At 38.0% G+C, this 128,629-nt stretch overlaps 4 protein-coding genes and 1 long non-coding RNA gene across 12 annotated transcripts; 3 read left to right on the plus strand and 2 right to left on the minus strand.

Moving 5' to 3' along the window:
• Positions 1-9,087: 9,087 nt before the first annotated feature.
• NNT (nicotinamide nucleotide transhydrogenase) lies at positions 9,088-53,039 on the minus strand. Of its 4 annotated transcripts, none has more exons than XM_067315495.1 (22): positions 53,023-53,039; positions 51,445-51,652; positions 45,618-45,847; positions 44,273-44,490; positions 42,786-42,873; positions 42,030-42,118; positions 40,179-40,366; positions 38,882-39,015; positions 37,265-37,456; positions 35,462-35,615; positions 34,439-34,600; positions 33,418-33,528; positions 32,329-32,474; positions 31,066-31,261; positions 30,208-30,441; positions 27,950-28,110; positions 27,038-27,217; positions 24,428-24,587; positions 22,957-23,038; positions 13,092-13,210; positions 11,993-12,108; positions 9,088-11,282 (listed from the first exon to the last, which is right to left on the minus strand). In XM_067315495.1, exons 2-22 carry the CDS (start codon positions 51,593-51,595, stop codon positions 11,133-11,135), a joined length of 3,261 nt encoding a protein of 1,086 aa, XP_067171596.1. In that variant the 5' UTR covers positions 51,596-51,652; positions 53,023-53,039; the 3' UTR covers positions 9,088-11,132. The 4 variants fall into 4 exon arrangements, with proteins under 4 accessions (XP_067171596.1, XP_067171595.1, XP_067171597.1 ...); XM_067315494.1 differs by lacking the exon at positions 53,023-53,039 and adding an exon at positions 52,645-52,704; XM_067315496.1 differs by lacking the exon at positions 53,023-53,039 and adding an exon at positions 52,391-52,410.
• Positions 53,040-53,417: 378 nt separating this feature from the next.
• On the minus strand, positions 53,418-57,501 carry LOC106499510 (uncharacterized). Its single transcript, XR_001295194.2, has 3 exons — positions 57,238-57,501; positions 55,981-56,104; positions 53,418-53,459 (listed from the first exon to the last, which is right to left on the minus strand). It is a non-coding gene; the product is annotated as an uncharacterized lncRNA (long non-coding RNA).
• PAIP1 (poly(A) binding protein interacting protein 1) lies at positions 56,583-81,142 on the plus strand. Its single transcript, XM_067315849.1, has 11 exons — positions 56,583-56,909; positions 58,102-58,271; positions 62,247-62,435; positions 65,988-66,100; positions 68,078-68,189; positions 69,503-69,628; positions 74,252-74,358; positions 77,286-77,403; positions 77,537-77,591; positions 78,224-78,317; positions 80,566-81,142. Exons 1-11 carry the CDS (start codon positions 56,621-56,623, stop codon positions 80,657-80,659), a joined length of 1,467 nt encoding a protein of 488 aa, XP_067171950.1. The 5' UTR covers positions 56,583-56,620; the 3' UTR covers positions 80,660-81,142.
• A 3,897-nt stretch (positions 81,143-85,039) lies between these two features.
• CZH5orf34 (chromosome Z C5orf34 homolog) lies at positions 85,040-97,977 on the plus strand. Of its 3 annotated transcripts, none has more exons than XM_067315992.1 (12): positions 85,040-85,118; positions 86,329-86,418; positions 87,780-88,423; positions 89,053-89,154; positions 90,473-90,596; positions 92,330-92,421; positions 92,651-92,720; positions 93,028-93,198; positions 94,580-94,668; positions 95,431-95,523; positions 96,339-96,379; positions 97,334-97,977. In XM_067315992.1, exons 1-12 carry the CDS (start codon positions 85,092-85,094, stop codon positions 97,525-97,527), a joined length of 1,737 nt encoding a protein of 578 aa, XP_067172093.1. In that variant the 5' UTR covers positions 85,040-85,091; the 3' UTR covers positions 97,528-97,977. The 3 variants fall into 3 exon arrangements, with proteins under 3 accessions (XP_067172093.1, XP_067172091.1, XP_067172092.1); XM_067315990.1 differs by lacking the exon at positions 85,040-85,118 and adding an exon at positions 85,794-86,021; XM_067315991.1 differs by lacking the exon at positions 85,040-85,118 and adding an exon at positions 85,803-85,877.
• A 319-nt stretch (positions 97,978-98,296) lies between these two features.
• On the plus strand, positions 98,297-114,989 carry TMEM267 (transmembrane protein 267). Of its 3 annotated transcripts, none has more exons than XM_067316694.1 (4): positions 98,297-98,393; positions 101,623-101,779; positions 103,370-103,757; positions 110,417-114,989. In XM_067316694.1, exons 3-4 carry the CDS (start codon positions 103,434-103,436, stop codon positions 110,750-110,752), a joined length of 660 nt encoding a protein of 219 aa, XP_067172795.1. In that variant the 5' UTR covers positions 98,297-98,393; positions 101,623-101,779; positions 103,370-103,433; the 3' UTR covers positions 110,753-114,989. The 3 variants fall into 3 exon arrangements, with proteins under 3 accessions (XP_067172795.1, XP_013816486.1, XP_067172796.1); XM_013961032.2 differs by lacking the exon at positions 98,297-98,393 and adding an exon at positions 98,571-98,778; XM_067316695.1 differs by lacking the exon at positions 98,297-98,393 and adding an exon at positions 98,571-98,717.
• Positions 114,990-128,629: the final 13,640 nt, after the last annotated feature.

Here is a 128,629-nt window from a genome sequence, read left to right on the forward strand (position 1 = left end):
GAAGAGAACTCCTTCAAGACCATCTCAGAAGAATCACATGCGAGAATGACAAGGATTAGAGAGGTAGATAGCCAGGAATCTCAACTAAATGAGATCTGGATGTTCAGTTTCGCAATGACATTTGATCAAAGCCATTTGTGTTGAAATTCGTTTTAAACATCAAAAAAACACAAAAGCTAGAACTCAACTTTCTAAAGGTTTTCCAACTAATGTTGCCGTTTATGATATATAGCAAGTCTCAAAGTGCTACATAGCATCTCATCAAAAAGCAGATATTAACAGCTGAATTGACAAGGAGTATTTGGAAGTTGCTTCTGAAAAATCCCAGCATGACATTGCTAGGACTGAGAAAGGGGATACACAGAAGCAGCTATAGGTATTCTTCCTGGAGAATATTGTTATAAATATCTGACCTCCAAAGGTGTGTTTATATTTATACACTACATTCAAAAGCATTTTTATGAGCTCAAAAATCAAGCATTTCTGTACTAACTGGATCTGCAGAAATAATGCTACCTACAGAACTAGAAAATCATCTCCACTTCCTTACTCTGAAAGGAAAATTGATACAGAGCACTCCTCAGTAACAGCGGATGAGCAGAATTTACATAATAAGCAAGATGGGATTGGGCAGATCTCCAATCTGGACGCTCTGGAATGATCCCAGTAAAATGGGAGATCTCCTACAACATTCTCAAGCACAAGGTATAGTCACAGTAACTTGGCTTTAAAATATCCATTGTAAAAAGAAGAGCAAGATATCAGAGCTTACTGAAAAAAGAACACAGCACAGAAAAGTAGCTAAGATGCCCAAAAAGGGTAGCCACTGACCATTTGTGTTATATTAATTCTTGCAGTTTTCATGTATTACATGATTACCAAACAGCTTTGAGAGAGCAGGCATTTATATTATTTTATGTTATTTTGTTATCAATTAGCAAGATAGAGACTGGACTCCAGTTAAGTAATAGAAGAAAGTTACAAAGTATGTATATGTGTAACAGATGGAAATTTTTTTTTAGTAAATTTTAAATAAACATTTGATAAAATACTCAAATGAAATACCCTGGTCTCAAAGTCATCAAATTCTAAAAAATGCAATAAAGCATTTTAAACTCTTTGGCTTTTTTTTCCCATCTTGAAATAGTCTCTACACATGTTCCCCATGCATGCACAAACTTCCTGTTTTGGCTGTAACTGATACTTACAGTAAGAAACTTCAATTTTTGCTGTATAAATAGTAGTACTTGCATTTTATTTTAAACTCTTATCTGAGAATTTTCAAGATTTTAGGATTTAATAAGAAAGTAATAAACATTGCTGTCAGAGAGAAAGAAAAAGTGTTAAGTCATAGAAGAATCAATGCCAGAAAAAAAAAAAAACACACCAGAAAGCTTTAATGCCACATTAATACTTAATAATTTTAGATCCCATACCAATATGAAATGTTAAAAGGTACAAGTTTGCCTGAAATATCACAGAATAACAAGTTTTGTAGGAAGAAGTAACATAAGACCAAACAGTATAGTTGGGAGAAGAACCAGACCAAGTTTTCAGGCTGATACACCCTTCAAGTCTGAGATCATGGCAATTTCTGACTGCAAGAAAATGAGGTCTGAGAAACCTGTCTATTCTTTTCTTAGCTACATCAGTTGCCTAGTAAAAGATGTCAACTCTCCCTTTCATTCTTATCCTGTTAACGACAGCAACAAGCCACCAAACAATAGCAACAACCAATTCCCCAAGAACGAAAGATCCTTTTCAGAAGCCTATGCCACAGCTATTCCATGACACATTCTGCACAAGGTTTGTTTCTCAGAAGTAACGGGAACACGTGCTAAGCCAAAGAGAGCTAGCTTTGACATTTCCAGAATAAGGTTTCTAAAAAAGCTCTAAATGTGCAACCAGAGGATACATTTATGCTATGAATGTTTGAGCAAAGACATGTTTGTAGGGATAAGTATCAGCTGACACCTGCATTTTGCAACTGGTATCTATAAACACAAACACATACATATGGAGCCTTACCCCGCCATTGGGCCTCAACAGCATTTATTCCTACTTTTTTTAATAAATGGAGGCAAGACTTCAGCATTAAAAGATACAGTTATTTTGCGAGAACTCGTACTACACATCCTGAATACTTACGTAGTGCTTGAGGTGACAAAGATTCTAACTCCTCTTGTAAAGTGAAGATATTTCCTTTACAGGGCAGCCATAAGGCAAGCTAGGAATCTCCCTCTCAGAATACTGAACTTTCTCTGGGACACAAAGGTCTGAATCACACTGTTCAACAAAAACATTTATGGGGCTTGCTTTTAAGCCATCTCCTATTTTGGCCCACACAAGTCTTTTCGACGCAATAAATATGATCCAGGAAGGCAATAATTGTTTATTTATTATTAGAAAACATGAATTTCATATTTAAAAAATAGGATTATTTCTATAAAAATCTCTGTATTTACATTTCTTAAATTCCTCTGTTTTGATAGCTTGTGAATAATGAAAAAATACTAACAATTCCTATTAGGAGCACTGAAAGTTGCAGATATGGCATCAAATGCAGGCTGCATAAAGTATCTTGTCATGTCTTTATTTTAATAGCTTTCTAATATACAAAGAACAAAAGTTTCGAAAACAAAAAATGCTGCTTTAGATGCCCAGCTCCTATTTGTCTCTGTTCCCTTTGTATTATCTTTGTATTTCATCACAGTTAAATGCCTGCAAACTACGATGATCTTTTTTTTCATGTTTCCATTCCTGTTAATCATGGCCACCTCCTCCAACACAAAATGCAGGTAATTAAGAAAATATCTGAAAGCAGTTTTCACCCACAAAATGAACCCAATAAAAGTTCATCAGAGTAATTCCAAAACAAATTAGAGCTATTCTTAAAACTAAAAGTCATGTTCTTTGAATTAAATAGACAAAAGGATGACGGATGACCTGGATGAAGGGACAGAGTGCACCCTCAGCAAGTTTGCTGATGATACAAAACTGGGAGGAGTGGCGGATACACCAGAGGGCTGTGCTGCCATTCAGAGAGACCTGGACAGGCTGGAGAGGTGGGCAGAGAGGAACCTCATGAAGTTCAACAAAGGCAAGTGCAGGGTCCTGCACCTGGGGAGGAATGACCCCATGCACCAGTACAGGTTGGGGGTTGACCTGCTGGAAAGCAGCTCTGCAGAGAAGGACCTGGGAGTGCTGCTGGTGGACACCAAGTCAACCATGAGGCAGCAATGTGCCCTGGTGGCCAAGAAGGCCAATGGTATCCTGGGGTGCATCAGGAAGAGTGCTGCCAGCAGGTCGAGGGAGGGGATCCTGCCCCTCTACTCAGCCCTGGTGAGGCCACAGCTGGAGTACTGCGTCCAGTTCTGGGCTCCCCAGTACAAGAGGGATGTGGCACTACTGGAGTGAGTCCAGCGAAGGGCTACAAAGATGATTAGGGGACTGGAACATCTCTCTTATGAGGAAAGGCTGAGAGAGCTGGGCCTGTTTAGCTTGGAGAAGAGAAGGCTGAGAGGAGATCTTATCAATGTGTACAAGTATCTGAAGGGAGGGTGTCAAGAGGATGGGGCCAGACTCTTTTCAGTGGTGCTGAGCGACAGGACACGAGGCAACGGGCACAAACTGAAACACAGGCAGTTCCATCTGAACATGAGGAAAAACTTCTTCACTGTGAGGGTGACAGAGCACTGGAACAGGTTGCCCAGAGAGGTTGTGGAGTCTCCTTCTCTGGAGATATTCAAAACCCGCCTGGACGCAATCCTGTGCAACGTGCTCTAGGGGACCCTGCTTGAGCAGGGGGGTTGGACTAGATGATCTCCAGAGGTCCCTGCCAACCTCAGCGATTCTGTGATTCTATGAAAGGAGTTGATATTACCTCTGTTTGGAAGTGGAAAAATATTAATGAATTTACACTCTGGAAAAATGCTTTGGCATTTCCTGCAAAGTACATAAGTCTTCAGGTATGGTAAACTTTATGTCAAACTGATCAAAACCTGAGCTACCTTCCTGTCTTTACCTAATGTTTTATGAGGTAAGTCTGGCTGAGGTTCAAATCAGTATATTTTGAAGATTAAAAAAAAATAAATAAATACATTGCTTGAAAACTAAGGCTCAGACACTGATTTTTGCACCTCACCAACATGCTTTTTTTGAGGAAAAAAAGCATTGATTATGGGAACAATTCTAACACAACACCTTCTCAAAGACAATCTTACGGATATTAGAACTTATTTCTGAATTAAAGACAGACAAGTAGGCTAGAACGCATATACAGCTATTTCCAGTAAGAAGTCTTCTTATTCATGTCAAGACCTGATAGAGGTTTATTGAAAACTAATGGTAGAACACAGCATAACAAAATGCAAAACCAGCATGAAAGAAGTTTGGAGACTACATGTGTTCCAGGTCCTGGACCTTTTTTTTTTTTTTAATTGCTTTTAAAATTCTCAGCTGTTTAATTTTGAGGAGAAGGCACACACAGAAAGAACATATTGTTAAGATTACTATTTATTTTATTTAAAAATTAATTGCTGACTATAAGCCAATGTATATTTTCTCAGACAGAAGATCGATATCACACCTATTCAAACACTTCAATTCAGTTGTTCAGGCCAAAGCCACAAAGCTGGTCCCTAAACAGAATGAAAGAGAATCAATTGCTATAAAAGTCAAACTCACCCCTCTTAAAAATTTCCTCATTTCTCATGTCATAAATAAAGGATATAAAACTTCCGATGCCACCACCTTATCCAGTGAAGTATACTGAAATTCACCAGAGAGACCAACCCAGTACATCTGCAGGATAACCAATACGAGTCTTTTTAACTCCAACATTTGTTACACTGAGCTGTTTGAACTGTATTTTTGTTTTCACTGGCACCTCAGCTTCATCACAGCATTGTTCTGCTCAATGTTTTAATAAAATCCATTTTAAAAAATTCTGGCTTAATCTGAGGAGTTGCAACAGGGGTCTAACATGAGGACTAAGGTATTCTCAAGGCAATAAACTTAGGTCCATTTCCAAATTAAAACTGAAGTTTCACATTCATATCATCTCCCATGCAGCTCATGTTCACTTTACTCAGATCTTTAATGAACACAGGGAATTTACAGCTACCTTAAAGAGCAGATCAGCAGTTTTATGTTATAAAGAGTTAGATGCTAGAAAAATCAGCAGAGTAACATTTTAGAAACAACTGTAGTGGTCAGCCTACAGCAGAAAAAGGTTGAAAAGTATAATTGCTACTAGTTGCAGAGGGACTAGAACTAATTTACAGAATCAGTCCAGATCTTCTCAGCTTTTTACAGCTACATAAGAAACATGCCCTCTGAGGAACCACCACATCCAGCACACCTTCTAAATGTGGATGAGCATTTCAACAGAAAGATGGGAAGCTGCCTCTTTTCCAGCTTGGTAACACATTATAGATACAGGATAATAAGGTGGGGCTACTGTATGGTTTCCTGTAAGATCAAATCCACAAAAAATACATAGGTTGCTACCTCCTTCTGAAGCCAATGGAAATTAGACGCCTTAGCAAAACCTAAGCATTTAAATAGGAAATACCATAACGATTTCATACAAACCAAAAAAGGAATGAGAAGGTTAAAAGGCAATTGGCATTCTACTCTTACTCCATTACTTGGCAAAAAAAATGGTTCTGATGTCTGCAGACAAAATTCGGCAGCTGCGTGGGTAACTTTAACAAAGTCTGTTCACAAATCTAATTGACCAAGTACACATAGTGGTCAATATCTCTGAGAGTAAAAAGAAGCCTCAGTGATGGCAGGGGATGCATCCCCTGCCAGGTTCACAAACCCTCTCCGCAAAATGAGACTGAGCTCAAATCTAAGAAGTCACAGATCCTTCAGAATAAGAAAATGTTAGAAATGAGGCCTGAGAGGCAATAGATAAACTGCCTGGATAACTGCCATTTGATCACTTGAGGGTAGCTGGTTACAAACAACAGCTACAATGTTTGCTCTCTCAGTGCTCAAAATACTCAGGAACATACGTTCTGGAGCTGTAGGTCCATTTCCTATAGAAGTCTTTGAGGAGGGATCAAGATCAGCAGAAAAGAGGTCCAGCTGAATGCAATTAACACCACACATCACTTCCTCCTTAGAAGGACAAGCAAATTCTGAATCCATGTAAAATCAGCTCCAAGCTCGAGAACAGTAGCAGAAGAAAAGAGGAATTCCCAATGACTAAGCAAACTTCACTGTACAACATGAAAATTACAGCAATACTTAGCACATTACACTATTTAGATTACACTCCTCTGATTTCAAAACTCAAATATAATTAGAACACCTCATATAATACGCTTCACTAACCTAGCCTTCAATAGTTACCTTTGGGGACAGAATGCTGACCAAAAAAAAAAAAAAAAAAAGGATTGTTGATGTGTTCATAAATTAGAGAAGAGCCAATTTCCTGTGTTGTGTCCACACATTAACAAATGCACCATAAAACACTTGAAAATTTAAGTTCATTGTACCATGGCCTATGACAACAATGAGCTTCTGAGAATGTAAAATCAGAGAACCAAATGATTCTTTCTGTCCACATCTGTAATATTTTAAATAAGAGTGGGCAACTGCTAGTTATTATTGCATGAGACATTTAACAGCTGCTTGAGCTTTTTATGTTCACTAGCTGTTAGTTTCCATTCTGCTAGGGATTTTTTAAATTATGGGTTAGACTGACCATGTAATAGAATAATTCAATTTCATGCTGTGCTAAAGTTCAACCACAATCTTCTTTCAGAAGACACTTCTTACCAAGTGTGAAGCCCCCTCAGCCCTTTTGTCCTTCAGTTCTTTTGCTGCTTCCTTCCTTTAGCAGAGAGAGGTTTGGATAGCAACCAGTTTTCAGGGTTTTGTCAATAAGGGACAGGAAAAGGTCAATAGACATACAAGGCCTTTTTCTGCCTGGTCTGATGCCTAATTGCAAAACATCAGACTGTTGGTAAATGTCATATTCAGCACACTTAAAAGAAGTGTACCACATATAATCTTAGTTTCAGAGCCATACATATGGGGAAGAAGTCTGATCTTTGCAGCAAGACTATTTTACTTCTCTGATATAAAATTTGTGAAAAAACTATCTTTTCTGACCCACTTCAACCCTATTTTCAAAACATATGACCCACCGATTATGTTCTTCTTGGTCACAATGTTCCAAGAGAGCTGTAGCTGGTAAATAAGGTTTAACAACTATATTCTGCATCCATGACTAACTACAAATGTTTCACAAGGATGAAAATACAACCTATAGAGGTCAAACAAGTGTCCAAGAGGGTGAATTCAAAAATTAGCAATGTAGAATTCAGACAGCTATTCCCCTAACAATTATGTAAGATTGGGTATTAATTTGTATTTTGTGTTGTGCAGAAAATTGGACTGGGGAGTGCCAGGTTTCACAGTGAAGTCACAGGGCTACATGCAGCCTTAAACTGTATGGGAAGAAATTAAACTGACCAATTGTCCTGAAGGGGAGCGCACAAACTACTTATGTTCAGTTGAAGAGGCAGGATCTCCCTCACTCTCAGGAGAATGTGTCCCCAGGTAAACGGAGATGGAGAAAAAAAAAGACTAGTTAAAAGTTATGTTTTTTCACACTTTTTTTCTTCACTCTTTTCTCATCAACTAAGATTTGTCCTTTCTTTGTACTTGGAGAGAAAGTTCTCACCAAGGAAGTTGTTGTGATGATTACCCTAGGATAAAGGCCACAAGTTAGTCTTTTAATTTTGCAAGTAATACTTTAAAATAATGTTTTAGGACTGTTTTTTTTTTTTTCCTGTATTTCAAACATCAGCTTTTGGAAAGTTGGAGCTTTGAATATTACTACACTCATTTATGAAAATGTGCAAATACATTTCCTGTTCTCAAAAAGAACTATGCATCATATGAGAACAGTCTAATACAGTTAATTTGATAATATTTCCTCTGGGCAGCTACAGAGCAGCTGGATTATGCAAGTCACTACCATTTAAGAAATGTTTTTGTTTTTTAAACCACCATACACTAGTCATATGGCTGCAGCAATACTCATTGCAAGCTCCATGAAATAAATATTTGATCCACACCACTTAGATATACAACAGACCGCCCAGGTCTCTCAGTATTCAAATTCCTTAATGTAAAGTTTTCCTGCAGAATTTGACAGCTTACACAGGAGCATACATATTGGTGGAGCAAAAAGGTTTTTGTTAACTTATCACAAATAATTAAGCCCTAGATTGGAAAAAAGTGAATTACACCTTATAATATCTCTCTGATGCTCTGGACACCTGAGAATGTCTACCTTAGCCATTAGTATGGCACAATACAAACAAACCTGGCAAACGAAACACTCTGCTGAGCACACAAATCCACCTCTGTGTTTAAGTCTTACTGTGGACTACCTCTAGTTCTGCCCCCGCTCTAACACATCTTCTGTTATAGTTTCAGCCAAAAAGAATCCAAGTTTTTGTGCTCCAAGACTGTTCTGCAACAAAAACCAAAACACAGCAAGAGGGAAAAAAATGACAGGTTCATTTCAAAAGCAAACTCCTGATTCAAACTAAAAACTAAAATACAAATATAGGTTCAGTCCCCAATTTCCCCATCCTTGGAAATGTTCAAATCAAAGCCCGGAGCAGTCTGATCTAACTGGACCTGTTTTGAACAAGGGAGTTGGACCAAATTATCTCTAGAGAATTCTTCCAACCTTAGTTGGTATGTGACTTTAATAGTGCAACAGCTTCTATTAAAAACAAAGATCCAAGGCATCTCTAGGCCCCAGACATGCACAGAAGACTGGAATAGTTCTACCAGCTGAACAGAGTTCTACCAGCACCCTCCTTCCTCCCCATTTGTTCTTGCTGCACAACTCTGCCATGACCACAGCATATTGTCTTAATCTTCTTGAGGCAGGCCTCAGAAAGAAAGTAAGTATTGCACTATGAGTTCCATTTAGTTACATCTTTCAGTCTCAACAACCTTTGGTGGCGTTTTGATCTTGTAACTCCCAGAAAGAATCTCAGACTACTTATCTACTAGAAAACACAACAGGAAAGAAAAGAGACTGATCAATACAGAAAAATAACCAACCTTTTATTAGCACTTCAACGATTACCTGGTGTTCCACCAAAAAGCAGTTTTAAAGATAACACTGGTACCTCTGATTCATAGCTTTATGTTTTGTTTCAAAAAGAAAGGAAAAAAGCTGCCCCTCTCCCCCCCCTTTTTTTTAAAAAAAGAAAAGTTGTCTTAAGTTAGCTACATATAAGCAGAGATATGTTGCATACTGCAGTTAGATACTTAAAAGTTTGGCAAGACAAAAATGTTCCGGGATATTAAATCCCTTCAATTTTTTTTTTTTTTGCTTAATTGGGAGGGAGGGAAGGATGGAGATAAATATAGGATCATTTTCTATTCCTCCCCCTTCTCCCATTCCCCTCCTATTTTTGGTAGACCTAAAAAAAGTAGAATACAATGAAATCAGGAGGCCATAACATTCAAACATAGCTGTCGCAATGTTTTAAATTAAAATTTAGTTAAAAGTATTTTCATGCAGTGTACAACATACCAATGCTTATGTGCTAATTTTTATTTTCAAATTATAGAAGAGATTTCTGAAAAGGGTAGCTTCTTTCATACATTGTTACATTTAACACATCACCTGTTTAAAGTCTTGGTTTTAAGCAATCTTCACATAAAAACAGAGGTAGCTAAGTGGAAAACATTTCTCATATGTTATTATATTTTATACAAGGTCTCAATACATTCCGTAAAAAAAATTTTTATTCTATCAAAATGGTTTAATTTCAAGACTTACTTCATAGTAGTTTGTCTTCCCCAGATATTAATGCTTTCTAACACAAGTACGGCTATTTGTATCTAGCTTTTGTCACCATGGACAGTTGCTACATCATTGTGCAAACATGATAAATTCATTTTATTAGGCAAATATTTGAGTTCCACTCAAGTACACTTAACATAGTAAAAACAAAACAGCAGTCTATGTCAATTTGATTTACTACTTTGCTGTACTTATTATGGCAATTTAAACAGTACTTTTAATTAGATTAGGGAGAAGTCAAATAATCAAAACACTGGATTTTAAGCTTGGTATATTTCTGTGCTGTCCAAACAATAGCTTATTTATTTAGAAAAATTCTAATAAACTCCAGCATCTTAAATATGTTAAAAAACACCTTTTCCAGCATGACAATAATGTTGATTAAGAAAGCATCACTAAATTTTAAAGTAGCAAATACAGTTAAAAGTCAAAGTGAATGAAACAAACACTGTGGTCCAAATTCTGTGAACAGATAGGTTCACAAGATGTTCTGCCTGTGCAGAACTGGACCATATTTTTCTCAGAACCATTAAAAAGGCAACAACTGGAAAAGAGAGGAAATTTAGCAGCTGCTGAAAATAGTTAAGCAGTACAGGTGTACATTTCCTTGTCAGGCTTAAAGATCACTTGGTAGGTCCCTGAAATCCTGCGTTTCATTTTACATAATGTAAGCAAACACTATGAAAAAAGTGGAACTGTATTTCAAAGAAAAATAGCTTCCCTCAAATATTCTCAATTCACAGCATCCATAGAACCCACAAAAGGAACAGCTCTAATTTTTATATACAGATTTAATAGAATATTATGTTGAGGCTCTCAAATTATATAAGCATGTTTGCAACTTTGTCTTATATTTTGATGAAATAGTTATTTTGGTTCATACTGGCCAAAGAATAACTTTGATAAGATGGAATACAATCTTGGCACAGTAATTTTTAGCGAATTTCCATGACAGAAGTACAGAGAGAGGAAGCCAATAGCCACTTAAAGATGACAAAGTATTTGCTTCCTGCTTCCAACAGCTCATTACTAAGCTTAGAAAGGACATTTTTATACCTCAGCACATTGCCTCATGGGGAGATGTAGTTTGAAGGGATAGTGTCCCCATCCTTTTTAAAAGGATATACCCCTGACTGAACTACATCTCCTAGGAGTCAATGCAGTCTGAATGCAAGCTGCACTATGACAGTAAGAGATTCTTCTAACTCTTGATTTCCATGACCTCTGTGACAAAAGCGTAGCCACAACCATTAGTAAGTTGAATATAAATCAGTATTTAGCTTTGATACGACTCCCTGACTTTGGCCTGGAGGGCATCACAAGTCTTCTTAGCATCTCCCAACAACATGGCAGTATTGGGTTTGTAGAAGATTGGATTGTCCACAGCTGCATAACCAACTCCCAAAGATCTCTTCATTACAATGACCTGTGTATAAAGAGTTCGTATTTGAGACATCACAAACCAACAGTTATCCCACCTCAAATGCGGTGGGCATGAAACCAACCTCAACAAACAAAGGGAGAGAGAGATCCATGGCCAAAACAGGGTGTTCATAGCTAAGAAAATATTTCAAATTTTAATATACCAGAAAAAAATGAATCATTGAAATCCAGGCCAGCTTCAGAAACACATTTCAGTGCAATATATTATTACACATCAGATGAACAGATTGCGGACAGCACATCTATTGATATGCTTTTACATTACTTCACATAAAAAGTCAAAGCAAGATGGGCATTGGTGATTATAATGTAGAAGGGGTTCCCCCTTCCTCCCCCTCGCCCCTTGTTTTTTAAAAAAAGTTGCCAAACAAAAATGAAATGTTTTAGAGTTGGAGATGTGAGCAAAACATCATTTGTTCTCATCTCCTTTGTGAGCAGAAGTACATTCATTGGTCTTATTGACTTCAGTCACTATTAGTCTCATTAAACAGACTGATGATTACAAAATCATGAAGTAAACTGCAGCACGCTTGCAGAATACAGCCTGTTTTATTGGACACTTTGCAGAAGAACTTCTCATGGAAACAGAAAGAGTAAGAAAATCTTCTTAAGAGAAACTTCTATAAACTATGTTTTTAAAAGCGTGCTATCTACAGAAAGGTGCTAATGCAACCCTGTTTTGGTTTACCTTACCTGTTTGGACTTCCACACTTCAAGAACTGGCATTCCAGCTATGATTGAGTTTGGATCTTCCTGAGCTGCTGAATTAACTGTATCATTTGCACCAATTACAAGCACCAAGTCAGTTTCTGCAACAAGAGAAGAAATAAGACTTAGGAAAAGTTATCTTAATCTTCAACACTGAGGGTGAGGTACATTCACCTGTGTTAAATCTGGACCTTAGAAGCAAGGAACTCCTTGTAATAAGTACTCTACAAACTTTTATTGGGACTTTTCCCAAATATCTTACAAGCTACTCAGGAAAGTACACGTGAGAAAATCCAAGGATGGCACCACTTCCAACAAACTCCAAGCATCCAGAACCCCGTTCTAAGGGCTCATTAGATCACACAAAGTTAAACTCTTTAACATTTAAATGCAATTTCATACACATGTAGTACCAGCACTTTCCAGCTCTTTGTGCCTGGCTCTTCCCTTTAAATATTCTTCATAGTTTTCCGATTTTAAAGAAAGAAAATAAAAATAAAGAAAATAAAAAGTCATCTACTTAAAGCTAGACTGGTCTGCAAGATATCACAGGCTCAAAACATCCACAAAACTGACAGCACCTGACATAAGAAAAACAACAGTAATTTTCCTGTATGGAGCAGTAACACAGACAGAAAAGGCACAGCATTTGTCATTCACTGCACAGCTACCAGCAACCAAGAGCTGTTCTCTTGACTCTGGAGGAAATATACTTTCCAGGTCTTTTTTATCCCTCTCCCTTCAATACGAACTCTTTTCTCTACTCCTGCATTCAATATTTCCCTTCACTTTAGCTATCTGTACTCTGCTTGTCAGTTTTCTGCTTTTGAGTCAGGCTGTTTCTTTTATTTCTCTATGCTCCCTTGCTATCAGTTGAGAGAACACTCAGTGCAGAAGACACCCCCTCCTCTCCAGTGGCACACCCACTCCTCTGTGGCGGTACCACAACAGGCCCAAAATAAAACTGTACAGCCTGACTGAGATTTCCTGTTTTGAAAGTCCTTGTACAGTATAAAAACAGAATCAAATAAAAATTGACAAGAACAAACCCAGTCTATTAGAAACTTAAAGTCTGCATGCTAACCTGGGAAGTCTTCATTGATCTCATCCATTTCCAAAACAATATCATAGGGAACACCAGCTTCGGCCAGAAGTACATTCAGCTGACCAGGCATACGGCCAGCCACAGGATGAATACCAAACCTAACAGGAAAGAAAGTCCAGCCCCATTAATAGGTACTGACCACTCTGTTTTATACAGTAAACAAATGGCCATCTGCGACCTACAAGGCTGAAGAGTTCTGAAAGCATGTTCACACTTATGATTTAAAAATAAAATAAAATAAAGGTTAAACCTTACAAACAATACTGTAAGTACTTTTCCAGTGTTGCAGAGAACTGAATGGGAAGGAAAGGAACAAAACCCATAGATTTGAATCTTCATCTGGACAGCAGCTCTTCCTTTCCTGGAAAGTTAAAGAATGACTGACAACAGGTATGCAAAAGAATACGCTCAATTCCCAGTGAAGCTAAAAATGCAAAGAGAACATTTTAAATTCTTCCATCAAAAAAAAGACGTTTTCAGTAAGTTGTTGCACCCACAAGAAAAGTAGTTTTAGAGAGCCTGCTGCAATAAAAATGCCAGAGACATTTCTAGTGACAATATGGGAGGAACTAATGGCCAGAAATGCCAGGAAATACTCTGTTCCATCCTGTAACAATGTAAGTTTTCCACCCACATAACTCGCCAAGTCTGTTGATATCTTCAATTTACTTTTGAAAGTAATAAGGCTCCAATCACCAGCCAGGGCATGTCACACACAGCAAGCATCTGTGTCCATCTTCCAAGCAGTACCGCATTTAAAAACATGTGACTGACACCTTTGGTTCTTTATGAATAAGCCTGTTTGCTATAAAACCATCACCTACATTAATATGCTTTGCAGGTCCCCTTGTATCACTGACAACCTAAAGCACCACAGAGTAAATGAACGGGCCACAATCTAACACTTTCCCATGAAATGGTTGAAACACTGTGCAGCCTTCCTTAAAGAAAAGCACTCCTAGATCTAAGAATGCCCTTGGCAAACAACCTTGCTCTATCAGGTATCTCCAGAGCCTGCACGGTCACTGCACCCTAACACTCCAACCCAACAGAAATCTCAGCAGTGCACTCAACCTCAAGCACAAGACAACGCTTTGCTGAATTAGGGTAACATGCCACTTTCATCTCATGATTGATCGGGGGGGGGGGGGGAGTGGAAGAAGGGTGTGGAGAACAGCCATGAAACTATACCTGTTTAAACATAACTGAGTTTTTAAAATATTTTCAAAACTGCTCAAAGCCAACTTACAGATAATATACTGCTTGTGAGCTACTAAAAATTCAGGCAGATGCACCAATTTTGGGAGGTGAGGGGGCATGTTAAGGCATACATCTAGTTCTGTAAGGGTAATAACCGGACAAGAGTTCAGAACAGAGATATTAAATAGATTTGTTCACATCTCCCAAAGACTTCTCTTGGTTAGAGACAAATCTATTCCATGTGGGCAGGTTGTATTCCGCTACTGTCCCTGAATAAACTAGGCTGAGCATTTCTACTGTCCTAGGCATTTACTATTTTTCCAGTTTCGGAGCCATCACTAAATATAATGCTGACTCAAGCACACCAGAAGTGCCTCATATGAACACTGCATATAGTTGAAGCTAAGTGTTTAATTAGGAAGTCTACTCATTTCAGAATAAGCAGAAATACCAATGAGAAAAATGCAAATTCTTGGATTTCTGTTCAGAAATCTCCAAACAGAAATCCACACAAGTCAGAAGTGCAAAAAAAAGACTTCAGGCAGACTTCTTTGGGAAGGAAGGAAAGACTGATAAATCAACTTGCCATAACAGAGAGATTGCCACAAATTTCTGTTTTCAACAGATCACCACTGTGATGGAAGTGGATAATACATCCCTGAGGATCCACAAGTCATAGTTCAATCAACACAGCACACTTGTGCATTATTACGTTACTGTCTCAGTTGTTACTATCAAACCTTTGTAGCGTGACAAACACCGTATGAATATATCCTTAAAAGGACAACTCAGTGCTCCGTCAGCAAGGCAACATTAAGACAATGCAAAGATGAGACAACTGGAACTCGAGAAACAAAATTAAGGACACGCTCAATCCACATCCTGTTAGATATACTGCGATTTTAAGCTCTAGGTCAAAGAGCAGGATAAAAAGCTAGCTTTCCAAGGAACACTTTAAAGGAACAAAGAAAAGATTATACTTAGTAAACATTTGGGATCCTGATGTGAAGGATAACACCTAGAATCAGAAAAAGGAGAGCAAAACACACAGGACAAAATATTAACAGCTTACGTTTCACACCAGTCACTCAGTTATATAAGCCATGTGTGAGGACTGCAGCTAGTCCTAAACTGTACCAAATATAATCACTTACAATACAGTAGGAGAACTCTTATTCTGAAGTATACTTGAGAAAATCACCACTCCTCTGGCAGTGAAAATAGATTTTCCAGCAAAACTCTCTTTTGTTCCTAATAAAATTATTTGAGAGTCTTTGTGACCAAAGCTGCTTTGGCAATACACAAGACAAAATATTTGTTAGGTTTCTATTAAATACTAAACACATAAACAATCTTATTTTAAGGGCTGAAAAGCCAAAATTTAAGCTGCCAGGAGAATGAATTTCACCTCTGACATCACCAGAGGTAGAGAAAAAACCTAAATAAATAAGGAAAGAAAGGGACAAAATCTTGGGTCAGAAAGTTATGGCATGAACAATCAGCAATTAGAGATTTCTGACGGACCCTGCTTGAAACCACACACTGTGTATTCACAGAGTTTGAGAAAGCTGCTCACACAAAAGCTTTCTGGACAAAAAACAAAACAAAAAAAACCCCATACACACTGAAATGATTTCCAGAAGTCTGCTTCTGAGAACCCGTTAATCAAGTATGACAGTAGCCTGTCAGTATCTCTTCAAACTGGACATGCCAGTGTATCAAAAATATTTGCTAAGAATATGTGTGTCTCTAATGTTTTCATAATTTCACAAAATAAGATCTACACACACCTGCAGTGAAGTCACCCACTCCAATTGGAAGTGGAATTCAGGCAAGCGGTGACCGGGGAAGAAGCTAACACAAACTCCTTCCTCCCAAACACAGAGAACATGACTTTCACAATCTCCCCAAAAATTATTTCAAAAATGCCACATCTAAATGATGTAAAGTATTCAACAATTTCTGTACCAACTCAAAAAATAAGAAAAATACAAAACCAAAAAAAACCCCCACATATTTCTCACACAGAATACACAGAATATATTCCAGAAGCTAAAATACTTGATGGCTAACAGCAGGTCTAACAAAAGCTGTATATTCTGCTCCAGATCCACAACAGCAGCAGCTCTTCAAAACTGCATTCTGCATGGCAGAACCATCCTATCACATATGCTCTCCCAGATGTTAAAAATGAACCTCTACATTCATATTTAAAAATTTGAAATATGAATGATTTTAAAAAGGAGGCATGTTTTACAGTAAAACATGTTTTAAAGTGAAAAATTCCTAAGTAAGCTTTTCTTTGATATGCTTTTAAAATCAGTGTTGCAAGAACTCCTTAGGTATTTTTTTTTTTAAATCAAGCATAAGTACCGCACTTCTGACTTTCTACTTTGATGACATTGTTTGGGATAAAGCATGAACAGACTGAAAACTTAAGATTCAAAATCATGCTGTGGCTGACTCAAAACATTATTCTGTTCACTGAAACACAAAATTCACCAAGAATTTTCTTTCTGGACCCTGACTTGGACTGTATGATGTGGGCCTTGCTTGTCACCTCCAGTTCTCAGATGTTGAGCTGAAGTGAGCACACCTCCTTACTATTAACAGATTTCATACCTAAACAACATGACTAACAGGAAAAAACATTCAGTCTTTTTATTCAGCATCTTTCAGATACTTTGTAGCTTCAGAAAAAACAACACAGCAAACTGAGAAATTAGTTCACATTTCTAACTTTTTCCTGTAACACAGGCAGAACAACATTTTCTTTTTAAATTAGACTAGATATCTAGAACTGACACACACTTGGCATATCTAGTATTGCCCTTTCTAACACAGAAAGCATTTAAATTCTAGTGCAAATAAAATTACTATTAGTAGTACAAAAAAGAAAACTACTGCATTAAAGAATAACTGAAGAATCTCAGGAAGGAGATTAGTTTTTCTACAGTTAGTCAGTGTCTTTATTTATTATAACTGGCTAGATAATATTCTTGTAATCAATATCGAGAGCACTAGCATGTCCCTAACCTAATGCAGAAGTGTTTCAAGATCACTTCGTTCATGCAAAGATAGTATTCCTGTCATTATGCCAAAGCTGGACAGAGTGATACAAGTAAGTAACATCTGGCTGGTGCCTAATTTAGCTTGCTCAACATTTTACAAGAATAATTTACCAAGGGGCTCTGCTTCACCCCATCTTTTTCCCCCTCCCCATTCACTTTGTGTTTTCACACAGATGATTCCTCTGCTCCCAGTACAGACAACGATGTGTTATTCAAGGTAACAAAACAAGAAAAAAAAAAATAGATGAAGCGGGAAGTCCAGTATTCAGATATCCCACAGCTTGAACCCAGCCACATAATAGCACCAGCTGCAGTGCAGCACTGTGCTTAGTAATCAGAGTCTTCTAAGTATCAAAGTACAATGCTTTCCCACACATTATAGATTACTATGGAGATTACTAGCATCAAAGCACACAGCTAGCTCAGGTCTGGTGACGTGCCTCAGGCAACAAGATTTCTCCAGAAGCAGTACTTCAGCACACAGTGGCTCTGCTGGAGTCAGGTTAGTTTAGAAAAAGTGTGCTACTAACCAAATCACTATTTTTAACTAAATAAGGGCTGGCGCTCTCCATATTTCCCACTATGGTGGGAGGGTTTATGAGCGCAGGGGCAGCCGCGCTGGATCCAAGCATATGGTGTGGACCTTAGCTCAATGCCTCCCAGAAGCCCCAGTGACAAGCAGCAAAACAGCACGTCTCTACAAAACACACCAAACGGAGCTAACAAGGTCACCTGGAGCTGAGCTGGCCCAAGTGGAACCAATAGCACACCCACCCTGCACGCCCAGGAACATTATGCTCCTACATCCCTGCAGCAGCAGCTCAGAGGCAGCAAGGTTTACTACGTCTCTCAAGCTGCACAGATTTGGCACTTGAGCTAGCAGACCGTCAGACTTCATCTGTCCCTCTCTCTGCAGCGTTAATAATTCAGAACCCACCCAGCTAATTTGACATACATGTACACACTTGGTGTCTTCCTAGTAAACACACTCCAGCTGGAAACCTGTATCAACACACATTGTTCTCAAGTTGCCATTCAGACACTGTAACAGTAATTTTATGAAAAACTGAGTTATGTAACATATTAAGATTGACTGGGGCAGCATCTTACCTCCTCATCTTTTACAATTCTACCATTTTTCTTGCAGAGCAAGAAAGAAAGATTACCATAAACTGAAACAATTAAACAATTCAAGTTAATCAGTTTTATTTACTGAGTTACATAGAAACGTGTAAGTGGTACCCATCCGCATGAACTATTACTCACAAACAATTAAAACCACTGAGAAAAAACAGAATCCTGCACATACTTGATTAAAGCCCAGCCATGGAGGCAACAATAAAGATTCAAAATTGCAGATCCAACACTAAATCCATCCTGTCACAACTTAAATATGCAAGAAATCTGTAAGTGTTTCCATCTGCTCAAAAGTAATCATATTACCCAGTATCAGAAGACAGAAATGCAAGTCCTGCAAGATACCTACCAATGAAAATTAGGTTTAAAAAAAGCCTTCTACCAACTAATTTGAAAGGCTCTTCAAAAAGTAGTCTGCATTTCCCTCAGCTGTCAGAGTTAAAAGAAAACCATCATACCTTAATTATCAGTTAGAGCTTTATATGGAGTTCCTGCATCTACCGTTTTAAGAGTCTTCACCCTGGAATTCAATTTCATTATCATGAATACTATGCAGGAACTTGAAACATACTGATAGAAAAAGCTTTAGGCAAGTGATGCTGTGGAAATCTAAGATAGTTAACTTGGTGCAGACATGAACAATGTTGATTACCCACATGCATATGAAAATGTATAAAATTAAGCTGTATTACATAGAAGAAATCAGAATTTCACAATTAGGGGCTTACGAAGAACACAGCATGTTACTGAAGACCTTTGGTGAGATGAGAACCTCCAAAAATTTACTCAGTTTTAACTTTGTAGAACTACAAAACTAGTTACAGAACATGAATCTTGTCTCCAAGGCCAATGAATTCTGGAGACTATGGGATTTAGCCTGTGAAAAGATTTGTTGTTTTACCTACCCATAACAAGAAAAAGCTATAATGGAAGCTCAGCAAAATACAGTCTTTTTGGTTTTTTTTAAAACATGATCCTACTAATGCATTAAAGATGTGATCTGCTGCAAGAGCATCTCAAGTTAGTGATGATGTTAGCTATGCAGTTTAATAACTAAAACAGTCTGAAGTTTCCCCAAACCCTCCTGCACTTCTAAATTTAAACCCTAGTCATAAAAGGTTATACATCATGTTATATAACCTGTGTTCTTCACTGAGAATGTTATGGCTATAGGCAAAGTAAATGAAAACAACAGTGTCTCTGGATCAATTGTGAGCCATGAAGCAAAAAAAGACCATATGACAGATGCGATTTTTCTTGGCGCAGTATGGGCATTACAAATTGATGACAATCGTATGTCCATGCTGGCACCCTTCCATAGCGGGTGTGTGAGAGTGTCACTACATCTGGATGGCAAGTGTACTAGGGTCCCGAGGCACTTCAGGCCTACTGAAACCAGAGGGACAGCAGCTGCACTCAATGAACACCATGGGAGCTCCACAGAGTGATGAAAGGCCTAGATTACCACAAACTGTAAATACAGATTTATTTCATTAAAATACTAGGTAACCACTGCAGTGATCCCTTCCTGAAATTGACTCATTTCAAACATAAGCCAGTTATTTCAAGGATTTTTTCACGTTTCTCCCCTGCAAAGCCAACATAAAAGGCAAAACCAATAATCCCTTATACCACCAGGATTAATAAAAATGAAGCTAGCCCACACAGAAGCTCTGAAAGGAAAGCCAGAAGCACACGACACTGTCATTGCCTTAGCCAAGAAAGGTTCCTTTGTTGCACAACTAGCAGGTCTTCAAAATTTTAAATGCAATTTGGATACACATAGCTTTTATACTAAGCATGGGAAAGTAAGTTATAAGGAGAGTTGCTCCAGGAAGCAGATGTATCAGCATATACCCTCGCTTCTCATGTACTCATACAAAATTGCTTCTGTGTTTGCATTCATATGTATAAAATTGCAACACTGAGTGAACATTAACAAATAACTGCTGCTAAACCCTCCAACAACCCTGCTGTTATCCATCACAATACATGCTGTAAAAAACTGCAAAGAATTATATGCATCTTTGCTATGAGTTTGGAAAAATACTGAAGAAAAAAAACAAAGAAACACTAACTGCTAAAGTATCGATTCCAAAGGAAAGTCACCATGTAGTTGACACAAACACAAAAGAAATCAGAGAATGAGTCTGACTAACCAGCATCTGTCCAAATATCTTTTTTCAAATGAAAACTGAGCTTTGACTAATTTTAAAAAATTACCATAATTAGAAAATAGTTTCCCAAACAATTAGCAAGGGAGACATGATGTTAGCCTTCTAGTGCTTTCAATACCTGCAAGTTTTATGAAAAAAATGGAATAAGGAAGAGACTTGAGGCCAATGCATGGAAAAACTCTTAAAACAGTATTGCTTACAACAGCAAAGAACTTATGGGAGGTCAGTAAGAGTAAGCCTAAGTAATATGATTAAGAGATTGGAGCGTCTCCCATACAAGCGGAGGCTAAGAAAGCGGGGACTGTCCAGCCTGGAGAAGAGAAGGCTCAGGGGGATCTTATCAATGTTTATAAGTATCTGATGGGAGAGAGTAAGTAAGACTGAGCCAGACTCTTCTCAGTGTTGCCCAGTGACAGGACAAGAGGCAACAGGCACAAACTGAAACGTAGGAAATTGTCTGAATAAGAAAAAAAATGTTTTATTTTAATGGTTATCTAACACTGGAACAGATTGCTGTGCGAGGTTCTGGAGTCTCCATCCCTGGAGATGCTCAAAATCGACTGGACAAGGTCCTAAGCAACCTACTCTAGTTGATCCCGCTTGGATCAAGGGGTTGGCTGAACCAGACAATCTCCAGGGTACCTTCCAACCTCAACCATTCTGTGAGTCTATGAAAATTCACAATACATTAAAATAGTGACAAAAGTTTCTCTCTTCAGACTTTCCTGTCTTCAGTGGCTCCTTTCTGAACAAATCAGACTGTAGAAACCTTAAAAGTATGGTATGAGAAAAGATCACAGCCCTGATGCTTGGGAAGAGTCGAAGGCAAATCAGGAAGCATACCCTATGGATGCTAAAGTCCTGCTGTGAACATAAGATAAGCAGATTGACCTATGAGGACTTTTGAGGAATGTATCATACAAGAGATCTACTTTTAAGAGAGAGACTGTGTGCAGCAACTCTTGGTCCAAACTTAGAAGCTTCTTACTGATAAACACTGAATGTCCTCAGCTGTCCCATAGTGCAGAAGGGGTTAGGGAAAAGAAGAGTACAAAGGCAAGGTGGACTGGAATTTTAATCTATGAAAAAGGACATCAAATATTTTAGTGCAATTCTCAACTTTCTCAGCACTGTTTCCAATATGCCAGGTAGAACTGAATGTTACTGCCCATACTTTTTACTACCACTACTGCGTAGTAGTAAGCATTGTTGCTGTAATTTATCCCAGTTGTTGCAAGTAAGTTATCTCAGGAAAGAGTTCTGTGTCCTTGGTGCAGAGGTTGTTACCTGATCTACTTTTCCATGTCATACTGGACTGATGTTAGCAAACACTTTCTCCATACCGCAGGAGGCCATCCTTTCCTGCCTAGGATTCAGGACTATTCCCAGCACACCCTTCCAACTGTTCTCCAACAGTTTCACAAGCAAAGGAGTCAATTCCCTTAGGAAATTATGACCTTAAAAAGTTCTTTAGCCTAGAAAGCAATCTCCCTTAATGGATGCTTCTCTAGAAGGCAATTCAAAGCACTTAAGTTAGACCTGTTCTGTCTTTCCTTCCCTCTCTCCCTCTCCATTGACTACAAGCATAGAGGAAGATTATTTTCTCTGCACTGAAGTTAATTTTTGTGATTGCTTCTCACAGTAACATTTTTCCACAAAGCAGTTGCTTTCACGGACATCTCCAAACTCCACCTGTAGAAATGGAAGCTGGCTGTTCTCTTGAACTGACTACAAACTACAATAAAATATTACTTTTCAAAAAACTTCACTGCTGGCTTTGTAGAAAAGCACTGCTATTTCTAAAGACAGACCATATCAAAAGAGGGAGCTAAGATTCCATACAAAAAAGATTTTGTTGCTACAATAAAAAGTAACAAACTTAAAGCCATTCTTTTGGGGTGAACTTCAGCATGACACCAAACAAAAAAGGAAATAAAATTATTCTCCAATGTCTAGCGCTACTTCCAAAACCCAAATTTAACAAAAGCACAAACAGATCTTAATTCCCTGAAATTAGTAAGAGGTAGAAATACTGGTTAGGCTAAAGCATGAAATTTCTAGATATTCAGCTATAGGTTAATAAGACTAGAACATTCCTCCAACTGATATTTCTCAGAGAGAGATCAGCATAAGAATGACTGTTGAAAGAAAAATTAGACCCAAAACATAGACTTGTAGAGGATTTAAATGCAATAAAAAAAGTAAGTAAATAAAATAAAACAAAACACGGTAATACTTTTCAACAAGAAAAGTACTTACCTGACATTTTTCCCATGTTCTCTCAACATCTTCACTAGATCTGCTATGGGGTACTGAGCTTTTGCTGCACACAGACCATAACCTGAAAGAAGCATATCCAAATTTTAAGCTATTTTTCTGTTTCAGCACAGACAGAATAGTTACAAGAAATACATTTACCTTTCATACAAACAGAATCTCTCATCAAAAAAAAAATCAGATACTCATATATTGTCATGGGAGTTTCATCCTGACCACTGTAATTAATCTAATCTTTTGGGTCTCCTGACCAGTAACAGCACAGCAGCTTGACCAGTCAAGCTACACAAACAACTTATTTTGGCTTCACAGAAACATGAATTCATTACTCTGTCAGAAAAGGATATTTCAGATAGATGAATCAAAAAATTGACACAGAGGCTACTATCAGATCACTTCAAGATCATATGCTCAGCAATGTTTTGGATCTCTCTATTGCAAATCTAGTAGCCGACTATAGCTTTTAGCAGCAAATAATATTTTCAGTTTTTCTATATTTGAATCATTTCAGTATAGCAATAATGCCTAGGAAGAAAGTACAGAGTATAGATTGTTAATGTTTTCCTAAAGCTTTAACTACAGGAATAAGAGACAAACTTCTTGAAGATGTGCGTGAGCTTGTTTGAAACAAAGGTAGCTTTCCAAATTAGAACACTACCTAACCCATGCTTTTGATTAAACTGAAAAACAAAACACGAAGACTTCGGTTTTAGCTTTTTTCTCCCCCTCATTTCAACGCTAAAATAAAATTTAACACAATAATCGTACTATATAGCTGAAGCAAAACAAGCCTTAAACCATTCACCATCTCGCTTCTCTTAAGAGGAGCTGCTGCTATTGAATCATATGAAGCCTATGGCTGACCTAAGAGTTTTAGAGAACTCAGTGTATTGGTTTTCAGGCTCTCCCCCCCCCCCCTTTTTTTTTTTTTTTAATTCCAGTATATATTGGTTACTAATTTGGATTTAGATGTTTCTCTGCAGGTTTCCCAATAAAACAATGCAAGTAAATTATGCAAGAAGCACACACAAAAAAACCCAACACACAATAACACACACACACACCTCTATTGCAGTATCTTAAGGGACAGATAATTTCTTACTGGGAACACTGGCACTATGGTAGCGCTTCGAAACTTGCACCCTAACAGCTGTACAGAAAACTAATTATACATAATTTGCAAAACACAGCCTTTGTCCTGAGGAATTTAAAATCTAAATAAATGGGACAAAGTTTGTGAAGAGACACACAAGCAGAGAAAAACAGTGACATACCCATGCCTACACAGAGGAATGGTGACTAAACTGGGAACAAAAACAGACCTCCCACAATCCCTTTTGTGCTGCACAACACCTTTTATGATGCTGCTATCTTACAACTGCAAAATGGATTATAGTTTCGTTTAAATGAGCGTCCTCTGAATGTCGTACCATATGAACCATGAGTGTCTTACCCGGGGTAATAATAATGTTACTGGCTTCCTTTATCATTTCAACTGCATTGTCCAAATTGATTTCTGTGTGTGTTCCAGTAATTTCCATGGGCTTCCCACCAGCTGTTGACGTGGTGCCATAGCCTCCTAGAATCACATTTGCAAGGGAACGGTTCATAGCCTGAAAGATAAGAGAGTTTTGATCAGCTAATGATGAAATCCAGGAACAAAAGAGAAAATATGTCCACAAAGCAAACTTCTGGAAATACTAAAACCTTCCTGACAATAGTATTACTTTGTCTGCTAGCTTTGCTTGCTTATAACTCAAAACTTCATATAACAGACTCCTTAAAACAGAAACCTAGATTAAAATGATGGTAGGCAAACACCAGCTCCTCACAACATCTGTTACACATGTAATAAGAGATAATCAGCATCTCCCCAAAGTAAAGAAAAAAAAAGGGGGAGGGGGGGAAACACTACAACCTCAGCAAATACTGGCTACCTTTTGATCTGAAAGGGAGGAACATAAGAGTACATACTTGATGACACAGGTACTTTCCTGAATTCTTGACCAATTCAACATGTAAGCATAGAACTGCTATATGACAGCATGGAAACTACAGAGCTCTCACAGGTAGTACAGAAACAGAGCTCCTACAGCATCAAGCCAGAAAAGAGGAGAACAAAGCTAAACAGCCACATAAAACTAACCAAATGCTAAATCAAAGCAAACTTCTAATGAACTCAGAGGGGCCAATATCTTACCGGCAGAGCACTGAGGGCAGAGATCTTAAAACAAGAGTTTCAAGAGGAGAACACATCCTGAAAATTCAGCTCTGTAGATGCATAACTAGGGAAAACTCACTGGCTAAACCCCTTTGCTGGCACATCCCTTTGTGAGTGGGGTCCTATAGCCAAATCTGGCAATATTTGGAAGTAGGCAAAATTTGTAACTGCAGTCAGCAGAACTTTACAAGCAGAAAATGAACAGGAATAAATTAGTTCTTTAATTAAACATGTGTCATCCATCTGCTGTGCCAGGTCACAAACCACAGCAAAATTTAAGAATGGATATGGAGATGCACACATACAAGCAAGAAGAAAAACCCACACAAAAGTATGCTTCCAAGTGTACAGTTTCCATTGACATGTCATATTTATGCAACTCCAAAGGTTTTTGCTATAGCCTGAGAAGGTGTGCCATTCTGAAATTCTGCATCTAGCAAATAAGCAACACCATCACAAAGATGTTAGAAGAACTTCTGTTTACCCTGGTACATCATCACTGTTTCAGTTACTATAAGGAAGAAGCACAACTGGGCCCAAATGCAGGCTCTCTGGAATCAGCATCTTTCCAGTGACTGCAATAGTTCATATCCTTTAAGGACACATTGCCTTTGATATGTATCACAATACTAAATCTTCACAGAGGAATACAGACTAGCAGCAATACTATTACAGAAATTCAATGTCAGGTAAGACAGTCTGGACAAAAAAAAGACATTCTCGAGATACTGTACACTCATTGGGGCTAACCTTACAAGAAGCAAAGCACTTTCAACTCTCTTCTAAACCAAAAAAAAAAAAAACCCACCCCACACGCAATAAAACAAATTGCCACATAATCTGATTTCTTTTGAGAAGGACATATAAGATGTGCAGGAAAGAACAAGACTTAAAATTCCCACCATGGATTGTCCATTTGAACTCACCACCATGAAGTTGTACAAAAATACTTCAAGCTTTTCTGAAATTTTTCAAGAGAGACGATAATGACTATACAGAACATTCCCTATGTGATACTATTTTAACAGCAGAGACAGTAAAGGAAGACAGTCATGGCTGATCATAGGATAATAGGACAGTGACACTGATAGTAAAAGAATGCAAGAGCAGAAGGTGAAACAGAATTACACAGCAGAGAGTCAGGAGTTTACCAGCTGTTGCGTTATAAGCACTTTTCTTTAAGTCATTACCCTCTCCATCTTGGACAATAAAAGGGAAACACACACAGGAAAGAAAAAAAAGACTTCTCTGCAAGTGTTCCAGAAAAACAGACCATTACTAGTAATGAAATATGATTACATGGAGAGTTTAAGTTTGCTCTGACACAGAAATTAATCAGCAATACATTAATGCAAGCCTGCTGCCACCCCGTGGTACTTCAAAGTAACTGTTCTCTGAACAAAGTATTTAGCACACTTTGCTATACTTCAAAAAACAAAGTTTAAAGTTACTCTCTAATCAAGCCACACACAGTAGGTTTCGTAGGAACTCACTATTGAAAATATTTCCTGCTGATAAAGCAACAAAGTCTTAAACTTAACAACACTGCAGAGTGACATGATTAGACAGTCGAGCACATGTAATCATACCTATCTGGGTTTAGATTCAGACTGAACGCCCAAGTCAGTGTAAAGACCTTCCTCAATTTCATTGAGTTTTGAAGTATCTCTCCAAAGCCAAAGAGGTATGACTTACATCCAGTTCCAGAATTTCCACCAGGAACCTTCTAGTCTCTAAACACCTAGTAGTCTGGTCTTCCAATTGCTTATCTTCTTAGCAAACATTCTGAGTAAGGTTTTTTACTATTTGGTAAAAAAGGCACAATTTCTGTTCAGTTCTTACCACACACATGATGTAAGAGAGGATGGCCCCAGAGGAGCCAATGAGTGCACCAACAATGGTCAGCAAGTTGTTGTTCAGTAGGAAGCCCTCAGCACACAAAGCCCATCCAGAATAACTGTTCAGGACAGTAATTACTACAGGCATGTCAGCACCTCCAATAGCTGCTGTTAAAGTGACACCCTGGAAAAGGAAAGAAAATACACACTTCAATATAAGCTATAAATGCAGAGAAGATAGTCTGTCTGCAGCATTAAAAAATAAATATGGAGTTATGTAGAAAATACTTGGATTTGTTATTACATAAGAGAGATCAAATTGTGGCCTGAGCACAGGATTTATTGATTCCACCTAACAAGAGGGAACAGGAAAGCACTCCACTATCCTCATCCCACATTTATTCACTATTTTTACAGACACAAAAAAAAAAATCCCGCCAGCTCAGTGGAACTGTTCACACCAGTAAGTTATTCATACTGAACAGTTTTTACAAGACTCAGCTTATAGCAGGGTAATATTCAGGGTAAATGTTGCAACAGCTGGAGTAAGTGCAGAAGGGAAGAATGGAGATAACTTCATTAAGTTATCATGACAATCTATACATCCAATGCTCTTATAATTGTTTAAGGATGAACTTTCCAAAAAGTCTTAAAACTCAGTTTGTCATATAAAAGGTTCCATTAAGTCATAGCTGCAAAAAAAATTACATAAATACATGCCTGTTCTTTGGAACAGTTCTGTTTTACAGCTAGATTTAGGAAAGTTAGTTGCTACTTGCTAGTAAAGTTAACAGACAGGCACTATGATGGTGACTCAAGATGGTAAAATACAATCATTAAGGGAAGAGGGACTTGGAAAGCTGAAGAACAAACTGTTTACACAATCTATTTTACCTCCTACAGTTCCCCAACTTACCATTATGGCTGAGAGGGCTGACACAGAACCTAAACAAGTAATTCCCGTAGTGTAACTAGGATCAATCATGTATGGAACCATTCCGCCAATGCTGGCGGCCAGCAACCCTGCATTCAATGCATGTCGACCAGGCAAGAGCAGTGGTGCAGAATTCAGGATACCTGCAATCAAATGCATTATCATATTCAGAGATTAATACATACATGCAGGAGAGCCTGTCTGTTGCCACAGAGAAGACTGAATACCTCAGCAAAAGAAAATTTAAAAAAGCAAAGAAAACAGGGAAGAAAAGATAAAACAAGAAATTAGCTGAAGCTGTGACCTCATGCTGACTCAGTATTGCAACAACACACCTTCAGACATTATTCCAGACTCTCAAATACCCGTTTAAACTCTTGTTTTATTCCCTAATCTCTCTGAAATTATTCATGATAACCTATCAAAGATCTCGCTCATCAACAGAAAACTCAAATTAGAGTTATCCTACTATTAAAAAAAAAAAGTCCAAAACATAAAGAAGTATGGGCAAAACAAGTTTGTAAAAAATGAATATAGTCACTTATATTATGACATACGTGTGAGCACATTCAGAGAACTTATAGGAAATCCTATTAATTACTAGTTGTAGCACAGCCTGGAAGCATCTTAAACTCCCTTTGCTAGTCAGGGCAGAGTGTTTTAAATGTAGTATCCCTACTTGTGAAAAAGCAACTTTGGTCAGCTTTTCCTGGAAAACAGTTTTATTCTGAACTCTATATTTTTGCCAGACAGGGGGGAGGAAAGGTCTTCTACTGAAGGCACTAAGACATTTCATAGTGATGTTCCTAAGGAATCTAGACGCTGTGTATTCAAAAAGGTGTTTGACATTGTCTGCATTTTAGCTCTAACATGCCTAGCACAAGGAAGTCTAAGATCAGAGTTGGAAGCTATTTATGTAACATATTTCTTCTTTCATATCCTGCTCAGAAGTTACAAAAAATGAAACAGACTTTAGCACTACATAGTTTTGAATTATTCAAGACTTGCATCAACACCAACTCGAGTCTCGTTTTTCTACACATAAACAATAAGAGGGTCTTTAAAAATACAGGTGTTTCTATTATTGCTTTAGTTCCTTGTGATATTGAAAGAAAACCTCCTAAGACGAAGAGGTGGAGGAAAGACATTTACTTTCCTCACTCCTTTCAAAAAGCCTTTTTTTTTTTTCCCCCTCTCCTCTTTTTTTTAATATCTAGCAACTAAGAATATCACATCTGTTCTTGAGCATCTCTTGGGTGGTTCAAAAGTGTAGTTTGACAAACAGAAGGAGGACAGTGACCACTGATAGCTATGTACTCACTTTTAAGTGTTAAATTATGCACTGGCATAAAAACACATTAATATAAAAACCTCTTCCTACCCAGTTGGTCATCTTTCTGTTTTCAAATGCTTTAATTTCACCAGTTCCCTCAGTCACACAGTGTGATAGATCATAATCTAGATCTATGCATATGCTGGCAGGGAGTTGAGGGGAAGAGAGATTTGTGGGTATTTGTGTGATTCAGTTTAAAAGGCCAAATACAGATTTGTTTGTTTGTTTTTTTGCTATAGAACAGCTCTAGCTGACCTAGCTTGAGCAGGGAGGGTTGAACTAGATGATCTCCAGAGGTCCCTTCCAACTTCAACCATTCTGAGATTTTGTAAGTAGATAGAATGGATCGGATGATTTAACGTGAGGCAGCCCTAACTGATACTGCAAAAGTACCTATCTAAAGGAAGCCTGCAATGCAGAGAACAGAACTCCATAAATACTAGTGATGCTCACTGAGTCCAGTAAGACCTTGGCTTCAATTAAAACATCTGCTCAGGAAGATTGAGTTGTAATCACAAGAGTTCAATAAATAAAATAGAGAAACAGTGTCAGGCACTGTCTCTTAAACAACAATTCTTAAAAAAAAAAAAAGAAAAAAAACCACACACACACCCCACACACTTCTTTCTAGACAAGATGAATTGGAAAAAGTTTACATGATTTGCTAATTAATAGCAGTAACATGACCAAACACTGAATACAAACCATTCATAAAGTTAGTACACAAAGCAGGAACAGAATTAAAAAAAGAAAGTACAGTCACAAGAATTAAACATAACATTTACCTGATGCAAAATACAAGGTTTCTTTCCAATTACACAGCAGTCTAAAGGTAGAGCTAAAGCCTAGAAGAAAAAAAACTTAAAAAATATATATATAATACTTAGTTCTGAATGGAAGGTCTCACCTTGCAGTTTTCCATAAGCAACAAGAGAGCCACTGAAAGTGACTCCGCCAATATATGTTCCAAGGTATGCTACAATCTTGGTGAGGTTTGCAGCTGGATCAGTAGCAAAGTGAGGATACTCGATCATGTATTCTGCCACACAGGTGAGAACAGCAGCCAAACCCACCAAACTATGGAAAGCAGCAACTAGCTGAGGCAAATCTGAAATTTGGATGCGTTTAGCAATTGTCAAACCTATTGAAAGATGAAGACAGAGGCAAAGTGTTACAACACACAATTAAACTGTGCAATCAAAAACTGATGCATTTTCAATGTGCAGTCAATACACATAGACACACACTTCCTCTCATGGAAACATTTGTTCTAGGCTATAAATTGCCGTCTACAGCATTTAACTGGAAGATGCACATCTATTTTGTGCAATGAGAATATCATGCAAATTAGAAAGAAGATTAAAGTGTATGAAGTACTAAGAAGTTTCATTAAGTATTGGGAAATCCAACATTTTCTATGAAGATGGCACAGTATGAAAAAGAATTTGACAATATTCAGTCAGCAATTAAACTTGAGCATGGGCTTGGGTATACTAACCTGTGCACGCCCAGTTTTCCTAACCATTATAGAGAAACTACGCATTCCTGATTTCCTGCTAGTTCCCCCTTTCTTTATTGCATCCTGACGCAATAATAAAAGCCCTGGGACTTATGATTCTTTGATTCATGCACTTGCAAAAATAACATAAGCAAGTCATAAACATAAGTTAGTCATTTCACCTGTGACCTATACAATATTATGCATATACAAAGCCTGCATAAATGCACATGTAGTGCATATAAAAAAAATTTATAATATACATACCTATGGTACCACCAAGTGCCATTGCGCCTGACATCTGAGCCAACAACTCAGGTGATGGTTTAAGGCCTCCAAGAGTTGCTGCTAAACCTCCAGCAACACCTATCATACCCAAAGCATTGCCAAGACGAGCAGTTCCTTGGGTGGACAGACCAGCCAGGGCACCAACACAGCATAAGCCTGAGGCCAGATACATCATCTTTAAAATAAGGAAAACAGGTATGTATGTATATATGAAGTAGAGGCATACAGTGCATAATATACTATTATTAAAATCTTTCTCATTATTTCACAAAAGGGGCAGATTTCTCCTGAATGTGTATAACTCGCCAAGTTATTTGTTCTTTACTGAAGTAGAAGTCAGACTGAGAAACTGTCATAACAGATGCAATTTTGGCCAATTAAAATGTGACATCTATTAAAACATTTTCCTTTTGTTTCATGACCTTAGTTCATCTGTATTGTGAAAACCAAATTTGAGTAAAACTAACTTTCCTCTTTAAGTTCAGAAGCGAATTTTTCTTTAGTACAATTCAATTAGCACTGGCATTAAAGTTCAACTGTCCTAATTGTTGTAAGAATAGTCTTGGAATTTACCTATGATGCATTTGAACTCCTGTTTTCAAAAAGAAAAAGCAAATTTAAATGAACTGAGCTGTACATAACATATCTAGATTACTAAAAAAAAAAAAAAAAAAAACCACACCCCAGTGCTTGTGAAGTAATGTATTACAAGTCCCCAGAATAAAGCTGTGCCTGGATTCACTTCTATACAGAAGGTAACACATCTTCATTTGCTACGTATTGAAACAAATGCAAAAAGTGTACCATTAGAGATGCAATAAGTACAATCTCTGTACACCCCTCTGTGCTGAAATCCTATCCCATCCCATCCAAACGCTGCATCTCCCTTAACTGTCACTCCAAGTTGAACTTTTAAAAACATTTAAACCAAAGACTGGTTTCTGTACTCATTTTAATATTTAAGGTGCAATTTAGGAACTATCCAATAAGTAATACAGTACCGGCTGCTTAAGAAGGAAAAAAAATTTCTAATAGCTTTTAAAATGTTCAGATTCAGCATTTAGGGCATGACTGCAAGCTTAAACTTAATCAACTTCAGACTGGTCTTGTGGGAGTAAGTAGCTGATGAAAAGACCATAAATAATTTGCTACTTAATAAGCTCAACAGAGCAAGCAATGCAGAAGCATGTCGTGCTCTGAACAGCAGGCTCAGAGCCAAAAAGAAGTTAAGCACATGCTTACCTGTTCAATATTATAGCCACCACTGAGAGCAGCTGCATAGCCTCCTACAAATACACCACCAGGAAGCAGGTACAAGTAGTTGTATTCAGGAGGATCTGTGGGACGTTTGAACATATCCAGCATTCTCTGTGTAACTAGAAATCCACCTGGCCAAAAAAAAAAAAAAAAAACAAAAAACCCCCCTGAAACTAAGCACATGCCAAACTGAGAAAAATATTTGGTTAAACCATATCACCACATGGAGACAAGTTAACAACTGACAACAACAAAGCCTTTGAAAAGCTAGTAAGTTGGAGATCCACCAGGAAACAAAAGTGAAATTATGGTGAGAGTCTTTTTTTCCTTAGCTGTTGGAAGGAATTCATCAAAGGAGGAGTCAGAGCCCAGAGGACTGGCTCTAGCTCGATACTCTACAAACAGGAGGAACTTTCCTATTTCTTTTAGATGGCTTGCTTCTTTGCTCATGCTCCCAACAATTTACCTCCTCAGAAACATGCACTGTATTACACCAAAGACACTTCACCCATAATGCCAGAATGCATCACGTGCCTCAGAAGTCCACAATGGAAATTCTGCAGGAGGTGTTTTTTGATCTTGTTATCAAAATACTGACTATGGGGTACAGCTTTGTTTATGACACTGCTCTTTTCCCTGTCTACTCCAGCTAGAAAACAGTATTTGTAAGTCACATGGCTTGATTTCACTTTTTTTTTTAATTATAAAGCTACATCTTTTGAAGATCGAGCAAATAGAATTTTGTTCTATGTCATTGATATATCTTGCAAGTAGAACAGGAATACAAGGACAAATGCAGTACCATCTCTGGATAAACAGGAAGAGATTATTTCATATAGTCATCACCCAAAGGATGCTCTAAAATATAAAAGAACATTTAAATGCTTCCCCAAAAAGAGGTTACTCCAAGAAGTATGTGAACCAGATATTCTAACTACTACGAAAATTTTATCATTGTGTCAGATCCTATTTCCAGAATAGTATATCTCAAATCTATACATTTAAAGAACTAGAAGAAATAAATGAATTACACAAGTGCTTTAAGTTACCTTCAGAGAAAACTAACACTCATACCTGCAATATTGACTGATGAGATAAAGGCAGAAAGTACCGCCAGACTTTGAGGAGCATTTTCAGGTATATAGTGTCCTCCCATCAATACCAGCCCACCAACTGCAGTTAGTCCTATTTAAAAGGGGAAAGAGTTATTGAACCTAAACAGATTCACTATTCTAGCAAGCTTCCTTTCAATTGTCAAGCAGATACTAGTTCATTCAAATTTTGTACTGTACTCTCCACATTAGTATCTAACAAAGACTGCCATGAGCTTTTTTTTTTTCCCCCCAGTAATACCAACATGTTTCAAAAGAAAAAAAAGTTATATGAATGTAGATTTGAAGTGCTGTCCCTCAAGGGAGGAAAAAAAAGCTGATGAGCTGAAAACAAATTGTTTTCAGCTGCAGGCAACTAGAACTCAGAACTGGTCAACTCTGACTTCATTATTCAAATTGCAAAAGACCATCCCAGTCTGACAGAAATTGTACAGTAGAAAAGACCAACTCATGTTGATCATCAGATCAAATACTCAAGTTTTTTATTTGTTTGTTTTTGAAAAGGGAGTGAAAGTTACAAATCTTACAAGTCACTGTTGGGAAATCCGCCCTCCCCCCAAAAATCACATGGTTTGAGGAGAGACAAAAAAGGAAGAAAGCAAGCAAGCAGGAGAGAGAAGTTATTTTAAGGGCAGAATTTTGGAGAGACTGGAAGAAAGATATATTGTGTGTTGTATGAAAGGAGAGACTGCAGCACTCCAAATAAAGCACACTTTAAGCCAGATGCTTTAAGAGTGGAAAATTACTTATGAAGATCAAGAATATGCAGCACCATGACCACCTTTCTTTTGAAAAACTTACTCTTTGGAAGAGTATGCCTCAGATGTCGTTGCTATTTATGAAAGCAAACTCAGAGGTGCAAAGTAGTACTAGGCTTTTAAAATTTTAAAAAGGCATACCATCAAAATTATGCCTAAAAGTCAAGTAAAAGGAGCTGTGCCTACCTCACACAGAAAATGAGCAATTCTGTAACAGCTACTTACCTGAAATAGCATTAGTCACTGACATGAGCGGAGAGTGAAGAGCAGGAGTCACGCCCCAAACTGTATGGTACCCCACTAGCCCAGCGAGGCCAAACGTCGTCACCATTTGCGTGAAAGCAGCATTTGGAGCTGCAATGCCCAGTCCTAACATGGTAGCTAAACCTAGAAGAAAATCATAGTAAAGCTTTTCAGTGACTTCTGAATGGTTTCTTACATTTAAGCTCCGTAAAACACTAGTCCAGTATTGAGCTAAATGCAAAACAGTTTTGTGCACAGGCTCTTTCCAAAATCAGAAGGATTGTCTTTGTCTAGCACAAGGCTCTAAAGGTGCTAGTGTTTCTTTTAAAATAGAAAATAAATACATAAATATGATGCAGCCACTTTTGTTATGCATGCACATGAAGCAGCAAGGATAGTTTTCTTCCCTAACACTGCCTCCTGTCACTCTCCTGTTCTGTAACAAAAATGTAGAAGAGTCACAATCATGTTAAGATACTACTGCAAGACTTAAAAGTAATGAATACTCAATTCATTAACTACCAGCACACAATTTCTGATGTACGCACAACATTAAATGACAGGAACTGCCAATACTTACCTGCGAAAACAACTCATGTTCCCCACACTTAGGTAAGATTGTGGGCATTTAAGTCTCACAAAGCATAAAGGTTGAGGAAAGCAATGCCATTAAATTGATTCTGCTGCAAAGTATGCACACAGTCCCTTGCAGGAGTCCTGAAAAATGCTAAGTATTTTACTGAAATTTAATTAAGAAGGTCAGAAACATATTCATGCTCACAGCATGACTCAGCACTGCTTGAAATGTTAATATTTTTGGTTAAGTTTCTAAAGTTTTATTCTCCGCTCAAAAGCGATTATTGCAGGGCACTGATTTTGTACTAGGATATACCAGTCAACCAACTGCTCTCCCAGACAGTTACTAAATCAAATGAGTAAGATGCGTAGTCACTTAAAATATTAGCCAAATAAGAATCACTCTACACTGATTCTCCAGTTGCCTACCTGTTGTATATACAGATGCACTAGTCATAGTTTTTCTAAAAGGTGTAATAGTAGCTGCTTTTTCCGCTTCCAGCTCTGCTACAGTCTTCTGCTTCACAGGGGCTCCTTGAGGAATGTTATTTGGTGGAGGTGCTGGGAAAATTACCTTGCCATCCTGACAAGAGATATTTACAGTTATCCCTAACATAGTAGATTCTTTAAAAATAGAGTCCAGTCTTCTCTGTCCTTAGCTTGGATGAGCCTCAACATCCTAGAGCCATGCCACAAGAATAGCTTCCTCTTTCCACACAAGTAATAGTTTGCAAGGCTGGATGAGATGTACAGCCTGACCAAATTAACCATATTGATTCACATTTTTCTGACAAGACTTAACATCAGTATCCCAGAACGCCTGTTAACACCACAGTACATGGCTTGAAAGCAGGAACCAAAACAAAGAGGGAAAGTTCATTAATGGAAAATATTTTTCCAAAGTAAAACAGGGCTATGGAAATGGCAAATTCTGCTACAGATTTGAAATGCAATCCGAACCTGTAAGGTTCCAGACATGGTGTCTCACATTTCTTGACATTCTCCAAGCCTCTGGAGGAGTCATGCCTTGAATTGTCAAGCCTCAAAGTTGTATACACCACTTCAGTGGCTGGGGAGTGCTGAAGTAAATACAGTGCTTTCTCCACAGTAGGTAATAATAGGCATTAGAAAAATCTTGGTTAAAATTATCCAGCAAAACTCAAAAAAGAGAGAGTAACCCTTACCTAAACTACAGATTATTATTTTCCAATAGAACTTAAGTATTCTGCATGTCATGGTTGCACCAAGAGAGCCTATACTGGCCCGTGCCCTAAGTTTGTATTAGACAGACAAAGACAGAAAAATATAAGCAGTGGTGTGACCAGAGAGGTAAACAGAAAAGCTGGCAATACAATCCTATTTGACTCTCTAAATATCTGTGAGAGTACTGAGCTCACAAAACAGACATTTCTGACAAGTTCACGATCATAAACAGTTAAATTAAGCTCCTTTTGGACAAAAAAAAAAAATATATTAATCTAGAACATAAGAAGTACATATATTTCATCCTTTCTGACTCTGAAAAGGAGAATGTTAATTCCTGGTCTTATTTCAAGCCTCCCGGACAGATATCTAAGACAGCAGGCAATGGTGCACTGGGTAGAGAAGGAGCAATGACGTGGTTCTCTCACATGACGGTCTAGCTCATAATCCTGAAAAGAAATGTACACTCCTGATACCCATGTTGTACCTATTCTGTGCCTGAATTTCATGGGGTTTTTCTCCTTCCATGTGTGAAAGAAAGCTCAGTGTGAAAAAACTATTTGATTCAATTCAGCATTAAAATCCTTTGTTTTCTCTCTCTCTAAAGTTACTATTAGAAGAATAAAAATGTATTTATTAAAGCAAAGTTAAAGGAGGAATTCTTTCCAGTCCTCTAGTAGATATTTCAAAAATGTTAAATAACCATGTTTTTAATCACATGAATACAATCTGCAAATATAAATATTATACTTTTTTTTTTTTTTAAGTAATAAGCATATTAGGAATTTTTTTTAATCATGACAGGTACAAAATTTACAGACAGAAGCAAAAAGGTTCCCCTTTATGAAAAGGGACAGAGGACTATTCAGATGAATACAAATGTGATCACATATGCTGTCCATCAAGCTACCTGTAAAGTGTGTAAGCATGCAAGGCCTTTGAATGCCTTTTAGGAGACAGCACTGATAAATGTAGAAGTAAATACACAGGTTGCATCACAAATTAGAAAGATACCATTTATTGACTTACCTTCATTACTACAGTTCCCCTAATAACATGATCCAGAGTGCCATAATCAAATTCATCTTTTGGATCAAAGTAGAAGTTCTCTTTGTCAGGACTAATAGCCTTTAGGAGTTTGATAATATTATTGGAATATAGAGTACTGGCCTGGGTAGCCATTCTGCTAGGCAGGTCTGTGTAGCCAATGTGTGTAACACCCTAAAAAAATCCAAGTAAAGTATTAAGCATTCATTGAATTTCTGAAGAAGCATTTTCAGAAGGATGTACTGGAAGAGATACTATATACCCAAACAGTTCTGTTTATTTCTGTTTCTAAACTTGGTTAGAACTGTTACTGCAGCTTTACCAGCAGTGGCTGGGGGTAGAGGGGGAAGACTGTTACTCATGACTTAGAAAATTTAGCATGACCAAACCAAACACCTTAAATGCAACAAGCCTGAACAGAGAGGAGGATGTACTGGTGTAAGAGCTAGCCCTCTCCAAATATTACCATTCTCTCAAAACTCAGCTTCTTAAAGCAGTCAGATAACAGATTATCTGGCCCATTGCTTGGCATCAGTGCTACACTATACCCAGCAGTAGTACTCCTCTGGCTAAAACTGCTCCATGTAAATTCTCCATGTATCTGCTTATTTCTGTTCTGCATATTCTGCTTGCAAGTTCAGTTTTTAAGTAGTGACATCAGAAGCCCTAGAAAGCCGCAAAGCTAAACTCAATGTGCGACTCATTATACATGCACTGTCCGGTTCATACTAATGATAACAAAGGTAATGTGGTGTTAAACAGTACGTTCTACAGACTGCCCTGGAGCAAAACAGAAACAGCAGTATGCCCACACATTATCGAATAACAACCTTGGAAGTCTGCTACTTTGACCTCATCACCCAAATTTCTATAGCTGCTAACAGATTTCTCACATGTACAAAAATCCCACACCAAAAAAAAAGCAAAAAACCAAGCTCCCAGCTGAGTCTATGAACATTGGAAAAAACACAATGTAGTTCATTCAGTAAAGGGCAAGTTTGCCTAATTTCATGGACTAACTCATGCTACTTCTAGTTTGGGTAACAAGAGGTTTTGATACTCTAGGCCAGACATATTCATGTTGAAAACAGCTGGAGAAGTTGAAGATGTACCAAGACAGCACCCTCTTGAAGCTGAAATCATGTTGACCTAAGCCAGAGGCTTTGCACTGAAATGAACACTGACCTAGTCTGAACCTGCTCAGCTGCACCTGAGGTTACAGGGATTGTAACCTCCAATTGTGGGAGGTGATAAGCAAACTGAAGATACTGCTGCTGCTTCCTCTTTAGGTAGGCCAGATATCAGACCATACCCTCAGCTCAGCAGAGACAAATCACTGACTTCGAAGTCTAGGATATAATGCTTCCTTACTTTGCCAATCTAATTAACCCTGTAAAAAGGAATTTGTTTCTTTAAAAACCTTCAAATTATTATATATAATGTGACTTTGACAAAATTAAAATCTAAAGGATTACTTAAACCCAAATAGCATAAGCAGCTACTCATTTTCAGCACTCAGTTTACAAAATACAATCTTCAAATTAAGTATGAAAGTGAATTCGCACAAACTGAGAATGATCTGCAGTCCAAAATTCTCACCTTATGAATGTACAGTTCTCCAGGCTTTGTAGTTTCAATGTTTCCTCCTGCTTCTGCAGCTAAATCCACAACAACTGAACCTTCCTTCATTGATTCAATCATATCTTTCCTAAACAAGACGGGAGCTTTCTTACCTGACAAGACAAGACATAGTAAATTAAACACAAAATACAGCTTTAATCTGTAAGGCCCAGGAGACAAGTTCTCCCCTCCTATCTTCATAAACCTCTTGCTTGCCTCAGAAGCTATATTTGCATTTTATAGGTACAAAAAGGTCTGAATTTTTTGCTTAAGATGAAGAGTCATGGAGGACTTGCTTACACAGGCAGAGAGAAGAGATGCTGGAACATCTTGTACCCATGCACACATGTAAGGTGTTCATGGGCAGTCTAGCAAAGATCCTAGAAAGTCTGATTTTGTCCTTAGTAAACAGACAACTTCCAATCATACAATTCAAGTCATAGCCAAGCAACAAAAATGCCACATTAGAAGTTAAGACTGTTGCTGCACAATACAAAGCACTGAACATTAAGCTCTACCTTATTATGTTTTAATTACAAAACACAATCCTATTGCAACTGGACTTGCTTCAGTGCACATACTGGATATCAGAAATAACAGTGATACAATAAATACGCAGAAGAACTACATATTCTTGCTTTATTGTCTACTTCTTGTTTAGTAACAAAATATGAAGATATTAAGTCAAAGACTGCTAGTTTGTAGCAACATAACAGAGCATGAGCAAATATTTACTATGTACTTAGAAACAATGCAAGGATTTTAAATACATATATAAACTAAACTAATACTTGAGATTTCTTTATTTGGACTGTAGTGTAGATTCCAGTGCACCACTGTTATCCAGCAAGTCTGAGGAACCTTCAACTTTCTTCTCAAATGGCTCCAGGTTCAGGGAAGAATCAACAGATGAGGGAGGCATGGAGTAAATTACATAAGCACTCACAGAAAGCTCAGAAAACTAGATATTTCAGAGGAAAAGTAGAGCCTTTCCAGCAAGGCAATCTTTAGGTACAGAAGAATAGCACAGAGTGAACCAATAATTACTTCCCTGCAGGCTAAAGCTTTTTTCTCCTTTTCTAATGAAAACACAGTTGCAAAAGGAAAAAAAAAAAAAATCTCCTTAAAAACAGGCATTTATCAGGGAAGGGAAAAGGTACATGCTTACAAAGAGATAATTTATTTACACTTCCTTTGTTTTCACTGCAGGGACACCCCCAAAACATAAAAATTTACAAAAATAACTGAAAACTAGCATGTTGCATGTAAAACATACCTGGAATAAGTGCTGTAGTGATGATGATATCAACGTCTTGGCACTGCTTAGCAAAGAGTTTCATTTCAGCTTCAATAAATTCTTTAGACATTTCTTTAGCATAACCACCTTGTCCCTCTCCTGATTCCTTTAAGTCTACTTCCAAAGGCTCAGCACCAAGAGACTTGAACTGTTCCAGAGCTGCAGCTCTAGGGAAAGAAAATCAGAAGAGAAAAAAGAAAAAAAAAAAAAAAGTGGACTACCTAAAAAAAGGAAGTCCATTTTTAGCAGAAGCTCAATATACTTTGAGTTTTGAGGCCACTTTAGTAGCAGTTGTCTTCAGACAAGAGATACAAAGCTTATTCTAGGACTAAGGAGACCAGGATAAAAGCCTTCACTTTATTTGTTAAGTGGAACAGAAAGAGCATTTGCACCACTAACTTTAGGTTCCTCATGAGGACACTTTGATTAGGAATGAAGGCAGCCTACAGTTTCCTGCATAGTCAAATGAAGTTACCCTGAGAAGATGGCCAAAGCTGGGAGCTTAACCATTGACTAAGTCTGCTCACCTATTTCTCCTGCCTTCACTAGGTAAGTCTAAAACCCTAATTTAAATGCCTAAGATGGATGACAGACACTCCATAGCCTGTGTCCCCATCCTTAATCTGTGAAATGGGAACACCAGCAAGTCCCTTTTCACAGGGAATGCAACAGAGCTTTTGAGGCCTCTGAATACTATGGAGATCATAGTCATAAGGACCTTAGATGGATGACAAAATCCTTTGAAAAACTACAGTTTCACATCAGGTTATACCACAGTATACAATGAGAAACTAAATTCCAGGGGTGAGGTGAACATTCACCACATGCAAGTATTTACTACAAACATCCTTGTACATCAAGATAAAAGTACACAGGATGCTGAAAAGCATTTTATATCTGAAAACTTTTAGACAGATCTTGATCATGTTTAAGTAAAATGAGTCTTTCCAGTTTGTTTTATGAATTATGCTGTTTTTCCTAACAGAGTGAAGACTTTTTCCATATTGCACATCACAAATATGGAGATACTCATTCTTTCACATTAGGTATAACTAATCAGCACTAGATGTCATTTCTGCATGAAAATAAACATGTATAAGTATTTTTAATGCAGACACAATTTTAAGCACATACAAATTCAATATTAGAAGACCATTTAATATAGAAAGTTTAATCAAGTCTATGGTCCCTGTACAGACAAAAAGATAATAATTTTCCCAGTCTATTGCTCTAAAAATGACTATAGGACAAGAAAAATCCTTCTAAACGGAAAAAAGAGACCCCCAAGAGAGCAGCGCTTAATTCTACTCCAACTGCAGTCACTGTTCTTTCATCTTAAAGACATGAGTTCCCTAAATAAAATAATTCTCTCTCCTTTCCTTTTTTTTGTCCTTTCAGCAGATTGAAAGAAGTCTGACTTCAGAGAGTTCCTGGATAGCTTATCTGGGATCAGGAGAGTGGAGCTGAATGAGTATATGCAGCTATGAACCTGGATCAAAACAAGCTGTAAATGAGAGCATATAGACTCTTTCTCCACTATTTTGCCTTGTGTCCCCAAGAAGAGCACAGACACAAAATTCCAGACAAAAGCCCTATCTTTCTCATTTTTATAAAGCAGGACTTTTTTGATTCATATAGCTCTGATTTAATAATATAGACCCTTTGGAAGGTTTGGTTGCTGTTGGGAATAAAAATGGCAGAATAATGCAGGAATAAAAGCAGCAGGCAGGGAGTTGTGATTCAATAAAGCTTTTGCTGCAATACAAACAGCTACAAAGCAACTAACCTTAAAATCATTTTATATAGCCATTACTGTTTTCACACACCCACCTAGTATCAAATCCACGAACCACTGCACCCATCGATTTAGCTGCTCCTGCAGAAGCCAGGCCAGCAACTCCTCCTCCAATGATCAAGACCTAGAATGATACCATTATCATGCTTGGACCATAAACCAAAAATAGAGTCAGCTAGAAAAAGTAGCAAAATTGTACTGCGTTCACAACAGTAGAGATGCCTCATTACACAGTCATTTGAACAAGTTACCTTAGGACACAAAACCTAAAGTGACTTTGGTAAAGTTGCTCTGTAATCATCACAACTTTTAAACTGTTACTTTTAACTTCATCTATCTATGGCTAACAACGTAAGTAAGTCAAGGCAGGCTTTCCCCTTGATTTGTTTTAATTTTCTGGGGGTTTTCAGGTTTTTTTTTTTTTTTTTTTTTTTTTATTCTCAGACTTTCATTTCTCTTCATCCCAATCCACCTGCAACTCCAGTCAAGCAATCCCTTCCATCACAGCCTTCAACACGCCAGAACTCTTTACATCTCTGATCTTTCTTTACCGCTTCATAACTTTTCCTCATCCATCCATGCATACCTAGTCTGAAGTTTAAAAATAAGCAAACAAAAATAAAACTCATATTTTTCTACTCTTCAGCAAAAAAAAGGACTAAAAGTAGTGAGTAAAAATTACTAATTCCAAATGAGGAAAAAGCTTTTAACAGAAGCAGTTTCAGCAGTGGTTAGCTACACTCAGGAAATGACCTATTCTTCTGCTGTAGTACTTGTTTTATTGTACATACCTTGGCTGGAGGAACTTTACCAGCAGCTGTGATCTGACCCGTGAAAAATCGACCAAAGTGATTTGCTGCCAATACAACAGCCTTGTAACTGTCAAGTAAGGAAGACAAGAACACATTTCAGTATTTTCCCAGGCACAGCTTAATGCCATTCACTGACAGCAATCAAAAGAATACACTCTGGACCAAAGCATACGTACGATGAAACAAGTTTAATATTTTACTCTTGAGCACAAGTTTAATACTCTCTCTACCTTTGCTCATATTTATCATTACATCTTTTTTATGATGGAATGCATTTTCGGAGAGAATTCGTAGACAGCAATACACTGGATGTCCATAACTACTCACTCTCTCAAGTAGAATTCTGAATGCATAATAAACATGCAACCTGACAAAAGTTAACTTTGTCATCTTTGAAGCTACCTTCAAAGACTGCAACCTGAGGCTTGTTAGGGAAGGAACCACATACAAGCAACTAAAAACCCAGAGTAATTTTGCAGTAAGCAGTAACGCAGTAAGCATTTAGGCAAGCAAACAGCTTCAGAATAAGATACTCTCATCCCAGCTTTGCAAAGCTGTATGGCATAGGACAAGCTGCTTAACCTTTCTACCTCTGTTGCCCCATCTGCTTTCGTAGCCATCCTAGAACAGGTGGCTGGACACGGAGTTAACATCAGTACAGCTATTTGAAAATGCAGATTATTGTGGACTTGCATCTTTTCTTAACAGCGCACATTTTATTTTTATTAACACTGTCATAGTTCCACAGTTTCATTCTACTCTCTTTCCGATCTCTAGCAGAGATATATCTAGGTCTGTATGCCCTAAAATTAGTGCTTATTTGGAATATAGCTCACAGATTTTATACCTGTAAACACATTATGAATTCCTATGGTATTTTAGTAAAGATATACAGAATGAAAACTCAAAGAAGGAACCAAACCATTACATGTTTGTGGTGTGTCCACAAAGTAGTTCAGCAGCCTTCTGCTAGGACAAGCTTAACGTAAGTCATCTATGTATGAAGTTAAAAAAAATATATATATAGTAATTGCCAGCTTGACAAAAACACCTAAAGTCTACAATGCCAGGCACAAAACATGAAGATATTTGAAAGTATTTGGTCTTTTTGTTTGCACCTGCCATGGCCATTGCATTAATACTGAGCACTCTTCTCATTAGTTAGCTCCCAATAACATTAGATGCTAGTGACAGACACTTTGCATTCAATTGTCTTAAGGATAGCTCAATCTAGTCCAGAGTAAAGAGGTACTAGACAAACCAGTCCAGGAATTGAAAGAATTCAACTATTTTTTTTTAAAAACCTGCTCTGATTTGAGAAAGTTAAAGTTGTTAGGCACCTCCAACAGGTTCATCCTGCTTCAAATAGCTGTATGAAAATAAAGACACAGAATTGTCTTAAATATACCTAATATCAAAGTATGTTGCTTTTATATTTACTCAAGAAGAAATAAAAAGTTTCATACCCAGCAATGTTGGCCATGGAGCTAAGTGCATCATATCCCTGAGCAATGGTGACCCGTGGAACCTGATCCATAGCCAAGATGGTAGTTTTTTTTCCTGCAAGTTTATTCAGGAGGTCTGGATTTTGAGCTGGATAGATAAAACTAATCAGAGTAGCAGCTGTCTTAAAAAGATCTGCCTCATGTACACCTAATGCAGGGTTATATATTGGAGCCCTCACCTGAAGGGAGAGAGACATTTCCAAATTAATCAGCAGAAGTAAATCAGGACATGCCCCACTTTCTTTTTCCCAACTTGCAGTCTGTCCATTCACAACCACAAAGTATATGAGGAAGGAAGTATATTAAAGGCTGTTTGTACAACTAAACTCAGTAACTTTCCAGCTATAGCTCACAGATCAGAGTTAGCTCTAGGTAGATGTGTGACAGAGCAGTAACGGCACACATGCTCAGAAAGATTTCATGGCTTCTAAGAAGCAATTACTGGCTTTTGTAACAGACAGCTGTCCCAAAACCAGTAATTTTGAGGCAAAAAGATTAATGAACAGGTGTGACAATTAAGCTCTACAGGGAGGGAAAAAAAAAATCACTATTAAGTTTGCAGTGTACCATCACATATACAGAATTTCAAGCACGAGGTCTAGCAAATACCTGTCTTTATTTGTAATGACTTCTTTTAAATCATTCACTTTTCTTTATAAAGAAGAAACCTGCTTATCAAGGGTGTTCACAAACTAACTCACAGAAATGCTCTTACATTCAGTCTTGACAGGATAACTTCAGATAAAACACTGAAGGATGCAACATCAAGTTCAAGGTCTTCTTGCTTCAAGACTCTGTGCAACCTAACACCTCTCAACTTTACTTTTAGCAGTCTTCCCAGATCAGCTACAACTCCTGTTGCTGTGCAATTGCTGGATATCCAATTGAGGAGAGTTAGAAAACATTCTTCAAAACTCCAAAGCAACTCTTCTGAGAGAGTAACTTGGAGTTGGGTGTTCTAATCTTGGAGAAGAAGTTTCTTAGAATGGGGATCTTTTCTGATTAGTGTTCTGAACACAAGCATACCTTGCTCTAGAAAACGCAACAACTCCAAGGCAGTGAAAAACTTGGTAAGATATTGTCCTTAAATTCTTCAGTGCTCCTACTTACAGAAATACTCCTATATACTAGTTTATTAGTTTAGGCCCACACCTGAGCTATAAAAGAAAAAGACTAAAATTAAATCAGAACTTAGAATGGAAAGTATAAACTTGTTTACTGAACTTTCAGGAGACTATTAGAAAGGTTTGAGCTATATATTTCTCTGAAAAAAATGCAACAGAAAATATATTAATAAAGCAATTACTTTGACAACTAAATCTGAAGCCAGTACTTCCTTGGTCCCCTGAATCTTTGCTCCTACTTCTCTGTAGTGGTCATCAGAAAATTTGGAAGCTTCTCCAGCACCAGATTCCACGACAACATTGAAGCCTTGCTTAACCAAGGCTTGAACTCCGGCCGGTGATAAAGCCACCCTCTTCTCATTTTGAAATATCTCCTTGGGGACACCTACAGTCAGCTGTTTATAAGGAATTCCTGTAAGAGTAGCAGAAAGGACAGCATTAGTTGCAAAGATCTTAAGGTTCATTGAATTGATACTAATAGCACTCTCCAGTGCTGTACAGAGACATTCAGATAGGTCACATTTAATAATTTTCCCTCCTCAGGAAAGAGGAAGCAGAATCACATTTTCCAGCAGTGTATTTTGCATTTCTTTATATTATACCATCTTTCCAGACATCCCTCTCCCCTCAGACATCAACAGGTCAGTGCAGTCACCACACAAGCACTAACAAGTGTCTGGTGCAGTTCATACCCATCTCAATTTATACAATCAGTTATGGTATTCTGGGGATATCGTATTCTAAACTGGGGTATATGAACTTAACTTCCTCTCTATTCATTTCATTTTTTCTCTGAAGAAGCAAATAAGTTTGAGCAGCTGATCTGCATTTTAACTGACCATTAGTTTTGAATGTCTATCAAAATCATGTAACAGTTGTCTCAGTTCACTATTAATGAGCATAACATTCATACCACAGAAAAAGTTGGCTGAAAGGCACAGTTCCATTGATGAGGTGCTTGGACAGTTGTTACAGAAATTAAAAACTTGAATTTAGAAGTACTTGAGTAATCGAGTATCTGACTGCTAGTTCATTCAATTACGCTTCTCTTCAGTTTTACCTCCCTGTTTTAAGGTGTTCCAAGTTCTACTAAATAATGTCAGGAAACTTGCAGAAGCTGCAATTTATCAGTTTTAGCTGAAGGTTTCAAGTTACAAGCCTCCAATTTTAACTACAGTTTGAGGGCTGAGAGTTTAATATTTGACAGCTGAACTTCTCTGATCCAGTCAAGTATTTAAACTTATTATTTATGCATACATGGTTCTCAGGCAAGATAATCATATATCGGATTACCATATTGCTTCAATTACACAAAACTGCATGGAGTCCAGCATGCAAGCCCAGTTCTGCAACAGCTTCCACTGATCTCTCTCCAAAATTTAAAGTTTGCATTGTGACATTTATACGTGAGAGGCCTACACCACATATACCGCACTGTTATGAACAGAACTTAAGCAGCCTGAGAAGCCACTCATATTAAAGGCCAAGCTAAAAAAAAAAAATAAATAATAACAAATTGATTAAAGGCTTGCTTTAAATCATAAATCTTAACTTGACATAAACAATTTAATTTTGACAGAAACTACATATTTTGTTATAAAAACGGTACCAGATAGCCAATGTGTTGCATATTTTAGAAACGCCCCTCTTCCTGCCCCCTCCCCTTTTTTTTTTTAAGATAGAAACAAGCAAAACCTAGATGTACCTTACTGTGAGAATTTTGCTGGGACTAACAGGTGCTTAAAGCTGAAGATCTGAAAATGTTTTAGAATAACAATTCTCATGATATACCATCAGCTTGTAATGTTCTGAAACTATAATGCATAGTTGCTAAGAATTGGGATTTAAAAATCTACCCACACTCATTGGTCTTATCAACCATTAAAAAAAATTACTGAACATATCCAACAAGAAGACAGGATAAAAGTTCACTAGACAGAGAAGTGCATTACTTCTAATTATTTCTATTATTCCTTTTTTATCTTTCTCTCTAAGATTAAACTGATCAAATAGTAATAAGTAATTTTGAGACAGAAGTTTTTAATATCCAGTATGTTGGAGAACATCTGAAATTCTTTAGATTACTAGGTAAAACCAAATTCAAAAAATATGTTTTAAAGGAACAGAATGCGTATCTAGAACAAAAGAGCTACAGAGGTAACAACGTGCTTTGTAAAGATTTGCTTCATCAGCATACATCACACACAAACATCACTGTGTAACTTAAGGCATCACTACTGCGGCACCACTAGCCACATGAAAGCTACCGTGACTGCTGACATCACTCATAGTAATACTCTTGCCATGCAGAAGGTAACTTTCCCCTCATCTCTTAAGTACTATGCACTGAAGTCTGCTTCTGACTTTCACTAAATTAACTCAGAGAAAATATGAGAACTCTCACTTTTTAAAAGCAGAAATGAAACATAACAGGTATAATTCCTTGTTAGAATAACAGATATGAATCATGGTTTGGGAAAGGTGGTAGCTCAAGGACAGAAGACAGAAAGCTTTCCAAGAAGCTCTGAGAAAATAAGAACTGGAGTACTACCTTCTCTTTCTCCTTTTCAAAGTTTTACAGTGCACAGAGGCAGAGGAAGGAAGGAGTAAATTACAGCATACAGGGACTAGAAGGATGACTGCAAATTTAGAAGCACACAAAAAATAGACTAAAGCTCATACATTTTTCAAACAGAAAATTTAGAGCTTTTAGCTCATAAGGCCCAAGCTCAAAGGACAACCGGTGCTTCCATTTTCTTTTTTGTCCACTTGCTTTTGTGTGAAAAACCAAACCAGAAGAGCAAATAGGTGGGAGGGATGGGACAGAAGATGCACTATGTGCCAAACATGTTTCCTCATTTTCTTCATTCATATTGTTAGGTGTTGCTTGCAATAAAAACATGTAAAGCTTTTTCAGAACAAAAGCATCTGCAACTTCTTTAGTAAGCAGAATGGTCAGAGACCAATAAGGAGGGCTATACCCTCCTGCAATGCTTTGGGAGATGAAATCAAAGACATTCAGCAAGTCGCATTCTTCTCACACGCTCTTTTCTCCTCTGTCTGACTTTCTAGCAACCAAAACTCAAGTGAACAGTGAAGCAAACAGATTTCAGTTTGCCAGACTTTACCTAGAGCATATATTGTTCATTCAGTAAGAAATACACAAAACCTTTCTCATACAAAGAATCAGTGTGAGAAGGAATTCACTACTATCACAAAAGTAAAATCACTATGTTTCACAAGCCTTAGAATCTCAACATCAAACGTACATAACTTATGTAATTCAGAAAGAAAGGATGAGAACACTCTATTTTTAAATAAGCCACTCTTATGATTATGCTTTCTCCCCCCTCAATGTAATCTCCACTGTTTAATGAGGAGATGCAAACCACAGTCTCAGACTCCAAAGGAACAAAAAAAAGTAACCAACCTAGATCCCCAATCGTGTGTGTGTGTGTGTACACATATATACATGTAGCACTTTCTTCTCCATGGAGTGTTTAAAGAAGATCCTAAATCAAAACCATCAAGAAAACTCAGAACAACGTATACAGAGTAATACAGAAAAACACAACTTTTTGCCTAGTTAATCTAATTTCAGGAGGCAGCCTGTAGAAAACAGTATCAACAAATGTTAAAGACTGACTTAGAGGAAACAGATGGAAGTTTTGACTATATGCTATATTTTCTGGGATGGGGAAAATGGGATATAAAACTTGCCCAATTACTAAGATACTCTAAAACCAGCTTTAAATGAACAGTCTCACCTGTTCTGAAGTAAGATGAGGATGTATTCTGAAGAACAGCAATAGGATGTAGGCAAGAAAAAAAAATGGCATAGAAGATTAAACACACGCACCTTATCTCTCTTCTCACACAAGTAAGGAGAAACAAAAAAAAGAAATAAAACTACAGGAGAATGGTTATGCTTTATAAACAATGTACAGCTCATCTAGAGAATTAACAGTAAAGTATTATGGGTTTAGAAGCCTTGCAAGATTTAGAAAAAAAAAACCAGGATTTTTTTTAAATGAAAGCTTTATAATAAAAAGGACATTAAAAATCCTAAAATAGGGGTAAAAGTCACAATGCTGTAGGATACAAACCAACTGGAAGCACATTAGAAAAGTCAGAATCAGTTACTACATAAGCACCTATTACCAGGGCTTAGGAAAGTTTTGCATTTATTGCTGAAGCATCTGGTACTGGCCATTGATTGAGATGTGACACTGGAATATTTGTTTATTCCTGTATAGAAATTCCTGTTTCTAAGAAACAAAGAAAAAGGCAGCAAGACAAATAGTGATAGGAAAGTATCCATCCTCCTACTTCACTTTTCAACTGAATGCAAATTTCTTCATTACTAGCCAGGCAGCTTTTATCCTGTAAATAACATACGCTGGACAATGTGAAAGCTAATCTGAGAGTGCAAGTAATAGCTATAGACTTGAGAAGAATTACAGGAACACTACACTTCAGGAAACTTATTCTTCTGAATAATGTTACAGTGATTTTACCAAGTGCCACTATATTCAAACATAATTTCTAGAAGAAAGAATAAAACGTAGTTATTTTACATGCCATTGAACTTTGATTCAAAAATTCTTAAAAGAGTATATGAGGGCAACAGCACTGCTAAAGTATCATTCAGTTACTGTTTTTACCCTTGATTTGTCCTCCACCAACATGAGAAGTCTCATGTTACTAAAGTGAGACAAAAGGACAGTTTAATTATCAACCCAGAGACTTAATCAAACTTTTTAATTCTCAGCATTAAGTAACTGTCTTGCATGAATATAAATACTGCTTTCCCTCAATAAAGGCTTTCACATGAGAGATCTGAATAGGACAGCATTGAATACTTGAATATGTAACACCAATCAGTTCTCCCTCCTCATGGAAACTTTTTTGAAAACTTATTCACCAAGCCCGTGTAAATCCCATATAACAGAGGTTTTTCTGAGCTATATGATCTAATCTTATATCCTGTATTTTCACAACCAGACATTTCTGTTCGTAAATAGTGCTACTTTTCTAGGCCTTCAAAAGATCTAATGCGTCACCTATGTGCATGTGTAGAAGAACTGAACATCACCGTACAATCAGACTAACTCTTCACATATATATTAATCTGTCCCAGACCCAGAAGACCCGAAATCGGTGCCGAAGCCTCTAAATTCCTTCAGGGAGACCTGACTCATGCGGGATAAAGGGCGAAAATAGCATTAAAGTACTTTTAGATATTCTCCAGTCCTCTAAGTTGTCAGGCTACACACAGTATAAGACAGAGCAAAAAAATAATAATAATAATAATAATCAGCCCTGACTTTCATACACCAGGCTCTCATCATAGGCTGGAACCAAAGAAGTTCCATCTCCTACTCTCCCACACTTTTTTTTGAAAATACTTGAATCTGTCCATTATCTTTATCGAGACGTAATCAGTATAAATATACCAACAAACCCTATAAGTGAAGATTCAGCTCAAAGCTGGAAGACGGTACAACACAAAAGAGTTTCCTGAACAAAGTCAAGAACCTTTTAGACGGGATAGTTAATTTACATACAGTCATGCTGGCAGATGCTCTTTTTGCAAGGGATGCATTTGCCCCATATGTACACAAACAGCTGGGCTAGCAAAACTGTTGGGGAACTGGGGCCTTTACCTGAGAAAAGCATTTGTTTAAATACTCCCTTCAAGCAAGATAATCATCAGCAGGAGCTCTGATCATCTACCCCTGAAGACTATTTGGACCCAAAGTGCTCACAGTGAACACAAACTCCTTCTGCATAAACCCTGGAAAACTAATGTAAAACTGTACTGCAACTGATCAACTAAGATCAGCTACTGACATGATTTAAGGGTGTTTTTTATTTTTAGTCTTTTTCATACTAACGCAAAACCAAACAAACAAAAAAAAACCAAAACCACAAACTATTTCAGAAGCTCACTTAAAGCCTTCACAGTATAAAATGAAAGAATTATTTATGATAGTTTAGTCATTTTACCTGGCTTCAGAGGTGCTTGAGACCACAGTATTTGGTGGGTTTGAAACATTCGGAAACACGGCATCTTCACAGAATGCACCTTAGGTGGTAACACGTTGCCAAAGATGGGAGTTGAGCACCCACTAATGGCAATACGCAGAAGGCTCGCCATGTCACCCAGACCTCACAGCAGACTCCTTGCCACCTACAGAATCCCTACAGCAGCCTGCTGCTCATGTAAGAAACAAAACAACAGTTATTAATGATACTAGAAAGAAGGTATGTAAACTTAGCAGCTTAAGTCTAGTTGGCACTAGCCACAAGACGATCATTTCTCCCTCCCTTTTCTTTCCAACTAGAAAACAAAGTCCACTTTTCCACACCAAGTCTGAGTAAATACCAAAACTAAACCAACAAGCACATAAGAGCACTAACATTACAAGCTGATTTACAGATTGATATTTCTGTGACTCAGGATTGTATTGTCCTCGTCACAACTGCAAATATTCGCAGAAAACAGCTATTTTCCAACGAGCATTTTGAAAAGTCTTTGCTGGAAGTAATGCATTTCCCCCAAAATACGCCAAAAAAAAAAAAAAAGGAATGAAAGCCTGCGGAGACTACTGGCAAGAAGCACTAAAAAAACCCAGAGCGGAAGTTAATAGAACCCCATGCAACAGCTTGGATTTTTCTTTTCCTGAGATGGCACGAGATGCAAACTTGATAAGGGCAAGATTTCCCGCGCGGGAAGGCAAACGACCCGAGCTCCGGCTAGAGCTCCCGAAGGAGGCGCGAAGGGCAGGCGAGGGGCGCCGAGGCCGGGGAGGGCACCCCGCGGGGAGCGGGCAGGCCGCCCTCGCTCACAGGCGGCTGCCGGCCGCCCGCGGGGGGCAGCGCTCATCCCGCCACAGGGCAGCGGCCCCGTTCCGCTCCCGCCGCTATTTATAGCCCGCGGCCCCTGACTGACCTTGGGCAGGCCGCTCGCCCGCCGCCCCGGACCGTTAACGGCCGCCGCGCCCCGCCGGCCCGGCCCGCTCTTCAGCGGCTCCCCCCGCCACGCGCTTCCTCCACCGAGCCGTCCTGCCCGCTGCTCCCCCGCGAGGGCCCGGCGGCTGCCGCCACCGGCACCGCAACGCCCTGCTCGGACCAACGGTCCGACGGCCGCCGCCAGGGCGCCCACCCGCGCTCCCCGGCAGCGAGGGCCCGCCCGCCCGCACCCACCGCCAGGCGCCCGGCGGGCGAGTCTCCCCGGCCCCGGCGCGGCCCGGACGCCGCACCCACCGCCCGTGCCGCCGGCGCCGGCCCCGCCGCGGCGCTGACCGACCTTGGGGCGAGGCGGCGCGGCAGCGCGGGGGCGGGGCAGGCCCGGCGGGGGGGCGGAGGGGGCGGGGCAAGGCGAGGCTCCGCCCCGCCACCCGGAAGGAGTGCGGGGAACGCGGAGGTGAAAGAGGGCGGGTCGCGTGCGGCCGCGAGGCCTCCCCCCGCCCGCTCAGGAAGGCGGCGGCGGCGCGTCACGTGGCGCCTGCGTGCCGCGGGCGCGCGCGCTTGTGCCTCAGGCGGCCGCGCGAAGGGGGAGGGGCGGGGGCGCCTGGCCGTTACCGGCCCACGTGTGGCGGCGTCTCGGCCGGTCCCGGGCTCTGCCGTTGTCGCCGCGCTCCGGGGGCAGTCTGGGGTGGGGCCTCCCGAGGGCTGGAGCCGGGAAGCGGAGGCGTCGCGACGGTTGCAGCCGTTGGAGGGGCGCCGGGTGTCGCGGGCTCCCGCGGCAGGTGGGCGCAGGTGGCCGCTGTTGCCTTCGTCCCTCTGCTTGCGCGGATCGTGCTGGTGGGACAGGGGCGGAAAGGCAAAAATCGAGGCAACCGAGTTGTGAAGAGAGAGGTACTTCCTTAAACGTGGTTGTTTCCCTTGAACAGACGCCACAGTATGTAGGTGGTATCTTCCTTTATTGTTGCTGCTATTTCTTGAAGTGTGTAATAAAGCAATGATCTGGTACACGTGTTGAACTTAGAATGGTCCATACAGTACAGTGCATACAGTACCTGAGGGGCAAGGGAAAAAAAAGAATGCTTGCAACTAAGATGACATGAAAGAGATTGTATGCAGAGGACACCATGTAAGGTTATCCACACTATCACCTGTATACATTGTCATATTTCACACAGTCCATAAATCTCAGGTATAACTTAGGCTTTTTCATTTATATTTGTGCAACTGCTAATGCAAAATATGCATTGTTTGAGGTAGTTTTAGTGTGACACACAGCTTCCAATCTCATAACTGATTAATTATGACTAGAAGTGAAGTGAAGCTGTGAAAATGTGAGTCTAAGAATAATTCATATGGTACCCTAGTACCGGATGTTCAGGAGACTACAGTACTTTTAAATAAGTATGTGAGAAATACTCATTTTAGAGATACAACATGTGCTAATGTGTGCTTTATTTTGGGGCTTGGTAACTGCTGAATAGTGCAACAACATACCTCATCAGTATGACAGAGATCAGTTTAATTCCAATTATTCTGTTTTACAAGCTAGGACCAGCCCCCTCCATCTTCTCCCTAATTAGAAATACCTTGGCTGCTTATAAAAGCATAGTGTGTTTGTGTTCTGAATAGTGACACAATTTACAGTTTGCAGCGTCCGTCTCAGCACCAGATGCTGCAGGTCTGTGCAGTGTCGCTTCTGAGTTGAGTTTTGGGCTATTAGGTAACACATGTATGGCAAGACAGGTAACTTCCTCCCTAACTGATATTTAAAAGGTAAGTGGCCACAGCTGCATTTGGTGAAAGTTTTGATCACATCATTGGGTGCTTAAGATACAACTTACTAGCTTGGCTATCTCAGATTTTCTGCTTTGTGGTCCTCAAAGGAGGGAAGTAAGCTATAGGACTTCAGTTAGGCAGAAATTTAGGTGTTGTCTGAAGGCATAGACTATCACACAAAGTATTTGGGTTTGTAATTTTGGATTTAACTGCATAAAAGATTTTTTTTTTAGGTATCCGCATTGAGTAGGAGAAATTTGGCTCCCAACCAAGCACCACTGCTCTAAGGCAAACTTCAGTAGTGTATCTGTGATGGACTGGGATCCCACTCCACTTTACACTGTAGATAACTGTCAAACAGTCATTAAATTAAGATAATATAGGATGTCTGTTAAGTGAAAATAATTCACATTTATGACCAAATGTGAAAAGTTGTATGGTTCAATAATAGTAACCTGAGGCATTAAATTCGTCCTGCATGTATGTATACCACAGAAAATACGATTTTCTTTCTTGAAAGACTGATATATTAAAAACTGATATCAGTATATGATTTTTTTAACATCTCAGCATATTGAGAACAGCGATTAAGCCAGAATCTCAACTTCCTTTTTCACATTAATGTAAGCTTTTAATCCTTCTGCTGGGGTAAGTTAAAGTCTATAAATGTGACCAGAGGTCACAATAGGCTTTAAAATCAGAAATGAAATAACACAGGAACACTGAATATTTTTTATTTAGTTATTTTACTAGCTAATTTGTGATCTTTAAAAGCTTGGTAGTACTGCTTAAATTTAATTTTGACAATTGTGGAACTTAAACAAGTGATGTCTTCCACTTTCTGAAAAGTCATCAAAATCTCCTATATTTGCTCTCATTTCAGTTGTGTGTGTGGGGGGGGGTTATATTAGTTAATTTATTAGTCATCACTTTCACCAATAGTTGCTTAGCTTTCTCAGTTAGCCTAATTAATTCTAACTGTGTGATCTTTACTGTTTGGCCAACTTTGCGTCTCACCAAGAATCAATTTGATACATGCCTTGGGGAAATAACAAATCTAGGCTATATTTTACAGTCTATTCCCCCCATTAATAGTTAAGAATAGTGAAATGTAGTAATAAAACAATATGAACATAACTTCTAAGTGCATCATTTTACAATACAACCATATTTTAAAAATATCTAAGACAGTACCATTCTGATTTTTTACAAAGTGTCATACATACTTGAATTTTTTTCATCTTTCATGAGTCATCAACAGAGTTTGAACCAACAACACAGAAGCCTTTCACTTCTATAAAAATAACGGGTGGGAAGGCGAGCATGGAGCAGACTGTTTAGGGAGACAACATACAAACATTGCCAATGGGGCAAACTGAGGCACATTTTAGGCATGTCAATACTCAGTTCCTCTTCCTAGGTCTGAAAGCAGATTGTGATCTGGAGTTTGCAAACCAAATACAGAAATACTCTGCCAGTTGAACAAAAGATAGGTGAATTAAATTGTGAATGGACATGTGAATTTAATCATTAGTGTTTAATGTGATAATATTAGCAAAATGCATTACATGGACTGTCTTCTTCAGTTAATTTTTAAAACCTTTCACGCCAACAGGAACTAAATCAGAATAGCGTTTGTCGTCACATTTTTGTATAAGTATATATGAAATACGTTGTTCTTAACCAACAAGGTTACGCTAAGTAGACCTAACAGCACAGTAATAATTGTCACGTTGGAGGTTTTGCTTTCGTGGCTTAAATGTACGTTGTCATTTAGCTTGCAGTTTTTCCACATACCGCTTTCCTATGAAGACAGCTGCACGCGTGCAGCGTGGCACGACGTTTCTGAAGGCGGGCACCTGCAGCTGCCGTCGCGGTACTGCGCTGTTGCCTCACGCTGTTTGTTCCTGGAGGGACGCAGCTGCAAGAGAATATTGGCAGTTCGGAAACGCCAGTTGCAGGCTGCCGTGACTCCTGAGGACAGCGTGGGGACAGTGATGTCTGGGGCGCCCGCTCGGTTCTTGCTGAAGCCCAGCCCGTGCCTGGGAAGGGGGTGGGGGGGGCTGACTCGTGACTTGTGAACACATGGAGCTGGCAACGCGGCACTAACGCCGGGCAAGAGCCTTTAACCCGCGGCAGCCGAGCCGGCCTGGCGGCGGGGGGAGCCGGCTGCGCGCGGCGGGCAGGGCGCCGGCTCGGCTCGGCTCGGCCCGGCCCGGCCCGGCGCCGCCCCCGGGGGCCGCGCCAGGCGCCGGGGTTACTATGGCGACGGGCGGTGCGAGGCCGCCAGGGGGCGCTGCGGGCGGGGCTGGGCCGCGACCATCGTGGCGGTGCGAGGGGGGGTGAAACTGAAAGTGAAGGGCCCGAGCGTCCCCCCCCCCCCCCGCCCCGGCTTCCGCCTCCCGCCCATGAGGGCGTGAGCCGCACCGGCCCGAGCATGTCGGAGAGTTTCGACCGGGCTCCGGGCGCCGGCCGAGGCCAGAGCCAGGGCCAGGGCCGGGGCCGGGGCCGAGGAGGCGGCGCCCTCCCCAGCGGCGCGGGCGCGCCGGAGAGCGGCGGCGGCGGCGGCAGCGGCGGCGGGGCCCGCCTGGAGGGCAGCGGTTCCCAGGGCGCGGGCCCGGCCGAGCAGCAGCAGCAGCAGCACAAGCACAAGCCGGGCGGCTTCCTCCAGCAGCAGGAGCCGCTGCGGCCGCCGAAGACGGCGCCGCCGGGCGCCGGAAACGCAGGTAGCGGCCGCGGGGCCCCTCCGTGCCGCTCCGGAGGCCGCGGGTGCCGAGGCGCGGCGTCGCCCCGGCCCGGGGGGCCGCTGGGGGGTCCCTTGCCTCCCCCCGGCCCCATGATCGCGCCCCTTCGCCCACTCGCGCGCCCGGCGCCGGGAGCTCGCCGCGGCCCGAGGCCCCGCGGGCGCCGGCCTGGCCGCTCTCGCAGCCGCGGGAGGGGAGGCGGCGGGGCGTCCCTGGGCTGCGGCCTGTGCCCGCGTGAAGGCGGGGGGTTGCACCGCAGCCTGCCCGCGAAGCCCCTCTCCCCTCTCCCCCTCCCCGCTTTTGTGCGCACCCCCGTCGGTGGGTGCGTGGTCTCCATCTGCTCGGCCGGCCGCAGATGGGCGCAGCCTTGCTCCTGCTGAAGGGCTCCTCTTTAGTGCTGGCCTAAAGGTTTGCCAAAAAGAAACCCAACCCGACAATAGCACAGAGCATTGTTTGTTGGTTAGCTTTTCCAGATACCTATCAGATCCTGCTTTCAATAAGCTTAGGAGCTGCTCTATGAAGAAAATGTGGAAAACATGCTTAAAAAAGAAATGCAGTTTGATTGGATTTTTGACCAATGATTTATGACAAAGACAATAGCTAAATGTCCTTGAAAAATGTGTTTAGATTTAGTGAGGCCTGCCTGTGCCTTTGCCTTTGAAATATGTGAAAAACCCACAAGAAGAGCAAGCTTAGCACAGGCAGATTTACTAGTTTCTCTAGCTAGCTCTCTTAGAAAAAGTGCTTTAATGGGGGAGGAAAGAGCTCCTCTTTTTTCAGTCACCTTCACTTGGATGTTGGGTTCACTTCCTGACTTGTGGAAAGGCCTCTGGTGTTTGCCAAAGTCGAAACTTTTTACATTTTAAGAAAAGCAATAAAAATGGAGTCTTCACCATAAATTCTAAAGTAAAACTGAACTTTAGGGACTTAATTTCTAAAGAATGTCAGACCTAAAGAATTTAAACTTTTTTACACTCTGAAAAGGAGTATGGTACCACTTTGGGGGGGCAAAATATATTGGTAACATTGTCTTTACCTGTAAGAGCAAGTTATTCCTGTTCTTTTCCCCTCTTCTCACTCTGTCCCCAAAAACTTATGTATTAAGTTATATGAATACATAGAAATTTAATGATGTCTAAGAAAAAGTGTTATTAACATAACAAAACCTTTGCAGAACACCTGCGACAGACAAGAATTCCATCTGGATCACAAGATAAAGTTTCAGTTCCTGATTCTGGACCAGCAATGGCTAAACCTCAGGTGGCTGTGGCTCCTGTGGTAATCTCAAAGTTGTCTGTTAACGCCCCTGAGTTTTATCCCTCAGGATACAATTCAGGCTTTGCAGTGAGTATTTATGTTCTCTCCTTAGTATATGCCAATTTATTTATATTCAAATTAACAATGTTTTTTTTGAGATCTTGTGTATTAGACAAGATTAGACAAGAATGTTGCACTGGCCAAAGAGAATACAAAATTTGGATAACAACCACCTGAGACGCAGACTGTTAAGTGATAATGGGTGAATAACAGGGAGTACTTGAGAGTCTTCAGTGTGGGGTGATTTGCTAAAGTTAACTGCAGATAACTGCATTCCTTCTCGATTGTACCAGCATTGACTTCACCAACATGAGAGCAAGCTGTCTCTTCTGAGACTGCATCTGTTGTAGCTGCATCTACACTGCATCTACACTGCATTTTAAGTAAAGGCTTAACTGCACTTTCATTAAGATTTCTCAGTTTTTTGAAGGAAGTGTGGGAGAAAGCTTGAGCTTGTGCTTTTCTAAGCATAGGCATCCCTTTTCTAAATGTACTGAGCCATGGCTGTGATTGACTGTGACTGCCCAACTGTATGTACCATCGTGTGTCTTATAACTTTGCCCTTTGGTGATACAATATCACTGAAGGAAAAGTATGGCTGGACTCCTTCCTAGCAGCTATCTACCTGCTGTGGGATATATTGGCAGCCGGACTAAGAGTAATCTCAGATCTGTGTTGTAGATGCCCCATGTAAATACAAGCTAGGTGTTTCTTATTTTATGCTCCCTTGTCTTGCATGTTACTGGTACAGTAATCTTACTCCAGTGGAGACCTGTGTTAATCCTCGTAATAAACTTTTGTTATGCAAGCAGCCAAAATCTGGTGTATATGTGTGTGGGAACTACTACTTTTACAAATATATTCAAGTATAATATGCAATTAAGTTGAAACAATTAGATTTTGAATAATTAATAGAAAAATACTTAAGTTAAATACTAAATAAGGTGTTTTGATGCTTTGGAGTTTTTTTCTTCACCGATAAAACTGATGTTATCTGGATGTTACAAGCTATGCCAGTTTATTGAATAAAATCACTGTTCTGAATAATGCAAACCCATAGCCAATAGACAACTGTTGACAAAATGCCAACATGAACATGCTTCAGTGAATGGATAATCTAGGGGGAAAAGTGCTTTGCCCCAATACATGTTACATGTTTTCTATAAATAAAGGATTTCGGTTGCACAGTCAAAAAATGCCATTTGGAATGAACACATTTGCATACATATAATTACAAACACTTAAGGCCAGTGATGTTGCTTTTCAGCTGTTCTACAAAAACACACAAGCATGTGGGAGTTTCTAGTTGCCATGTTGTAAGAATGTTATGAATATAAGTGACTGATCTATTAATAAAAATAGCTTTAAAATGCTACTGAAACCCAGAACTCTTATCTGGAGGTATGTCTGGTATGTTATAGGGACCCTAATCTAATTGGAGTATACCAGGCGTACAAGATCCATCAGAATATAATAGGCGTGGAATAGTGATGTTTCAGAATTGTTAGTCCTTCACTGTTACACAGGTTTTTATTTTGTTACTTTAATGACTGAATTAATTTAATAAATGGGTTCATCTGCAGCAAAAGTGTGAAATTTAGCACACTTTTTTGTAAAAGTTTTGTAAATTTGCTGTTGGGTGTGTGTAATCTAAACGAAAAAGATCTTGTTCCTAAAAAGTCTGAGGAGAAATCAAGTTGATGATAAATTAGTGGTGACTAAGTCAGTTTGTGAGCAGAAATGTGAATACTTCTTGGGTCTGGGAAAGTAGTGTTTGGCACATGCTGAAGCAGAGACTGAGAGCAGATCTGGATCATGGATCTTTTCCTATAGTTGTTGTTCTTTATCCTTCTGTAGCTAAAAGAGGGGTTTTACTATCTATTTAGCCATTATTATGCCTTTAAACTCATAAACTGAGTCTTAGTAGAAGAGAGGCAATGTCAGAAAGAGCAGCTGCTTTTACAAGCTACAGCGTTCACTACCACCTGACTACAAAGTTTTCAAACAGATTGTTTGAAGAGATGCTAGTTCTGCTGTACGTGATTAATATAAGCTGCAGTTATTACACAGTGTCGTATTTCTGGGGAGCAAAATAGTCTAACTTCATTGTACAGTACTTTTATTGGGCTATTGGAAATTACCTAGTAAAAGCTGATTTCCTTTACAGAAATAGAATATTTAGCAAGTTACATAGAGGCCTGTTAGCTTATGGACCCAAGGAGTAAAAGCTCCAAATTGTTGGAATCGTAGAACTTTAGCTTGGAAAGGATCTCTGTAGGTCATCTGAGCCAGCCACCAACTCAAAGCACAACCAACATGGATCAGGTTGTTCGCGACTTTCTCATTATCAGTAGTACCAATTTGCCACCATTTCTTTAAGTCAAGAGCATATTTTTTCCTATTTCTGGTGGGCCACGTTAAGTCCCTTAAAGTCTTGTTCAGTATTGTCCATTGGGCAATTATTTTACTTAATTAGATAATCCAGGAATGTCTTTCTAGTTTATCTTTTGTTATTTTGAGCGTGTCCCCCATTAGCTTAAGTTGTATACCCTTAAAACATAGATTTTTCAAGAAATTTGGAAACTCTGCAAGTTTCCCCATGTGCTCCTTACAGCCCCTGAAATTAATGTCAGTACTTGATTTTTCAGCAGTGTTTATCTGCATTTCTCTATAGTTCATATCCAGGTCTTTCATCTTTCACAGATGGCAAATCTGTGTTGCTTCAGAGTAGAGGAGAAACTGAGGCATTTTGAAGCCAGAAAGTAGAAGACATCTGCCCTTTTAGGGAAGGGTGGGGAGAGGGAGAATGAAAATATAAACCTGTTCAGTGTATGTAAGTCCACTAAAGAAACAAAAAATGTTTGTATGCTTTTTTAGCTCAATTTTTCATTGCAGTGTGTTTTAAATCTTTTTCTTATTAAATAGTAGGTCAGTTGAGAATGCTGTTATCCTCAGTGTTACCCTTACGTTTTGAATCACTAATTGGTTCTTTAGCAATCCCTCTTTGGGCTTTGGCTTTCACTTCTGAATGCTCATATAAGATACTATTTGCAAAATTAATTATTTGTACTATATTATTACTAGTTACATCACAAAACATCTCATTCCCTATGCTGTTCCTCTCATACACTAGCATTGCAATCATTCAGGAGAGTATTGAACTTTACAGACCGTTATATATACATTCATTTTTGAATGGACAAAATTATCAGCGTTCTGTCCCGTCAGTGGGAGCATAAACACTGATAAGGTTGGTATTAGCTGGTGTTAGCTCGTTTCTTTATGAAGCAGGTGTGTTTAATGTCTTTTTTTTAATATCAGTAACTGCTGATTACTGCATTACCACTTAGTTTCATTTGATGCCTTATAGTCTTCATCCATTGCCAAGCAATTTGTTGATTTTGGAAGATTAGTTTTTCTGGCTTTATTGTACATGGAAAAATTACACTTATATTTACTATATTTTTTTAGTTTCTCCCCTCCTGCTTTTTTTGCATCACTTCTCTATGTAATCACAAAACACTTTGCTTCCAATTTCCAATTACTTTTCCTTCTACAGTTCATTTGTCTACAGTACAATTTGAGTATGCATCGGGCAAGAAGGGTTCTGAGGCTCAGTTTGGTAGTTCTCTTCTTAACAGATGCACTTGTTTGTTTAAGGAGTTGAAAGTGCTAGTTAATTTTACATTCAACTTGGCAAACCATTTGATTTGCTTTTTAGTCCATCTTTTTGACATGTTTGGCTAGGAGACTGTAGTCTGTATAATGACAACTGACACAGTTCTTAGAATTACAGGACTTAATGGAGCTTTCTGATGCATTGATGTGAATGCTGTCTAAAAACGTTCAAGTGTACCGTGTAAAACAGATCGCTATCAAGCATGCAGAGCATTAGGAGTTATTTAAGACTGAGAGCCATATAGATACTTTTGGAGATGGTAAGTGTAACAACTTTGTTTTAGGTTCTTTTTAAATTGTTGATAAATTCCTTCACTGCTGTAGGAGTCTTCCTTTGAAGATGGATGTGATGGCTATCTGACTTTGACAGAGTATGTACAAGATTTCCTAAATCACCTCACTGAGCAACCGGGTTGTTTTGAAACTGAAATAGAGCAGTTTGCTGAAACACTGAATGGCTGGGTCACTACAGATGAAGCTTTGCAAGAACTTGTTGAACTCATCTATCAGCAGGTAGCCTGTGTATTCAGTTTTATGATGTGGATATTATGCCTCTGTTCCCTAGTGTCCAAGATATGCATATGGGTATAAAATGTAATATTTTATTTTGGCTTTGTTTTTCTCTTCCCCCCTCCCCCTTTTTTTTTCATTTTAGACTGAACAGTATGGAGAAAGTTTTTTGCCTAGTAATCTGAAATGAATGCTCAAGTGTGGGGTACTTGCTTGGTTGATAAATTTCCACAGTTTACTTCATTTCCTTTCTTGTGTCTTTGGATTTCCAGGGGCATATACTGGAGTGCAAATTACAGCAATTTAAGAGTTATATTTTGAATTGTTTTATGTTAGAGATTGAAAAAATCCTTAAGCTATGTCAGAGTTCTCCATTTTTCTTCTTTTCCACAAAAGTAAATTTGTTTCATAATACTTAGATATTTTTTTCTTTTCATCATTTGCTATTTTAAAAATTAAACTCTCACCTGTTGTGCACATCACCCTTTGGGAAACTCTGTTATTGACTGGCTTTGTTCTTAATTTAGAATATACCTATTTCAGAACAGCATAATTGGAGAAAAAGAAAGCTAGTCTGCTGGGTAACTAGGTCCAGTCCCATTGATGGCCATGGAAATGAGGACAGAGACCTTGAATTGAACTCTGTACTAATTGAGGGAGCCATTGGAAAGAACGGCTTAATCTGTGTTGCTAAGCAAATGAGCTGCTGTTACTGTCTTTTGGGCTTGCTGCAGAGAATAAGTCACACTTGTGTTTGACATTTATTACGTTGGGTATCTCTCACTTTCCTGTGTTGGTTTCTGTCAAATTCTGTTTTTAAGAATGTGAACAACCAATCTTTTATTCACTTTTTAAGTACAGATACTTGCACATTGTTTTTTTCCTATGAAATAAATTGGGGTATGTAGAGCTGCATGACTGGTTGGTCATCACACAGTACTGTAGGGTATTAAGTTTCTTACCGTCGTACAGAACTGATGCACATTTAATTCAGAACATAGTTCAGCTAGCCATTGAGATTACCTGTGCTTTGTTCAGCAGCAGCATTTTTCCCCATCTTCTATTTGGACACATGGAAATATAGATAATGAAAGACTAAAATATGCAATATAACTTTATTGGAAGAAAATGCAGCAAATAATCCCATATGTAACTTTTTGTGTATATAAATTCTCACACTTACTGTAAAGTCTTTAATGTCACCCCCTCCTCTCTCCCCCTATTTAAAATGTTAAAATGTCCAATGTTGGGGGTGACTATTCCTTCCTCAACTGAGAAACAGCAAATGCAAACAATCTTAAAATAAAACAATTTTTATGTGAAAAATAAAACTATTAGCTCAGTGTAAAATAGCTGTCCTACTATCCAAAAGCATAAGACTTCAGTTTGTCAGGAGAATCAGGAGAATCTAGCATTTGAGTGCCAGTCAGCTATGCTCATTATTCTTTCTTGAGCTTCTACTTAGGTGTTTGTGTTTCCTAGTCCTAGCTTATCACAAAATGTCAGTTAAAACTGATGAAAAGTGTTTATAAGCAGTTGCTTCAGTGACGTTGATTTAATCCAATTGAGCAGAGCTACAGGTGCTAGGTTTGTCAAGGAAGACAGCTAAAACAAAAAAAAAAGACACAAGTTCTGTACAGTTTTCCCCTCATTTGGGTGTCAGGTAATTCAGGCTTTCTAAAAGATTAATTATCTACTTCCCCCTGTTCTTCCTGATCCATTTATGTCTCTATCCAGAGCAAAGTGTCAGTTCTCCTGGTTTCCAAAAGCTGAGCACTCTGACTCCGCAGGCTTGAGAATCTTGATTGTCGTGTAGTTAATATAGGAGATTGTTGCTGTTAGAGTAACTAAAACTTCTCAAGCTGTGCCTTGATAGACTAGCCTTTACGCTTAGCTTCTGATTTTTTTTGAGTGGGAAACAAACTGGGATTGCCAGCAACAGTAGTGCAGGAAAGACATTACACTATGGTGATTGGTTATTAAGATGATGTCTTGAGTGGTTCTTTTTTTGGTCTTTGTGTGCTGTGCAAGGGCATAATACCTAAAATTGGATTGCTTTAGTATTTGATGCAACCATAAATGTAAACCAACTAATTATAGGAAGGCAATGATAGTAAAATTGTGCAGCTGAGGTTTGAAAGTCCCCCATCACTAAGGAAAGTTACACTCTTAATTGATGCATTTTACCTTGTCTTAAAAGCAAGGGGCACCTTTTCAGGTCCAAGCAACTTATTGAACAGCACCAAAACGTTTGTTAGATGTTTTACATACCTCTTTAATGGATAATTTGGCTATCTTAAGTAATCAAATTTATTGTAGCTTCCAAAAATAGCTCAGTTCTTTCCAGCAACATTATGCAGATTGTGCAGTTGCATTGAGTCCATGTTTTCCTCTGCTTGTAAAAGGTAACTAGATATAACACATTGCCTTGCTAATGGCAAGAAAAAAATTCTTTTTTTCCAAACATATAAGAAGCAGAAGTCTGCAAGAGCATCTGTAGCGTGGACAGATGATCGAGATGTAAAAAGAATGTTCAAAGATGATAAAGCCGGTGGAGGAAAATTTAATGAATTCTCAGTATCCGTGCTTTCGTTGACAGAGCTAATGGAGTTTCTTACTCCAGAGCCTTTTTTCACTGAAATTGTATCTGAGAAATAATCTCAAATTTGAGTGTTGCTAGAGGATACTTTAAAACACATGAACAGTAACAAATTGCCAAAACCAGGGGATGTTCTGCTTGAAGTTCTGAAAGAGATTTAATGTATACCTTACTGAATTTCTAATTGATTTTTGCACCTCTAGAAGTTTCCAAGTGTCAGGTTTAAAGCAAAGTATTTTTCAGGCAGTGTGTAACTCAAATTGTTGGATTTTATTGCCACCACCTGTGTTTTAGTTGATAAGAGTGTAAGTGGTCAAAAGTAATAGGAGTCATTTTAGAAAAAAAGACCCATCCAGGACTATTAACTGGAAAGATGCAGTTTTAACTTCTGAATCAGGAGGCTGCTATTCTGCAGATTGCTGAAGGGTGTACTAGAGGAAGTATTTATCTTTACTTGACCTGTTTTTACATTCTTTCCCTGAGCATTTACTATTGCCAGAAACGATTCTGGGCTTGATAGCCCTTAGACTGAACGAAGGTGAATTTTTGGCTTTAATGGCCTTGTTGCTCCTCTGGAGAGAGCACGTGTCTTTAAAGCGTCTTAACTCTTGATTTTTGTATAAACAGGTCATAAGTGACTTTCAGACACTCAATGTAGGTCACAGTGCGGAAGTAGAGTTGAGGACACATGGCATAAGGGTGGTTGTTTTCTTAAAGCCAAGAAATCGCGGTATAATGGACTTCTAAGTGCTGAAATGCAAATAGCAAAGTGTTGCTGAGATACAGAAATTAACATGAAACAAATAGTAATTCTTGTAATTTTTGATAATACTGCTCTTCAGTGGTCTAGTCAACTGTTGATGAACACTGATTTCCAAAATACATTTAAAGATACTTCCTAATAATTTAATCATTACTTTGATGAATAATTTATTTTTCCAAATTTATTTTGGAAGGCCACATCTGTCCCAAATTTTTCCTACATGGGAGCACGGTTGTGTAATTATTTATCTCACCATCTAACCATTAATCCACAAAGTGGAAACTTCCGACAGTTGTTACTTCAAAGGTCAGTATCAGCATGTCATTTTAAGCCTATTACTCATGTTACATGTCTTCCTCTTTTGTGTATGTAACTCTTAACCCAGTGGGCAAAGAAGTATATCTTTAAATTAAAATTGAAGTTTAAATTAAGGATTATTAAAGCAGAGGTGCATACTGGGTATCTAATACCTATTTGTGTATTGCTTTTAATATAGAAAAATAATTTTAATATAAAAATAGGACTATTCAGGGTTCTGTAGGCTCTTTTGAGCTGAGAAGAGTATGTTAGACTGATACCAAATAACAGGGGGAATCTGAAAGATAGTCAACTTTAAAAGTACCGTAGATGTAAATATATTTACTGTCCTTGTCCTTGACTCTTTACTTATTTCATTGTGTTTTTTCTTCAGTTACTTTTTTGGCTGTGATTGCTGTGTAAGTTTTATTCACAGATTGTCTAATTAACTTTACACATGTGAGATAGGCACACAAATACAGAAGGATAAACTTTCTAAATTTTCAGTTTCAGAATTTTGGGGGTTTACAGTTAAAAAATTATTAGACTTCATACTTGATAGAAATGTGACTTACTTTTAAATGGATGTATTTCCTTTTAAATCTTGTTGCATGAGATTTTGTAAGATTAGTACACTAATACTTTTCTTCATGATTCTTTAGAAATGATCGCTTTTTCTTTGAGGACTTGTGACTTTTTAAGCTACAGACTTATTTTTCATTTTAAAAGACTCATTTAGTCCACCCATGGTGAGGAGCAAAAGCGTGATGAACTTGATCATCAAAATGCATTTCTGTTAATCAGGAGCATTTCCTTATGGAGATGATGGAAACTTTTTTTTTTTCCCCCATTGTCCCAAAGCAGATGAGCTTTTTCTCTTTCAAAATGACCCTACAAATCATCGTTTTTATCTTGCGGGGTTTTTTTAAACTATGTTTGCTTCTTACAGCTTTTAGTTTGTGTGAAGTATCCATATACTTAGTGATGAGATACCAGAATATTCTCAGTCCCCTTTTGAATGTTCTGCATCTCATTGTTTTTCCTTTCCCTGATTTGTGAGTATACTTGTTACTTGAGTAATACAGTAAAGGAAGTCCTTCTTGATGCTCGATTCTCTATCTCATTCCTAGTTTTGAAGCCAATCCAATAAAAACATTCCTTTTAGCACCTGAATCCATAAATTTAAGGTTGCTTATATTTTTATTGCTAATATGTATAGAATGGTGTGGAGGGGGCAATATGAACAAGCTAACAACACCTACAGAAAACTCTTCTGTTTCTCAGCCCGCCTTGTACTCAGAATTTGATATTCCAACACCTTAGATTTTTTTTTCAGTTTCTCAAGTGCTTCTTAATCCATTGCATAACCTCTAATTTATTCTCAGTGGTTATCTTGTGTGCCTTCTATTTCAAATACTGAATTCCTTTTACGAGCTGGTATGTAAACTTGCATGTTTTTGACACAGTTGTTGAATACTAGAAAAAATTACCTCACTGCAATGTTATCTTAAATTATAAATACTACTAAATCAATTCACTGAATTTGAATCCCAAGTATTTGTATTTATAACTAAATTATGCATAGCTGTAACTTAAAATGGTGGGATGAAGAATTTATGAAATAAGTATAAAGGCATCTAAGACAATGTGACTGCTTGAGTAAAACTTCTTGGACTCATTTTCTGAGATATAAACTGTTTTACCATCTTTAGTTTTTACTTGCTGTAATTTGCCCTATTTCATTCTGCCCTTTCAAACTTCTTGGTGCTTGAAAACATAACAATGTAATCATATTTATTCATGTACAACAAAAATCCACGTTATCTTTGTGAAGACCTCGTTTTCCTCACAATCCATATTTCTTGGCATGCAGTGTTTAACAGTTTTAATGCAGTTCATAAGTTATTAGCATTGCTTTACATAAGTAATATATTGTACGTGTTGGGATGTCTAAAAATGATAATGATTTTCATTTTAATGTTTCAGGTGTCGAACAGAGTATGAAAACAGAGATCAAGCTGCAAAAGGAGATGAGACTACTCGAAAGCAATTTCATGCCTTTGTGCTCTTCTTAGCTGAACTTTACCTTAACCTAGAGGTAAGAAGAAAGTTCTGTGTCAGTTTTTTCTTTGTTAATATTTTGTTGTTTTAAGCAAACACTGAAATGGAATATTATTTGAGATTTTTTTTTAAAAGGGAGAAAGGAAGAAAATTAAAGAACTTTAGAATGATTTCATTATAATGTGTGTCACAGAAGCAGATAAGCAAAAAAGGACAAGAAGTTAGAAGAGAAATGTATGCAGACAAATGCAGTGTAAGAATTTATACAAAGAAGCAACCATAAACCACCTTTCCTGAAATCTGTGTCTGGTCACAGGTATTTTCTCTCTGTTTGCCTTGGAAAATTGGAAAGAACCTTTTGATTTTTTTTTTTCTTTGTCTGGTGAAACTACCAGATTATTATATTTAAACAACATAGGAAATGTACGGTTTACCAGAAGCAGATCAGGATCAGTAATCCATGTAATTCAGTATTCGGCCACTAACAGGAGCTATTAACGAATGTTTGAGGAAGGTGTGGGAATCTTCAAAATGAGCAATTAAAAACACAAACCTTTAAAGAGATTTTTTTTTTTTCCTGAAGGTTCAGTCCTTGCCTCATATGTGAAGCATGAAATCTTGTATTTAGATCAGGTTCTCTTACCTATGATGTGTACGTACACCTTTTTTGGTACACCTAAAACTTGTTTGACTCTTATATCCATGAGTTCGTTCAGTAAGCTCACTAACTTCTGTAGTGTTCTTAAATATATTTCTGGTTTATGTTTCAATGGTTTGATTTAATTAGGCATTATAAAAATGTTCTGGCATGAGAAAAGAAACCAATGCTCTGACCCATTTTTGTTTGTAAGTGGGCCTTTACTTCTTGCAAGTGAGAAATAGATTTTAAAAGGAAGCTTTTCAAAGGGTGGGGGGGGTTTGTTTGTTTGTTTTGACAAGTTTTGTGGAGTATTTCCTTAATTTTAAAACTATTTTCTATGTTTTTCCATTATGTAAAGAATGCCTTCTAGAAGCAAGCCATTGTACAGCTGTAGAGAATGCATAATGTAGGATGGGAAAGAGCGTGGGCTTCTAAGAATTTGGGATGATGTGCACCATTTGTCAGGCGTTTTGCAGCTTCCCCCAAGAACTGATTAACAAAGAAACAAAATGCTAGGCATACACTGTTTGTCAGATTTGTAAGAATATTACTCAGTCTGTATTCTAAAATATCGACCATATTTTGCATGTTGTTCCAACTGAAGAGCCCACGTATGTTAATCGCAAACCAAAACATACAGCATTTGAGAGGGAAAATGTGACTAAATTTCTAAGATGTAAATCTTTTAATGGGTTTTTGATCTTCTGCAGATTAAAGGAACAAAGGGACAGGTAACACGAGCAGAAGTTCTTCAAGCTGGCCTTGGAGAATTACTAAATGCTCTCTTCTCTAATCCTGTGGACAACAATTTGATATGTGCAGTGAAACTGCTGAAGGTGAGACAATAGTTTTAAAAGAAGGAAAAGAAATTGTAATTTCTGATTTTTCTAATGTATTACAGTCCTGAATGAAAGAGGGCATCGTCCATATTCAGCTTGTTGTCTTAAAAAGAAAAATATAAAACAGCCTAGCCAACTTACCTGAGACTTCTACCTTTCTAATTTTGTATATAATTCCCATTAAATATCCCACTCAGTTAATCAGAAGAAAACAGATTGTATTAATATTTAAGACATTATTATTCCTAAATATTTTAAAGGTCAAAACTTTATCTGAGATTTCTGTTGAATTATTTAAAATCTAAACACTGCCATTTTCTTCCTTCACTCCTCTAGCTAACTAACTTTCTCATGTAATGAATTCAAGACTTTCATGGCAAATTTCAGATGCCTCAGGTTGTTGCCTTAAACTGAACAGCTAAAGAATTTTGTTTAACCTTATTTAAATAATAATAATTAGAATCTATGGAAAATATCATTTCTCATGCTTATTTAATTCTTGCAATTTAGTTTTTTGGAGGGGGGGAGTGTTGAGGGGATAGTTTGCCTGATTGCAGGACCTTCCGTGTGTGTGTGTGTGTGTGTGTATATATATATATTTATATATATATTTTTTTTTTTTTTGTATATATGATGCAAAAGAGCTCTATCTAAACAGAAAACATTTACTTGTAAGTGCATCAGTTAAACTGCATGGGACTGAGGTACATCTGATTTCCTAACTATATGTGGCATCCACACAAATGCCCCTATTCAAATAAGCCAGACTATTCAGGCTGAGTATCCTGCATTTTGCGGTCAGCCATTCAGACTCTGCTGTGATTCTCCCTTTCGTCATGGTGCATTGCGGGAGACCTACTTGAAACAGTAATGCTGGGACGTGAGGCTGGATTGCTAGCCAGCTCTCATCAACCTGTTAGTCTTTTCCATCTGTTCTCAAACTGAGATGAGACAGCAAGTTTATAAGTCAGGTTTATGGCAGCTTTTATTAAACTGAAGAGAATGGCACCTAAGAGTTTGTGTGGCACAAGAGAGGGCATTTTGCTCTAAAGTTCTGTGATGCTCTCGATGCTAATACGGTACAGTTATAGAAAAAGGAAGAAAAGGAGGGAAAATCACATAATTGTCTGGAGCACGTACACAGTAAAAACATAAAACACTCCTAGTACAACTAGCAGTGATTGCTGAAGAGGGTCAGGATGTAGCACTGAAACGGTGAGCACTGACAGCAGAAAATCAGGATGATGGAGCTCACTTTCCTAAAAGCCAGCACAGACATTGTCTCAGTACCTGTTAGCTTTTTTAGGTGTGGGAGGAACACAGGACTGTCAGCCACAGCTGTAATCAGTTCTTGCGTGACAGGTTTGATACTGACCATTTCTTGCAGTTGTGGTTATGGAGGCATGTGAGGTTGAGCTGTGAACTAAAGCTTGGTTATGCTTGGGAGACTGTTGGTTTTTCACATGTGGATATTCGGCTGAATAGAATTCACTGATAAGATACATTTCCCTATCTTTCCTTCCCCTCTTCTCCTTCCCCCCTGCACATGCCCCCTCCCTCCCTTCCCCAAAAGAAAGGTGAGGAAAAAATAAGTCTGTTTCGTTGTGGCACGGGCTAGAAGGGATTCCTGTATCACAGGTTCAAGATCCAGGCTAACACAGGCAGCCACATCATACGATTCTTCCTGTAGATCCGTGCGATAGCATGTGGTTAACTGCTGTCTTTAAGTGGAGTGATATGGAGATGTTTCTAATTAGGGGTAATTAGAAATTCAGAATTTATTAGTTGAAAGGAGGGGAGGAAGTGTTTTCTCTCCAGATCAGCATGAACATTAATGGAGTTAAGCAACTGTCTGTCATTCTTGGAGCTCCAGCTTGTCATGTGCTTCCCTGCTCTGGGATGCTTTCACCAGATGCCTGAGGAGGGAAAGGAGCGGCGTGTAATGTCAGTACGTTGTACTTCTGGAATACTGAAGTGTAGGTGACAGTGGCTCACAGAAGTCTTTCTCATTAGAAAGATGAGAAGTTTTGTGTATCTAGAAGTGCTTGAAGACTGGAAGCAGAAAATGGAGAGGCTTTTTAAATGTTTTCGGTTACTGAATGGATGTCTCTTCAAAAAGCCCTAGCAGACAAGGAAATGTATGTAGGGAAGTATTATGTTCCTTTTGAAGCGACAAATAGGTGTACCTCTGGGAGCAGTGGGAGAAACAAACTGCAACTGAGGAAATGTGTATAGGATTTTTTGCATTACACCATTTGTTGAGCAACTGTGCTTTCTTTTGCTTAGTACCACTATGAAACTGAGTAAATTGAGTAAACAAAGTAACACACTACTTTGCACAAACAGCCTTACAGTTTGTTGTTAGATAGCAGGGCAGTAGAACTGAGGCAAAGACAAAGGTGTAAGCGATCCCTTTCACACTGCATTTGCCACTTCTGCTGTGAGAGAAAACTGTTATCAGCTCGGATGAGTGGTGGGTTTTTTGGGGTACATTTTGATTAACATCAAAAAGTTAAGGTGTATCACACCTTTTGTTCTGCAACAAAAGGCTCTCTTTCTCAGTTCTTTCCTACTGTTTGCATCATTACATTTGTAGAAATATATATAATCATCTTGCATGAGGAAAACAAGTCTTTTTGCTATTAAGCTTTACTTTTTCTTAAAATCATTAGCCTCTATGCAAGGAACAACTCTTATTTTCATAAGCCATTGTTATAGAGTGGGGGAAAACAATTTCTTTTAGAAATGAAGATCAAAAATTAAACAGTATTTTTCTGGAGGGTTTTTTTGTGGATGGTTTGTTTGTTTCTTCCTTGTTCTCCCCCCTCCTCACTCTGCAGTGTATGGGGGGGGTTGTGGGTTTTTTCATTTTTTGGATTCTTCTGTCTTTAAATTCACGTTCTGGGGGCTCCTTTTGCTACAGCAAATACAGAAAAGGGAAGAGAGGTTTTACTTCTACTAATCTAAGCAGTTTAAACAAAGATTGGATGTTCAAGCAGGTTGTTTTATAGCAAGTGCGAGGTTGTACTCAACAAGCACATTCACTCCTGCAGGCAGTCCTTAGTTGGAAGAGCTTCCTTGCAGCAAGGACCCCTGAAGGACCTTTCAAAAAAGGCAGCACACAAAGCAGGAAGCTTTTCAATGCTGCTGTTTATTCTGATGATTCTCCAACATTTTCCAAAGAAGGACTCCACAGTTCTGAGGATATTCTTGCAGTATTTATTTGGCTTCACGGTGTTCATTGCAAAATAAAAGATAGTGATCTGAATTATTTTATGACACGTATTGCTGAATCTAAAATATGTTACAGAATAGAATCAGCAGTCATTTTTCTTTTTTGAATGCAAGTGTTTTCTGATGGCTCAAAGTACATCTGTAGCCAGATTAGGCTTTCTTACGAAATCTGAGTTTTACTAAAAGCTTAGTATCCTACTGAAACAAATGTCTGTATTCTGATGTCTTTTCCCTTTAATAGATGCAGGTTTTTACCTGTTTGCTTTGCAATATGTTTATTTTTAATCAAACCACCTTTGTGTTATTATCTAGGGTCAAGTCAGGATTATAGTAGAAAACTGGGAATGTGAATTGAGTGTTAGTTAAGATATTTGCTTTTAGCTTTACGTTTTAGTCCTTTGTAGCGTGAGACACCATTCTGAGCATTTTGGACCATGTGACTTTTATGTTGAGTACATTGGGAGTTGCTGTTAACTTTGCTTACTATGGTGGCAAACTATTTTTTCCTGGTTTAACTCTTACCTTCTACTGTGCAATTGTTGGGCAATGAAATGCCTATCCTTAATGGAAAAGGCTTTCATCCACACCACTTCTAGGCTGTCTGCTGCTAGAGCTCTCTCAGCAGCAGTTCCAGCCTTGCAGGTTTTACATATTAAAATCCAAGCTGGCTTTGTTAGATAATTCTTGGCTCCTCTGATGCATCTCCTCATGAAATTCTCTGGCATATGTCTGGTGCTAGCTATGTTGACTGAAGTGTTTCTAAAGATTGCTAACCTATTCCTTATTCTTGGGTAAGCTGGTGGCCTGCAAAAATGTGGTCTACTCTTTCATACTATGAACTTAAAGTAATTAAGATCTGATACTGTTGGTTCTCTTGAACAGGATTTAAAATGTTGCACGATTTTTGAATTGACATGACTTGAGTAACTGCATGGTCAAATGCAGCGTGTCTCCCACTGATGTGCAAACTCAGATTGTGATACGTTAGTTTTCCACAATAAATCACTGAAGTAGTCAAAAAGACTGTTAGATGTTTATGTTCTGTTGTAATGTGACTTGTCTCACAGTGTAATTAAATCACTGAAGAGTGTTTTTGAAGTCGTGTAAAGACTGGAGGGAAGTGCCTGTTAACTTCTAGGTAACATAAACACTGGAAACAGAGCTACCATATAGCCAGCAATCTAAAATAATCTACTTAAAAGATCTGTAATGATATGAAACCAAAGAGATCTAGAAGACTGCCAGTTTCAATCTTCAGGTAGTCAAACAATGCATCTAAATATCTTACAGGTTGTTATAGAATCTCTTATGTTGATAATGTTTCTTCTTAGTTTTCTATAATTTGATTTAAAAACTTTTTTTTAAAAACTAATGCATTGTCTTTAGTTGACAGGCTCAGTTTTAGAAGATGCTTGGAAAGAAAAAGGGAAGAATGAAATGGATGAAATGATTCAGAGAATTGAAAATGTTGTGTTGGATGCAAATTGCAGCAGGTGGGAAGGCAATTTTTTTTTATGTTCAGCATTTTATTTATTAAACATCTTAAGAAGCTTTTCATGAAAAGTAAGGTGATACTTTGTTCGCTTCCCACCTATCAAAAAAATATTTTTCAATCAGTTTTTTTAATCTCTTAATAGAAATGCACTCAGGATTTCTAACCTTTGTCTTGAAGTATCTCTTCAATGATTTAGGCTCTAAGAAATTATAAGTAAAAATACAATAATGGTGATGTGTGACAGTTTGTACTTTTACGTCTGAATTTAATGTTAAATATGGTATGTATAAATCATCATAATCTGTAAGGACATAAAGGAGTTAATATTTTTTTCTGGAGAACAAATATATTTTTGGCAGAATCTTACTACAGGCTGGAAAAAAAGACTGGCTCATATTCTTTTGAATTGCAAGCAGCTCTGTATATGAGGCTGATTCTGCTGTATTCCATCCTCAGGCTTCTTACAGATTTGTTAAAAACCTGTAGAGCGTTCAGATGCTGAGCTGATCTCTTGCTTTATGCGTTACGGAGGGATGCCAACAGCACCTACCTGGTAGCCTCTGTGGGTTGTAATTGAGCTTCTCTGCAGGGAAGATGAAGGTTCTGCTTCAAGTATCCAGAGAACACTGATGGCACAAGCCGCAATCCAAGACATAGAAGGACAAACTTTTTTTTTTTAGTAAAAGAAAGAATCGAAGATAGATTTATTTATTTATTTATTTAATGAGACTCACTGAACTTTTCTTCATGGACTTGCTTAAGAGAAAAAAGCAATTTCCCTTACTGTAGGGAAGGTGTTGGAGACGGTATTTAATGCATCGGTGATGTTACCTTTCACTGTTGATTAGAGAATTTCATTATGATGTAGAGGGCCAAAGTTAGGAGCATAAATTAGATGCTTAAACTAGTGTGAGAATATCAGTCCCTGTTGCTCCGCACTACCATCCCTTATAAGAAAAGGATCTGTTCTTCAGGTTACTTGTGCTGCAGATCTGATAGCTTGATTTAAAAACTACAGCAATTTCTATTCCATATGGAGTGCCTACTTCTCAGAAGAAGTGGAGGGGGAAAGTAACTCAACCCTTCTTATTTCATAATTGAGAGGAAATACATATAAAGCATTTAGACTTGGACAAGAGAATTAACTCAATTTTCTGTAGACTTGACCAAATCTTGTCCTTTTGGAGGGTTGTTTTTTTTAATGTTACTGAGGAAGGAAAAAATTATCTTGTCATCAGGATACTATAATCTCTCAAGGTGGTTACATATTTTTTTATGTTGTCTCAGGGATATCATAAATTAGGATTACATAGATAAAAAAGCAAAGCCTTTTTGATGTTGATAAACTCATCATGTTCTGCTGTGAACACTGCTGGTTTTTTATCACTTAAAATATTCTATGGAAAGAATTTACATTAATTGAGGCCCAAAGGTGGCATTTTAGAAAAATACTTTCTCATTGTTGTAAGGAAGAAGCTGTTGCTTAATGTGCTTAAACATACTACAGTGGCTGTGTGAAGATGGGGGAGGATAGTATGAGAAAGATCTCCACCTAAAAGACCAAAATGGTAATTTTCATTAACTAAATAACATTTGGTAAAGTTAAATTTGGACATAATGGAAAAATACATCATGTTCATGCTGTTTCCAATCATGTTTCCAGTCTTATAATCACAGAATCACAGAATCGCTGAGGTTGGAAGGGACCTCTGGAGATCATCTAGTCCAACCTCCCTGCTCAAGCAGGGTCACCTAGAGCACATTGCACAGGATTGCATCCAGGCGGGTTTTGAGTATCTCCAGAGAAGGAGACTCCACAACCTCTCGGGGCAACCTGTGCCAGTGCTCTGTCACCCTCACAGTGAAGAAGTTTTTCCTCATGTTCAGATGGAAGTGTCTGTGTTTCAGTTTGTGCCCATTTCCTCGCGTCCTGTCGCTCGGCACCACTGAAAAGAGTCTGGTCCCATCCTCTCGACACCCTCCCTTCAGATACTTGTACACGTTAATAAGATCTCCTCTCAGCCTTCTCTTCTCCAGGCTAAACAGGCCCAGCTCTCTCAGCCTTTCCTCATAAGAGAGATGCTCCAGTCCCCTAATCATCTTTGTGGCCCTTCACTGGACTTGCTCCAGTAGTGCCACATCCTTCTTGTACTGGGGAGCCCAGAACTGGACGCAGTACTCCAGAGGTGGCCTCCCCAGGGCTGAGTAGAGGGGCAGGATCCCCTCCCTCGACCTGCTGGCAACACTCTTCCTGATGCACCCCAGCATATCATTGGCCTTCTTGGCCACCAGGGCACATTGCTGGTTCATGGTCAACTTGTTGTCCAGCAGGACTTCTTGGTAATCTGGCATAGTAAAAAAGAGACTGAGTGATACATAATAAGATTAATCCTATAAATTAACATTCATCTATACATAAACCTATTAATAAATCTTAAGGACTTTGTTTTTATTAGCATTATACTCAGTGATATTGACAGAAAATTAGAAAGGAAATTTTGTTGCTTGCAGTTGTTATATAAAATAGTTTCCATAATTGGGTGCACTTGTAATTTATTCTTATCATAAGGCGTATTTTGTTAAAAACATAACTTGGCAGGCTGGGATTTAACAATACAATATAGTTATCATGCAAAGTAATTCTGATCTTATGTATTGTAGCCATTGTAAGAAAGTATTTTGGTTAGCTGGTCTTCTTAAACTGATTTATGACTGTAAATCTGCAGTAACAGGTTTAACAAGTGTTAAGCAGTTTTCCTCTTACTGACATGTTTGTTCCCCCCCCCCCCCCATTCTTTTGCAAGAAATATGATCCCTAATTGATTTTATGGACTGATTTAACGAACCAGTATTTGCAGGATACAAGAGGTCTGATTTCTTGCTTAGCACAAAACATTCAAACTTCTGTGCTTTTCTCTATTTCAGAGACGTGAAACAGATGCTTCTGAAACTAGTAGAACTACGATCAAGTAACTGGGGTAGAGTTCATGCAACTTCTCCATATAGAGAAGCTACTCCTGAAAATGACCCAAACTATTTTATGGTAAGAATGTACTCAAACTTCAGTTCCTTAATATATTGTGAATTTAATTTGATCATAGACAATCACATTGCTGAAAACTACAAACAATTATCTCTCTGAAAGCATGTAACTTAATGTATAACTTTATTCTTAGAATGAGCCAACATTTTACACTTCTGATGGTGTTCCTTTCACTGCAGCAGATCCAGGTATGTCTTAAGCTTAGTACATCTGTCGTCTTACTCTTAAGAAAGTTGTAATTAAGTTTGTCCTGCTGAAGTACATGCAAAGTTCTTTTTAAAGTATCTGAAACCAATACAGTTTAAAAGGCAAAATTATGTTTGAATTTCTGTCTTTGAAGTGTGTAATATATGCCCTGTTCTGGATTAAAATAATGTAAATGTTAGAGGATATGTACTTGAGTTCATATAGTTCAGAAGAATTTTGGCCATAAACCTCAGCACTTGCTGCTGTGTCTCCAGGTAGTCAGAAATCTTCCAGTCTATTTTTGTTTGTCTGTTGGTAGTCATTAACAAAAGGGGGGTTGTTTCTTTGGTGGCTTCTTTGTTTTCTGTTGTCTGGGCACAGCATGGCATGACATCATTTGAGATAAACATCTGTGACTACCTTTACAGTTCTTTGGAAAATAGGTATCTTTCCTTATTCTTAGAAGTGATGATTGATGTCATAAGAAAACGCTGTAGGAAAGAGGTTTTTCTATAATATATTTCATGTCATTTATGGTCTCATTAAATAGCTTATTTTCAAACTGTATAGATGAATGTTAATTTATAGGATTAATCTTATTATGTATCACTCAGTCTCTTTTTTACTATGCCAGATTACCAAGAAAAATACCAAGAGCTGCTTGAGAGAGAGGATTTGTTTCCAGACTACGAAGAAAATGGAACAGACTTACCAGGGGCTGGAGATCCGTATGTTTCCTTTTAGAGTGATACTTTTTTTTTTTTCCTAAATACTAGTTATTTTTACTGCAAACTTAAGAACACAGTCTTGACAAAAATGTAAAGCTGTATGGTGAAGCTGTTTGTTCTTGTGTAGGTTGGTTTGTAATTACGCAAGTTTGAAAAAAATACTGTATTTATCCAATTGAGAAAGGTGGTTATATTTCACATATTTCTGCACATGTGCAATATGCATATTCTTCTACATTAATTTTTTTTTGCCTGAATGAAGCACCAGAGCTAGAAAGTGTCAGAAATGAGGCAACCTGAATTTATTTGATTTATGTGCATACATCTTAGCTATAGGTGACCACAAAATTTTCAGTCTTTCAAAGGGAAGAGGAAAGGATTGTTAAGGAGTCCAGTTTCTCTCCTTAGATTAGGTAGTATTCTCTGAATAAATGGCTATTCAGTATTCCTGTAGAACAGGAAAAGCAACCTAACAGCAAAGAGGAATCAATAGATGGGAATATAATCTGACTTTTTGATACCAGTTTATAAGTATTTAATAGGAAACTAGTAGAAGAAATTGGGTCCAGAATAAATTGCTCTGAGCTCTGTACGTTTCTCTTTGAAGAATGGGGAGGATTCTCAGATCATGATTTGATAGTGAAATGCTGTACCTAAAAATTATTTCCAGTGTTGTTTATATATGTGGTAGGTGCTGGCCTGGATCAATAATTTTGGTAATAAATTGGAAAACTTCTAGGTGGCACCTAGCCAAGAAGAGCTGCAGTAACTTTAGAGGATAGGTTTACACTAGAATAGCTCTGATAAATCTGAGATGTCATCAGAAAGGAAGCAAGCTCGTATTCAGAATACCCATGTGAACTGTTGTGCTTAGAAAAACAAATGAAATGCAAAATGGAGACAGCGATTTAAAAAAAAAAAAAGAAAGAAAAAAAAAGAAATCTGAAGACAGTGAGCCAACCTTTACGCAAGGTAACTGTGGACCCTTTGTTAGAGGCTTGAGAAGAGCTTAGGTAACTGTATCCTGATCCTTTGTCAGCTGCATGACTCAGATCAGGAAGAAGGGTTCTGTTTGAGTCCCTCCTCAAGCCTACACTTCTATGAAACAGAAGGAACAAATAAAATAAGTATGTAGACAAATTTTTTTAATGCATGATGCTCAAGAAGAAAATACTTATTAGGCTTTTCTGTGGCACTTATTGTGGTTGGGTGTAAGATACCATTTTCAGCCTCAGTACAGCTGAGGCGTGCCGATTCCCTGACTAAGGTACAGAGAGAGAAAGTAAATGGGGCACCTGAAACTAATGCACACTTCTTGAGAGTCAATAGCTGCTAGGTTTTCTTGGGGGGGAGGATTGTTTTTTGTTTTGGGGGGTGGGTTTTTTTTCTGTTTAGAATTATATACCGTATGTTCAAACTACAACGCCATTGTCCTAATTTATTGTGATGAACACTGCAGTTGGACCTACAGAAAACAAGCAACATTTAAGTTGGTACCAGTAACTGTGGGGAGGGAGGAAGCTGTTAAGTGATCACCATCCTTCCCCAGCTTTATTTTGAAAAACTGTGGTAGTTTCCACTCTCTGCAATACCAATTGTCATTAACAGGACCGAGTCTTTCATCTGGCCTAAATATGACAGATGTTCTGTGAAATAAAGACTAGTTACCATATAATAGAAGGTAATACCATAATGCAGGTGCAAAAGGGAAATGAATTAAGATTGCCTTCTTTCATGGATCAGCAAATGGGAATACAGGTTGTCTATGTAAAGTTTTTTTTTTTTCTGAATAGTGTGTGAATAAAACAGCTGATGCAGCATGTGCACTAGGAAGTTGACCAGGATGTTGACCAATCAAAAATGATGCTAAAATGATGCTTTTTGCACATAGATCAGTGCAGGCGCATTACTAAAGTTTAGAAAGAAGTTATTTTGGATTGCATTATGGATTGCTTTTCTGTCATCCAAGAAACACTATTTCTGTCTTTTAACCTGTAGACAGCAGCAGTTAGTACAAACACTAACAGTACAAACACTGCAGCAATTAGTACATATTTGTGCTGCTTTGATCTTTTTGTTTCTCTTTCTCTCCTGGTAGCCATGGATTTTTTTCCTTCTTGTTCAATGTCGTAGTTGACTTATTTATGAAGCTCTACTTTATCCTTGAAAATTACATAAAAATTTCACCTACTTACTGTTTCTGGAAAAATCTGTACCTAAACTGACATATTCTTTTGTTTTTTTGTAGGTATTTCGATGACATTGATGATGAGATGGATCCAGAAATTGAAGAAGCATATGAAAAATTCTGCCTAGAATCAGAACATAAGAGAAAACAGTGAGATGCTACACATAAATGTTAGTTTATTTAAAGCAGTTTAGGTATGATTAGAATACAGGGGAACACAGAATCGTAACATTTGTACCAAAATAAGGAAGCTGAGTTTCTTCAAGTACTAATGTTTCACAATTTTCATTTTGTTAAACAGAATCTGCCAAAAATTGTAAACTTATGCCCTGTAACTTAAAATGTTGTGTATATATCATAGTTTATTTTATGTACAGGTAAATGACCAGTGTTTTGGCTGCAATAAAATCGATTTAAAAAGTATCACAATGAAAATAAAACTTAACTAACTGGGAACGGTCCCATTAAATTTCTCATAGGGCAGAAAGGGGATAAATAACTTGATCTAAATTTAATTGCTTGCTTGTTTTAGTATACATTAGGACTTATCCTTTTCTTCATATGCAAGATATCCAGGTTTTGGCAGGGTTTTTTCATTTATTGTTTGGTTGCTCTTCTGTTGTTTTGGGTTTTTTGGGGGGGCGTGGGTGGGTGGGTGGGGTTTTGTTTGTTTTTGCTAAGCAGAGTATTAGCCGAATATGGATTATCTTTTCTATATGTCACAATCATGACAAGTGGTTTGTTAAGATTTTTTTTTTTCCCTCCCTCCTCCCCTTTGCAAAACACACATGGGTGAGGTCTGGACTTTTTTTCCTGGAATAAACATTTAATATATTGATATTGTGAAGAAGCAAGCAGTATTTTGGAAGTCAGGTGCTTTCAAGACCTTTGGTTCAGCTATTTTCAACTTTTACAAGCAAAAACTGTCCTTTAAATACTTTGCTGTGTTCTTCAGGGCTACATGAATATAGTTATGTTTTAACCATGCTCCTAATGAGTATGCGCAGTTCTTAATGTATTTTCTGAATGTATCTAACATGTCTAACCTTCTGGCAACCTTTGTAATTTTCTCCATTCTTCTAATTATTTTATATAATTTGTCATAATTTTGTAGCTTGTGTACCCTCATTCATTTATTTCATAAATGTTAACATTCTGAAGCCAACTACTCCTTTTTGACCCAAAATAATCATGTTAGTTTTCCTTGGATACTCCACTGTTGTTACTGATCTCAGTTGTACTGTTTCCTGTCATCTGTTATTGATTAGACTAAGTAGAACCTCTTTACAGAAACAAATGGGCAAATTTTCCAAAAAGTAGCTACTGTAAAGAACACATTGTAAATATGCATGTAAATAATTCTGTTAATATTTCACTGTAATACGTTTGGTTAAATAACTTGTGCGTCTGCTAATACAGTGAGCACTGACTGTTTTCTGGATGTTTATTTAACATATTCATTTAGGTCTGAGTTTTGGAAAATAAAAATTAACTAGCTTTGTTTCCTTTGGTATATTTTCACTGTATTTTGCCTTTTTGTTTAAAAAACAAAAATGTTCAATTTTGTTCCTTCTTTCTCCTTCCATTTTGCCCTTCCCCTAACACCTCATTGTTTTTTCTTTTAAGTACACAGTTGCAGAGATTATCTTTTAATACAAATTGGAAAAAGAAAATTCATAAAAGGACAATATAGTCATAAGTACTACATAAACATTTCAAAGTCACTAGACAAAAATCCAGAAACTAGGTAACTGTAAATTGCATTATTTTCAGGTAAAAGTACTTCACAAACACATTCTCTCACATTTAGTTGACAATATTTTTCTTACAAAAATTTAATCCAAATGTAGGTTAGATTTCTGGGTAACTTTACAAGCAGATGCTTTGTGAAAAATATATTAATGAAAATAATATGACCAAGGAACAAGGATTAAAATATGCATTATAATGAGGTAAAAAGTGTCTTCAAAGGACTCTGCCTTGTTTAGTTTGTCTTTTGTACAGTTTTTCTTTTTTGTGAAAAGTGGCTGTCTGAATCTAAATATGTGCATCCTGTCAGAGAATGTATTAGATATAGATGTAAATATAAATAAGTCACCTGTATGAGATGCAATTCTATTATTGGGAATTGTATGTTTAAAGCAGTTCAGATCAAGGTTTGCAAATTAAGCTTTTTTCCTCCTGCAGAAATAAAGTTCATAAAGTGGGACTTAAGTTCAAGAGAGTGGAGAGGTTTAATTTGCCTTACATGCATATATAGAGGTTTGTAAAACCTTTAAGCCTGTATTGCACTAGGAAAAATTTGGCAGGGTGTCTGTTTTTGTCCTACCTAGTAAAGAAGACAGGATAATCTTTGCCTTAAACATCTAACAGTCTTTACTGCTTGTCTTAAATCTCACAGGAGTCTAATACAAATTAGTGATGGTGAAATGAGATGTGAGAGAGCAAAAGAAAGAAGCAGGTCTTGCACTGTAACAGTCACCACTCGCTGCTTGTCTGCCTACTTTTAACAGGCAGTAGTTCTTCTGTGTGTCGTAGAGGTGAGTCTTGAGGGGTTTAAAGATTTTACCTACTGCTTTAGTATGAACAAATTTTAAGTGCGCTGTGTAAACATGCTTTTCATCAGAAATGTTTTATTTTTCTTGTGGCATAATGGGAAGCCAGTTAAGGCACAGAAGCTCACAAAGAACACTTTGAGGGAGAGGAGAAGCTGTTGTTAAGTGCCAGTTCTGAAAAAGAAACATACTGTGTTAGATTTCTTACACATAACTATGTAGTTTTAACTTCACACATCACAAAAACCTTGCACAGTATTTGCAACTTTGACAAATCAATTGTGATTTAACAAAAGTATATTTAGTATTTGAAAATCAGAGTTTCTTTCTGCTAAGAACATTCTGTTGCTGGACCAAATCTTTCTTTTGTATTAGAAATACAAATACAAAGGCTAGGGTTTTGTATGTCGGGTTTAAATGTAATTGTACTACACAAAGAAGCAAGACTGGCTCAGCTACATCAGGTATCACAAACTATGCATAGTTGGTTGGTTTTTTTAGGGGGAGGGGTTTGTTTGTTTGTTTTTAAGCCATAAATCCATTATGGTACTGACTTCCAGTGACATTCACTCTGGTTTGTATAACAAATTCTATCATAACTTTTATTTCTCGGGGCCAGTATTTCCTCCTCATCGTCAGGTTCTGCCTTTCTCCTTCCTATTGCACAGAACTCACTCTATTAGTGATTAGCTTGTATGCAACTTTTCCTTTCCTTGAATCAATTATAGTTCTAATTATCCAGTTTGTTCCTGTAGATCCTACTAGTTGATACTGAACAGAAGTGTCACTTCTGCCAGAAGTTAAGAAATACACAGGTTTGTACATCATGAATTGCTGCATTTGCCACCTCCCTCAAGCATACTTTGCTAGGTGATCTCTATGCCTGAGGGAGGTGACCTACCTCTGCACTTCCTAAAGCTCAGGGTTGTAACCTTAGCAGTGAAGTTGCTAGCAAAAAACAACACATCTTCATGGCTTGCTTCATCAGTAAATAAGAAATCAAAAATTATAAAGCAGAAAAGAACCATTATTCCTACTTTTTATAGGTAAAATACAAATAATTTAGTGCTCACCCATGACAAGAATCTGCATGTTCTGAATCCTACTCTAGTCCTATAAATTTTTAGACTTGTGCTTGTTTAAGACCAAATATCCTTACATTGCTAGGTTTTTTTTCAATAAAAGTGCTATAAACAGGATTTATAATCCCAAAAATGTACTCTGAAACTTGCTTTGGACAAGTACAATGTAGTATAATAACCATTACAAAGGGAATTAGAAACTGAACATTATTATTTAGCTGCAGACACAGATATGCATCAACTTCAGCAGATGTTGATCTACCCTCTACAACTGCTTTATCAGCAAATTAGAAAACAAATTTGTACCAAATCCACTTCTTCCACAATTCCATATTGATCTAAGAAACCCATGCTTCCATAGGTAAGGAATGATTTTTTTAAGGCTAGATGAGACCATATGGGGCATCTAGTCTGACCTGTATATCAAAGGATCTTGAATTACATTTGCTTAGTGCTTTACACAGGAATTAACAATAAATTGTCACTTAACGGTAAACTGACAATTTAAAACAACTTTGATTACAGCATAAACGGGAGGGGGGGGAAGCGGATATATTTTCCAAAAAGACTACTAGGGTTAATTTTTAAATTGGCCTTTGGAAAATTAAGCCTTCAATGTGTCCTCAGCTGGAGGCTCTGAGACCCTGCTCTAAGTGCATGGATCTTTGCTGGATTTTTCTACTGTATGAATGTATATGTAAAGAAGCACGAGAGAATTATTTATCTGTGATCCGTCGTCTTTGGGATACGTTGTACATCTGCAGTCTGCCCTCTTAATTCTGTCCCTTAAGCCTTTCAGCATCTCCCAGAGCCGGTGGCGGAGGGCGGAAAGGAGACGGTGCCTTCTCGGGCAGCAGCTCGGCCCTCCGGGGAGGGGAGCGCGGGGCGCGCACAGGCTGCTGCGAAACTTCTCCGAGCAGTTGTACTGCACGTAAACACAGACGCGGAAATGCATCGTAAAGAAGCACGGTTCCAGGTAAATGGTTCTTTTGCACAGTCTAAGCCTCGCTGCTAGCTTTCCTCCCAGGGTTTTAGCCTGAAAATTGCCTCCCGATTATCCAAAGGCCGCTACTTCACACTCTATTCATAAAGAACAGTCCATTTGAATTCATATTTTTTTCTGCCCAGTTTTCTCGCAACTCTGCTCACATCTCCCAGGCTTGGGGCACTCAGCGCTTTTGCACTGAAACAGCTGCATCGCTGCTGCTTGGTTACTGCCCTGTCCCAGACCGAAAGTGCCGCAAAAATCTCGAGGAAGACGGGATTAATTCACCGCAGGGAGCGGGGTGACGTGCTGAGGGAGCACCTGCGCCCTGCCTGCTGCCGCCCCGCGGCGCCCCGCCGCGCTCCCTGCCTCCGCCCCGCCCCCTCCTTCCCCCCTCCCTCCCTCCGCCCTCCCTCCGCCCCGCCCCCTCCTCCCCCGCCCTCCCTCCGCCCCCCCTTCCCTCCGCCCTCCCTCCGCCCCGCCCCCTCCTTCCCTCCGCCCTCCCTCCGCCCCGCCCCCTCCCCCGCCCTCCCTCCGCCCCGCCCCCTCCTTCCCTCCGCCCTCCCTCCGCCCCGCCCCCTCCTTCCCTCCGCTCCGCCCCGCCCCCGCCCTCCCTCCGCCGCGCCGCGCTCCCTGCCTCCGTCCGCTCCCCGCCTCTGTCCCCTCTTTCCCGCCCCGCCGCGCTCCCGGCCCGCGCGGCGGATGGAGGCGGAGAGGCTGATGGTGCTCTACGGCGACGGCTCCGCGGAGGTGCACTACGCCGGCGGGGCCCGCTTGCTGCTCTCCGCCTGCGGCTCCGAGTACCGGTGCGGCGACCCGGCCCCGGCCCCGGCCCGGCCGCTGCAGGCGGCGGCGCGGCGGCACCGGGTGCCCTTCGCCGAGCGCGGCCGCCGGGTGCGTGTGCGGGAAGGCGGGGGCGGGCAGCGCCGCTCCCCGGGGCTGCGGGGTCCCGGGAGCCGCACTGCGGGCGAGTGTCCCGCGTGGGATGTGGCGCCTTCCGCCGCCCCGCGCGGTGCCGACCGCACCTAGCTCCTTACCGCGTGGAAACACGCGTAACTGTTGTTCCTCCATGTAGAACTGAGGTGGTGTCTTCATCTCCCTTCGCGGAAAAGAGGAGGATGAAATCTGCTAAAATATTTCCCTGAATAGACAAATTCCTGATGCTGCATTTCCTCCCCCCCCCCCCCTTTCTTTTAATCAGGAACAACTTCTACGAGCTCTAGATTTTCGGAACAAGTTTTGTGCTCGCCCGTACCTACCTTCAAATATTATATCCCCAGAAAGAAAAAAAGTAAGTTTTATACATGAAATGCTTTCATTGTCAAATTGGTTAGAATTACAGTTTCAAGTTAAACTTAGTCCTGTATTTACGCATATCTTTTACAGCTGAACGCTGAAGAGTTTGCTTACCCTTCTTAGCAACAGCAAAACCTAGCATTTTTTTTTACATTTGATGCTATGAGCTATTTTATATATCGTGTTTTTTCCATACTTAAAGCTTTTTCAGAGGAGACTCGGTGCAATAGGACTCTTCGGAGGAGCTGTCCCGTTGCGGCTCCCCTGGAGCTCCCCCATGGAAAAGGCACCCAGGCGCCCTGTGGCTGCGGCAGCGGCGGTGGTGGCCGGGGCAGACGCACCGCGGCGCAGCACAGGCCTGGCTGCGCCCGGCCGGGCCAAAAGCCCCCCAACCCCATTTGCTGCTGCCAGGACCTTTTCCTATGACCGGTAACTTACCATCACGTGGTTGCGCCGTGGTTTCAGCCAGCACCCATGTTTTCGAGGCCTTTGCTATCTCCGGCACTTTGGCTGTGCGTTGTGGCAGGAGGTGCGCGACGCCGGCCGGCGACAAGCGCGGCAGGCCGGCCAGGCCTCGCCGCTCGCTAAGGCACAGTTAGCGTAGCGCCGCCCTGAATCTGCACTCGAATGCCGTTGTTAGGCTAAGAGGAGGCGACTCTTTTGAGACTTTCTAAATGTAGCAATGTAACAGTCTAAAGTCCTTATTTAAATTCCTCAGAAGCACATTTCACATATCTCGCAGCAATAGCCGTGTAACTTAATCTTCAGTGCTGCCACCATTGTCAGGGGGTTAAGTAAGTTTACCCATGTGGTTTCAAAAGACTTTCCATACGTTTCAGTTATGTTAAGAAAACATGAATGCATGTAATGTGCCACTTCATAGGGTTATTTTAGTTTCATAAATACAGGGAAGATTCAAAACGAATAACACTTTTTAATGTACACAATTTTAATGTAGACTGTCCGTGAACTTTACCATTAACTGATTTGATCAAGATAATTTAGGCTTTTTCTTCAGTGTTTCTTGAGAAGCAGTTGGAAACAGAAGTATCTGCTGTCTGTGCACAATTGTGGCTGGTCAGTTGGCCATTTTTATAGCTTACAGGTTTATGAGTGGATATTAAACTAAGCCTTGATGTTGGATAGAATCCTGTTAGAACAGGAAGAAGCAGGATATGAGGATTATTTTACTTCCTCTTGAGTTCATGTATGCAATTAATTGTAGGATAAAATATCTTGCCACACATCACCTTGCAGAAACACTCAATTAATTTAAATGTAAACCCTCCACTGTAACTTGAAGCAAGCGTGTCATTTTTATCTTACAACATATTCCAATCCTTTTTCTTGTATTAGATTCTTCTCAGTGATATCTTAGAAGTTAGATGGCCTGACCCCACTACTGCTGATCTGACAACATGTATAAATAATGGCAATGTGAAGATCTCATCGGTAGATGGTTATGCTCACCTTTACCTGTCAGAACTGCAGCAAGAGTTTACGGTGGAGTTCTTATGCAAAGTTAGTCAACCATCTCCTGCATCCATACGCTCCTCTCAAAAGAACAGTAATTACCAACCCAAAAATCAGTGTGGACAATCAAGTAAAAATGCTGTTGCGGAAATGTCATCAAAACAAATGAGGACAGAGACCAAGAAGAATGAACATGGTTGTGCTGAAAGTAAATACAGAGAACCAACCAAACCAAAGGACCAAAAAGACAGAGATGAAGTACCTTTGTTCCTCACAAGCTCTTCTGAATACACATGGATTACACAGCGATGGTCTGTTTCCTCATACCCAGAAGAATGGAAATACCCTTTGTCATTAGCATTAAAGTGCTATAACTTATTCACTCTTAACAATGAAATGGAAACTTGTGAGAAAAATAACCATACATCTGTAGGATCTGATGTTTTAAAAGACTCTGAAACATATGAAACAGTTTCTTGTTTGCCTACAGCTTTGCCACTCAGCTGCAGTGCACCACATTTACACAGGTAATATAAAATGTTTGCTTCCTAGTTGTTAACATATGTTTTATAATTCTGCAGCTCTGAACTTCAGCCTCTAGCAAAATAACTGAGTTTTATCTATCAGAAATAAAAAATGCGCTATCCCATTCTCCTTTATTAGGAACTTATTGCAATGTGAAATTTGTGAGGCTAACAATATTTATCCTACTGTAATGAAATTAGATAGTGATTAGTCTGTAATGAAATTAGATAGTGATTAGTCTAGAGAAAAATAAAATTTTATTTCCTGACATGCTGTATAAATATGTAAATGAAAAAGAAAATACTGAGAAAGACTACCACAGTTGTTTTTTTTTTTTTGAGAAGATAATGCTTCTGAATTGGAACAGTCACATATATTCTGTCAGCAGTGCTAAAAAGAATTCGAAAAACCTTTGAATAACTGGTTTTATATTTGAAAAAATAAATGTGGTACCTAACTCAGATAACTAAGGAACCAGAGGTCATTGAAAATATATGGTCTCTTTTCCTTTGAATAGATATGCATACATCTGTTTTCAGTATAGAAACATATTTCTGTATAGGATACAGAAATGGTGACTTAAAAAAAACAACCTGCAGATTTAGTGAAACTTTTATTGTATTTTATACAGGTGGAATTTCTGTGATTTCTTTCAACAGGAGAATGAAGATAATGAAAAGCATTCATACCATCAGCTAATTCAAATTGTATGGTGCCAAGGTGTTTTTTACAGGTATGAAGGAGATCATGCTTTTCATCTTTGCAAGACTTAATTTGTATGACAATTAAGCTTTAAGATTAAATGTCTGTCTTTGTCCCTTTCTCAGTCCTTGAGCAGCTATACACAACCTTCATAGAAGATTCTGTAAATTTCTGCTGTTTGTTTGTTACTGGCTTCAGATTTGCTTCAAATTTTCTAATACAATATGTTTCCAGGTCTGAAAGAGGGTGTGCCTAAAGCAGAGACTCTGAAATCATATTTAAGGATTTTAAAGAAATGGTCTGACTTCCTAGGTGTTTCTGGGTGGCTGTAGCTCCCATAGGCTTCACTGACAATTATGATGCTTGGTTTCTTTGCAAATTATATCACTTCTCTTGGTGTTGAAGACTTCACATTTTAGAAATGTTTGTTTTGGTGATCTCTGTAATACTCTGTTACAGGCAGCTAAACTCTACTGTGGATTTTATTTGCAATTGGTTTATCCCTATGTTTTTTTAAATACAACTTTTTTAAAAATAGGCCTTTCAAATTGTGATCCAAACTTTGAAAATGCTACATTTGCTATCAGCAACTGCAATAAGAGAAATAGATACGATATCTTTGATAAAAACAATTCAGTCTTCAAAGCTTTAATCTTTCTGCCAATGTTTTTCATTTTTCTCAGTGTAATTCCTGAATTCTGAACTCATCTGAACAAAATGTTCAGCAGCATTTCAGGACTATAATTCATTTATTTTGGGTCTTAAAGCCCCACTACTGAAATCAAGGCATCTGATCACAGAGTTGCAGAAATAGATCCTTAAACAAGTTTTGAGCCCCAAGATACTGCATGATCACAGAGTCTTGTAGTCTTAGTGAAAAATGTACAGCTGTAATGGGAGTGAATACTTCAGGTTGTTTAGGAAGCAGTTAGTCTGACAATTCTTTCTTCTGTGTACAGTAGGTAGAGCTGGTCTAGAGTGGATTTTGGTAGAGTGGATTTTCGCTCTTCAGCATCACTATATTTTGCTGTCTGAGGATAAAATAGCTCTTGTGAGATGTTTACCTCAACAGAGCATACTAAAAATCTCTCCTCAGTTTCTTTAAAAGAAAGAAAAACATGCAAAAAAAAAAAGCCCATCATTACATTGTAAAAGTAATGCTAGCCTTCTGTCTTAAAAGAAGTAATTGGTAAGCTCTGCTGCTTGGGAACAGTAGAAAGCTTTTCTTGTGAGTGTTTTGGTGAAAATGTGTTTGTGTTTAGTGTTTTCTTCAACTGTACTAACGTATGTTGCTTGTCTAGTGACACAGCATTTTGAATACTTGTTAAAAATCTTGTTATTTCTCATAGGTTTATCCATGGTAGCACCAACATTGCAGAAATTTATCCTGATGATGGCACCTTTTTCAAGTCAGAAGGAACATTTTTGGGGAACTACTTCAAATATTATGCAATTCAGAAAGGAACAAAAAAGGTAGAAATAAAACTATTAAAAATATCTTCCAAATTCCTTTGCCAGCAGCTTTCATGGTTTTAACACATTTGGATATTTAGCCTATAATGAAGTCCCTACCATTGTCCGTCAGGTAATTACTGTAATAACTAAAGCAGTCAAGGAATTGTACACAAATTTTTAAATTATTCCTTCTGTTTCAGAATGCATGGACACAATAAGAAAAATCTGTGTGTTATAACATTTATTTCAAAAGCTTAGGTATTGTTGTAAGATTCTGTAATATCCATTTCTCACTAACTTAGAAGAGGAGTTTACTTTTTAAACATATTACATTGAGTAAACTCTAATCTTTCTTATGCACTTGGAAGTGTTTTCTTTTTCTCAGCAGGATACTATGTGGGGACACAATCTAGGACGTGCTGGTTCTGGTCCCGGCTTTGCCACAGACCGGCTGTTTAGTGCTGGAGAAGTGATTTCACTTCTCTCCCTGTCTGTATTGTCTGTCTGTTGTAGGTTTCCTGGAGTAGAGATCCTCTCAAGGGTGTCGGCAGTGCTTAATACAATGTTTTGCATGTAACTGCAAAGATTAAAAAAAAAAAAAAAAAAAAGATAATAAGACAGCTTCTGTTTCCGTACTGCAGTTCACATGCTGGAGAAAAGTGGACTGGAGTCTGAGACAAAACCAGTTGTTAGCCAAGTTTTGCAGTGAGACACTGCTGTGTTTGGGCAAGTGAAGGAGTAACTGTACTGTTAGGATGCATGTTTATGAAGGCGCTGTTTTACCACTCTACCCCTCACATGTTGTAGGCTAGCTGAGTGTCATCTGTCTGAAAAAAGTGTACGTAAAGAGCAGTATCCAAATCTGAGCAGCAGAGCAAAGGGATTTCTTCTTGGAAAATAAGGGGAAAAATATGGCACTGTACTGAAGGGTACCGTCCTAAAGAGGATATTTTAAAGGCAGTGTGAACGATCATGCTTCGTTCTCTTTCTTGGTAGGGTCAGAACATCTTTGAAAGCCAGGAAGGAGGTACAGTAGTCCTTTAATCTCTCTTGCCCCAGAACATAATGTTCCATATTCAGTAGTAGTGGTGCTTGCTGATATGGAAGGATGGTAATGGCTTCTTCCACGCTTAGTTAGGTAGCTAGAGCAATTCAGAAAAAAATCCCTGAGTTGAATAGCAAATTTGCTCTGTTTAAAAAAAAAAAATGTTTTAGAGGCATAATAGCAAAGATGCTTCTTTGTTTTTAAGTGACAAGTTTCTCTGGCACAGCTTTTACTCCATTTATGTTTCGTAAACTTGTCCCTTGCTTTTTTCACCATTTATTAACTATATTTTCAAATCAAAAAGTTTTTTTCTTCTGTCCTTCACTAGATTTGTATATTTGTATTTTTAAAGTAGCATAAAGGTCAACGTTATAGCCTTCAAACCTAGTCTTTAACTTACAGTCAAACTTAGTCACTCAGTAATGAACCACAGTCTACTGTCTGATACAAGAACTTCTTGGTACATACTGAGTGCATGGAAACTATGAATATATATCTTGCCACAGAAGTAGGCTTAAAGGATACATCTGACTTTTTTACTTTTCAACTAGATATTTACCTGTTTTCTGGGATAAATTTGAATGTGATTATAGTTGCTGGCTGGGAGTTAGAAGTCAACACAATTTCATGTCTTGCAAGCTTTTAAATATAGTTTTCATTCTGTGGTAGCTATAATAACTCAACTCCTTTCTGCTCTTTACTTCAGAGAGAAGAAAAGATGTATTCAGTAAACAGTCTACCTCCTGATGTACCAGGAAGTCCATACTCTATATCCACTCTTATTACTCAGGCAACCAAGTAACTTACTGCTCTACTTCATTATTAATTCCTCTGACTTTGAAAAGACAGTAATTAAAATTATACATAATGCTTATTATGACATTAAGTGTAAAAATTAAAGGAACTTATATTAGCACAGGGGACATCTGTAAACTTGTAGAACAAAGGTCACAACTGTGTAAAAAACATAGTAAGTAGTTATGAAATGCTTAGTATTTTGTGTATGTGGTGTTTTTTTTTTCTTCAGAATGCTTCAGTACTGCTACAAGACTAAACTTTCATTAGCTCATAACTATAGTATCTGCTGCTGGAAAATGGTATGTAGCTGAAGCTTTATAAGTATTTCTATGTTTAAAAAAGATTGTATCAGCTGTGGGGAATAGAACCTAATCTAGGGGGAAGAATGGTGTGCATATCCTGTAAACAAAGACCAAGAGTTACATATTTGGGAACCAAAACCATGCAGTGTTAAGATACATTTGTGAAGCAAAAATCAGTTGCATGAATGGGAAAGCTGGTGGTGGTCTAGTAAAACAAATGAACTGAAAATTTGGGAGAGAGATAAATAGCTCAAATGGCATAAGTGACTTTCCTAAATTTTTTGATGTATTTGTTTGGTTCTAGATACCTGAGACAGATGGACGTGAAATGTTGCCATTTTTGCTGGCCGAAAAAGTTATTCCTGGAATAGGAAGACTTGTTGTATACTCAGATAATAAAGTCTATGCTACATTTTGGGATGGGATGACCTTGAATATGGTCTGGGATTTTAACCCTGGCTGTAGAAGGATCCAGGTAACTCATGGGTTAGAGGAATGGACATTCTTAAAACTCTTCATATAAAAGTTTATTAGGAAATAAATGAGAAATTTAAAAAAAAAAGTTTTGATGCCTGTAAAACACAAACTGAACTCTTTTGGGAATTTCATAAATCATATCAGTTTTCTACTGTGTTTTGCTTTCAAAGTGGTGTAATAGTCTAAGGGAAAATCAGAACTGTCCTGAGATGTCACCATTAATGTATTCTTAGTATTTTAACCAAAAACTGAGGAGGAAAAATCATTTAGTGCACAACTCATGCCTAAGGAGATAAATGAGACTATTTGTCCATTGAACAAGTCACTCATATTGGTCAAAGAAGGGAGTGTTTGATTTTTATGTAATTTCAAATCATCTATAAAGGAATGAGGAAGGTACAATTCTCTGAGAAATCATTCTCCTTTCTGAACTCCCTCCTGTCCTTCTAAAACGTGAAAGTCAAATGACAGGATGGATTCTCACTCACTTTTGTAAGCTATGCAATATCTCCTTTTATATAAAAGATAAATCAAGACTGACCTGAATCCTCACCTGCTCTGTACAGTGCAATCATGTTAATTTGTCTTAAGCAAACTTGTTTTTAGCAAGGTTCCCAGATTAGAAATAATAATAGCTAACGCTATATGAGCTGTAGTTTGTAGCTTCTTGATTTGGGACTTTTTTCTTGACCATCCACTAAGAAACCAATAGCATATCTTAAATATTTTCCCATTTGAACAAAAAGCATCATTCAAATATTTATAATAGAGACCCTTTTTGAGCAAACAGATAGTGAAAAATTTCACTACTCAGAAATGTGGCCTTGTGGATATGGGATTCCACATACTTTTTTTTTTTTTAATCTACTTAATATAGAAGTAAAAAGGTTATGCTGACTTCTGCAAAACAGCACTACTTTTGGCTTGTGTATCTTCACTGTTACCCTGAGGTGACAAGACACACAAAGATATTGAAGTGTCTGAGGATCTCTTTTATAAACAATCTAAATGTGATACTCAATTTGTCAAAAGATACAGTAACAATATAATGTGCATCAGCTCAAATCTGTACACACATGTGATAAAAGTAGAAAGAATTGAAAGTTCTATGCATTTGGAAACTTCTCTTCACACTTTTATGAATAAGTTATTCTTAAATAGCACAAAATCAGTGTCAGGGACCATGCCAGGTTTTCTTTTCTCCATTTGTGACAGCAGGCTATGCCGAATTCCATCCCTAGCAACATACAAACTTTAAACGTTTGAAGTGGAATGTTCACAGACATTTAGTTTTTCAATTAGTAGGTAATACTTACATGCATCCTTCTTTTCCAGACTGTAACAGAACATTAATATTTTCAAATGTTTTTTCTTTTAAGGTACAGGAAAATGTAGGCTGGTGTAAATTAACTACTCCTGATGGGGTACAGCAGCTAATCCAAATGAGTTGTCCTGGAATCTACAAAAGGTATAAGTAATATAAACAATTTTAAATTAAATATTAAAGAATTTATGCAATTCCTTTTGTATGACAAAATGACATTTACTGAAAGTGTATCAAAGTGTATCAAAAAAGACCCACAAAAACACAATGACAAAAGCTGCATCTCATATCTGGCAAGGATTCAAAACCTGCATGACTCAGGACCACAGCAGGCTGTCATTCCAGAATAACTGTCATAGAAAAGTAATGTCTTTAAAAAATAAAATCTCAAACTAGAGTTGCAACTTGGCACTTAAATCAGTAGATAAGCAAAAAACAAACAAACAAAAAAAAACACCTTTGTCCTAAATAGAGCAAGGAAGTAATAGAGCTTTATCCAATTTTTGCTTCAGATATTGACCTCTGTCTGCAAATTGTTTTTCTAATCTGTTTGTTCTAATTACTGCCTCATTATGGGAATCATCAGAAGCTAACTCTGCTGAGTTTTAGCAAGCAGACACTCACAGAAAAAAATTAACATTTGTATACTATTAATTACAAATCATACAGCTTTGTTATAATTTTCTATGACTGCATAGAATTAAATATGAAGGAGATTATAGGGAAAAAAAGTGGGAATCAAAAAATGGCAAAGAAAACTAGAGAAAAAGCTAGATTTTGAATAATGGCTTTTTCTTTCAAATACAGGTGTTTTGGTTCATGCCTTCAACTTTTTGTTTGAATTAATAGATTGTATTTCTCATCTTAATAACCACTTATTTTCTGTGAATTTTCATGTTAACATAGGTACATCAGAACAGTAATAGAATGGTGCAGAAGTTTGAATGACAGGGAGGAGGTTCCTGAATATACTGCGTGCTCTGTAAATGAAGAAAATTGGTATTCATCTTTATCCTATATAATTGATTATAAATAATATTGAAAATAAAACTCAACAAGACTATAAATTCTGTATTTTGTAGACTGCATTTCTTTCTTAAGAATCTTAAGAATTCTTAAGAATCTGAAATGAAAACTTCAAAATCCACTATTTTGCATGGCTTTATATTTTCCTTTCAATATTTAAAATGTTAGATAAGTTGAGTCCTAGCTGAAGTTTGTTTTCTTGTACTTCAGAATCAGAATTATGGTGATGTTGCCGAAGTAAGATTAATGTTACAGAAGTAATATTTTGCAAGGTGAACAGGAGAAACCCGACTAAGAAAGGCTTTTTTTAACAGAACACCAAACAGTCCAAAATAGTACACTGAGCTTTTAAATGACATCTGGATCACTTGTCCCTAATATATTTGTCCTTTTTAATCTAGGATACTGACCAAAGGTCTACTGACATCATATACAAATGTAATCTGGTATTAAAAATGTTAATTGAAATTGATTACACTTGCACTTGTTATTCAAATTATTGGTAATTCAGTAGTTGATGAAACAAAAATATATCTCTATATATACATATATACAGCAGAGAGACTATTCTTAGATCAGAGCCCTGATTTTTGGAAACATGTATGGTTTACAAATGCAGCCATTGAGTAGCTGTTGAAAGAAAGATAAAAATAAAGCTTTTTTTCACTTGATTTTGCTCAACTGATTATCTATAGTTCTGCAAAAATATACAAAAATAAATTCTGAAGTACAAAATTACATTTGAGAACCCTTGTAGATACTATGATTAATAATGGTCTTTTATACAGGTCCGCTGATGCTGAGCTTGAAAAAATACGGAGATTTAACTGTATCCTTGTGAAAGCTGTGAAGATTAGTACTTTTTGTTCATCTGCATATTCAAAGCTGCAATTTTAGATCATCAAAGACCCTGTCCTCATCACAACTTCTTTTACTGTCTTACCCACTTCTTAAAGTTTCCTTTATAAAGACTCTTTTGTGTTCTCATTTATCCATTTTTATTTTTGTTTTCTCATGTATCTTATTCCATTTCTGTGTAAGACCACTGGCAACAAAAACAATGTCAGAGTATATAACCCCCCTCCCCCTTATTTCTGACATATTGCATCTGAATAGTAGGTTGTTTCTGAAGATTTTGTGATGCTACTTGTAGCTACAGAAAAAAGTTAAATCTTGGGCCAACAAGGAGAGTAAACTATGATGTTACAGCATTTTATCAGCTGTCGGGAGTTAGCTCTCAGTAGAGATACCAAAGATGGGAACCACTATTAGGGATATTATATGAGTTTTAGTGACACTCATCCACTAATCTGTTCAAGAGAATGATCAAGAGATGATTAAGTTGCCTTTTGACATGTTCTTGCAATAAACTACCTCTGTATTTATCAACTACCTCAGTTTTGCATCGCTGTTCAATCAGCTGCAAAAAAGTATGCAGTGCTTCATATGCTTAAAACCATTGCTTAATTTTTTTAGTATGAAAATGTAATGCTGTTAAACTGTGCAATGTGACATCTGATTTATTATATATTATTATCTTAACATGATTTTTTTTTAAGTACATTTTGGGATATATTAAAGTTTTATTTAAAGACCTTTCTTAGAAATACATTATGAACATTTTAAGTAATTAGCACTTTTAGTTTTTAGTTTTATATAATGACTGTGCTCTGAAGTGTGAGACTTACTAATGACGCTTAGAGTGGTGCTTACAAATATGTAGAAGAATTTTCTCATTATTATGTGGAAAAGCATGATTTTTTTCTTAACAAAATAATACTAGTTTTATTGGAGAATAGCAATGTTCTGAAAAGAACATCTGCTGAAGAAAACAATCCGTCTGGTACTACTGTCAGAAAAACAGAGAATGTGAACACGCCTGAAGAAATCGGCAAAGAGTGCATCTTGGAGGCTTTGGAAAAAACTTCTAAAGTAATTCAAGATATTGAATCTCTGCTTGCTTCCTCTGGGAAGTGAAGCTTCACAGCATTTGAAGACCTGTCTTAATTATCTTTGTAGGAGCTGTCCCACAAACTTAACTAAGTCTAATGAGATTTTCAGGTGTTAGAGGAATGAAGGCTCAAGCCTTTGCAGACAAGCAAAATGCATAATTCATAAATATATAATGTGGCTAGGTTAAAAAGTGGTAGAGCAATAATAGAAGACAGCTGTTTAAGTGTACAACAGGGCTGACGTGATGGTGCAGCCTCTAGAGTATGTATGTCTGTGTTTCAGTCATTTAATCCTATAGAGGGCTGTGTGAGCAACTTATTTTGGAAGGGCTCAAGTGCCTGGGGCAGTCTTAACTGTAAAAATGTGTTTTTATTCAGAAGCTTGCAGCATGGTTTTTCAGTACCGAACAGAGAAAAAAGTTCCCCGAACTATTGTTACTTTAGTGTTTGTTAATAAAATATATATTTATTTAAATATGTTTATTTCCCTCTCACAGCAGCCCGTTGAGGTGTAGCGTCCCTCAGCCAGCGGCGCGCAGCTGGGACCTCACAATTTTCCGTCTAATCTTAGCGATTAGATAGCAGCCTTCTTGCCTCCGATCCCCCCCCCCCCTTCCAGTTCTTTATTTAATCTTGGGAATACTCAAACGCCCCTTAGTTCAGAAATAAAATGTATTTTAAAGCGCCAGCCCTCCCCGTCGCGGCGGCGGGGGCGGGGAAAGGGGCCGGGCTGGGCCAGGCCACCGCCGCTCTCCCAGCGTGCTGCGCGGCCGCGCATGCGCCCTGGCGCCGCGCGCGCGGGGCCGGCGGAGGCGGCGGCGGGATGGGGTGAAGGGCGGCGGCGGCGGCGGCCGCCTTCCCGCGGAGGCAGCCCCCGGCTGGCCCGGAAAGGTGGGAGCGGGGGCCGGGCGCGGGGCGGCGGCTGGGGCCCCGCCTCCCCGCCCTCAGGGGCCTGCCCACGCGCGGGGGTGTCCGCGCCGTGTGCGCGTCGCGCTGGGCTCGGGCCGGGCCGGGGGGGATCGTGTTGCCCCTGCTGGCGAGGGGCCCCTGGGTGAAGCCTTTCGGGGTGAGGGGCTCGGGTGAGGAAGGGGAGCCGGGCCGGCGGCGTGGCGGCGCCCTGCGGGGGCTGTTAGCGGGGGCTGTTAGCGCGGGCTGCGCCCGTGCGGAACGGGAACGTGCTCCGAGGCGTCGGGCGTGTGGCCTTGGCGCTCCTAGGTGCGTTCGTGTGAGGAAAGTGACGGCACACCTATATTTCTAATGACTGAGGAGATAGCTGGTAGGGAGTTATGTTGAAACAAATTATGTCTCGAGTCATAAGAACGTGTTTGTTGCTGATCTCTAATCATATGTCTTTAGCCTGCCTGTCTTTCCTTCCTCCCTCTCTGTAGTTAGGCAGATTGTGTTTTTAATCTTCAATTGGATTAGCTGTTTATGATCCAAATGTTGCTGTAATTAATGGGGCAAATACATAAGCCCTACTAATCATGCTTTTTTTTTTTTGGTCTAGGATGACGAATGAATGTTTCCTCAAGTTGATAGTATTGTAATTTGTTTAGGGTTACTACATACTTTTAGGACATTTCTTTCAACTCTTTCTTTTCTCCCAGATACATCTCATTTCTGAATTACTTGCTAAAGAGAGAATTCGAATTTTGATCATTTGGGATGGCCTCTTTTTTCAGTCGCTTTAATTTTTGGTCCCTGAAATAAACAGTTTCATTACAAAGTTGCAGATCCTTGATTTAATGATTTTTTTCCCCCCTTAATTTCATTGTGGTTTAAGTTCACAGTTTGTTCCTCAGTATCTTGTTAAATTCTGCTGATGGTTTGCATGCTTTAGGAAATACTTTTGTCCTTTTCCTTTTCCAGCGACCTCCTTTGCTTCCTCCCCCTTCCCCCCCCGGCATAATAATTATCTGACCCAAAAATATTTTAGTTGCTAGTCCTTCAGATCGTTTTATGCTCTGATCTGCTTTTCCAGGAGATAATGCAGTATAGGTTTGATCTTATATCTTAAACCTTAATTGTATTTGATGATGTTTTTCACATAAATTAACTTTCAGTACCAAATAATATTTTAGTAGATTGTAGAAATATAAGGAATCACTGTGATCTTTTGACTTTTTGCATAAAGGAGACAGTAGCATTTTACTGTGCTAATTCCTATATACATTCATGCAGCTGGTAGCTTGTTACTAAGTTGGAGTAAAAATTTTGGAGAGCAATAATATTTCTAAAAGTTAATTTTAGCCATTGGCTTTCTGTTTTACTCTTACAAAGTAAATTGAAAGGCCTTTTAACATCAGGTATTTCCCCACACGTGTACTTACAGGACTGATATACTAAATATCTTCTTGTGTCAGTAATTTATAATGTCAACTGTGCTTTAAAAAAAAAAAAAACTTTTTATGATTTCCTGGAATGAAGTGAGATATATCAGCAAAATTGCATTTTGTGGGTATAGACAGAGATTATGCTTAATACTTTATCTATATCTATAAAGCTTATTGCTTTACTATATCAACTGTGTGTGCATGTGTTTTATGCAAACCCAATCTAAATCTTTTCTTCAGTATATTAACTGGACTAACCACCCATGGTCTTTAGTTGTGAAGTTAGCTTTCTAAGCATTCTTGTATAATACATCTATTTCCCAATTTCCTGTTTTAATAATAAGAATCTGAGCTCCAAGCTAAAGACAATATTACATTAATTCTATAGTGCTATATACAGAGATGATATTCCCATTTATGGTGTGGAGAGGTGTGATCCTTTAGACGTTTGAAGGATGGACAACACGCTGTGTTTTAACTGATTGTATTCCTAGACAAAGAGTATATGCAGATATTAAATATTATTAGCATAATCCTTTTTTTCTGAAAATTATTAATTCATGTTATGCAGTCTCACAGGAAGTGGTACTTCTGTCTATGTAACACTTTTGCGTGGAACTTAAGCTGTAGAATTTCTGTTCAGTATTTTGTTGTATTTGGAATTAACAGTTTGGAAAGAACAATCAAGATTTTGTTTAACAAAGATGAAATTAATAATTCCATTAATGCTATGCTTTGTGAGATTTATAGTACAGAAAAAGCTATGACACTTTCTTGCAATATTTTGTAAGCAGTCTGAAAAACATTATTGTTCAGACAAAAATACAGTTTCTAGTTTTAGATTTTAAAAAAAGAGATTATTTAGGAGTTTTAGTTGAAAGGAGTTTTGCTTCTTCTGATTTGTCTGATTTGTCATTCTTGGCCTGCGGCATATTTATGCCTACACTGTTGTACCTGGGAATGTGACTTGATTCTCTGCAGAGAGTAGTCATTTGTGTCTATAGAAGTCTGCAGAGGCAGACTGTTTAGAAAGAGCAGTTATGCCAGAGACACTGGCCCTTCTGACAAAGGGTAATCCAAAGCTGATTTAGCTTCCTGTTCTGTGCTCTTGCTCAAAGACACACATCTATGTCTTGTTCTTGTTTTCTAGTTGGCATTGTTACCTTTATTTCAGTTGTGGTAAATAATTTTCAAAGATACTAATTTAGGAATTTTTTTTATGTTCATAGTGATTTTCCTATATGTTTTATATGCGTGTTAATAATACCAGTAGCATAGCAGTGTAAGACTAGAGAACTGACATGGACCTCTGTTGCTGTTTGAATTTATACATTTCTGTTTACCTGTACTAAGGTTATTAATTGATGGGATTAAATTAAAAAGTATCCGTAGATGTGACTCATACTATGTTTCATTAGAGCGGGAATCTTTAAAGCACGTGGCTACAAGAAAGAATCTGTTCAAATAAATTCTGTATATTTTGAAATGCAGTTTCTTAAAACAGAAGGCTGAAAATGCTCTTTTCTGACTTCATGGCACTGGATTTTATTTTTGTTTTTTCCACCTTTATTTGTGCCTTTCTGTTGTGTTACAGTCTGACTTTTTTCTGCCTTCTACAGATCTTCTAAGCCCTAGCTGAAGCTCAATTATATTTACTTAGGAATTCATTAGAAAGATGTTGTTTCCTTCTATATTTTGAATATTCAATTTTCATGCATGTTTTGTAGAGAGTTTGTAAAGCTTTGTGTAGTCCCTGTGCTTACCGTTGCCTTGGTTCATTTATTTAGGTGTGGAATGAATTGGGCATGGTCTTTCTTACATTGATTGAACTGGATTGGATTCAGCAGCCATAGAGGTGCAACTGAGGCATAGACCACATTTCCTACTGGAATAAGTCAAGGCAATTACAGTGGGGAAAAAAAAAAAAGTCCTCCTAATCCCAGGGTAAGTTTGGCTCTGAATGTTCATATGCTTTTTAAGGATATGTTGCTGCATCAGTTCTTCCCAGACAGGGGACTTGTACAGGTTTTATACAGGTCTCAAATAAAATCTGACCTGACATGATGGTTATATTAAAGTAATACTTCTAAGGACTTAGCCATTTGTTCCTTAAAATGGAATTTATTCAAAAATATACTGTATTTTGAAAAGTTACTGCAATAAATTACATTTCCAGTGTTTTGGGGAACCCTTTTTGTCTACATGATTATTCAGAAGAGACACAGTCACAGTTAACAGACTAAACTTGACTTGCTTTTTCTCATCTGTATGCAAAGCCTATGTATTATTCATGCTTTCTTCTCTCTGTTCTTAACATTTTTCAAATAAATACTTCAATGAGCTTTTTTATATAAAAATCAATGCCTGTAGTCAAGTCTTGTGGATAATTCTACAGTAAATGTAAATAAACACATGTAAATAATGCATGTAAATAAAACAGAAGAAAAATTTAATGTATTGTGGGCTTATAACAGTTAGTGATATGTTTAAAATCATAAATTGTTATGTGCCAACAGTGTTAGAAATAATTCATTTTTAATGAAAATTTAAAATTCATAAAAATTTTTTTAGAATAAAATTTTACCTGATAGAACTGTTAGAAGAAAGGACATTGTGCTTATCAAAATTTAATGTACTGCACTGAAATAGGAGCCTCTTGGGAAGAACCCATTTTCAGACCATCATTTCAAAACCTACATCCTATCTCTCTTTATGGCTTCTCAAAAAGAGAGAAAAGCATAACAATTGGACAGTTAGAATTGATATTGTGCTTTGAAGTCTGCTTTTTAGTTACTATTTAATGTAACAAAGCTAGGGAATGCATCAATTATGAGGATTTTTATTTGGAAAATGTTTTTTTTTAATTATCACAGAAATGAGTACTGTATCTTTATGGTCCAGCTATTCTACAGTTTCTTGTTGTGTGGGGTTCTTCTGATTTAATTTGGGGTTTATTTTGAGGTGCTAAGCAGTTATTTAAGGAAAGGGTAATTATTCTCAAAAAAATCCCCTTACACCAGAGGGTTTTGTAACTATCACCGAATGTAAATAAATATTTAAGGACTTCTAAGTGATAGAAATCAATCATTAATACTAATATCAATGCCTTTATTTTCAAATCAATGAACAGGATTATTTCTTTCATCATTTTGCTTTTATTTCTTTCATTGTTTTGCCTTTTCTGGAAGAGAAACTGCTTTTAAAGTAAATGCGGCAAATGTTGGAAGAGTCTTGGAAGTAACAGTAGGGGTTGCTGCTGAGCACGTACTGAGGAAAAACACATGTAGCTTTGCTCTATAAGGAGTTAATTCTGGTTACTTCTGCTTGATTGAAAAGTGTTGTCTTCAGGTTTGTGCTGGTCTTAAATACTGAAAATATTTTAGTGGTCTTGGTTTTCTTAATGCTTATTCTTCATACCATTCTCCAGGATAAACTATGAGTTGCTCAGAGAGGGGTACCAGGGTGGAAATGCATACATTTATGAAATATGTTTTTCTTTAAGACTTTTATTTTTGTTCTCTCTGACATTTACAGAACAACTGAAGTTACAAAGGACAATGCACAGTGTGTATCCTGATGACATTTTGTGTGCAGCGACATGGTTTTTGCAATGGCATCTGAGACTGAAAAGGCCCATGCTCTTCTCCAAACTTTCAGCACAGCTTCAGTTGTTTCTAGTCTATGTTTGGGAATTTTCTGCTTTGTAGTGGACAGACTTTTGCAGTTTTCCTTCATTCAGCAAAATGACTGGCTCCGAGCCTTCTCTGATAATGCAGTGCATGGTGTACTAGGAATGTGGTCCTGGGCCATAGTGATTGGACTCAGGAAGAAAAGTGACTTCACTGAAGTCACTCTGGCTGGCTTCCTCTCCTCTGTCATTGACGTGGACCACTTTTTTCTTGCTGGCTCCCTGTCATTAAAGGTAAGTAAATTGATTAGCAATTGCTTATTTTCTTTGTTAATTGTTAATCACTGTTTACTATGTTGGTTCTTCTACCACATGCTATACAAAGAAGTTTAAACAATACTTTAATTAGATACATTTTTAGAAGATATATGGGAATTCATACTTTGTATGCAGTCGCTGTGATTATAAAATCCCAAAGAAAAATAATGAATAGAAATCTCTGGAAAATATCATCCAACTTCTATTTTGTTACTTTCAACCAGTTTTACTGAGAAGTAGCCAGCCCTAACTATTCCCCCCTGATAAAAAGTGCAGATATTTTCAGACAGATTAAGATTGCTAGTTACTTGTGTTCGTAAATTGCAGAGCAGAAATAGCAAGCAATATATGACCTGTTAAGTCTTAAAGTAATCTGAGTTTGTCCTAAAGTGTAGTTGGTTGTAGAAGAAACTCAAGCAAGTGTCAAGCTTGTTAATAAAAGGAATAAGTGAATTGGCTGCTGTTTAGGAATGTATGTGATCATCATCCTTTTGCAGAACTGCCTGTTAGGATGGAGTTCCTCAATAGGATTAGTATAGCCAGTTTAAGGCATTCTGTCAGTGGTTCTCAGATTTTTTTTTTTTTTGTCTGTCTTATTCCCACTCCCCTGTACACACGCTCATGCTTATCCCTGTCTTCTTGCCAGCTTCAAACATTCATACCCAGCTTTTGCCTGAGCATAGCAGTCTGTGTTGTATACTCTCCAAAATGTGCACCTTCCCCAAGCTGCAGCAGTGCCAGCCCAGGCCACGCTCACTTTAACCCTGCCCCAACATCAGCTTGTGGCAGGCGCTCCCTGCACCTAGCTGGCTCGTGGTCTCCTTAGCTCTGCTTGTTATCACAGATTTGCTCTGCTCGGAGACACGGTTCCTCACAGTCTGATTGTGCTGGTGTTGCTAGCAAACATATACATACATGATACTTATTCTCCCCTCCCCCAAATGTACATCCCCACTGCCAGACTGACCTGCTGTTGCCCAGGGGAAGATAAAAAGATGGCAGCCTTTGTCCAGCAAGTTGCCAGAACATACTGTGGTAGTTGGACCCTCTTGCCTTCTTTCCTCCCCTTCCCCAGTTTGCTTGGAGTAGTGTTAAACTCTTCATGTGGATGACAGAGGAAATAATGCCCAAGAGGTGGAGGCAGGAGGGGATGGAGGGAGAACTGCTGTTCTGTGTAGTTCTTGATTTAAAGAGGAACTATGCAAAATTGTTTATCCAATTTTTTTAATTTGGTAGGGGTGATGAATGCAAGAAGCATTATTGCTTGTGACAGAGATCTAAAAGTCAGGCTTCTGATGGGAAAATACTTTATCTTCTTTGTTTATATATAGTATCTGTATTTGCTGTAATTAAAAGATGTTCGTATTTCTTTTGTTCATTTGGCAGAACTTTTGATCTGATCAGTTCCCCCTTTATTCATCTTTGACAGAGAAAGCATTTTTTCCCTTTACTGTTCTTTTGCATATGGAAATACTGTAAAATTATAAAACTAAAAAATCATTTTGGTTGATTAATGGGACCCTGACAATATTAAAATGTTAATATTTTAATATAAATATAATTTTCTTTTATTTTGAAATCAGTAAACACAGTAATGAATACCTAGTTATTAAAACTATTAAAAACTATTAATTGCTGCAGCATTCTTTATATTTTCTTGCATGTATTATCAAAACCTGTATTTTCCTTAATCACCACCACTAGATAGCGTTCTGCAACAATGTCAGTTTAGAAAGCTAAATATTGTATTTTATCATAGGATTGCAGGAAAGAATTGGGAGGTGTCCTTTCTCCTTACTTTCTTCAGTGAGGCAAGATTAAATATACTTACACTTTCTGTGATGCAGAATGTTTGTCTAGCCTGTTCCTAGTATCCCAAACAAAGTAAATTATTGCAGTATCATAAGTTAATTTGTTCCTGTGTTTTTTTTCAATTCTCAAACAGCTAGAAATTGTTATTCTAATACCCAGCCTAATTCATCTTTGTTGGCAGTTTGGTCTTTTTTCTTATTCTCTACAGCTTCTCTGGGAGAGATAGTTGACTACTCTGCTCTCTCAAAAAATGTTTTACAAATTAGAAATACAGGATCCTTAGGCAGAAGAATAGCCCTTTAATAGCCCAACTTACACAGCAAAAATGAGAAGGCAAGTTACCCAAAGAGCCTGAAGACCCTTTCATAGTTACTTGCCTAATTAACTACTCCCACCTCAAATATGTTACCTGGGTTAATAAAGGATGTTTATTCTACGTACAGATGCTATCTTCTATGCATCTCTAGACCCTTACAGCTATAACAGCATTGCTCTTACAACTTGTAAAAGCATTATGCCTTCCAGAAAGTCTCTTCTTGACTAAATAACTCCCCAAAAAGGCCAGAGGGCCTGGATTTGTGTTTTCTAGACTTCTTCTTATTTTTCTGGTCTCCTTTGGATTGACTCTTGCCTAAAAGATCTTTAAAGGGTTCTGTCCCAAACTGCATATAGTATTTTAGGTGAGGCCTTATTTGGGGCAAGTAGCATAGGTTAATTTTTCTCATGCTACATGCATGCTACGAACACTTCTGTGTGTTTGTTTGTTTGTTTTTTAGAAAAAAATAATCTATTACAGGTTTTGTGTCTCCTTGCAAGGCCATCACAGTCTAGTGTTTAGTTTGTGTTCTAATGTAATCCCCATATACTCTCTGCTGTATTGTTGCCTGGCTAGTTAGACCTGATTTTTATATTTGATTTTTCTTTATTCAGCTTAATATGATGTGCCTCTCAGTTTTTTCCCATGATTCCAGACTCTTCCATATAGCAAGATGATTTTGAATTCTGATCTTGTCCTCCTCTTGCAATTTCTGTTGCAACTGAAGTACTCTCCTATAATTTATTATTTTGAGTTACCTCTTTGTTAATTATTTGTTACTTTACCAATTCCCTTCTCCCTCTTCAGACTGCTGACTTGAGATTTACTGATTTAAGTCTACAATGTTTGCTGTTGAAGCAACATGTTACTAAGAAATTAATAATCTAATTAACTAAGCACAGCACTATTACTAATCTATAATTATAGTATTTTTCACAATACTATGCACAATTATAAAGCTATTAGTTTTCCCTCTAAAATCTGATGATGGGTTACTTTTCTGAATAACCCTTCCTTTCACCATAAGGCAATATCCTCATCTGTCTTCACTTGCTACCTCCAGACTCCTTCAGCAGAATTCCATCCATTTCTGTTACTGCCAACACAGTCTGCTGCTCAGGCTGTTTGGCTGTTGGGCTATTTTTCATGGTTTCATCATTGTTCTTCTGGAGTTTTCAGGGTAAATAGTCACCTGTGGTATTTATATTCCTACTCTGATGAATACTTGTACCGAATAGTGTGTGATCTGCCCTTTTACCCACACTATTTTTTGAAACAAGTATAAGATCTTCCAAGCCTTTGCTGCTTAGAATTTGTAGTTCCATGTATTCCAAAGTTTCTACTATATATTATATACATACAAGCACACAAGAATCTAATGGGGAATTTGTTGCACTGACTAGTCCTAAAGGTGGAAATTACTGCAGCCTGCCATCACTCAAGTTACAGAACAGATGTGCAGAAATTGCTATTTTGCTGCTTAAGACTCACAAGCTCCTGAAAGTATAGAGAATGCAGTTGGCAACGAGCAATCAGGACGGATCATATCAGGAAACATTCATAACAGAGCTGGTTAATGTGGCACTGCTCATCTAGCCTGGGCTGCACAGGAACGTTTCTGTACTTAGAAAATAAGCCTGGCACAGTGAGTTTGACATTAAATGTACAGGTCTGGAATTAGCCCCAAAGCTTACAGCTTCAGACTTGTGAGGCGTCACAGAATGTGACTGAGGGAGCTCACGTTGTTGCCTATCTCCAGCTGCTCATCATAATATATAAAAGGTGCTGGAGGAACAGGAACTTCATGTTCTTGCACCTGACTGAACTTTTAGGCATATGGGAAAGGTCATTTGTGTCATGAACAAACTTTGTTAGCGACTGCAGCCTGGCCTCTCTTATGGTAAACTTCTCCTCAGATCTGCCCCCCTTGTGCTGATTTATTTTTCCAGGGAGATTAAGGCAGAAAAGGCTTGAACTCATTTGTTAAGACCTCATGATTTCAAAAGGCCAACAAATCTGCCTGTAAGGAGTAAGAGAAAGTTTAAGAGCTTATATTTCCAAACAGAAATATGTGGGCTTGGCAACTCAAGAATGTAACTGTTCTTCTAGTTACTGAATGTAAAAGAGAAAACAGATCATTAACTTGGACAACAGCTTTTCAGAAGCCTGATGACCATATGGCATTTATAAGATAGGGTTTCTGTTGTTAAAATTGGGCACAGTGGTTTGCCTTACCAGCAACCCTGCCATCTAACTAATTCTGTATGAAAAACTTTCAAGCATTGCCTCCCCAGAGCTGGTAAGCTGCTTAAGCGATCAACATTCAGATTATCACTATATGTTGAGTTTGCCGTTGGCACCTAAGCTCCATAGGGCAGAGGTAAAAGAACCATTTGGACTTTGCCACTGAAACCTTCATTGACTTTTCTTTTTCTTTTCTTTTTTTTTTTTTTGTCAAAGTGCAGAAGCAGTGACCAGTGAATAGGATCTCTGCCAAAATGTATCACTGTTGAGGACAGTTCTGCAAAAATAGATTCATATGGGCTTTTTAGACTTTTGCTAACAATAACAAAATCTGACTACCTTGTAGACTAGGTGATAAACAATTTTACTATCACAAGATTATTCTACTTTAATCTCTGAACAATCTGCTTGTATGAAAAAAAATGCAAAAACTATTTCTTTGCACCAAGTCAAAAAAGTTGGTTCTATACTATGACAGTTAAAGGTTGTTGAGAAAGTGTTATGAGACTTTTACTGGATTGTTTTTGTATTTGTATCACCATCACCTGCTCAAGAGAGTCACAGGCAAGCATGCGGTGGGAAGCTAAGAGAGCAAAGCTTTCTGCAGGGTTTTTAACATAGCCTGTATACCCTTATCCAAAGCCAATTATATCCCAAGGAAGCCCATAACTTCCCATCTCTGCATTTCTTGGCTAAAGTTGAGACAACTTTCTTTCTTTACACCAGTTTCCTTGCAGAGAAGGCGGGGTCCAAGCACTTGTCTAAAATACCCACAAGAACTTGAAGCTATTCCTGAGTTCCGCAATTGCAGGTACAGTAGTAGCTGAATCCTGCAACAGTTAACACAGGTGTGCATTGACGGATTGCTGAGTTGTGTCTTGTAGTGATGCTCTGCTTCTAGCAGTAGATGCAGTGAGATGTGTGTCCAGCATAACTGGATGCACCGTCATGTCTGGTGCCTGTTACTGTCTTTCCAAACGTTCACCAGTGTTTAAATTGAGTCCATTAATATTGCATCAGCAAATTGTGATTATGCTCATGGAACAGAAGTTACTGTGGATTGGTTCGATGAATCTCTGGAAGGTCATGAAGAAAACCATGTTAAATGAGCAAAAAATTAGTGAGTATACCTGATATTTCAAGTTGTAGACTTCAGGAGAGCCAGAAGGTAGGAAGAGAAGATTGAAGGGTTACTGTTGAAGCATCTTTGCTGCTGAATTATAGTTGTGCTGCTGAACTGGTAAATGTTAGTTACTAGGCGTTGGTAACCAGAGTTTCCTGAGGGGCTTACCCTGCTTTGACTGTTAATCATGCTTGTCATTTCTCACCTGTATAGATCTTTTAGTAATGTGCCATTTTTACTCCTGTTCTTACAGAAACAAGAGTCAGATCCAAAACATTAAGGTTTTTACTGTCTTTTGAGTTTGTGGAGGTAGTTCTAGCTGTTGCTAATAAGTACATCCAGAATATTTTCTCAAGTATGTATGTTGAATAAGTATCACTCTTTAAAAGGCTGAATTCAGTCTCTTTGTAATGAAGACTTACTAGCTAGACATTCACCTTAATTAAAATCAAATATCAGGCTTTAATTGAAGGAATATTAAACAAGTTGTTAATATCAGAAACCCAAATCACAAGTTATTCAAATGTTGGCTTTTGAATGTCTTTTCCAGGTCAATAAAGAATACTTTGCCAAGGCAATCAAAAATTAATGTAAATTTCATCATATTTTTAGTATGGTATTAGACATTACTACTTTGTGTTAGATATTGTTGAATTAGTATATCACAGTTGGTAAGTAGTATAATACACAATGTCTTTTTGAACATAAATGTCAATAAATCATATTAAATATTTCAAACATATCGTTGTTTTCTCTTTAAATTGTCTTGAAATGATACATAGTTGGTGCAGTATACTGTACAGGTTCATGTATACCACGTGACTAAATGCTAAATAGCATACTTCATCCCTCTCCTCCCTGTTTTACTGTTAGTACTGCTTAGTGGGATGCATGATTCATATCATTAGCTAGAAGGAGCCTGTCCCACCATCCACAGTTCTGCTGCTGATAAGGCAGCGCACAGCTCATATATTTGAATATTCATATTGTTGATTTTGATCAACTAAAGTGGAAAGGAAAAATACCTTTTTCTTTGGACTTCCATTCAGCCACTTGATAATACACCTCTAAACATCCATGAAGCATTTTTTTTCTTGTCATGATTGTAGCCATTGCCAATTATATTTTTCTTTTCTGCAGGCTGCTCTGACTCTTCCACAAAGACCACTTCTTCATTGTTCTACTGTGATTCCTGTTGTGGCTCTGACATTAAAGTTTATTATGCACCTTTTCAGGCTTAAGGACTCGTGGTGTTTTCTTCCCTGGATGTTGTTCATATCCTGGACTTCCCATCATGTCCGTGATGGGATTCGTCATGGCCTCTGGATTTGCCCACTTGGAAAAACTCCACCTTTGCCATATTGGCTGTATGTGGCAATTACAGCATCTTTACCTCATCTGTGTTCCTTTGTTATGTACTTAACAGGCACTAGAGAATTAATGTCTATAAAACACGGAATCCACATTGATGTATAAGGATGATGGATCTTAGAAATTGTTTGTATTAAAACATAAGCTATCTGTTTATCACTGGAAAGGTTTCCTTGTATTTGCAATGACCTCTGAGTTAGGCATTCTAAGCTTATGGAGCTAGTTAAAGCTCCAGCGTCAATTCCTTGGGTCATAGAGACACATTTCATGAATGGTAATAATGTCATATCTACGCTTTCCCCTTGTAAAACGTGTGGTCTTTCATTATAGTTCCTGCATAGCTAACTGATTTATAAAGTACTCAGTCTCTCTGTAGTAACTAAATTTCTTAAATTCTGTTCTTATTGTCATGGTGCTATTCATCTGATCACCATTCACTCTGGATTTGTGTCCTGCCTTTAAATAACACACTTCATCCCTGTAACTTTTGTAACATTTGTATAGCACTTGGAGAAAGTAAAGTACTGTATAAATGCTAAGGATTAGTCAGAATTTATTAGTGTATGTCACTTCTGAGAATCATCAGTTAGACTTTTTAGTAACTTATTGGTTTTCATGCTGGACTCCTGTATTCAACCATTTTAAAAAATGGTGTTTGTATTTCACAAATGTACAACTGTGTATTTGCACCTGTTTGAACACTGACTGCTATAATACAGTGTTTATATTGAATTCTCTTCCTCCATAGTTGCTTGATACTCAATTTGCAGACTATTATTAGCTATTATTTATGGTTAGAAAGGAGAAAACAGTTTGATTACAGTACTGTGGGTGTTGACCAATGTGTTTAAAAATATACTGATTATGAATATTATTTAATTTGGAACTAAGGAATTTTAGTTTAAATATTTAAGGATAATGTGTAAAGGTAAACTTGTATTACAGTAAAATACAAGCTTCAGGGAAGATTCACTAAGATGCAAGAAAATTAAAATTGCTCAGAATATGAGATTGCTTTAGGGCTTTCCTACTGTATTCATCTTATGTGCAGCATTTTCCATTAAGTGCAATATTGTCCTTATTATTGCAAAATAAAATGCGTTGTTATTATAGTGAGATAGAAATTTCCTTAAAAATTAAGTTCCTTAAAAATATGATTGTGTTGCAGCTTCATAAAATAGTAGCAATTTGCACTGTGGGCTATTCAGAATAACAGTTTTATGGAAGTCTCTCAGAAAAAGTCCCAAAGTAAAATGTTAGCTCTTGTCTAGCTGACAGTGTGCGGGCTGAGAAGTGTCTATATTAGCTGTTTTATTAATCTTTTTATTCATTGAACTCCATTGCCCCATTAAGGCCATGGAACCTAGGTTATTCCAGTGGGTGTGATGATTAGCTGACAGAAATGGAGTATTTTTGTAGAGGAGCATATATAATCTTAAAGAGTATAAAAATTAGGTGACACTTTCACATTTAGCATTACTTAAGTTACACTATATTTATATTAGTAAATATGTATTAGTCTGAAGTACAAAAAATTTACGGAAAAGGTTAGCTGTGATGCCTGGCTTAATAGGTACCGCAGACCTTCCCCTACAGCTGCAAAGTACTGAAGTCCTCTGGAGCCCACTAAGTTGTTTACAGAAGGTGTTGCACCATTTAAAAATGTGCCTTTCATCAGAAAGAATGGTCTCTGCCCTACTTGTTTTTCATATATAACTCCATGGTTACAGAAACTTTTCTGACAATACAATGGGCCGTTTATTCTAAAATGAATAAATGTTTGTGTTTTTTCTTGAAAATTGGGGAAGCAGAACATTCCTTAAAGAATTGTTCTTATACAGTCGTTCTCTTTTTTCTTTTTTACAGCATGGAAAAGTTTCCGTAACAGTTCTGTAAACAACATCACAAATGCCTTGCTTTAGCACCCTCAGAGTAGGAACTGGATATCTGTATTTTGTCCAAAAGCATGATGGATTAACAGAGGAGGAGTGTTGCTTGCTCATTTATTTTTAACATGTATTTTAAAGTATAGGCTAGCAAATGCCAATAAGGAATATCTTTTGGTAAGAAGTGAGCACTTAAATTCATGCAGAAAATTTTCTGTGTTCTTGTTTTAGGGCAAAATATTTGTATAGTTTTGTGCTATACCCAGATTTGTAGCAAAGAGAAACATATATAGGAACAAAGTGGGGAGTTGCACTTTCTTATTTTTAGGTTGTAGTTGTAGCAGTTTTATGGTAACTACATTTCCATCAATGGTTCTTAAAACTCATACTGTACTGTAAGATGCTTGATTCTCTGCTGAAATGATTTTTTGTTCTGGCTGTATTTAAAGATCGGCTAATGGGGGACATCTTCAGTAATTTAAAAATACATACTTTCAATTTCTGTATTTCTAGAGTGTTTTTGCAAAAATTTCCAGCTATATTTCAAACTACTGTTTTTTCTGGTTATGTTCTTATACCGCTTCTACCACTGCAGCGGACAAACGTAATAGAAACGTATTAGGAAAGTAGCAAACGTTTGGCACGTGACTCATTTCCCTCCCCTCTCAACACCCGCTTCTCCTTCACTGAGGTCTGCGTATTTTTATATGCATGCTGCTATCTGTTGCATTAGCAAAAACAGGTGGAGGAAGTGCTCCTTGGAATTGGAACAGGAAGTAGCAACACTTTGAAAGGCTTTTCAATTTTGTGGGAATTCATCATCTTGCATGTACTCGTAAGAAAGGTGTGCATGAGATAATAGTTAAATCCGAGATAGGCAGGTTTTGCGTAGGAGACCAGACATGTCAGTCTCTCTCCTCATGCTGACATTTAGGTGACTTTATTTCAGGCCATTGACAGCTTTTTAAGCTTTTTTTTTTTTTTTGACAGCTTTTTTTTTTTTAATGACATGTTGCATGTGATGCTGAAATTTGTAGGTAGCCAAATTAGAGAACAAAGAAGTTAAATATTTGTTTCAGTCTACATCACTTAGATACAATTCCCTGTTACAAATGAATTTCCTAAAAATTACGTACCACTATTTCATGTACATATCAACTGCATTGATTGATCCATCTGTGTTGGTACCTGCCACTTTTATAACTGTAGCAAAAAAATCCCCCAAAAAGTTTCTGAACGAGTTTGTGCTTTATTGCATGTATTACAATAACGAGTAAATGTGAAGTACAGAAAGCATGTGAATTACACAAAAAAATTGTTAACAAACTCAAGCTAATAATTTCATGTATAATGCGAAATACTTATTGCTAAAATATTACTGTTATTTCAGTGTTTCACTTATTTTGCTAATCTAAACTACTTCCATATATTTTCAAGTTGTACTTTTAAAGTTGAAAAAAGTGTGGGTTTTTTGAACTGTGTTATTTTTAGAACTGTACTGCTTTTTTTCCTGTCTCAATGGATTGCTGCCATAAAAAATAGATACTAATAATTGCCAAGTTAAAAGAAAAAAGATTGAATGTTTCTTCTTCCCAGTTCTCCAGAAACAAGGTAAAATTTCTTCCGATTCCTGGAGGCCTTAATGGAAAAAGTGAACACATTTCCTATTAGTTTATAATTTACTTTAAAATGTAGTCTATGTTTTCATATGAGTACTGGTACTTTTTGTATATAGTACTAATGATCAAGTACCGTTAATTGGTTATTGATAAGTGAGTTATCCATAACTGATGTCATGCTCCAAAGAAAATGTTGGTGAGTTTGAATTAAATTGAAATAATTATACTTCCAGCTACCAGGCCACTGGTATTGGTTTATTACTGGAAGGACATTTCTTTTGCTAGTGGAAATAAAGTACCAGAAAACATGGAGAGAGGGAAGGGGTCAGATTCATTCTAAAGGAAATTTTAGCACATAGGTAATAATTTTGAACATGTTTGGTTTTACTCCGTTAGCTAATGTCAGAATGATACTAAATGATAAAATGCATCAAAAGAGTACATTTCTATTTATGTAATTGAGCCAACCTGAATTCTGTCAATTATGCAAATGTATTCATGGCAGAAAAAAATAGGGTTTTTTTAAGTGTTACATAGCAGGGGGGGTTGACTAAATGGTCATTTGATTCTACAAGTTAGATTTTGTTTCCATGTTACAGACAATCTTGCATTGAAGCAAAGGAGGTGCTGTCAGCTTAAAGTACCCTTTGCATTCATTACAAGAAAGGTAATAACACTTTTCCTCAAAATGCTAAATTGTACCTGTAAGTGTTTTCTTAAGATTCCCCAGATTTTACATTGTTTACATTGAATCATAATTTGAATGTTGTATTGTAAAACTGTTATATGTTACTTATAACAAACCTGCCATCAAAGATAAATAGTACTTGTATTTTACTTATATCACACACAGGGTTTTTTTTAATGCTTGTATAATTGCTTTCCATTTGCTACATGTATTTTCTTCATGTAATTTAGTATTGAATTTTCATGGGGGAAGGAGGAGTGTTTTCCTAACTGAATAGGAAACCCAGCTATGCTACTTCTTAATTCTGCAACAAAGTTTTAGTGCAATGTTAAGGAAGTCTTCAGAATATTGAGAATTAATTAAAAGTGACCCTGTATATCCCTGGTAGAAGTTTTAAATAGATTTCTAGGCAGTTAGTAAAACCAAATTTGTTTAACCAAAACGGGTTTATGTGTAGAAAATGGGCAAAGGGGTTGTATACAGAAACTATTGAAAGAGTAATTCACCGAGTCAGACTATATGCTATATTGCCATATCCACCACAGAAACAACTTTTGTGTCCAGGGAAAGCTATTCATGTCCCTTGAGCCTTCCTCGTGTTCTCAAGTAAATTATTAATTCAGTTTTACTGGGGTGGTTTGATCTTAGTAATTTTTCCCCTTTAAAATTGCTTGATATTCAGTAAGGGTTCCTGGCCTGGTGTGTGGTCTGTAGCTTTATGTGCTGTCCACCCATGCACAACAGTTTTTGCAAATGAGCTGGAGAAACAAACCACAGTAGCTGTGAGTTTGGGTACAGGAACTGTGATAAAGAGGTAAAGCCAAAGTTAGTAGACATAACAGTGGCATGAGGAATTTACAACTTTTCCCACATTAAGGCTTATTCTCTCATTTATTTTAGCAGACTGTTCATTCCTATTAGGACACTTTAAAAGTTTATAGAATATAATGCTACTAGTTTCAATTTAATAATCCTACTAGTTTCAATTTAACAATTCAATTTAAACTGCTGATAGCTAAACAAAACCAGAATTATAAGCCTGGTCAGAAATAAGCAGTTCTGCATATTGTTGCTAGCATAACCAGCATAGCCAGCTTTTAAGTTAGAAACAGTAAAACAGTTTGGAATAAAAAAAATGTATGTACTGTAAAGGTGTAAGTGAGGAAAAGAAATGCAGAACAGATTTGATTATCTAGCTCAAATGCACTGTAACTTAAATTTGCACTTATAGGCAGAAATGGTTTTAAGTAGATCTTATTATGACTGATGCTGCCAAGATCTTTAAAATGCCGGCTCTCAGAATTTTGATCTAAACATTTAATGAAGTATAACTAGATGGCAGCTGACTAAAATAGGAGCTAAGTAGTTCAGATGTAGATACCTAAACTACGGAGAGATGAATCATACATTCCCCTTCATATATCTTGTAATTCTTTTCCAGTGCTTGCAAAAAGTAGTAATTGGTTTGGGGAGGGTTTTGAAGGACAAGTAGGTACTTGTCTGGTCAGTTATGTTTAATGCTTTCCAAGTTTTCATATATTATTGAAAAAGGTAAAACATACTTGTGTGAGGAAGCTTACTGGGTAGTTGCAACTGGAATCCCGAGTGGCTTCTTTTGTACTGCCTTCATTCCACATGTGAATATGATTTACGGGTAGGGCAGACCTCTGGAGGGAAATGGTATGATTGGAATCATAGATCAAAACCAGGTTGTCAACAGCTGTCTACATCATGGATTGAAGTGAGGGAGGACAGAATGCACAGGATGAGATGGGGTGGCCGTGGAGGAGACGATCAGAGCAACCAAAACAGACAGATAATAAAGGCATGAGAAATGGGGTCCCTGCTTGAAGAAGGGACCAGTGCTAGGTTTTACTGTTTTACTGAGGAAGCATGATGCACCTTGGCTTGGCTTTGCGAGAAGCTGAAAGGAACTGAATATGAATCTCAAGCTTAACACTAGTTGTCTAGGAAAATGGGAGAACAGTCAGCAGTGAGAATGGAGGAAGAGGATAAAGGCAAAAGAATTTTTTTTTGTTGAATAGCAAAACAGCAGTGGGAAGAAATCAGATAAACATCTAATATCTGAATTTGGTAAAGGAGAGGGGAAGAACATAAAGGTAGATCTGTAGTGTATTGGCATTAACCCAGAAGATGGCTGCTTGTGCTACTCTGACTAATTCTAAGGAAAAGATTTATTGTATACAAGACTGGAAAGCTATCTGATGTGTTATGATTTGCTAATGTGAAACTGTATGGATCACATCATTCTTGGCCTTTTTTATAGATTATTTTGTTGAGGCATTGCAGAATGTGTTTGTCCTGAATGGAGAAAGTTGTTTATTCCCAGAAACTGAGGGAGAGAAGGTGGCATTATTTTATTGGCAGAGCAAAATTGATGTCCCCTTATAGGCAAATGCAGTAAACTTCCTGAAAACAGTAACTACTAGTGATAATTTTCTGTTATAACATGATGCTTCTTTTGCAAGGTTTTTTTTACCAAATACGAAGAAGGATTATGAAATTAGCGCTTTTGTCTGAGTACATATTCAGTAAGTCAGTTTTTCTGTATGAGTTTGTTCAGTCCTTAAAGACCACCCAATATTCTTGAAAATGAGAACTGAGAGCTCCAGTTTGCTGGAATTTGCATGATCCATAGTGCAAGCAGGATTGCTGTGTCAATTCCCCAGGTCCTGGAAACTATTCTTCTTGTCATCCTGTCCAACAAATCTTTTACTTCTTTTAAGTCATGAAGAGCTTGAGGCCAAAGACTGCCAAACTACAGTTTATTATTTACACATACGATATGCACCCTGTCCACTAAGGCCTAGAGTAAGACCAGTAGCAAAATTCAGAAACAAAAGTTAAATATAGTTAGGATATAGTTAGGAAGTAGAGAAAATAAAACTTTGGCACACACTATATACATGATTAATGGTCAAGAAACATCTCAACAGTGACAAAAGCTCAATGCTGTTCACTTGGTATTTTAGTCTTCATGAAAACAGTAAGACAAAACCAAAATAGTGACTTCTACCTTCACTGTTGGTATAGTATTTTAAATAAACTTATCTGGCTTTTTAAGTTTAGTAGTCTGTCTAGAAAACACCTATGTTTTCTCATGGTTTTCTGAAGAGTAATACACACTATTTTCTGATACTCCTTATCAGACGCTTCAGTTTCACATGGAGTTTTTGTTTTAAGTGACTACATAATGATTAGGGCTAATGGGAGAATCCTCCAGATAAAATCTGTCATTTCTTGTTAGAAATTGAATATAAAAATATTTCAGATGAAAAGGTATTTCCATCTGAAAGTGCTTCTGTGACTCCTTCATAGGAATTGTAGTATGGGTACTTCAGGCTCCCATCGTTATTGAATGGAATTGTAGATCAGGCTATACTTCCTATCATTTGTCATGATTTCCTGTTATTGGAGAAGGAAACCATCTCTTCAGGGAATATTTTATCCAGCAGATAGTTTGACCTGGAGGAAAATGTGGAAAAGTGAAACAACGGAATGCAGTTCTCATGAGGCACTTCAACATCGCTTCTAGATGGTACATTTTGGTAAAGGGATGATCAGCTTTTTTAAATGAATTGTAAATTTTAATGCAAACAAACATTTATTGTAAAATTAGACATTTTTTTTTCTCAACAGTCCAAAACCATGTACATCTCTTTAAAAGTTTTAACAATTTCAGTTATTATCCTTGTATTTATTATGACTGAAATTTTCAGTGCTAAGTCTTTGCTTCAGTTTACTGTTCTTTGAAAAATTTAATCTGCTAAGGTTATTTTTCTTGTAAAAACTGTTTTCCTTGCACTTTTTAAATAGCTTCAGTGTGCGGAGACTTGAAGTAGGACTACGAAATTTGTTAAAAGATTGCTACTTTTTTTTTCCCCCCATGAGAGTTGACCCAGTTTTTTCCATTTATAAGACTTAGAAGACGCTCTACTTGTATAACCGGTAGTGGAGCTTGTACAGTGCACTGTCAGTCTCTCTTAATGCCAATATAAAACAGTTCATCACTTGATAAATATTTGACATGATAATCACAAAGCAGTTAAAAGCCTCTGATGTTATTCTGTGACATTGTCATGGAGTTGTGGGTTGTACTTGCTGCTGCCCTCTGAACACTCAGTGCAAAGGAGTGCTGGAGCGTTAGTTAAGGAGAGCTGTGATTTCAGCATGTGCTGTGTGGGGTTCCATACTTCTGCAGTTCCTCTGCGTGTTAAAACCTGCTTCTCTTAACAGTAAATCCTGAGTTTCAACTAAGTAGTGTTTTCCTGTGATTTTTTTTGCCACTGAAAGTCACGCTGAATGATCAAATTCTATAAAAGCTCATCTCAGATAGGAAAACCAGTCTGGCTGTGACTAGATTTACAAAAAAAGTATATTCTTCCTGTCTATTTCAAAGGGATAATGTTAGCATGTTTCTTTGTTTCTCTGTTGTCTGCATTTACTGTGCAAGAAATGCAGAATCTCCTTAATCATCAAGAGTGTGAGTGTTCTTCCTGTTTTATAGTGAACAGATGCAAAGGCTTGAAAAAAGATGAGTACAGCTTTTTCTTTTTTGCCATTGGTACGTGTTTCAAACATTCTCCCACTGTGGTCGCAAAGGGTATTTAGTTAAAGATGGAAGATGGCTCAGACAGACTAGGCATATACCGAGCATTTCATCAGAATAGGTTTGAACTGCTTACGCAATAGAGTGTAAATCATCTTCCCTGGAAAAAAGTGATGTAAAATAGAGTGCTGGAAAATAACATACAAAAGACAACAGAGTTGTTGTTCTAATTTTTACTTCATCCAGTTTTTCTACCTCCCTACCTTGCTGAAAGACTGGCCTTTTAATGAGTTTGTTTGCATTGCCACATGGTATACATATACTCTACACTTGCAAGACATAAGAAAGGTTTCCAGAGCACAGGTGAAGATGAATTGCGTGGTTATAAGAACACTGTGTGAAAGCTCTGTTACTGAGTTGCTGGATGACACGTGATACCAACTACTGCAAGGTAATTCAGGGGAAGGAGTGTTTCCGAAAAAGAGTAGTGTTGACTGAAGGTAGAGAACAGGTTATTTCTCTGGTGCTGGTGATATTTCCTCATGTCAGGAAATCATTGCAGTTTCCCTTGTAGGAGTTACTTTATTGATGGAGAGCTTTAGTTTTCGGTTCAGTTTCCAGCTGGTTTGGCATACTGACAAAATTACAGTCTACAGAGGTAACAAACAGATTTTCTTTTTGCAACAAGAAAAACTGCTGCTAAAATTTTCTATGTTTGTACTGTATCTAGGCTTGAAAAAATGTGGTACAATATTCTGTAGTAAAAACATGCTTGAAAACACTCTCCCACCATGTTCACAAAGGGTATTTGTTATTTCTACTTATTTTCCATCTCAAAATAACCCATACTTGCTGACCTTTAGGAATAATTGAAAAGTCTACTCAATAGAAAAGGAGAGGACTTGCAGAGCTACATAAAAGAGAAAATGCTTTACCAAGCTGCTTATTTATTGCCCATTTGGTTGGCCTTTTGTGAGTCATGAGGACTGTAAGGTTTATTTTATTATTCAGAGCACCCAGACCCTCTGGAACAGGTAACTTCTTGTCTTTCAAAATCAAAGTAGTTGAACAGAGGTGTCCTCTGTCATGAATAAAATACATTTGAATGCTATCAAATGTCACATCCCTTTATAATTTATCAAAGCAAAACTTCTTAACTGACATTTGATTTTTTCCTCTCAATTCCTATCTTAATGAGTTACCTGGTGTTAGCATTTAGCACAGCTACTCTTATCTTCAAAGAGCTTTATAAGCATTAGCTAATCTCACCAGGTCCCTAATTAGTAAGGAAACAGGAGGGGGAAAAAAAAAAAGGTTTATTCTCCTCTATGCACAAATGGGGAAGCTTGGCCACATAAGTGTGTTCAAAGATAAGTTCTTGAAAGTTGAAGAAGTAGAGCTGACTGAGGAATGTTAGGATGAAACACAGTTTTTCAAGAAAAAGCCAGCTCTACAGAGGAGCTCGTTTCAAACTGTAATTCCTAGCTCTGACTTTCATGGCTAAATGATCTATCAGTGATTTCCTGCTAGCTGACCTAAAATGATGAAACAGCTTAGTTTTAAAACTACAAAAGGACAGCAGGTTACTGCAAACAATTTCCAATACCAGAAAATAGGCTTTAGAATAGTGATGAAGAACTAAGATATTTAATTCACTTGCCAAAGTAAATCTTCTTCCTGCCCCTGGTTAGTCAGTAAATACAAATGTGCAAGATTGTTGTTCCTTCCAGTATTTTATGTGCTGGAAACCACTGGCGAAAACAGAGATTTTGGAAGGTAGTGCATGTAGTGTCTTCTGGAGAATACAAAACCACCTCTGGCAAGGACACTCAGTACCTAATGAAAAGCTTTCTTGTTTTTCTTGTTTATTTTTTATTAGAACCCCAAAACTGGATCCCTGAGAGAACGGACAGGTCAGAGTGCCCCATCTTTGACTGACAATATACAGTAAGTGGTATCTGAGTGCAGATAAAATGAAACGAAAGGGATTACTTACTTGCCTAACTTTAAGTGGTTAACATAACGTAAACGAGATTTGAGTGCAAATGCGTTCCTGTGTATTTTCCTGGATCAGATTATGCTCTCAGGTACATCTGCACAACCTTAATCAGTTAGCCAAGAGAGGATTTTGATTCACTATGCAAGTTTAACAGAGTAGCCTTTATTGCAGATGAGGAGTATTTGGTGATCACCTTATTTTCAGTGGAATTCAAAAGAAAAAAAGTCCTAATCCAGCAAGCTCTTTGTGGCGTTAGTGAGTGAGAAATGCAGAAGCAGACATATTATTAACAATGTTTTTATTAATAGTTTCTTTTGTTTTGGGTAGTGCAGAAGAGTCTCAGTTACTCATTATGTTAGCTACTGTATAACAATAAGACAGTCTGTCCAAGTAGTCTTACAATCTAAATAATCTGTTTTATATGTTATGTTGTAGGTAACTTTTAACTGTAAAAATATAAATGAAAATAGAGGAGGTGATTCTGGTCTTGCTTAGCTTGAAGTAACAGACTAGTAAACTAGAAAAAATGCTGGCATTTCCCATGCCTCTTGAACTTGTAAAACTCTTGCATCTAGTTTTCCAGAAGGAGAACTGCCAAAAATAGCCCTATGTAATTTTTTTCTTAAATTCTAACAAAAAGAATTCTTAAGTAGATTTTCCAGAGATGGTGACATGTGAAATTCATGATGGTGGAGCACTTGGAGGACCTATACTGACTCATGCATCATTTTACTGTTAAAATTTTAATATGGATGTCTCTTGGTCATGTTGGTAAAGTATTATATTTTTCAAAAGCAGTAGATACACTGCCTGCAACATATGAGTACAAATTACAACATAAGCTCAGCTACCTACAGTGTTTCTTCATAACATATAATTGAGCTTTATACTGAAGTCCTTTTGTGCCCTTCTGGGAAAAGGAAATTAAAAAATCCAAAAGGAATGAGGAAGAACCTGGTTTGGATGAATGCTCCTTACATGGAGAGTTTTCCCATTAGTGCCAAGCTGCTTGGCAGCCCTTGAATCAGGAAGTACATGGATAGAAAATTCACGCAGGTGAACACACCACTCTGTTTCATGTTCTGGACCCCTGCCATGATCAGGGGTCCAGAAAGACCTTTCAGATAGGAAAGATCCTTAATTAGAGCAACCCTCTTATTCCTTAGTAGGCCCAGGATATGAAAATGATAAAAGAAGTCTTAACGCTCTTTTTCTTCTTCCCCAACTTCCATACTTAGGCGGAGCATAAATAAAATGTGAATTCAACTATGCGAATGACTAACCGAGTGTACTACGCAAGTCTGAAGAGTACGTCACAGTGTCAGAGGAAGGGACTGTTATTTGGCAGCTCACATGAGATCATGTGAGGTAGTGTAAAAAGCCTTGGTGCTAACTAAATGATGCAAATATAACGTGGACATGCTGGTTTATAAGACAAAACTTAATTTCCCGGTATAAACAAGGGCTGCCAGAGTTCAAAGGTCAGGGTTAGTAATGACTTCACACACCCCTGTAGCAGGCAGTGAATTTGGGGCAGCAAAGAAGGGGAATCGTATTTGTTCCCTGTAAAATTGGTACAAGCCTGTTGATCTTCATGCTTTGATGTAGTGTGTTGCATATATTCCACACAGCTTTGTGTTAGTATAACCTTGTGCAGCGGTTATATTTGCATTTGTCTCTGCGTAAGTCTTTTGTCACTGTAAACATGTTTTCAGCCGAAACTTAAGACCAGAAGCCAGAACATTTGTCTATTTATGTTGGTAGAAAAGGGCACCAACCTGTTTTGTTTAACTCAATTTTAGTTAGTTTCCATTATTTTCCACTGAACATTTCTTACTTATTATTATCCCCCCACTACAATGTTGGTTTTAAAAAGACAGGGAAATGAATGCAGTGTGTTTGGAAAGCCAACCTCAGGCTCTTTGGACTAAGGAGAAGCAGATTAGAAACATAAGAAGTACCATACTGAACCAGACCACTTATCTGTGTAGTAAGGTATTAGCTCTGTGGGGCATGAACTTTCACTAATTATGTATGTGTGAGTAGACCTTCTCTCCTTCCGCCAATTTGCATTTAGGAATCAAAAAAAACCAGACTCACTTCATCCAAAAAGCCAATTAAGATGTAGGATTAAAAAAAAAAAAGAATTTAGGAGAACCTTCTTTTTGGCGCTCAGCTTTGTCATGAGAAATCTTTTGGGAGGCAGGGTTGGGAAGCGGCTGTGTGGATGACTTATATAAAATTCACATTTTTGACATATTTTGTTTGAGAGAATGACTAAGCTATGTAGCCAAGGAAAAATGTTTTAAATAATAAGAAAGCCTACAGAATTAAAGGTCTTTGCTGTATTAAGAAATACTAATTCCAATATTCTTATTTCCCGCTTGTGTATCTCAGTGGCAGGTTCCTTCCTGAGTAAAGTTGCTAGCCAACCATGGAAAATATCCCCCATTCTTTCTTTTCAGGGCCTTCAGATGAGGGCCTTTTCAGGGCCTCTCAGCACATGTCGCAGCCCTTTAAATGATGACTGATTTTTAAAGAGTGGGGATTGAGAAAGGAAGTTCTGCAGCTCCTAGAGCATGTTCCTTCTCCTTGCTTCTTACAGTGACTTCACGACTTCTTAATGGCTTACTCCCCCCCCCCCGCCTTTTTTTTGACCTGGGAGATTAATAATGTCTTCAGTTTTCCATTTCATTTTCTTTCATTTCATTTCATCAGCACTTATTTCCTCAGTGAATAAAGTCATTTTTCTAAACCTACTTAATAATATGTCAGTTTTTAAATGTCATATTGGCGATATGGAAAGGGTTTTAATTTGGCTAACCCAAATTATGGGAACACCACATTGGCAGCCAAGCTTTCCGGTTCACCAGCATTGATGTATTCTTTGAAAGACCTGAAGAAGATCCTTGAGATGAATCCTGGGGCTCTGCTAGCAGGTGACTTCCCAGAATGATTCAGCAAGTGTAACATAATGCTAATACAGCAGTCTATCAAACGGTATTCCTTGCTTCTTCAGTAAGTGAATTTTGGATGGCCCATTCTCCAGCATGCAGTATTTTCATGTCCATTTTCTCTGCTGTCTCAGTTTCTTGCCTTCATAGAGGCAAGGAATCACAGAAATTTATCAGCCTCCATTTTCCTTTCAATCCTCACTTCCATCGTATTGGGGAGATTTTTACTTCCCTTCTGTTGAATCCCAGTCGGATTCTGATCCCTGTTAATATCTGTGCTGCAGCATCCTGCACTCTTCCTGTGATCTCAAAAGTGCTTTTCTGCAAGGCAGGCAATACAGAAGAATGAACCCTTTTGCTGTGTACTGCTGGCAATGATTTCCTCTGTGCTGTTTCCATTGGTGACAATAGCTAATACTACAGTAAGAGCTAAAATCCAGTGAAGGCCTCTCCAGGTAAAATGTCTGATGCTTAAATAGTGTATGAGGTTGAGTCAGCTGCTTCAGAATAGAATTCAAAATACCCGTGAAGAAAAATGTATGGAAATAGGCAATAGAAAATATTAGGTATTTCTCTGCAACCTTTGCTCTGGAGCGAGTGCTGGCACCTTTGTCTGCTTGGAGTGTAGAGCCTCCTCTTCAGGGCAAAAGCCTGCCTGCTTCCAAAGAACTGAACTTTCATCTTACTGTATAATAGTTTAGCTGTCAGAGTGCCCCCTCTGTGAGTGGGAAATCCATGTTCAGAGCCTAGCGCTAAGTGCCGAGCGGTGGCACAGGCTAGCGTAAGCATTCTCGGCTTCTCCTGGTAAGGCTACGGTACTGCGCAGCAGGGAGTGCGAGAGCCGTGAGTCCAGGGAGGGTGAGCAAAGGAAGAGCTTGCCAGTGTAATCTGTTTGTGGGGATATTCACCTGAAGAGGGGGGAATCTGGCACTCCAGTCCCTCCTCTAGGTTCTTCACTTCTTAGGTGTTGATAAAATGTAATGCTGAATGTAAAATATACCTGCTTGAGTCTCTAGCTAACAGACTGGGGAACTTTCCTGAGAGGTGGGGTGTATTTGTACCCCTCAGTCTCAGGCAGAAGACTGAATTTGGCTGGCTTGCTTCTTAGGAAGTGTCTTAATTATTTAAAATGTTCACAGCTCAAGCTTCTCCCCTGGACTCATTTATGGAAGAAAATACCTACAGATTAATTTCTGGCATGTGGAAGGCTGAATGACAGTTATGCAGTTATTAAAATCTGAGAATTTAAGGGAAGCACAGAGTCAGCCTGTGCAGTCTAAATTAGGGGATATTTGAAGAGATCACAATTTGGAATTTTGGCGCTCACACAAGCAATCGGAGACATTTCTGGAAAGTCCAAAATATAATTTTAAATTATATGCTCTGTCCACTCATGATTTAAGCCATTCTAGGAAAAAATCAGGAGACCCATAAGTTGATTATTATGAGTCTTAACAGAGTAATAGGAAGTACTGAAGTAGCAGTGAAGCTTATTATATCTATCAGTACGTCAGAAGCCTTCTTGCTCAAACTTAAATCTTGCTGGAATCAGCAATGATCCAAAGTTGTTTTAATATGACTTATCCTGATTTGACAAATTGAGTTTGTGGTCTTAGTTTTCTTCAGTAATTAGCACTTCTGTTGGAAGTTCAGGTCCACAGACTGAAAAGCTGTAAAGATTCTGTTTTCTCTTGTGTCCCACAGAATCTTTTGTTTTTGAGTTGAAGTATATTGGCTGAGCAGAAGCCTCTGCTGCTGTTCCCCACTCTGCACCTCTCACTGCAAAGGAGGTTTGTCCAAGGGTAAGGAGGGAGTAAAAGGACGACAGTCTATCCTTGCCTTTTTTTGAGAAGCTGGAGAAAGCCCTGTGACATTATATTACAATACACACTAACACAGAGAAAGTCAGTTATTACCCTCTGCTCAGAACTCACATGCTCAGATTAAAAGAGCAGTTTTAGCCTTTTCAGCAGTCCTACATTCACAAATGGAAGGTAGAACTTAAAAAAGAATGTGCTTTGTTTTTCAGAGCAGAAGAATAATGACTACCTTTTCTATTGCAATACTTTCTGCCTGCAGGTCAGCATTTTCATTTGAGCTTTGAACAGAATCCAAGTCAATATGTCAATAAAACCCTTCACTTTACTTTAGCTATAATTGTAAATAATGCCATTGTCAATTAAGTCAGTGCAATTCTGGGAAAAGAATTTGTGGCTGGCTTGTTCTTTCTTTGTAAGCTGGATGGCTGCCTATACATTAGTGTAGATTCATAGCACAATATTTGCTATTGTTTCTTGGCTTTATTTTCATTTTAAATTTCTCAGTGGCATAAAATAGAGTTGTTTTCACAGTCTACGTTTTCCCCTGTTCTAATAGTTTTAACATTTTAAATTGTTGGCACATTATGAAGAAGAAGATATGTTCCACGTCTGACACAATTCTAATTTCCTTGCTGTACTTTCCCATTGAAGTAAACAAACATTTACTTTCTTTTGGACCCACTGTGAACTCTGGGAGAACATAATCCATAAAACTTGAACTAAAATTGAGTAATGTGACTGAAGAAGTAGTATTTCAGTTTGCAGTAATTTGCTGTCAACAGCAGGGAAATGACCATCTGCAGATATACTTAGTTACCCAGTATGTTTTTGAGAATGTAGTATGTGTGCTTATCTGAGCAACCAACTAGAAACCCTTTGATTTTTTACTGAGGAAACAGTCTTTGCAAATGTGAAAAGCCTTGGTTTCTTTCCCCACCTCATATCAGTGCTATAGTGCTCCATGCTTGTTTTGCTTTTACTGAAATGAGACTTTTGTAGTCTGTGTCAGGTCTTTAAAACTGTACCTGGAGATAGCATGTGAAGCATTTATCAGAACAAACTATTTAGTTACCCTGATGTACGCAAAGCACCTTGTTTTGCAGTGAGTGTCAAGCAGCCCCTGGAATACAAAATCTCATTAATACTGACTGAAGCTGTTTCTCTAACATGGTAGATGTTACTCCTGTAACACCTGTCTCATGTTTCTTTTTTTTAAGTTGTTCCTCTTTGTGTTGTTTTGAAGGACATCTAATGCTGCTAATAGTCTTGTCCTTATCTGGAATCAAATTAATAAAGGTGTTGTAAGCTCTCTTAGCTTTGGCAGTGGTATTTTAGTTTTTATAATACAGATTTTCCACTGTAATTAAATGCTGATAATGAGTCAGCTTGTTGATTTCAACATAAGTGACTTTCCTGAAACTACACTTAAAGCAGCATGCATTACCTTTTCTTACTCCTCTTAACACAACAGACTTTTATTTGAGAGTGTAGTACTCTGCAGGTGTTTCATTCTGTTATCCTAGTAGATAACAGTGTCAAGCAGGAACAAAGAGCTATGAAGTAAAGCTGATAGAAAGTAGGTTTGATTGCATTATATTATTTTATTATTAGATGGAATTGCAAAACTGGTGTTGGACAGTGTAAGTGTAGATTAAAGTCTCTGAGGTTAGCAATTTCTTGTATCTTGAGTTCTGGAAATTTAAGAATGTTATGAACTGCCATAATGAGCCAGAGCAAAGGTGAATTTAGCCGAACAGTCTAGGGACTTCCTGAATTGATTCTTCTGGTTCAGCCTTAGAAAAGGTCTAAGTAGACAGCTTGCAGTGTAATGGCAGTGGTGGAGTGGAGCAAAATACAGCAACTGCTTGCTATCCATGCAGTAATATTTTTCTATGCAAACAGAGACCAGGCAGTAATCTTTTCAAGTTTTGGAAGATGAGAACACATTATATATGTTGAGTGTAGCAGGAAATTTGAGGAGTGTTTTTTCCCCAGAGACATTTTCCCCATTGCCTGCAAGAGTCAGAAAAAGACTTTTTTGATGCCACTCATAGAAGCATTACGGAAATTATTAACCTCCAAATATGCTTTTTTTTTCTTTTTTTTTTGTTCACTGAAAGCCATGGGTTTGTTCACATTGAGATGAAAGATATCACAAGAAACTATTGAAACGGGCTGCAGAAGCAAGAGTCAGGAAAAGAATGGAGGGAGATATGTCAAATGTGGTTTCTCTCCAACTGTATTTCACCAAATACATTCCGGAGTCCTTCATGAATAACGTGGCTGCTGTGATTACCAACAGTTCAAAAAGGGAGTAAGGTGTGCTAAATAACATGGCCCCTGTTTAGGGTCTTTCACAAGCTGAAAACCGATAGGTCAAATGCCACGCTCGCACAAGTGTACTGGCTTCTTGAAATTGTGCCTGTTTACACTACAGTAGGTTTGG

The sequence above is a fragment of the Apteryx mantelli genome, chromosome Z, assembly GCF_036417845.1.
Source record: "Apteryx mantelli isolate bAptMan1 chromosome Z, bAptMan1.hap1, whole genome shotgun sequence".
Classification (NCBI taxonomy): Eukaryota; Metazoa; Chordata; class Aves; order Apterygiformes; family Apterygidae; genus Apteryx; species Apteryx mantelli.

What these genes read in the sequence shown, in the direction of transcription:
- PAIP1 (XM_067315849.1), top strand. Translation starts at nt 56,621, where the DNA reads ATGTCGGAGAGTTTCGACCGGGCTCCGGGCGCCGGCCGAGGCCAGAGC. An exon ending in CGACAGTTGTTACTTCAAAG is followed by an intron (nt 66,101 to 68,077) that starts GTCAGTATCAGC and finishes TTAATGTTTCAG; the next exon opens with GTGTCGAACAGAGTATGAAA. An exon ending in TTGGATGCAAATTGCAGCAG is followed by an intron (nt 74,359 to 77,285) that starts GTGGGAAGGCAA and finishes TCTCTATTTCAG; the next exon opens with AGACGTGAAACAGATGCTTC.
- CZH5orf34 (XM_067315990.1), top strand. Translation starts at nt 85,830, where the DNA reads ATGGAGGCGGAGAGGCTGATGGTGCTCTACGGCGACGGCTCCGCGGAG. An exon ending in TCGCCGAGCGCGGCCGCCGG is followed by an intron (nt 86,022 to 86,328) that starts GTGCGTGTGCGG and finishes TCTTTTAATCAG; the next exon opens with GAACAACTTCTACGAGCTCT. An exon ending in TGCCAAGGTGTTTTTTACAG is followed by an intron (nt 89,155 to 90,472) that starts GTATGAAGGAGA and finishes TATTTCTCATAG; the next exon opens with GTTTATCCATGGTAGCACCA.
- TMEM267 (XM_067316694.1), top strand. Translation starts at nt 103,434, where the DNA reads ATGGTTTTTGCAATGGCATCTGAGACTGAAAAGGCCCATGCTCTTCTC. An exon ending in CTGGCTCCCTGTCATTAAAG is followed by an intron (nt 103,758 to 110,416) that starts GTAAGTAAATTG and finishes TCTTTTCTGCAG; the next exon opens with GCTGCTCTGACTCTTCCACA.
- NNT (XM_067315495.1), bottom strand. Translation starts at nt 51,595, where the DNA reads ATGGCGAGCCTTCTGCGTATTGCCATTAGTGGGTGCTCAACTCCCATC. An exon ending in GTAAAGTTCCTCCAGCCAAG is followed by an intron (nt 42,119 to 42,785) that starts GTATGTACAATA and finishes GTATCATTCTAG; the next exon opens with GTCTTGATCATTGGAGGAGG. An exon ending in GTTCGTGGATTTGATACTAG is followed by an intron (nt 40,367 to 42,029) that starts GTGGGTGTGTGA and finishes TTCTTTCCCTAG; the next exon opens with AGCTGCAGCTCTGGAACAGT.